We start from the raw sequence: 142,646 nt of genomic DNA on the forward strand, positions 1-142,646 counted from the left end.
GCCCACTTGGGCCTGATGTGTCTCCAAAAGCAAGACCTTAAGGGCCGGTTTAGTGGGGAGGGGGTGCATGGCGAGAGAATGGAAAGAGCCTCAGAATGCCATCAGAAAGTCTGCATGCTGGGTCTGAGGCCTGGCTCTGCCTTTTACCAGCTGTGTATTAGGTCTCATTTGTAAAAGATCCTACTTCGCAGGATTGTTAGGAGAAACGGATGGGTGCCTGGGTGGCTCAGTCAGTTAAGCTTCTGACTTTGGCTCAGGTTATGATCTCACGGTTTGTGAGTTTGAGCCCACATCAGGCTCTGTGCTGACAGCTCAGAGCTTGGAGCCTGCTTCGGATTCTGTCTCCCTCTCTCTCTCTGCCCCTCCCCTACTCACTTTCTGCCTCTCTCTTTCTCTCTCTCTCAAATATAAATAAACCTTAAAAAATTAAAAAGAAATGAAGAACACATATAAACCACACACAGATACACAGAGGCACATACAACATGCATTGAGCACTTTTACTCTGTGCCAAGTACTGTGTTTTCTATGCATGCAACACCCCCTGTCATTGGCCAGCCAGAAGCCATTTCTCCTATGTTACCTCCCACCACCTCTCCCTTGTTGTTAGGAGTGGTGGTGTGGCCCAGTTCTGGTCAAAGAGATTTAGGTAGAACTGGGAATTTAGGTAGAACTGCCTGGGAATCAACGGGGGAGATTTTGCTTTCCTAATGAAACAAGACAGCTGAGTCTGAACTGTCCTCTCACCTCAACCCTTTCTTGCCTTGAACTTGGAGGTGAAGGCCAAGCATTGCAGTCATCTTGTAATTCAGACGGAAAGGGCAAAGGAGCACCTCTGGAATTCTTGGTATGCCAGAAAATAACTACCTATTTGTTCAAGTCATTGCTCATTATCATTACTTGCAGCTAAAAATATTCCAATGGGCATCCACAGAAACTATCCATACATAATAGATGCTTAATAAAGGGTTTCTATTAAAAATTTTTTTTTAAATCTTTATTTTTGAGAGAGACAGAATGCAGAGTGTGAGCAGGGGAGGAACAGAGAGAGTGTGAAACATAGAATCCAAAGCAGGCTCCAGGCTCTGAGCCGTCAGCACAAAGCCCGATGTGGGGCTCGAATTCACAGACTGTGAGATCATGACCTGAGCCCAAGTTGGACGCTCAACCGACTGAGCCACCCAAGCATCCCAAGGATTTCTATTTAAACTCATGTTTACCTACATTTCCTCCCTCTAAAGCACTAATGATATTAATGATGGTTGTCTCATATTTATGCATTACTTCACAATTTTCATAAGCTTTTCACATCCATTTTCTCATTTGATCCTCACAACTCTGCAAGGAAGGCAACTTTTAATCCTAAAGACTTTTTTTGTTTTTTAAATTTTAGTTAACATACAGTGCAATATCGGTTTCAGGAGCAGAATTCATTGATTCAGCACTTATATACAACCCCCAGTGCTCATCACAAGTACCCTTCTTAATACCTATCATCCATCTAGCCCACCCCTTACCCACCTCCCTCCATCAACCCTCAGTCCGTTCTCTATTGTTAAGAGTCTCTTGTGGTTTGTATCCCTCTCTCTCTTCCCCTCCCCCAAATCCCCTTTGTTCATCTGTTTTGTTTCTTAAATTCCACATACGTGTGAAGTGATACAGTATTTGTCTTTCTCTGATTGATTTATTTTGCTTAGCATAATACATTCTAGCTCCATCCACGCCATTGCAAATTTCATTCTTTTTGATGACTGAGTAGTATTCCATTGCATTCATGCATATATATATATATATATATATATATATATATATATATACATATATATATATATCACATCTTCTTTATCCATTCATCAGTCGATGGACGTTTGGGTTCTCTCCACAGTTCGGTTATTGTTGATAATGCTGCTATAAATGGGGTGCATGGACCCCTTCAAATCAGTATTTTTGTATCCTTTGGGTAATTACCTAATAGTGTAATTGCTAGATCGTAGGGTAGTTCTATTTTTAGTTTTTTGAGGAACCTCCATACTGTTCCACAGTGGCTGCACCGGTTTGTATCCCCACCAACAGTGCAAGAGGGTTCCCCTTTCTCAGCATCCTCACCATCTCCTGTTGTTTCCTATGTTGTTAATGTTAGCCATTCTGACAGGTGTGAGGTGGTATCTCATTTTGATTTGTTTTTCCCTGATGATGAGTGATGTTGAGAATTTTTTCCTGTTTCTATTAGCCATCTAGATGCCTTTTTAATTGCACAAGGATATGTAAAAAGTATTCTAGAATGCTTCTATGTTACATATAGGCTTCTCTCCTCTCCTCTTCTTTCTTTTTTCTTCTTTCCTGCCCACCTTCCCTGCCAGTCCTGGGCCTGTTTTTCCTAGACCGATTCCCTAAGCCTTCTCCTGCTCTGTTCTGTTTTGTAACACAGGGAAGTAGATCCATTCAGCCTGTGAATCCAGGCTCTAGGACATTTGGCTTCCAGCTGAGTTTGGCCAAAGTTTGGGCCTGATGTGTCTCCAAAAGTACTAGCCAGAGATTGGGGGTAGGTATAGGGGGAGAAGCCAGGGTGTTTCTTTTCCTCCCCATCTGCCTCAGGTGGCATCTCCATTGCTCCTGCTCCCATGGACAGGCCTGCTAGGGCTCAAGCTGCTCATCACCTGGCTCCTGGGCCCTGGTGACACTGGCTTCCCACTCTGCCCCTTTGCCTTATGCGTGGCAGTGGTTCCTGCTCTTGCTAAGTTCTGGGATGCCTCTCCATCTCCTGTCCCGCCACCCGTGTAACCAATCCATCTCATTAAGGCTCCTCTACTGTAAGTAATTGAAGTGTCTTCCTTCTGCTCAGATCTGAACTGATCCGCATCAATCTACCAAACCTTGGCTGGGTGCCCACTCATGGCCGGGCTCCGTGCAGAATGCACAGGGAAAGAAGTGCTCCCAGGTTAAGGGAGCTAAGTGAAAAGCCTCAGAGTATTCCCAAACCCAGCAGAACTTACAGGTAAGTTCTGCCATGACCCGGGCTGCCTCCTTCTTTCAGAGGCAAGCCAAAAACAGTGCACAAGACCCTTGGTATGTCCCGTTCACTGTCCATTGCACAAGTAATTCTGGGGATGCTTCTGGATGGAGAGGGAAATGCCTGTTGGCTTTCACATTCTCCCAGCCAAATGCTACTACCAGGGGTTCTCAGGTTTAAGAAAGCCCCGCTTCCACAAATTGTTTTTTACTCCCTCTTTTTCTCCCCCAAACAGCCTCACCTAGGAAGCAGGAGGAATCTTTTCCAGAGTATTTGCTTCAGCAAAATGCCATGGGTGAATTGCCCATAAAGGCTAACAATGGAGAAAAGTCAGAGGTACCAAGTGCCTTCTAGATGCCTAGATATCTTGCATGAGATTTGGAGACAACTTGAACACAAAACCTATTTCCCCACTTAAAAGTTTATGGCTTTGGCAATTTAGAGAATTATTCTGAGCTTCACTTTTCTTATGTGTGTAATGGCAACAATAAGTGTCTTCTTCAGGGAATTATTGTTTCTCATTATTGCAACATCCAGAAACATGACCAACTATGTTAATATAGATAGGTGCCCCATCCCACTCCCTGCTATAGACACATAGAGATGCTAGATGAACTCCAGCAGAAATGTTGTATTTTTACCACCAGATCTGAAAAATGTAAAGAGAAGGCCCAAGATGTCAGAAATGAAAAAGAAATGAAAACTCAAAGCCAGAACAGGGTACAGGTGATGTGGCTTAGCAGCACACAGGGTTTTCACACTTAGCTATCGATCCTGCGGGCTGCGGGCTAGGGTTCCACCGTACATTAAGGAGTGGGAGATGAGGTTTCAGTCCCAGCCAGGTGAGGAAGCTGGAACAGAGACCCCTGAATAAAGCCCTGACATTGGAAGATCTGCCCCCTTCCACGCAAAGGACTGGGAAACTGTACCCCAGCGTTAGCGAACTTGTAAGGAAGCCTCATGTCTAAAGAGGCTGTAGGTGGGGGAAAAGGACACTCGTGAGAAATGAGAACCCTAATCTCTGCCAAATGCATATGGGGGAGGTGTTAAATTTACTTTGCCTATATGCACAGGCACCTACTGAGATAAAGTGACATAAAAATTGGTCGAGGCCATTAAAATTCTTAGGTTAGGACTGAAGTCAGACCTATTAAAATTCTTAGGTTAGGGTTGAAAGGTATATTCAAAATAGCTCTGTGGGGATGCTTAACAATCCAGGGCTTGAGGAAGTCACTAGGAAAAACAATCCCTGATGAAGAGACTCACAAAATATAACAAACCACATGTGGAAAGAAATGACCAAAATGGAGTGTCAAAGCACATAACAAACTAGATAGAAAAGGGGTACAAATAGAACCATCTGAAAGAGATTCTGAATTAGGATGATTAAAATAGAGATAAGATGGGGCGCCTGGGTGGCTCAGTCGGTTAAGCGTCCGACTTCGGCTCAGGTCATGATCTCACAGTCTGTGGGTTCGAGCCCCGCGTCGGGCTCTGTGCTGACAGCTCAGAGCCTGGAGCCTGTTTCAGATTCTGTGTCTCCCTCTTTCTCTGACCCTCCCCGTTCATGCTCTCTCTCTCTCTCTGTCTCAGAAATGAATAAATGTTAAAAAAATTAAAAAAAAATAGAGATAAGAAAAGGAATAGAAGCCATAATAATAATAATAATAATAATAATAATAATAAAACAGAATAGTAGGAGAAAAGAGTTGGGAGATTTGAAAAACATCCACATAGAACTTCCAGAAATGAAAAGCAGCCCCTGAAATTAAAAACTCAACGGATGAGTCAAACTACATATTAGATGTAGTTGAAGAGGTATTAGAAGAGAGATTTGAGGAAATCACCCCAAATGGAGTAAAGACAGAAAAGGATAGAAGCCTTCAATAAGAGCTTAAGAGATACGAAGGATAAAAAGAAAAATTCAAGCATAGGAGTTCCAGAAAGATTTAATAGAGGGAATGGTAGAAAATCATTACTTAAAATATTATAGCTGTATTAGTAAGGGTTCTCCAGAGAAACAGAACCAACATATGTGCGTAGGGATATGTATATGTGTATACATGCACACACACACACACACACACACACACACACACACACACACACAGAAATTCATTATAAGGAATTGGCTTACACAACCATGGCAGTTGACAAGTCCCAAGGTTTGCAGTTGGCAAGCTGGACACCCACGAGACCCAATGGTATATTTCCAGTCTGAGTATGAAGGCCTGAGAACCTCGAGAGCCAGTGGTGTAAGCTCTAGTCTGGAAGCCAGCAGGCTTGAGACCCAAGAGAAGCTGATGTTTCAGTTTGAATCTGGAGGCCAGAGAGGGCAAATATCTCAACTCAAACAGCTAGGCAGGAAGAGTTCTTTCTTACCCATCGGGATAGTCAGCCTTTTTGTTCTAGTCAGGACTGATTTGATGAGGGCCACCCACATTAGGGAGGGCAATCTGTTATGTGTCACCCCAAAATGCCCTCACAGACACACCCAGGATAATGTTTGACCAAATACCTGGGTGCCCCCCATGGCCCGTTCATACCCTGGTGAAACTGTGAAACTGCAAGGCCAAGAGAAAAAAAAAATAAAAGCTCTCCGTGAAGAGGGACAGATTCCCAATGTGTTAATTGCAATGAAGGCAGCCTTCTCATCAGCAACAGCAGAAACCAAAAGACAGAAGGATAATATTTGCAAAGCGTGGAAAGAAAATAAATCTCAACACGGAATTCTATACACAGTTAAATTCATAAGTGAGAGCTAGCTTTTCAGACTATTTCAGACACGCAAAGCCAATGAGTTTACCTCACACAAACTCTTGCTGAAAGACCACTAGGGGATATGCTTCAGTGAGAAAATTCAGTCCAGAAAGAAGATGTAAAGAGTGGGATACAAGTGAGGTCAGGGCTCCAGCCAGCTCCCCCGTTAGCCCGGAGAGCCGAGTATGAACATTCCAGGAATTTTGAGATCTGGCTGCTAAATATGGTCATCGTTGAACATCAAATTATATAAACTTACAGTTAAATGAATGATTTCCTTAAAAAGGTAAAAAAAAAAATCCTCACAAATGCATCACTTCTTAATTATTTTACTACAATGTTTCTACTATCTACATTCTTGGGGTTATTCATATTTCTTGTATCTAATGGTAGAAGGTGCTACAAAATGGTGTGCTAGTGTGCATTTCTCTTCATCTCTGTATTTCAGTGATGTCACGTTGGCAACCTGAGCATTTATACCCCAGAGATCAACAAATGCTACAAATCAGGGCTCCCTTACCCAATACCACGTAAAAACTAGTTGTTAAAATATCTATCAGCACACCACTGAATACAAGAAATAGCGGTTTCCACTTCCAAGTATGTATCTGAGAACTGAAAACATATATCCACAAAAATACTTGGACACATAAGTTCACAGCAACCTTATGCATAACAGCCAAAGGGGGGAAACAATTTAAATGTCCATCAACTAGTGACTAGCAAATAAAATGTTGTTTATCCATACAATGGAATAGTATTCAGGCATAAAAAGAACGAAGTACTGATACATGACCCAACATGGATGAGCCTTGAAAACATTATGCTACATGAAAGAAGCCAGACATGAAAAGCCATATATTATATGATTCCATTTATTGAAATTTCTAGAACAGGCAAATCCATAGAGACAGAAAGTAGTTTAGTGGTTGCCAGGGGCTGGGGATAGGAGGGAATGGGGAGTGACTGGTAATAGATATGGGATTTCTTTGGGGGGGTGATGCAAATGTTCTAAAATTGGATAGTGGTGATGGTCACACAATTTTGTGAATATACTAAAAACTGCAGAACTGTATACTTAAAAAGGGTGAATTTCATTGTACGTGAATTATATATTTAAAAAAAATTTTAATGTTTATTTATTTTTGAAAGAGAGAGAGACAGAATGTGAGTGGGGCAGGGGGCAGAGAGAGAGGGAGACACAGAATCCAAAGCAGACTCCAGGCTCCAAGCGTCAGCATAGAGCTGGATGTTGGGCTCGAATTCACAAACTGTGAGATCATGACCGAAGCTGAAGTCAGACGCTCAACTGACTGAGCCACCCGGGAGCCCCACGTGAATTATATTTTGATAAAACGAAGGGACTAAAGAAAAGTAGGCAAAGAAATTAATACCCAGGCTTGTAAATATAAATAATACCGGCTGTTAAATCATCTAATGGGGAGGGGAGGGTGGTTAAAATAAGTTGGAACCAAAATACTAAAAACCAAATTACTGGAAGATGGAGGGGGTGGAGATTGGAAATAAAGAATTCTAAGGATCCTGAAATCTTCACAACGAGCTAGAGATAGTGACTGACTTAACAACGTTATTTCAAGTGTGCACATTAATAATGGAAGAACTCCCACTGAAAGAACAGAATTAGAATGTATAACTTCCAAACCATTAGTGAGAATAAAAAGGAAGTAGAGAAAAAAAGGCATCAGGATAAAAGAATAAAGCAAACATGTGGCAAACAAACAAAACAATGGAAAAAATCCCCGATATATCATCCTAATAAGAAATATAAACATGACTGAGACAAGACAAAGGTTCTCAGATTCGATTTTTAAAAATCCAGCTGTACGTTGATTACAAGAACACATTCACAAGGTAATGAACCAGAAATGTTAAAAGGCTGGGGGAAAATATACCGAGTCAACACTAATGAAATAATGCAATCATAATAGATTTTAAGGCAAAAAGCATTGTTAGAGATACGGTCATATACTTTAGTGACAAAAGGGACAGTTCATCAGGAAGATATAATGACCTAGAACCTCTCTGTACCAACGGAAAACAGTGCCTCCAGATAAGATTATGCGGAGACAAGGACAAATCCACATAGAGATTCTAACACGTCTTCCTCAGTAGCTGATTAAGTTGATGAAATATTTGTAAGGCTGTAGGAGATTTGAAGACCACAACAGTCAAGCTTTTTCTTTTCATCTTTCTATGCACACACACTCCCAGGCCTCGGAAGTTCCTCCTCCCTGTAGCTGCGGAGTCCACTGCCAAAATTTGTGGATTCTCACAGTACAGTGGGTTGGTTCTGTGCCAACCCCCTTTCATCCTATAGCTAGTTCTTGGCTCAGACTGTAGTTGCCTCTTGCCTGAACCACTATAATTGTCTCCTAATTGACCCCCCTGTATTTATGGAGGATCGCCCAAATGACATGTGGCTCAGTAGTTTCATTTTGATGCTATATATTTTATCTTTGGATTAGGCCAGACTAAAGGTATTATGATATTTCAGTCACAGTGGAAGTACTTTTACTAAATTGAGTTCTAGTGGGAAGTTATTGGTTATTTGGAGGGATGGTAAAGACAGAATCCTAGGAAACTCCCTCTGGCTGGTATATTATTCCAGGTACATACAGTTCTCTCTCTATGAGGAATCTTGTGGGGGAAATATTCTGAAATCTATGCTTCTGTCCAACCAATTTCTATATATTTTATGGACACCAAATCATGCAACGGATATTTCCACTTTGCTAGGGTCACTAGGAAACCCAGTCAAATTGGTAGGCCACTTTTTTTAAATGTTTTTTTAAAATTTATTCTTGCGAGAGAGAGAACACGAGCCGGGGAGTGGCAGAGAGAGAGAGACACGGAATCTGAAGCGGGCTTCAGGCTCTGACCTGTCAGCATAGAGCCCCATGCGGGGCTTGAACTCACCAACCGTGAGATCATGACCTGAGCTGACGTCAGATGCTTAACTGACAGAGACACCCAGGTGCCCCTGCAGGCCACTTTTAACAGGTATATAAATAACTAATATTTATTGAATACTTGCTGTGAAGCAAGCACTGCTCAAAATGCTTTACATGTTTTAATCTATTTAACCCCCATCTCATTCCAATGAAATCTGACCACTGAGTCTTCAGCATGCATGTGAGGAAAATACCTGAGACCAGAGAGAGAACTATCCCAAAGAACTAGAAGGAATGATTCCCAAAGATCACCCAGGCTTAGTTCCTGTTCCAACATTCAGAGTGGCAGGCATGTTTCACAAGGCATCAGGTTCATCACAATAGTGGGGCAAAATTAGCCCTAGACCTATATTGCTCTGGTTCCTTCTAACAAGGTTTAAAAGTAATACCCAAAAGTTATTTCCAGAATTGCAAAATCCTTCGATTGAAACTGACCAAGATAAGTAGAATGGGTAGGTAAGAACATTAAAACAGTTACAACTGAAGTCCGTGTGTTCAAGAAGCTAGAGAAAAGACTAAGCTGTTAATCAGAGGCATAGAAGATACAAAAAAGATCCAAATCATAGTAGCAACAAACACTCAGTGCCCATATCTTGGTTTCTAAATACCATTCTCCAAGAAAAGAAACAAGCATCTTTTAGAGAAAGTTTTTGATTGATGATCTAGAACAGGGAAAATACAAGATGATTCTGGAGCACACTGTAGTACCAGAAAGTAAGAAAGTGTTTAAAAACAAAGGAATGGGAGCATGTCAGAGAGACACAGAAGTCAACCTGAAAGAGCATCCAACGGCCAAAACTGGAACAATGTGAGCAACAAAATAAATAACATCGCGTTGGATTATAATGCAAAATATCAAACAAATACACATGAGATATAAATAAATATATATCCGACTGAATAAACAAATTGGGGAGAAAGATAATTATTTCATACAGAACTCCAAATAATATATGCAGATACTCCCCTTTCGCAAGAGATGGAACTTAATCACTCCCCTTCCCTGAGTGTGGGTTGAAATGGGTGATTTGTTTCCAAAGAACAGAGTATGGAAAGGGAAAAACTGTATCTTCCCTGTAGGAAAATCTATCAAAACTACCTACTCAAGTGATTAAAGTGAATGTCACCAAAGAGGTCATGTGGCTCTCACGTGCCCTCTAATTTGGTGTAGTAACAAGAACACTTTACCTCCTATTCTTTCTCAAAATCCATAACCCAAGTCTAATCATGAGAAAAACATCAGACAAACCCAAATTAAGGGATGTTATGTAAAATACATGACCAGTGCTCTGTCACTGGGGACTGGACCAGTGCTTTAAAACACTCAAGGTCATAAAAAACAAGATAAGATTGAGAAACCATTATGGGTCAGAAGAGACTAATGAGACATAACAACTAAATGAGATTGTTCCTGGAACAGAATAAAAGACATTAATGGAAAAGCTGTTGAAATCTGAATAAAATGTGGGGTTTTGTTAATAGTCCTGCAACAACATTGGTATCTTAGTTTGGGGATAAGTGCACCCCAGTGATGTCAGATAACAACATTGGGAGAAACTAAAACTGGATGAGGGGCATTTGGGAATACTCTGTGCCATCTCTGCAAATTTTATATAAATCTAAAATTATTCCAAAATAAAAAAATATTTAAAAAACCAAGTCAAATTTCTTGAGATGGAAACTGCCATATTTGAGATGAAGACACAAAATGAGATTAAAATAGAGTGGATGTTTCCGAAGAAAGTATTAGTGAATTTGGGGACACAGCAATAAATACTAGAAGGAGGAGAAAAAAAGGAAAAAATTGAACAGAATCAGTGAGCTGTGGGACAACTTCAAGTAGCCTACTATTCATGTGATTGGAGTTCCTAAAGGAGGGAGGGGCAGAAAAATATCTGAAGAAACAATGTCCATAAATTTTCCAAATTTGATGAAAAGTTTAGGCCCACAAATCCAAGAAGCTCAATGAACCCAAAGCACAAGGAACATGATTAAAACCCCCAAAACAAAAACCAACTATACCAGGGCATATAAAATCAAATCGCTAAAGTCAGTAATAAAGAAAAGATGTTAAGAACAGCAAAAGAGGAAACAGTACATATGCAGGAACAAAGATAAGAATTACAGCAGACTCTTCCTCAGAAATAATGCAAGCCTAAAGACAGTAGAGCAAAATATTCAAGGTACAGAAAAAAAAATGTCAACTTATAATTTGAAAATATCTTTCAATAACGTATGTGACAATGGGAAAAGAAAAGTCTTTTCAATAAAAGAAGCCTTTTCAATAAGCACAGGAATAACTTCAGTCCACAGGCGAAAGAATGAAGTTGGGACACTTACCTCACACCATATACAAACACAAACTCAAAATGGATCAAAAACCTAAATATAATAGCTAAACTATAAAGCTCTTGGGAAAAAACATAGGGATAAATCTTCATGACTTTTGATTTGGCAACGGTTTCTTAGCACAAAGCAACCAAAATATAAGTCAATAAATAAATTGGACTTCCTCAAAATGAAAACTTTTCTGTATCAAAGGACACTATCAAGAAAGTTAAAAGACAATCCATAGAATGGCAGAAAATATTTGCAAATCATATATCAAATGAAGGTCTAGTATCCAGAATATGTAAAGAACTCTTCCAAGTCAACAATAAAAAGACAACCCAAATTGGGGCGCCTGGGTGGCACAGTCGGTTAAGCGTCTGACTTCAGCCAGGTCACGATCTCGCGGTCCGTGAGTTCGAGCCCCGCGTCGGGCTCTGGGCTGATGGCTCAGAGCCTGGAGCCTGTTTCCGATTCTGTGTCTCCCTCTCTCTCTGCCCCTCCCCCGTTCATGCTCTGTCTCTCTCTGTCCCCAAAATAAATAAACGTTGAAAAAAAAATTAAAAAAAAAAAAAGACAACCCAAATAAAAAGTGGGCAAAAAGGCTTGTGTAAGAGACATTTCTCCAAAGATACACATATGGCCAGAAAGCACACCAAAAGATGCATGACATCATTAGTTTTTAGTTTTTAGGGGAAAAACAATGAGATTCCACTTCACATTCACTAGGATGGATATATATATATCATATCCATCCTAGTGAATACCCATCACATATATATATATATATATAATATATATACATATATATGTATATGTATATATATTGTGTATATATATATATGTATATATATTATATATATATATATCCCACTATATATATCTCCCACTATATATATATATAAAGGGAATCCACTATATATCCACTATACATATAAAGGGAAAATAATAGGTGTTGGCAAAAATGTGGAGAAATTGGAATGCTCACTTCATACACTGCTGGTGAGAATGTAAAACGGGCAATCACAGTGGAAACAGTCTGGCGGTTCCTCAATAAGTTAAGCATAGAAATGCCATATGACCAAGCAATTCCATTCCTAAGTATATACCCAGGAGAATTAAAAATGGGTGTTCAGGGGCGCCTGGGTGGCTCAGTTGGGTAAGTGTCTGACTTTTGATCTTGGCTCAGGTCATGATCTCACAGTTTGTGAGATCGAGCCCCACATCTGGCTCTGCGCTGACAGTATGGAGCCTGCTTGGGATTTTTCTGTCCCTCTCTGCCCCTCCCCTGCTCGCACTCTCTCTCTCAAAATAAATACACATTCCAAAAAATTTTTAAAAAATAGGTGTTAAAAAAAACTTGTACACACAGATTCATAGTACCACTATTAGTATTCATAATAGTCAAAAGATAGCAACACAAAAGTATATCAATGGATGAATGGATAAACAAAATATGGCAGATCAATACAATAGAATAGTACTCAGCCATAAAAAGGAATGAAGTACTGATACATGCTACAATATGGATGAATCTTGAAAACATTATGCTAAGTGAAAGAAGCCAGGCACAAAAGGCCACATATTGCATGGCTGCTTTTATGTGAAAATTTCAGAATAAGCAAATCCATTGAGACAGAAAGTTGATTAGTGGTTACCCGGGACTCCGGGTGGGGGGGAGGAATGGGGAGTGTCTGCTTAATGGATACAAGATTTCCTTTTGGAGTGATGAAAGCCTTCTGGAACTAGATAGTGGTAGTGATTGCACAACACCATAAATATTCTAAATGTCACTAAAACATACATTTTAAAAGGTCAAAATGGTGAATTTTGTTATGTGAACTTCGTCCCAATAAAAAAAGCAACTACCATTGAAGTCTATTCTTTTATTCACCTATCAAATCGTTGTTGAACCATGCCAGGCAAGCTTTAATCTAGATGCGGGGAATACGGAGACTAATTAAATGTGGTTTGGCTCTTGGGGAGCCAAAGCCGGTAAGGTAACGGAGGAAAAACATTCTGCAAACAATTCAGGTCAATTAAGTGTTAAAGTTTCCTTGACCTAAGAATGTGTATATACACAGGGTGGTGGCTGCTTTCCCATTGCAGAGAACAGTAAGGATAAGGTTAAGGCTTGAGTTGCTGAGTAGGAGTTTGCTGGGTGGATGGGGGGGGGGGGGGAGGGATTCCAGGCAGAGGGCGGGATCTGTGGAAGCTCAAAAAGCTGGGGTCCAAAAGCCTCCGGTTTTCAGTACACTTTAAACCATACAGCACGTGTGCGGGCAGTGTGGAAGATGGACTTCAGGATAGTGAGGTAACAGGTTGGTAACCGCCTTCATCTGGTTGCAGTAGGTGATGCCAAGAAATGTTAGGGGAATGACATGGACCTCACTGAATGTGAGGGTCCAAGAAAGTAGGACTCCAAGATCAGGCCGCTTGGTGGGTGGTGAATCCCGCAGGTCCCTAAAGTTGGTCTGCAAGACTTTCTGTTCTCAGAGCACATCAAACCAGATTCACACCCCTCTCCCCCATCGTATATATTCTACTTTTTTAATGATTTTTTTTTTTTTTTTGCATTTTAAACCTACTTCCCTTTTCCTTAGGCTTCCTCTGTTTTCCTGTTCGAAATATGCGTTACTATGGAAATGTCATGGCACAGTATAGTGGCATTTACAAGTGAAGTGTAAAGAATTTTCAGAACATCTCAAAACGCACCAAGTCTATGGTTTAGGAATATAAACCCTAATGATGTGAGAGCATTCACGCCTTCAGACACTGTGTCATAAATATAAACACACCCGGAAATTCGAGACGGCAGAGAGGAGATAGCTGAGAACTTTATTAGGATTTACGTGTCCAGATTTAAAAAACGTGTATGAGAAATATTAAAAACATAAAACCCAACACACTACTTGAAAAGGACATCTGGAAAAAATGAATGACAGAATGCCAGCATTTACTTGTGAATACACACCTCTGGTAGAAGGACCAGAGGGCCTGGACACCCCAAGGAAACTTGGAAAAACCTTTGTCCTACTTCTGTGCTATAAATATGTTCCTTAAAAATTGCATATAAATCAACGGCTGGTAAATCATATATTTATCAAACATAAGGTTGACTGCTGTTTTAAAGATACCTTCACAATATACACATCAGTAAAGGCAATTATTACCAATGGAGTAATGGAAAAAAACTCACTGCACTGAGTGAAATTCAAGGTCCTTCATTATTATCCTGGCTCTGCCACCAGCTGGATGTGTGATTCAAGAAAATCACTCAGCCTCCCTGGGCCAATTTCCTCATCGAATCTGATTTGTGGTTCAATGGATTCCTCATTGAATTCCTCATTGAATCTGAGTTGTGATTCTGAATTTTCTCTTAGTAGGTTCCTAGAGCAAGGTATAGGGGTACTGGCCTCCAGCCGAACATCTAGTTTCTTCTGAGAGACAATACCTCACACTGAATTCTGGGGATGGTACAGCCAGCAGGCCACTTACCACTGTTCTGTGTATTTTGTCTCTCTGTACCCCACTTCCTCATTCCTACAATCACCCTGTGTATGATCATCCTAACTTTTTGCCGCAAATTCTGTGTAAAAGCTTGTTCCTTACAGTCCTCCTCTTGAAAAGACTGACAGTTGAAGGTGGGAGCCCATTCTCAGCGGTCTCTCCACCTCTGGCCCTGTCTCCATGCCACGAGGCCGGGCACAGCCTCAGGGCAAGGGCTGTACCCTCTGTGCCTACCACAGGCCCAGACCTGAAGAAGAAATTCAGTAAATGAATGGATGTTTCTGGAGGAGGAAGATGAGCCAGGGAAATGGGTCTGGTGAAGTACCTGAACCCCTGGGGGTGAACTTTTGGCTGCTATTTTCCAACATTCCTTGAACCTTCCAAAATTTCCACAATGGGGCAGAAATATAAACATACCACAAGCATTAAACCCGCCTTTTCCTGGCTTTTTGTCAATGCCCTGGTATCCCATAAATAACGCAAACTTTGCCTGGCTCACCAGTACTGGGAACAGGGCATAGGGCACACAGCTTTAACAGAAACAGCCATTGTGGTCTGTGCATCTGTTTTACTTAAACAGCAATGACACCCCCGCATTTGTCTTGGTGGACCTAACACCTGCCATCTAGCCCGAGGCAAAGACCCCTGCCAACTGGCTTCAGAAAAGGCCATTTATCAACAGTGTTTAGGCACCACCTTGATTAATCTGCCATGCAGGAAGTACAAAACAAAACTGTAGGAATTCTTTGTCTTCTTAAGCAAAAACAGGTTTAGGCCTTATTAACTGGCAAGAGCTAGAAGGCAGAGTCAGGATTTTTGCCGATTACTACCATGTTGTAGAGTAATTCAAGAGCCATTAGGAAGACTAAAGAAGCAAAGGAAGAGGTGCCTGGGTGGCTCAGTTGGTTGAGTGTCTGACTCTTGATTTTGGCTCAGGTCATGATCTCAGGGCCATGGGGTCAAGCCAAGTCGAGCCCACCACCCCCCCCTCTGGTGCTGAGCCTGCTTAAGATTCTTCTCTCTCTCCCTCTACCCCTCTCCCTTGTTTGCACTCTCTTTCTTTCTAAAAACAAAAGCAAACAAAAAACAAAACAAACAAAAAAAAGGAAATCACTATCTACTTAGTACTACATGCCAAGTCTTGTGTTGGGCATCACTACGTTATTTAATGTAAGCTTCTCATCTAATAATCACTATCTAACATGCTATATTCTTGCTCTTAAATGTATGCTCAGAAGGAGGAACATTCTTTTGTCTCATTTATTGCTGTATCTTTAGAGTCTAGGACAGTGTCAAATACACATAAGCAGTCAATAAATATTTGTTGAATGAACAAAACAAACAAGTCCATGAGATAAGTGTTATTATTCTCCTTTTACAGATGAGTAAACTAGAGTACTCCAAGGGTGCAAATGAATTGCCCAAAGTCACGTGGTCTATTAAGGAGCCAGAACTAACACCCATGTTTCACTCTTCTGTTCTTTCTACAGACCCACACCTACACTTCAATATTAAAGAACTCTCTCAGCTTGGCAAATCCATAATATATATGCCGATAGAAGACGTACGTACTCAACTGGAAGTTTGAAATTTTACTGAGAAGATGTTTGGCATTTTAATGATAAACGTTTTGCTACAGCAACAATGGAGGATACATTTTCCCAACATAACAGTCGCATTTATGGATAGGCATTATCTACATCATTTCTCACTTTAAAATCCTGTAACACGATTACTCTGAAGACATAGATAAAAAGCACAGCAATTCCAGATTCCACCCAAATAACATTTGCAAACTTTAGTTTTGTCAGTTACAACATTACGATGACTCATGATATGCTGTGGGATTCCCAGTTTGGAATACCAAATATTTCCATGTGCATCCAGGTTGCTTGAGCATCCCAGTATGGGAGGAGGCAGGCTTGGCACATCAATAGGCATTTCTATCCTAAAAAAATGATATGGGAGGCTCAAGGATTCTTCAGAGAATCAACTGTAATAAAATCCATCTTGAGAATATTCACTTTGTATGAGAGAATGCGAGAATGAGGTTAATTTTGCTCAGGAGAGTATTCCATATCCTTTCCCATTGTCAGAACATACCTGATCCATTCGTGCTTTTCCTTACCTAGGATTACATAACATGGTACCTTCTCATACCACTTTGCCTTTTTTGTAGGGATCCTGGTCACCTGCCTTTCCTCTCGGGCAGGACCTTTTCCCTTCTGTCCCACTCTTGCTACCCGCAATGCAATGGCATACAGCCTCCATATCCACCCAGACAGTTCATTATTCATGGACCAAACTAGCGGTTTGGCCTTCACTGTCTTCCATCGCCACCTTTTGGTGCTACTGTCTTATGAAGTGGAAAATTAAGAGAAGAGAAGAAATGGAAAATTAAAAAAAAAAAAATACTTATAACCCAACCACACAGAGTTGGCATACCTGTTCTAGTCATTTAAAAGACTGAGCCTGGGTGGCTCAGTCAGTTAAGTGACTGGCTTCAACTCAGGTCATGATCTCACTGTTTGTGGGTTCGAGCCCTGAACTGGGGCTCCGTGCTGACAGTGCAGAGTCTGCTGGGGATTCTCTCTCGCTCTCCCTCTTTCTATGCCACTCCCCGACCTGTGCTTTCTCTCTCTCTCTCTCTCTCAAAATAAGTAAACTTTTTAAAAAAAGAGAATTTTGGATTTATATATACTATTTTGTATAACACCCTTTTCACTTAATATAAGCATTTCGCCATGGTGTTTTAACTGTTCATAAACGTTAATTATAATGACTGCATAATAGTCTATTGTATGGTCATACTGTAATTTATTTAACCAATTTTCTACTGTTGGACTTCTGGGTTGTTAAGCATAAATTCTGCCCACATTTTAGACTATTTCTTTAGGACAGAGTCCCAGAAGTGGAATTAGAGGATCAGGAGATATAAACATTTTTAAAGCTCCTGATAGATACTGCCAAATTGCTTTTCAGAAAGCTGTTGCCAATTTACACTTCCAACACTGCCAGCGTGTTTTCCTACCAATACAGATCTGTCTAAAGGATAATAAAATCTAAGTGGAACATACAGTCCTCAAATTATTCACGCAGTTGGAGAGGCTTCACCACCGCAGCACAGAGACTTACGGCAAAGGTCATACCTATTTTCAGGTATGCAATTAACAATAAGTTAGTGTGGGCACATGGAAGAGAAGTTCTACCCGGGTGAAGAGTAATATAATTAGATTTTAGACTGTCAGATCTAAGGCGTCTGTTTTCTCCATTGCTGCACCTCAGCACACAGGACAGTACCTGGGACATACAGTCGCCTGACAAAAATTTTTGGAATTAACACAGAATCTTCTCTCAGATGCAACTATTCAGCAGCTGTAGTATTTCGTCACTCCAGGATTCGAGAAAAACTTGACTTGCTGGATTAAATACCTCTGTAAACATCTGTTCAATCCCGAGATTCTATCTCAATTTTGGGAAACCAGTTTAAATAAAGGTGACACAATACGGCTCTCTTTAGGGGAAAAGCAAGTAAAACAAGGGTACACCCTTGGCCCCAGCGTGCGCTGAATCGTGAGCGTTGTCGCTTCCACAGTAGTCACTTTCATAGGTAAGAACATAAACTCATTCAAATGCTGCCCATGGTCAAGGCAATTTTGGAACCACCTTCAGCTCCTTGTTACCACTGGTTGCAACTTGGAACCATTTGCAGCATCGCCAAAATTGTTTCTGAGATAGGATAAGGGCATAATATAGGTAGTAGTTTGTGTAATATCACTTTTAGTCAAAAACAGCATAGAACTTATTTTGTGAAACAGAATGTGGTCACGATAAACAGTCCATCATTCAGTTGTAGTTCACTCTCCTGGCATCATAAAGATTCCCTTCAATATTCTACAGTCTCAGGGCGCCTGGGTGGCTCAGTCGGTTAAGCGGCCGACTTCGGCTCAGGTCATGATCTCGCAGTCCGTGAGTTCGAGCCCCACGTCGGGCTCTGTACTGACAGCTCAGAGCCTGGAGCCTGTTTCAGATTCTGTGTCTCCCTCTCTCTGCCCCTCCCCCGTTCATGCTCTGTCTCCCTCTGTCTCAAAAATAAATAAATGTTAAAAAAAATTTTTTTTTAAATAAAAAATAAAAATAAAAAAATTCTACACTCTCCGTACAGTAAGTTGTCAGACACTGGTGGATCAATATGGCATTAACATTATCGATGGAAGAGGATCAGTCATCTGTCATTTTATATACACACTTTACATACATTGGACCAGGGGCAGGCAAACTACGGTCCATGGGCCAAGCCTGGCCCATCATCTGCTTTTCTATGGTGTATAAGCTAAGAAGTCTAAAAATGGTTTTTTTTACATTTTTAAATGGTTGAACAAAATCAAAATAGTATTTTATAACATGTGAAATTCAAATTACAGTATCCATAAAGTTTTATTAGGACACGGCTATGTTCACCTACTTCCGTATTAGCTATATCTGCTTTTGCAATAAAATGCTGAGCAGTTACAACACAGACTGGATGGCCCACAAATCCTAAGACATTTCCTTTACAGAAAAAGTTTTTGTTGACCCCTTTATGAGATCCAAGGGTTGTTGGAAGTATCGAAGTTCCCCACTATAGCTTTTTTATTTCTAGATATTAATACTGGAGAAGGGTGATGCAACCGGTAAGTGTTTGCAAGGATCTGATACGGCAGACTAGAGAAGACAAATACACGAGGGCTGCCTTGGATAGTGTGTAAAGCCTGGTAAAATCTGAGAGGTCTGATCTAACCAAGAAGCAGTTGGAGAACACAGGGTTACATATACAGTTCCAGCAGCAAAGGAACCTCTTGCTAATTGAGCCACGTGAGACCCTGGTGAGACCCAATCCCAAGGACCTAGAGGTGAAGTGGTCTGCAAATAGCAGGCTGGCTGAGCAGTGCATGTGATGTAGAGACAGTTCCCCAAGGGTATCGCCGTCCTTACTAGATAGCCTCAAGTCATTTGGCACCCACATTTATCAAGGCATGTTCACTGGCAAATCTGAATTCTAAGAAATGGATTTGAAAGGAAGTCTCTGGAAAGCAGGTGCCAGGTACACATTCTTCCTAAAATAATAACATTTCATTGAGGATTCAGAACCAGGGGCAGAATTCAGAAGATTACAGAACTATCCACATGTTTTTTAAAATCAAAGATTGGTGAATATTTAATTCTTTCCGGTTTTTTTTTTTTCATTACCAGTGGGACAGGTGGAAGTAAAATAGTGTGGTGTGAGGGGCAGAGGAAGAATTAGATAAAATCACTGATGGGATGATCTGCCCTGGAAGGTGTCTATTCTCGTGGACTTCTAGTTGTGGAATGTAACATTCCATGTGGATTTTGAACCAGAATGCGGATGGGGACGGAGATCAGCCTGAAAGCCAAAGAGATTCATTAAATGACTGTGTTGAGCTCTAGAATTACAGTCAAGGTTTGCAGATGTCCAGCTCTCCTCCTGATGTCCTACAGAGAGCCAGGCTTCATCTTCTATGTTTCCATGGAGCTTACCCAGAGAGGATGGGATTTGGACCTTCTATTTCTGAAAAACTTTCGTGACTCCTGAGCACCAGAGGTAACCAAATTTCCTCTTTAAGAAACCTGTTAACACTGGTTGGCTCTGGGGAGCAGAACCACTGGTGGCTAAGGGTGGGAGGGAGCTTTCTCTTCCTCCCTGTATGTCTCTTAGATAACACAAAAATAAGAACACATACCTCCATGTTGTCCCACCCTGCTTCTTGAGGATAGGAAAGCAACCTGGGGCCACTTTCCCCACTCAAGACTTCAGAGCTGAAGTGAAGAGCTGGAAGAGGGATCTAAAAATTAAGAGTTGTAATGGAAAATCTTGACCAGAAGGGGGAGAGGTGTGATCCTGAACCAGAAAACAAAGCACCAGTGTAGCAGAGGAGAGAGAGCAAACTGGTAGAGAATAGACAGAGGTGTATAAGAAAAGCCAAGGACAAGAGCCTGGGGCACGATGTTGGGTAGATTCTTGAGACTACAGGATTGGCTCAAGAAGCCTGGGTGGGAAGGTGCAGTTCAGGGTTAAAATTTGGGTCGGCAATAAAACCGATTTGTGTCGGCAATAAAATCCCGGCACATAAGGGATACTGCTTTATGAGAACTCTCCTGTCTGGGGATACTCTAGATCATGGTCTGGCCTCAGGTTTAGCAACTCTGAGCAGCCATGTATAGATGGTTTGCTGTGGATGAGTGTTAGGGCAGAAATTTTACTTCCCCAAATCTGAGCTGTCTTAGGGTCTATTATCATTTCATTGAATATTTTCCGGGAAGCCTCGCAAATGGGCAATGGGCCCCAGTAGTACCGTAGATTGACCTGACTAGTACTCAGCACAAGAGCTAAAGTAAAACATTAAGTCTTTTTCCTTATAGCTACTTGTAACAATTTGAATTCACACTCTTGATTACCTGCTTCCAGTAGCTGTGTCCAAACCCTGTCTGAGCCACCATTGCTTGTGGTACCCTATGCTCCAGCATGGTCTTGGTCCAGCATCTTTGGAAGGCTCATGCCAGCCCTGTTTACAGAACAGGAATGAGTCCAGAAATAAGTTCTCTCAGGTTGGAGATGTTGCCTAGAGATACTGTTGTAGGATCCTGGCCCTGGCCGAGGAGCAAGCATCCAATTCTCCAATAATTACCACTGAACCTAGCAAGGATTAATGAGGTTCAGCCCCAAAATTGCAACAGCCAGGTACGGGGCCTTTGTTCCAGAAGTGCAGTGTTCCTGGTGGCAAGTGCTTGTGGGGAACCCAGAACCTCTTCTGATGTGGAAGACGTCAGATGACGTCCTGAAACAGAAAGTCTACAAATCGCTAAGTAGGTAGAAGTCTATGAGCTGTTGTTTGGTTTAAGATTTTTCTTGCACAAGATCTTTTATTTGTTGCATAAGGTGTAGGTTTAAGGGTGCCTCAAAACTGACAGGTGTTAGTTGGGAACATGCCATTTTTTGAAGGGGACAGAGATAGTGAAAGAACAGAACTAAAAATAACTGTGTTGAATAATTAAGTGCCGGACTTCTCTCAACCAATATGGTTTACTAATCTACTAGTTCAATAATAGGAGCTTTGCATGTGAAAACCCTTGGGTAAAATAGACATTGGCTATTCCTGTGAAATGCTGTTTCTAACCATCTTCCACTGCATCTCCATCAGGCATTTCTGAGATGTCTCCAGTCTATGTGGTATTACTTGGAATCCACTTGGGAAAAGTTCCACTGCATAAATCCTGGCAGAGAGGCAGAAAGAGATAAAGGAGTTCGAACTTGCAGAGAACGCTTTTTTTTTTTTTTTTTTTTTTTGGCGTTGGGGGGGGTCTGATGGAAAAATTAGATAATCAAATAAGTGAATTATTATAAACCTAGCCACAGACTCAGGGGAAGCAATTTATAAAACAATGGCATAGTTGGGGCAGAGGAAGGGAAGCAAATTATCCCAAATTGTTCATCTTCTGCAACACTATCATCTTCCTCCAGACTTTGCTATTTCAGCCAAGAGCGCCATCATTTTCATACTGATGCAGGTTTGAAGCCTCATGCTGTTTCACCTGCTTGGGAAGCTTCCCCTAATTTCCTAGCCTCCTGTCTCACCCTTCCTTATGGATCCAGTTCAGGAATCATCTCATCTGGAAGTCCACCCACCTTGTGGTGACCGTGTTTTATAACTTCACACTTTCAATGCCCAGCAGTGTTTTAAAAACTGCACGTGCTCAAAAAACACCCGACAGTGTTGGTATTAGTTATAGCTGTGTGGGAATCAGCACATGAGCAGCAGACGCCCTTCATTCAAGGTCTAGAGTATCCTCTTGTCTTCCTCCTCACACATCACAGCCTGGGCCTGAGTCTCCTCACTTTTATTTTCTAGGACCAAATCCTCCTTTTTCCAGCATGGTGCAAAGCATGGGACTAATGAAACAAATCCAGCTCTTCTGTGAGAGTCAGGTCTGTGAGATTAGTATGGGTGGCCAACCCCTCAATACCGAGGGGTTCCTACTGAGTCATTTGGGCTGGATATGCCCTTAGCATTGCTCACTAGGTCGGCGTGCCACAGCCTTCTGTACCGTACCTCAGGTCCTGCCTGGGAAGCAGGCTGGAACTGTAGGCCTTCTTTTGGGGTCTTCCCAGAAGAATATGCCTTCTTGGGCACAGAAAGACTCCAGGGGGTCATGTTCCCACCTTTCAATGGTATGAACCCCTGAGTCAGGATGTTGAGAACACGGGAACAGGATAGCCACAAGCTAAGGTCTGGGCAGCAAGGAGATCCAAACTTGTTAAGCAAAAGAATTCAAGAACAAACAAGTACCAGCAGTCAACAGCCAGAAGTTCTTCAAAACTGGAGGATGGCCCAGCATTCCAGCAAGAGTAACTGGGAGGGCTGTGACATGGGGGAAGGAATGGTAAAGACTGAAAATGGAGGGGCAGCAAAGGAAGGTGCCCAACTGTGAGGCAGCTTTCTACCTCAGGCTTGGCCACCTCGCATTCCTTTCACCATGGTGTGAACCAGTCCTGAGCTGCTCTGGTGGGAAGGCTTGTTGATGATGAAGCATGCAGAAGCTGGCTGGCAGGGAAGTGGTTCTGGGGATGAGATACAGGCAGAGGTATCTCCCCGCCAGCTTCACACTGGAGATGAGTCCATGTTTCAGAACTTGTTATCTTTTTCCTTACACACGAGCTATTTTTCCTAGTTTCCTTTGAAAGATCAGACCGAAAGTCAAGTTTCCCAGGCTGAGGTTCATCCTTCAAAATACCTGATAGGACTTTTGCAGAAACTTTTCTCATATTCAAGTTTTCTTTCAGAATGAGTCTAACAGTTTCTTTATCTAAATTTAACTCTTCGGCCATCATCCTCACTGTCAACCGCCTGTTTGAACAAACCAAGTCCTTGACCTTCTGAATATTTTCATCCGTCCGGTGGGTGACTGGACGGCCACTTCGGGCGTCATCTCGAACGTCTTCCCGCCCTTCTTTAAACCTTTTGTGCCAGTCGAAAACTCTGGCCCTGGACATGACTTCATCCCCATAAGCTTCTTTTAAAAGGTGGTGGGTCTCACTTGCAGACTTGTTCAATTTCACGCAAAATTTGATACTAATCCTTTGTTCTAGATAGCGGTCACTCATTCTGGCACTTAACACAGGAACGTTAAGACCACGGCTGTTAGGGAAGGCAGAGAAACCAATCTCTATAGGGCTGCAAGTGGAATCATGTCGCTATTAATGCTCCTCCAGAAGCCTCACCAGGGAGGAGTAATTGCTTTTCTGAGTTTTTGCCCCTCAGCTTCCGGGTCGAGGCTGGGGAGGCTTGTCCTGAGAAGCTAACCTGGCCCGAGGGCCAAAGAGAAGCTGTAAAGCTGGGGAAAATGAAATCTACACGTCTCCGTCCAACTTGTGCACGTAGATCGGCCAAGAGTGTGCCAATCAGTCAGCAAGGTCTTCCCGATTCTGCGGCCCTTAAGAGCGTATGGCGATTTCTGCAATAGAGGCCTAAGTGGTGGCAACGTAAGCAAGCAAGGAGAGATGCACCGGCGATACGACGTGCAAGCTCGCCCCAGATCTGCAAAAACCCGCGCAAGCCAAACCTACCGAAAGTGCCGGGGGCTCGCCTGCTCTAGAGTCCCGGGAGACACGCCCGCATGCGCATTACTCTCTCCTCGCGGGGTAGGTTGTGCGCAGGCGCACTGCGGCAGCCCGCGCCAGGCCTCGCCTCCGCCCCGCCACACCCCGGCCGGCGCGCTTCTTTGCGCGTGCCCGCCTGCGGAGAAGTCGGCGGAAAGGAGGGGGCGGGGGAGGAAGGCTGAGAGAAGAGAGGGCACCCCCGGGCGCCAGGGTGCATTGTGGGAAGGAGGCGGCAGCGTCCCGGGCGGGCGGGAGGTGCACCAGCGGCAGCGGCGGCGGCGGCGGTAAATCCTCCCGGCCGCTCACAGCACTGTGGAGCCGCGTCCCCAGCCCGGCCTCGGACCGCGGCGCCCCTCCTGCCCCTCGCGGCTTCTCGCCCGCCGCCCCTCCCCCCGGCGCGCCGGCCTTGCCGAGCCGGCCGGCCGGCCTGGCTCCCCTCCCCGGCCCCGACGGGCGGGCGGGCTGCCCTGAGGAGGCGGGGAGGGGAGGGCTGGGCCGGCCGGCGGGTGGGCGACGATGCCGAACTTCTGCGCTGCCCCCAACTGTACGAGGAAGAGCACGCAGTCGGACCTGGCCTTCTTCAGGTTCCCGCGGGATCCGGCCAGGTAAGCGGCGGGCGCCGAGCCGGCAGCCCGGGCCCACCTCTGCGGTGCGCACTGCCAACCGCCGGCTCCGGGGCTGCGTGGGGAGTGGGCCACGGGTCGTCGACCCCAGCCTCGGTCCCAGGTGGGGAACGGGCCTGGAGCAGCCGGCCGGCGAGCGCCCGGGGACCTCGGAGCACGTGCGCCAGCGGGGGCTCGGCGCCGAGGGCACCACCCGAACCCAGAGGCAACTGGGGCGGCGCGCGGGCGGGATGAGCCGGGTTCTCGCCCTGGTTAGCTTGCTGGGTGACCTCGGGCAGGTCGCTTTCCTCTCTAGGCTTTAGTTTCCTCAGCTGTCAAAAGAGGGACTTGGATTCTGCGGTTGTGGTCACCCCAGGGCCCTTCCTTCTTCTTGCCACCACCCCTGGGACAGTGTTTCTTTTTAGAGTCCGGTCACCTTCTTTGATCTCGTCAAGTCACAGTTACTTCCTCCATCGGGCTTGTTCACGGTTCAAATTCTGGCTCTGACCGTTACTCATTGTCTCACTTGGTTAATAGTGGGGATAACGGAGGGTAGAGTGGGGGGATACGCCCTCAGGCGTGGGAATTGGTATTGAAACCTCTTCCTTGAGTTAACCCACACGCTCTGGCGTCCGTTTAAAGAGTGATAGAGTAGGGACTGTGATAGTCGGAAGAATTTTCTCTGGCCTCTTCTTGTTCATTCGTTCATTTCAAACCAGTACTTACTATGTGCCGAGCACTAGTGTTAGGTGCTGGAAATTCAGATGTGAATGAGACAGTGTTGCTGCCTGCAGGAAGCTCACAGTCTGTTAAGGAGACATACGGAGGAAGGCGATTATAATATAGCACCCTATTTATTCCACAAATATTTATTGAAGGCCTCCTGTGTGCTAGGCGTTGCTCTGAGCATTGGGAGTATACAGGTGAACAAATCAAAGCCCCTGCTCTCATGAAGTTTACATTCTAGCAGGAAAATAGACAAATAAATATGTAAATACAGTATGTTATATGGTGATAAATACTGTGGAGAAAAGGCAAATGGGGGGGTGAGAAATGAGTAGCAGGGGAGACACAATTGCTATTTTAAATAGGGTGGTCAAAGAAGGTCTCACTAAGAAGGAGAATTTGAGCAAAGACTAGAAGTAGGTGAGCAGGCCAACCATGCAGATACCTAGGGGAAGAGCTTTCTAGTTTGTGGAAACGGTAAATGCGAAGTCAGGGCATGCATGTTACAGGTACAGCCAGAAGTACATGGACAGTAGAGCTGGTTTAAGGAAGGAGGGAGAAGGGAAAAAATGAGACCAGAAAACTGTATGCATTTGTATAGTGGGGGCAAATTGTGTAGGCCATTGTAGGCCATGTAAAGCACTATGGCATTTATTCTGAGACAGGAAGTCATCCAAGGGTTTAGAGCAGAGAGACTACTTGAAACAGGATGGCTGACTACTTGTTAAATAGGTTGTAGGGAAGCAAAGGCGAGAGCAGGAAGACCAGCTAAAGGCAATTGCAGTAATCCAGGTTAGTAGAGGAGAAGGTGGTAAGCTGTTGTATTTGAGATACATTTTGAAGGTGAAGCCAACAGGATTTGTTAAATGGTTTAGATGGAGGTTGTAAGAGAAAAGGGGAAGAATGGCTCCTTTTTTTAACCTGAGCATTTACTGAGCTGTGGAAGACTGGGAGGAGCAGCTTTGGAGGAGGCATATTAAAAGTTGGTTTGGGACGTGTGAAGTTTGAGAAGCTTGATTGATGTGCAGGAATAGATGTTTTTCTTCATACCGTATCCAAAAACGAACTCAGAATGGCCCATATTTAGATCAGTAACCTAAATATTTTAGAGCTAAAACCATAAAAAGATAGTCTGGAATTCAGAGACTTTCAGACTAGAGATTGTAAATATGGGTTGTTCTGAGTTTATAGAGGGTATTTAAAGCCATGCTATGGGGTTAGTAAAGGAGTAGGTCTGAGGATTGAGCCTTGGGGCATTCCTGGTATTTAAAGTTCAAGCCGGTGAGGAAAACTAGCTCAAAGGAGTGAGGAATAGCTGTTGGGTTTTATGGGAGCAGAGTAGAGGAGCATCCGAATCTGACTGCGCCTTACCCCATTAAGCATTATCTTCCTTTTACCCAAATTGTAGCCCAAGGGCATTCCTGAGAGTTTATTTCATTTGCATAATGAGGGCGCCACTAGTTGATTCTGAACCATAGATCTTTTGTATCCATATACTATAGAGAATGCTCTTTTCATTACACTCCTTGGGAGTATAGGGGTGTACAGTCTCAAATTTAGAAGGAGTTTTTAGATCTAGTGCCATTGGTCCCCTTTGAGAATCTAAGGTAAAGACTACTGGAGAAAAGACATAGACACAATTTTGCATTCCACTATCAAGGTATTTATGGACCCTTTAGGGGCCCTGTGCGTGCCTGACAGGGGGGTCTTTGTTGAAACACCTCCTGCTTTGTGAAGGGACATTTAAGATGTTGTAAGGGGCCCCTGGGTGACTCAGTCGGTTAAGCGTCTGACTTCGGCTCAGGTCAAGATCTCACAGTTTTTGAGTTTGAGCCCTGCGTCGGGCTCTGTGCTGACAGCTCAGAGCCTGGAGCCTGCTTTGGTTTCTGTCTGTCTCTCTCTCTCTCTCTCTCTCTCTCTCTCTCTCTCTCTCTCTCTCTCCCTCCCCCCCCTTCCCCCCCCACTTGTGTTCTGTCTCCCTCCCTCCCTCCCTCTCTCTCTCTCTCTCTCTCTCTCAAAAATAAATAATGTTAAAAAAATTTTTTTTAAATAGATTTTGTAAAGCTTTGGCTCTTGTTTCTTCCTTGTATTGAGTGGAAACATGCCTCCCTATAATTTATGCTTTGGAGATCCTGGTTTTATTCCCAGGGTCACACTGAGCAACTCTGTGCCCTTTTCCGTGTCAGAGCCCTTTAAATATTTCAAGACCAAATTATGAACTTTTCTTAACTCTTTTAACATCTTTATTGAGATAATAATAATGCATATACCACCCATTTAAAATGTATATTAAATGCACTCTTAATATACATTATATTTTAATGCATATTATATATTATTCAGTACATATTACGTTATTAATTTTTAAACATTTGGTAAAATACATAACATAAAATTTGCCATTTTAAGTGTATAATTCAGTGACATTAATTACATTCACAGTGTTGTGCAATTACTATCTATTTCCAAAGCTTTCTCCATTACTCCAAGCAAAAACTAACTGTTAAGCGATAACTCCTTTCCTCTCCCTTCCCCACCCCCCCATTCATCCCATTTTCAGTCTTTGTGTGTTCTGTGTACTTCATGGAAATGGAATTATATAATTGTTCTCTATATCTGGCTTATTTTAGTGGACATAATGTCATCAAGATCCTAACTTTTTATCTAAACCAAGTCTTCCCATACTAAGGATTTCAAATTCTTCTGTATTTGACAGTTTCTTTTTTACTGTGCCCAGAGTTAATTATAATAAAGAAGTAGTTTTCAGAGGTGTGTATTAAATTACTAACAGTATTTTTAGGGTTATTTATAATTAGTTTTTTTCCTGCAAATGAGTCAGAGAAGGTTGATAAAAGGTGATATTGCTAACCTATTCTTGAAAAGTTAATATTGTTAACTAACAATAAAGATAAATATATTTAATGCTATTAAATAGTACATTTCCCATTTGTTATTTTTGTTACTTTGTTATTTTTTATTTTATTATTATTTTTAAAAGATTTTATTTTAAGTAGTCTACACCCAACATGGGGTTCAAACTCAAAACCCTGAGATCAAGAGTCACATGCTCCACTGACTGAGCCAGCCAGGTGCGCGTTTCCCATTTGTTACATTTATAAATTCCATGGACACTCTTATAAACAGCTATTTGAAGTAATTTAAAATTCAAAAGTGTAGTTAATAAAGGGCACAATGTGGAATTTCAAAATATAGTACCTTTTATTGGTTTAGAAAAAGTGGCATTAATGTGCTTTTTATTTTTTTATTTTAGTTTTTTTTAATAGTTGACACAGTGTTGAACATTAGTTTCACGTGTACAACCTAGTGATTCAACAAGTCTGTACATTACACTGTGGTCCCACAGCTGTAGCTACCGTCTGTCACCCTGCAGTGCTGTTCTAATACCATTGACTATATTTCCTATACTGTACCTTTTATCCACATTACTTATGCATTTTTTTTAACTATAAAATAATTGAATCAACTCACCTTAGGCAGGTGGTACGGAGAGCATAAATTATTTAAAAATTAGAGTTAAAATTTTATTTATCAAAAAGTTATTTTATTTTTTTAAATTTACATCCATATTAGTTAGCATATAGTGCAACAGTGATTTCAGGAGTAGATTCCTTAATGCCCCTTACCCATTTAGCCCATCCCCCCTCCCACAACTCTTCAGTAACTCTCTGTTTGTTCTCCATATTTAAGAGTCTCTCATGTTTTGTCCCCCTCCCTGTTTTTATATTAGTTTTGCTTCCATTCCCTTATGTTCATCTGTTGTGTCTTAAAGTCCTCACATGAGTGAAGTCCTATGATATTTGCCTTTCTCTAATTTCATTTAACATAATACCCCTGGTTCCATCCATGTAGTTGCAAATGGTAAGATTTCATTCTTTTTGATTGCCGAGTAATACTCCATTGTGTGTGTGTATGTGTGTGTGTGTGTGTGTGTGTGTGTGTGTGTGTGTGTGTGTATGTGTATCATGTCTTCTTTATCCATTCATCCATCGTTGGACATTTGGACTCTTTCCATACTTTGGCTATTGTTGATAGTGCTGCTATAAACATGGGGGTGCATGTGCCCCTTCGAAAGAGCAAACCTGTATCCCTTGGATAAATACCTGGTAGTGCAATTGCTGGGTCGTATGGTAGTTCTATTTTTAATTTTTTGAGGAACCTTCATACTGTTTTCCAGAATGGCTGCATTAGTTTGCATTCCCACCAGCAGCAAAAGAGATCCTCTTTCTCTGCATCCTCGCCAACATCTGTTGTTGCCTGAGTTGGTAATGTTAGCCATTCTGACAGGTGTGAGGTGGTATCTCATTGTGGTTTCGATTTATATTTCCCTGATGATGAATGATGTGGAGCATTTTTTCATGTGTCGGTTGGCCATCTGGATGTCTTTGGAGAAGTGTCTATTCATGTCTTGTGCCCATTTCTTCACTGGATTATTTGTTTTTTTGGGTGTTGAGTTTGATAAGTTCTTTATAGACTTTGGATACTAACCCTTTATCTGATATGTCGTTTGTAAATATCTTCTCCCATTCTGTCAGTTGCCTTTTAGTTTTGCTGATTGTTTTCTTCACTGTGCAGAAGATTTTTATTTTGAGGAGGTCCCAGTATTTCATTTTTGCTTTTGTTTCCCTTGCCTCCAGAGACGTGTTGAGTAAGAAGTTGCTGTGGCCAAGAGCAAAGAGGTTTTTGCCTGCTTTCTCCTCAAGGATTTTGATGGCTTCCTGTCTTATATTTAGGTCTTTCATCCATTTTGAGTTTATTTTTGTGTATGGTGTAAGAAAGTGGTCCAGGCTCATTCCTCTGCATGTCGCTGTCCAGTTTTCCCAGCACCACTTGCTGAAGAGACTGTCTTTATTCCATTGGATATTCTTTCCTGCTTTGTTAAAGATTAGTTGGCCATACGTTTGTGGGTCCATTTCTGGGTTCTCTATTCTGTTCCATTGATCTGAGTGTCTGTTTTTGTGCCATATCAAAAACTTTTTTTTTTTAATGTTTATTTATTTTGAGAGAGAGACAGAGCGTGAGCAGAGGGGGGACAGAGAGAGAGAGACACAGAGTCCAAAGCAGGCTCCAGGCTCTGGCGTCAGCACAGACCCCGACATGGGGCTGGAACCCATGAATCACGAGATCATGACCTGACCTGAAATCGGACGCTTACTCAGCTGAGCCACCCAGGCTCCCCTAAAGTTAAAAATTTTTTAAACTGCCTAAATCTGGATGGCCCCACGACGGCTTGACTAATGCCAAGGCTTGGCAGGAGCCTGGGGACAGCTCATAGTGGGGCTCATCCCCAGACTAGGTGAAGGTACAAGGAGAGCTAATGAAATGCTTCTGTTACAGTGAGCTGAGCAATTGAAGCCCTCTTTTTGCTTCTCAGGCAGTTAGCTCTAACTCACCCCTGAGGTGGCGAGGTCTTCCAAGGTTTTTATGGCAATTTAATCAAAGTTAATTGAGAGTTGATATACTCTGCCTTATAAAATGTAGAAGAGTGGTTTTTTTGGGCACTCATGAAGGAGTGCCACAAAGTAAACAACTATTTCATAATGACACTGATGTTATTTGCCTTTTTCTTGCTCATTCTTTCAGGAGTGTGCAGTGGGGTTTCTGAGGGGCTACATAACATAGTAACGTCATTGCTCAGTAAGTTGTATGTTGTGTTTTCTAAGTGTGATTATATAAATGCCAATGTTTGTAGGCCCTTTCTTGGAAATGAGTGAGATAAGCCTGCCACTTCAAGGGAAACAATTGAAATTCAAGCAGAAATGAGAATTTTGGAGAATTTATAGGCACCACTTTGAGCTTGACAACTCTAAAGCTTTTCTAATGAGATGAGTGGTGACATTGATAAATGTGACTTTTAAAATAATTGTATAGTAGTCATTTGCATAACTCACTGAACTGGTATTTTCCAAATTGACCAATTTGTGATTTTACAAAGATATGCACAGATAAAAGCTCTAGTCAAAGTGTAAGATACACCAAGATGGATTTCAATGTAATGGAGTGAGAAAGCTCATTGGTCTGGTTTCAGATTCCACATTGCAACTCATCTTTAAGAAACCACCACTTGGGGAGTTTTGGTGTAGTATCAAAGAACATTCACAGTAATATGGGTAAGGGAGGAACATTTTAATTACCTTTTTTGACTGCAGAGCAGTGTGGGGCCAGAGTTTCTTCATATACTTCAGCCAAAACCACATGTGACAACAGATTAAGATAGACATTAAGAAGATTTGCAGAGATGGAAAATAATGCCATTCTTTTGGCTAAATGTTTTTTGTTTGTTTTGGAAAATGCAGTTCTCTTTCTTTTTTTCTTCTTTCTTTCTTTTTTAGTTTATTTTAAGAGATAGCATGAGTGGGGGAGGGGGAGAGAGAGAGAGAATTCCAAGTAGGCACTGTGGAGTAGAGCCCAGTGCGTGGCTTAAACTTAAGAACCACAAGATCATGACCTGAGCTGAAACCAAGTGTTGGTCACTCAACCGACTAAGGCACCCAGGTACCACAAAATTTTTTAAGTTGTAATGAAACAGTTGACTAGTGTTCCTTGAAATATGTTTTTGGAAATGCTGCATTAGTAGAGAACTATCAAAGGGAAAATAAAAAAAAAAACAAAAAGGCTGAATAGTACTGAAAAGGTGATTAAGATGAAGATAGAAAGTGACCATTGGATTTGGCAGGGTGGAAGTCATTCATAATCTTGAGCAGTTTCAATGGAAAAGGGATAAAGCAGAAGCCTCCTTGGAATTGATTGAGGAAAGAATGTGAGATACAGTGAAAATGGGCTCTAGTTTTGCTATGTAGAGGATCCAAGTTAAGAATTATTTAGATGAGATCTACTAAGGCGTGTTTATGCTCATGGTAATATAGTAGGTTAAATACAGGATGTTGAGAGACCATATACAGAGAGGAAGAGGAGTCTTCCCTGTTTGTGTGTGTGTACATCCTCATACACATATGTATACATACCTGAATCAGAAAAGTTTCCTTCAAGAAATGATCTTTAAGATAAGATCTGAAGGCTGATCTTTGCATAGGCTTTCCTTAGCCAGGGAAGTGAAAAAAGACAAGAAGATACTAGGGTGAATAAACAGCGTGGGGAACAACCCTAGGATAGAAGTAATCACAGTGCATGTAAAGAGGCAGAGAGTAGAAGAGTGGTTCCATAAGATTGAAAGGTAGACGAGGTCCAAATTGTTCAGGGTCTTATGACAGGTAAGGAATTGTTTCTTTATCCTAAGAGTCATGAGAAGCCACTAAAGGATCTTAAGCAGGAAAGACATTCTGAAATTGGCTCTTTAAAACGTTTACTCAGCAGGGTTGCCCGGGGCTTAGTTGGTTAAGTGTCTCTCTCTTTTTTTTTTTTTTTAATTTTTAAAAATGTTTATTATTTGTTTTTGAGAGAGAGACAGAGTGCAAGCAGGGGAGGGGCGGGGGGCGGGGGGGGGGGGGGGAGAGACAGAATCCGAAGCAGGCTCCAGGCTCTGAGCTGTCTAGCCAGAGCCCAATGCAGGGCTTGAACCCACGAACCATGAAATCATGCCCTGAGCCGAAGTTAGACGCTTAACCGATTGAGCCACCCAGGCGCCCCCAAATGTCTGACTCTTGATTTCAGCTCAGGTCATGATCTCACCATTTGTGAATTCATACCCCACATCTGGCTTTTTGCCGACAGTGTGGAGCCTGCTTGGGATTCTCTCTCTCTCTCTGCCCCTCCCCCACTCATGCTGTCTCTCAAAATAAACTTAAAAAAAAAAATCAAACCCCAAAACTTTAAAACGTTTACTCTCGGCATGGAGAAGGTGTTAGGTAGAGAAAGGTAAAAGACCAGTCTGGAAGTTAGATGGATTTGGAGAGTCACTTCACCTGCTAAGGGAAAAGGCTATGGAGTCTGGAGTGCATGAACAGTGACAGGGAGATTTAGGGAAGGGGAGACAGTGGTAAATTTGAGAGATAATTATATATGTGCCTAAAAGCATATTAGAGTGTGTGTGTGTGTACGTTTGTGTGTATACACAAACATATGCATGTACATACATGTATATATGTAAAAAAAATTGTCACAAAAACTTTAATAACTTAATTGGTGTAAAACACATGTACGCAGATGATCACCAAATCATAAGTGTGTGGCTTGTTGGATTTTCAGAGTGACGTGTCCATGAAACTTTCACCCAGATTTATATATATGTATATATATCTATATATATATAACTATATATATAACTATATATCTATATGTAACTATATATGTGTATATATATGTATATATAAAACTAATATCCCAAATTCTCTCTCCTCTGAGGCTAAGTCATCCCACTCTCCCTAGTCAGAGTCACTGTCTGACTTGACACAATTAGGTTAGTTGGTTACTAAGAATAAGGGACAGAGTGAAGGAATCTTTTATTGATATATGACATATATAGAAAGTGCAAAATTAGTAGACTGGAACGTGATGAATTTTTTTAGATGTTTATTTATTTTTGAGATAGAGAGGGAGACCGAGGATCCCAAGCAGGTTCTGCACTAACAGTGCAGCCCTGATGCGGGACTCAAACTGACGAACCATGAGATCATGACCTGAGTCGAAATCAAGTCGGTAGTTTAACTGACTGAGCCACCCAGGTGTCCCAGAATTTGATGAATTTTTATAAAATGAATACCCAGGTAATGTTTGAGATATAGAACATGTTTCTACCCAGAGAAACCCATTGGAGATCCAGTGCCTAGAGTTTTTATTGGGATCTGGTCACATAGACACACTCTGCCTAGCATATACTAAAATTCTAGACTCCCAGAAGGAAGGCAGATGTTCAGTATGAATCATATTGTTTGCACAGTCTAAGCACAATGAGCCACCTTATCAGTTAGGGAAAGTTTTATGTCAGTGTAGGGAACTGCTTGTTAGCCAGATTTCCAGGCACAAGCCAAAAGGCCATCCTTACAAGCAGGCCTTTATGAAGATAGCAGTCTTGGGCCTGCTATATTAAGTTTTTTCCTGCATAATCACCATAGGTGAGTTTTGCCTGTTCTTTTTTTTTTTTTTTTAAATGGCATCTGATTTCTTTCTTATGCATGTATGTATGTATGTATGTATGTATGTATGTATGTAGTCTCTATACCCAACATGGGGCTTGAACTCACAAGAGTCACATGCTCTTCCAACTGAGCCAGCCAGGCACCTCAAGTTTTGTCTATTCTTGAACTTTATATAAAAGGAATCATGGCATGTACTCCTGGCTTATTTTGCTCAGCATTATGTTTGTGCGATCTAGCTAGTTCATTCATTTTCATTGCTGAATAGTATTCTGTATACAATAGTATACTACAGTTTATGCTCTTTACTGTTGACAGGCAGTTTTTTCACTTTCTTATCAATCTTTGGTATTATCTCTTTTGCATTGTAGTCATTTTTGCAGGTATGTAGTAATATTTCGTTAATGGTTTTTATTAGTATTTCCCTGATGAGATTGAACCCTTTTTTTTCCGTGAACATTTTTTTCGTGTGTATTGGCCATCTGGGTAACCAGCTTTTTTTAATGTTTGTTTATTTGGGGGGGCGAGGGAGGGGCAGAGAGAGAGGGAGACAGAATCCGAAGCAGGCATCATGCTGTCAGCTCAGAGCCTGATACAGGGCTTGAACCCATGAACTGTGAGATCACAATCTGAGCTGAAATCCAGAGTCAGTCACTTAAGCAGTTGAGCCACCCAGGCACCCCGATCTGGATAACCTTTTTATTGTAAGTTACTTTTCCAAGTTTCTTGCCCATTTTTATATTGGGTTGTCAAATTTATTTGTAGGAGTTGTAAAGATATAGTTTGGATATGAGTCTATTGTTGGATATATGTATCACAGATACCTTCTTCCTTTTTGTAGGTTGCCATTTTGCTCTTAAATGGCTTCTTTTAATGAAGAAAAGTTATTAACTTTAAAGTAGACAAATTAGGGAGGCCTAGGTGGCTCAGTCGGTTAAGTGTCTGACTCTGGCTCAGGTCATGATCTCACTGTTCATGAGTTTGGGCCCCGCATTGGGCTCTGTGCTGACAGCTTGGAGCCTGCCTCAGATTCTATGTCTCCCTCTCTTTGCCCCGCCCTTGCTTATGCTCGCTCGCTCTCTCTCAAAAATAAATAAATAAATATTTAAAAAAATAATAAAGTAGCCAAATTAATTCATCTTTTGGTTTAGAGTTTGTGCTTTCTGTTGCCTTCTTTAAATTATCTTTGTCTTGGCCAAGGTAATGGAGATAGTCTCCTGTGTTATCTTTTAGCAGCTTATTGTTTTACTTCCATAGTTAGATCTACAGTCTACTTGGTATTTATTTTTGTGTATATGATACAGAAGTAGGGGTCAGATTAATTTTTTTCATAGGGCTGTTGAATTTACTCAGCACTATTAAATATTTTTTTAAAGTTTATTTTGAGAAAGAGAGGGAGAGAGAATCCCAAGCAGGCTCCACATTGTCAGCATGAAGCTTGATGTGGGGCTGGATCTCACAAACTGTGAGATCATGATCTCAGCTGAAATCGAGAGTTGGACACTTAACCAACTGAGACACTCAGGTGCCCTGACTCAATGCTATTTGTTGTAAAAACAAAACAAAACAAAAAAATTTTGTCTTTGCTGCTGTGCAGTGCTACCTTAGTCTTAAGTGTCCGTAGCTCTCCATTTTGTTTCATTGTTTTATCCTTGTCCCAATACCACACTGTCTTACTAAGCTTTATAATAAATCTTAATATCTGATAGTGTAAGTCTTTCAACTTTTTTTCTCACAGTTATCTTAACTATTCTTAGTCCTTTGAATTTCTGTATAAAAAGTTTTAGGGGCGCCTGGGTGGCTCAGTCGGCTGGGCGTCCGACTTCAGCTCAGGTCACGATCTCGAGGTCCATGAGTTCGAGCCCCGCGTCGGGCTCTGGGCTGATGGCTCAGAGCCTGGAGCCTGCTTCCGATTCTGTGTCTCCCTCTCTCTCTCTGCCCCTCCCCCATTCATGCTCTGTCTCTCTCTCTGTCTCAAAAATAAATAAACGTTAAAAAATTTTTTTAAAAAAAATAAAAAGTTTTAGAATTGCCATTTCTCTCTCTCTCTCTCTCTCTCTCTCTCTCTCTCACACACACACACACACACACACACACACACACACACACACACACACATTCAAAGAGACATGCACAAAAGAACTTGTTGGGATTTTGATTGTATTGAATCAGTAAATCAATTTAAGGAAGATTGATATATTTATAATTCAGTGTACTAATCCATGAATTTATCATTTATTTATTTAAAAAATCTTTTCAGTTAGGGGCATCTAGGTGGCTCAGTCAGTTAAGCGTCCCACTTTTGGTTTTGGCTCAGGTCATGATCTCATGGTTCGTGAGTTCAAGCTCTGCATTGGGCTCTGCTCTGACAGCTCAGAGCCTGCTTGGGATTCCCTCTTCCCTCCCCTCCCCTCCCCTCCCCTCCCCTCCCCCTCCCCTCCCCTCCCCTCCTTTCTCTCTCTCTCTCTCCTGCCTCTGCCTCTCCCCTCCCACTCGTGCCCACTCTCTCTCTCTCAAAATAAATAAATAAACTTAAAAATTTTTTTTTTTGTTACAGGCCTTGCACATCTTTCACTAGATTTACTTCTTGGTGTGCTCACTTCGGCAGCACATATACTAGATTTACTTCTTGGTATTTGATGTGGAAGACAAGATGTAGTTAATCGGGCTTTCTGCCCAATCTATTCTTGATTGAATCTGAGTGCTTGTGGTATAGGAAAGCTGTCTCAACTTAGTTCAGAGATCATACAGACAGTAGTATTCTGTATGGAAGGTCTTTGGAGATGTAAGAATTAAACAGCTGTAACAGTATGGCAAATTATTTTATAGTAAGACAGTTTTTATACTAAGTATTTGGATGTTGAAAGATGAAAGTTTATGAAATCATATTGCACAACTGTGCAAAATATTAAAATATGGACATCTTAGGCATCATTGCTGTGCAATAATACTTGGTTGAATGAGAAGCTATACTATTTAGGTGTGGTTTTAGTTTCAGTTAGATAATCAACATTTCACCATGGTTTTACATATTCAGAGTGGAGGGAATTAAGTGTCAGTGTGTGTGTGTGTGTGTGTGTGTGTGTGTGTGTGTGTGTGTGTGTGTGTAGGTGTGAACTGTAATGTTAAGACATACTATGATGTGATTATAAAATGAATGTGTTTTCAGATTTGTGACTCTTTGTGACAGAATTTTTATTCCTAGAAACTTGAGAAATAAAGGAAAGAAAGATCTAGTTGTAACCTTTAGCAAATTACTTCATATTTCTGTGCCTTCATTTCTTCATCTGCATAAGGGGGATAATGTACCCTTTTTGGAAAGGACATAGAACAGTGTCTGGCTCATAGCAAGTGCTTAATATGCATCATTGTTGTTTTTGTTTTTCTGCAGATATGTAGGTACCAAGAGGGCATGGAGTTGGTCTGTTCATTATCTTCAACACCTTCTGTGTGCTAGATTGTGTAGGAACAATCCCTGTAGTCCTGGAGCTTACAATCTACATATCTTACAGTCTGTACATATTGTAGAAATAAATTATGTTCATAATAAGGCAAATTAACACAGGCATCATGCTCCTGTAAGAAACTGTAATTATTTATAAAACATCTATTTACTAATATTTTGCAATGACATTGTTGTTTCATAACCTTATTTTTTTTATTTTTTATTTTATTTTATTTTATTTTTCAATGTTTTTAATTTATTTTTGGGACAGAGAGAGACAGAGCATGAACGGGGGAGGGGCAGAGAGAGAGGGAGACACAGAATCGGAAACAGGCTCCAGGCTCCGAGCCATCAGCCCAGAGCCTGACGCGGGGCTCGAACTCACAGACCGCGAGATCGTGACCTGGCTGAAGTCGGACGCTTAACCGACTGAGCCACCCAGGTGCCCCTCATAACCTTATTTAAGTTGAAGTCCCGAGGGAGTGTGTTAGGCTGTTGACTTCATGGTTGTGCAACTTTTGCTTGAACTACTGATACTTGATTCCTCTCTGGTGCTAGGATGTGCTGAGAATTGAAAGACTCAGGTTTAAGTTCTAGTTTTGCTGCTGATTTTGTACATGACTCTGAGCAAGTTATTTCTTAATCTTGTCTATAATTGAATGTATTAAATGATTTCTAAGGTTTCTTCCAGCTCTCATTTTGTTTTCAGTCATCTTCTCCAAATTACATCATGTTCTGCAGGCAGAAGGGAGCAGGAATCCATTGTCCATAATATTTATTTGTCTGATAACTGAATACTAAAATTTATTTATTTATTTAAAAAAGATTTTTTTTTCATGTTTATTTTTGAGAGAGACAGAGCATGAGCAGGGGAGGGGAAGAGAGAGAGGGAGACACAGAATCCTCAGTAGGCTCCAGGCTCTGAGCTGTCAGCACAGAGCCTGACTTGGGGCTCGAACCCACGAATCACAAGATCATGACCTGAGCTGAAGTCGGACGCTCAACCGACTGAGCCACCCAGGTGCCCCTGAATACTGAAATTTAAACGGTGAGCTCGTATTTCATAATTGGTTTTATTTTGGTTTTATTTATAGGTGCCAGAAGTGGGTGGAGAATTGCAGGAGAGCAGACTTAGAAGATAAAACACCTGATCAGCTAAATAAACATTATCGATTATGTGCCAAACACTTTGAGACCTCTATGATCTGCAGAACTGTAAGTAATAGAAGGGCTTGGGGTTTTTTTGTTTTCTCTCTCTCTCATTCACTCAGTATCTGGTTGGCAGTGTAAATCTGTATCTGTTAATGTTGGAGTGTATTCTTATATCCCACCACTTTTTTTTTTTTTTTTTTTTTTTTTAAAGATGAAGACAAATTTGGAGCTGAATAGTATCTAATTTGTTCTTAAAAGCCTGGTATTTTTTTTTAACCCCTCTGTTTCTGATGCCCCATTACTACTCAACAGAGGTTGCCCTTTTTACATTTCTTATGCAGCCTTCAGAAAATTTCATTTTTTTATTTTTAATTTTTTAAAGAAAATTTTAGATGATTATAAAAGTGTTTGTTTAAGGTAAAGTTTGTGTTTTTATTTGGAGCAGATTCTCCAGAGCTTTTTTTATGAGTGAAATCTTTATCAAGAAATGGAGCTCTTTGTTTTCATGTTTTTGTATGTACTGGTAGAACCAACCCTTAATTTTTATGTGCAAGTTACAACAAGAAGAAAATTGTATACTTAATGTGAAAAATAATTTCTTTCAATAATTTGCAATTTCGTATCAAACCTGGATCTCTCAAGCTTACTTCTGTTAACTATGTGAATTTGGCCAGGTCACTTTCCCTTCTGGGTCCCGAATTCTAATAAGAAGATTAAACCAGATAATTTCTGAAATCTAAGATTTTTAACCCTCTGTGATTCTGTTATTGCTATGACTTAGACAAACCGGGCAGATTTGATTGAAATGAAGCAGATTTGAAACACTTAAACTAGGGAGACAGTTTTGTTAAATAATATCTTCTTATTTAGGTGTAACTAATGTATCATCTCAGATATTGGGATAGACATAAACTTGATTTGAAGATACACTATATATTGTTATGCAGCAATTTATTTTGATATTTTTTTCAGATACATTTTGCAGAGGCATCAGAAAACTAAAGAATGATTGGGTTATTTTATTTCTCAAAATTAATTGAAGCAGATACTTGTGAAGTCATTGGGAGGTGAGCCAATTCCGGTTCAACAGTTTAATCACAAATATTTGAGGGATATTTTTGCCTTGTTTTGTTAAGAGGGTAATAATGATCAACCAAAATAGGGGATTTTGTATGTTTAAAAGGCAAACTACTTTTATGTTCTTGACATTAAGTAAAAATATCCCAAATTATTATTTTAAATACACAAGCCACAATGCATTTTTATTTAATAATAAATATGGTCTCTTAATTACATAATTCCAATAAGATTGTTGTGAGACATGTAAAATTGTAGTTCACTCATATTCTTGTTTAGTCAGAGCATAGGACAGAAAGATGAGCTATTTTTGCTTTTTAAATTTCCACAAGATTCTTAAATCTTGAATAAATTAATGCAAATGCAAGAAAATGTTCTCTCTACACATGATATCTGTATCTAAATGTTTGAGAGTTTTGACTTCATTAGTTTGGCATTGAAGGTCTCATCAGTAAACATTCATGGCTAGTTCCACTGAAGCCAGATACTATCCTTGATGCTAGAGTAAGGTCACTGCTTTATGCTCAAACCTTAATTCAGCAGTTGAAGATTAAATCTTGATACTGAGTTAAAACTATCCTGCACATAAATTGAAAATAGCTCTTTTTGGAATGCATACTTATAAATAAATATTTCTAAATAGTAACATGTTTTTAATTCATGTTCTGTTTTTCGGTCTGTAATTTGGTTTGTAGCAAATTGATGTGAATTTAAGAAATTCATTAAGAATGTTTTATCCCTCCTTATTTAATAATTGGTAAGATATCAAGAGTGGACTGTATATGTTTGTGTCTGTTGTGACATGTTTGCTAAGTGGGAAAGATGAGATGTTTGGGGTATAGTATAGTTTTTGCTCCCTTCAGTGATTGTGTCACTGATCAATCTCTGATTCAGACTTCCTAATAGACTCAGGATAATTGGCCCAGCACTAGAAGCTGAGTGGGATTGAGAAATAGATTTTCTTTTTGTTTTTTATGAGGCATGGGGGTGATCTAGAAAATGAATCTGAATAGAAATACTTCCCAAATGTGTTTAACAACTCTTTAGATAAAACTTGAGATAGTGTGTTCCCTTTAGTTATATATTTTTTCTTCATATCATCCTAATCTTCCTTCTCTGGATGAAAAAATATAGATAGGAGTTGTTATTTTTGTTTGGCATATACTTTGAACATGCTTTAATAATCAGCTTTGAAATAATTGCTGCTCCCAAGAAAGCTTTTTATTTCTTGTATTTTTCTTAAAGTTTGTTTATTTTGAGAGAGAGAGGTGAGGGGCTTGGGGGGAAAGGCAGGGAGAAAGAGAATCCCAAGCAGGCTCTGCACTGTCCACACAGAGCTTGACCCAGGGCTCAAACTCATGAACTGTGAGATCATGACCTGAGTCGAAATCAAGAGTCGGACACTTAACTGACTGAGCCACGCGGGTGCGCCCAAGAAAGCTTTTTAAAAAGAAGAGTATTTTGTCTTTATCAGTGCAGATCTGTGAAGAAATTAAAAGACATTGTTTCTTTGACTAGCTGGGGTGAACATATGCAGTTATTTAGCTGTTACTCTTCCTGTTAATAAAATTCTTGTCCCTACCCGACCTCTGGGTTGGCTGCTGAAGACTGTCAACATCTAAGTATGCATCTAGTGTCTAGCCAGGTTGGATTAGGTTAACGGTAATTAAGATAGAGAATGGTCATCCTTCAGTGATAAGAACATTAGAATTAGAAATTTAGAAATACCTAGTTTAGTGTTTGCAGAAATATGATTATATATATCATGGTATAAATGAATTCAAGTGGCACATGAATCAGTTTTTATTTTAGGAATTTCAATATATGTGTTAAAAATATAGCTCATGAAAATCATTATTTTATAGTTTTTATTGCTTAAGACAATGCTGACTTAAAAAGTCAGTGGATTATGTGAGAGTGCAGATGGTGGTGTGCAAGTGTTATCATTAGTATGTGAATAATTTCAATTTGGGAAATATGGTCTAGTTCAACACTAGAAATCTATTCAGAAGAGGCAACTGAGGCCCAGAAAGGGAAAGTATTTGGCTAGGATCTCACAGTGAGTAACTGGTAGAATTTGGACTAGTTCCTAGGTCTCCTGGGTCCCACCAGTCCATCGTACCTTGATACTTCTCAGTAATAGTAGTGAAAAGTGGATAGAACCACGGGGAAAGTAGGGAAGAATTAAGAACATAGAAAGGGATAGATTGAGAAACTCTTGTGCCTGCTGTAGATTTGGTGGGCTCATGGAAGAGCTAAACAGTGAAGTAGCTGGGAGGATGAATTATAAATATATATGCAAAATGCAAATATATCTTATTTTTTATGCTTACCATGAACTTCGTTCCTTAATTTAAAATAGTAAGATTGCCAGAAGGGCAAAAACAAAAAGAGTTAGAAATAATACCTGATTTGGACGGACATCATCATTCTGCAAGTCTCTACACTAGAGCTGGAGTTGAAGGAGTACTGGGGAAGTCATTAACATAGCATTTTCTTTATGTGTAATACATTCTTAAGGACTGTCTCTGAATTAACACATTTTTCTTTTTCAGAGTCCTTATAGGACAGTTCTTCGAGATAATGCAATACCAACAATATTTGATCTTACCAGTCATTTGAACAATCCACATAGTAGACACAGAAAACGAATAAAAGAATTGGTATGTCAAATGTGCTTTTGGCTTTCCCACCCCCCGTAATACTGTGAAATCAAATATAGATGCATTCATCTTAAAATTGAACCCAAGTTACTCTCTATTTCCGAAGGTAACATGGGAAATAAATGCTGTGGTTATTATTGAAGAAGGATGGATGTAAGATGATTAGTGTTGAAATTGGAAAATTGTTCTCAAATTTAGCCAGTTGATACTCATTGACTTGGGCCAAAGTGTGCTGTTAATTATAGGCCACTAGCACATTCCCTTCTTGGGAACAAAACAAAACACTACCTTTTCTTTTGTAGTGAGGAAAGTGGAACTGAGGGATATTTCCAGAATTCAGGACAAAGGGATAAAGAAAGGGAAAGTATGAAAGTTAAGACTTGGATACTTTTACCTAGAGATAATGGTTCCGTCACTATTAAGTACTGACAGTGTCAGAAAAAGCTTTTAAATCTCTGTTTATGGCATCATTTATGCATGTTTTCATGTTCCGTTGATACCCTTTAGTTCTAATAATTGAAACCTACCACTTTTTGTTGATATTAGGTGAACAAAATTAAATTAATCAAGGCTCTTCGGTCCATGACTTTCTGCCATCATTGCCACCAGCAAGACCCTTATTTTGTTTATTATTTTTTCTCTTCCTTCCACTATTACCATTCCCATTTTCTCCCCCTCCTTTTGGTATCCATGTTAATGTATTTAATATTTGTCATTTTAGTCTACCTACTGTGTGCTTTTTTAAGACAACATTTATCTCATTTTCCTCATTTTTTCTTTGTTTACCTTTCATATTTAGATCTTTGATCCATTTGGGCTTTGTATGTATGGTGTTCAGTAGAGATCTAATTTTATTTTTCTCCTTATAGAGAATCAGTTTTCTCAATATGGTCTGTTAATCTGTCCTTTCCTTCACTGGTTTTAAGGTGCCACCCCTGTCATATACCAAGTTTCCATATATGCACAGTGTTTCTGGGAGCTCTGTTCTGTTTATTGGAAAATGTGTTTGTTCACATATGTACCACCGTTCACAACAGTACCACATATGTACTGCTTTTATTACCATGGCTTTATAATTTATCTTACTTGCAAATACAGTGGTTTCTTAACTCTTCTTTTTCAAAATTGTCTTAGCTACTTGTGGACCTTTATTCCGCCATATGAATTTGAGAATTATTTCGTCCAGTTCTTCTAGAAATTGCATTGGGATTTTCAACACAAATGCTTTGGATTAACATCTTAAAATATTAATTGGTCCCACCCATAAACAGAAAAAAAATAGCTTTCAGGTAACAGCAGCCATTGACCAGACTAAATACTAGTTCTTTGAATACACTATTAACATACTTTAAGGAGTGCAGAAAGTCAAAAATTTGAAAAAACCTTAGGGTTTTTGCTGCAGTTTTTTAAAAGAGAACAATGTGTACATTCCTTAAATTACTTCCTAAATACATTATGGCTTTTGTTGGTATAGGTTATGTATTCTGGTTGAGCTTGTTTCCAGCAATTTTGAAGAACTAATTTTGGTTAATTCCTACTAGTCTTTGGAGTTTTCTATGAAGTTGATTTTATCATCTCCAAATAAGGACAAATTTGCCTCCTCTAATCCTCATAATTTTAATTTTTTCTTTTGCTTGTGTTACTGTTTAGTCAGGATCCTGAGAAGTGCTGTGTTGAACAGTCCCAGTAATGTCACAGATGATATGCTTGCCTTGTTGCATTAAGTGTGATGTTTGTTGCTGATACTGTTAAAGAGGGTTTTTTGGGTTTCTTTTATTTGAGACAGTGTGTGTTAGTGAGGAGAAGGGCAGAGAGAGTCTTAAGCAGTCTCTTTGCTCAACATGGAACCCAATACAGGGCTCAATCCCATGACACTGGGATAATGACCTCAGCCAAAATCAAGAGTCTGACACTCTACTAACTGAGCCACCCAGGTGCCCCTGATACTGTTTTTATCAAGTTAAGGAAATTCCTTTCATTCCCTTTTAGTCCTCATATTCCGAATTTTTATCATAACTTGTTGAACTTACCAAAAGCTTTAACTGCATCTATTGAGTAGAAAAATTCAGGTTTTTTTAATGTAGTGAATAGCTGATGGATTTCTGGTGTTGAACCATCTTTGCATTCCGGTGATGAACCCTAACTGATTGCATTATCTCTCTTCATTTGTTTGATTTAGTTGGTTGATATTTTATTTAGGATTTTGCATTTATAAGTGTTGTCCTGTAATTTTCTTTCATTGTACTCCTCTTATCCACTTAATGATGTCCGGGTTCTATTAGCCTTATAAAATTAGTTGGATAGTTTTCCTTTTCTCTCAGATTTTCTGGAAAAACTTGTATAAGGTATATACTCTCTGCTCATGAAAGTTAAACCATAAAACCATCAGAGTGCTTGGGGTGGGTGAGGGAATATTTTGCCATTTTGATTCATTTATTGGTTTTCTCTTGTATTTCATTTGTTTTTAAGAACTGCATATAGGATTTTGGAGCGCTTCTGTTTTTCTGACCCTAAGATTATTTAAAAAAAATTTTTTTAATGTTTGTTTTTTAGAGAGAATGACGGAGGGAGGGAGAGAGAACTAGCAGGGGAGGGGCAGGGGGAGACACGGAATCTGAAGCAGGCTCCAGGTTCTGAACTGTCAGCACAGAGCCAGACATGGGCTCGAACCCATGAACTGTAAGATCATGACCTGAATCAGTCGGATGCCTAACAGACTGAACCACCCAGGCATCCCTGATCCTAAAATTATTTTAATATTGTTTGCAAGGAAATCAGTTAGTATTATCAATGATTGTTGCATTGTGATTTATTTGGTCTCATCTTGATTTGAGAGATTTATTTTTTGGCTCTTTTTCTGACTTCTTGAATGTTTAGCTCATATTTGTATGTATTCACAGTTGTAAATGTCTAAGTGTGTTTTAGCTGTATCCCATAATTATAGACATGTCGTGCTTTTGTTGATTAGTCAGGAGTGTTTTGTAAATTCCCCTGTTCCTTTAACATAGGGTTATTTTTGTTTTTAGTTTCCAGGCATGGGTTTATTTTTTAAAACCATTTTGTAGCTTTTATTTTGTAATATTAAGTTATTAATAATTCATGGAGTATATATGTAGTCTGTGTGATATTGATTCTTTCTAGTTTTTGCATTTGTTATTTCTATTGAAGTCTGATGCTAGCCTAATTCTTGTTACTTTTTAGATGATTTACTTTTCTCCCTCAAAGTCTTTAGTATTTTTTCTTTATATTTGACATTTTTAATTTTGCTAACCTGTGTCTAGATGGTTTCTTAGTTATCCAGACTGACACCTTTAAGTTCTGAGAAATCCTGTTTTTATTTCTTCATACATTTCTTTCCCTCTATTTATTTATTTGTTTTTCTGGGATGTCTCCTAGATGAATGGTGACACACCACTGTAGTTTTCCACATCAGCTCTCTTCTTAGCCCTACGTACCAGGAGTGAGGAGCTCAGCCACTTCCCATCCTCCAGCTACCATTTCCCTGTATTCTGCCCCTTGGGAACCTCAAATACCTTAATGCAGACATACTCTTATAGGTTTGCCATCCTTGTAACTGTAGCTCATGGGATAAGGAGGGAATGTTCTAGATGGGCTAGCCTGCTGATGTTTCTTGTTATCAGTATCATGTTCCTATGCTGCCTAGCAGGTACCCTTCTAACTCAAGCTGTCACTGGTAGTGCTCCTTGCCTGCTCCTGAACAGTAATGGAGTGGTTTGTGGTCTAAGCATTGCAGTGGGTTAGAGGAAGAGAAAGGACATAACTGGAAAGTTCTTCCTCAGTTTAATCCTGTATATACTTGGCCCTCTATGCTGTATGCATCCATTTCTCTTCCATACTGGTACTGTGTTACTTTCTGCTTCCCAGAGAATTCTCACAGCTTTTGTGTTAGGTTCTGGGATCCAGCAACTCTCTCTTACGTGGCATCCCCCAGGAACAAATTGGAGGGGACATGATTTGTGACCCCTTGGATTTGACGCCAAGCACCATCCTGTACTTTCATGCCTTTTATTAGCTTTCAAACACTTGTAACCCAAAGTTAAGTTGATTTAAGTATAAAGTAAGTTAAGCGATGTATTCTTTCTCCTCAGTGTTTTTAAAAAAACTTAAATAAATAAAGTTTGTTTATTTTGAGAAAGTGAGAAAGCGGGGAGGGCAGAGAGAGAATCCGTGCTCTCAGCATGGAGCTGGCGCATGAACCCGGAGAGCATGACTTGAGCCAAAATCAAGAGTAGGATGCTTAACGGAGTGAAGCACCCAGGCACCCTGTCTCCTCTAGTATTTTATTAGTAATTTATTAGAATCATTAGTAAATTATTTTTCTGGTTTTTCTGTCATTTCTATGTTTGAAGAATGTATTCATTGTAAGGAATTTATGCTTTCGAAGGAATTAAATTTGAGTCACAGTATGCTTTTTACTTATGAATCTACAGTGATGTGCTAGAGTTCAGTTTTCTTAAAGGTGTTTTTTTTTTTTTTTCTTCTTCTTTTTTCTTGTCACTTAGAGTGAAGATGAAATCAGGACACTGAAACAGAAAAAAAGTAAGTGATAGTGTTAATGACTGAACTTCTGAATGCCTTTTAAAAAGGCCTTGACCTGGTAAGGACAAATAAATATGTTTTATGTCCAAAACCTACCGTGAGAGTGATGTAAGAGTGTGGTAGGCATTTTCCTGTGGTCTGGAATTGTCTGTGAGACAGAAATCTTAGTTTAGTTTCTTGATTGAGTGCTACTGTGCCATGTACTTGGCCGCTTCCCTACTAGCTGTGCTCTTGGTGTGTGGTGGGGTGGCAGGCACACAGTGTCCCCGTGGAGGGAAGGAAAGGCAGCAGTAAAGGACAAGAGCAGAATCTTTGTCCACCCGATGTGTGGTGCATCATAAGTTCTTGATAAATGTTTAAGGAAAAGTGCTTTGAGGACACTTAGCCTAATAGAGAGTAGGAGTCACAGTAGCCTTTCTGCAGGTGCTGATGCCTGACCTGTGTCACCAAAGGATGAGGGCTAGTCGTTGTTTTTGTTTTTGTCTATTACTACTATTATTCCTCCTTCTCGGTCTCCTCCTCCTCCTACTGTGCTATTATTAATATTATTTTTATTAACATAACTGTTCATGTTAAGTCTTTAGGTGCTTTACTTAGTTCATTTAATTCTGACAGTAGTCCTGAGGGAGTCAGGCAAAGGAGGGAGATGTATTCTGCGCAGAAGTAGAGTAGCTTGAAACAGGGTGCCTGATTTGGAGAATTATACTCATTTTGTTGTTAGAGCTTCTAATATCCTATGATGATTAGAAAATGAACCTAGAGGGGACCACAGGGTCTAGGACTTGCAAGGTTGTGTATATGACTATGGGCAGGACACTAACCTCAGAGGCTCAGTTTTTCAATCCACGTACAAAGAGAGTTGGCTAATACTTCTAGTAGTCTATTATTTGCCCTAAAAATTGCGTCAATATACCTTATGTTATGTTGGCTTATATAATTCTCATCTCCCATATTAAAGTGTAGCTTAATGATTTCATAGAAATTGCATTAGCATGGACCTTGGAACCAGACAGGTTTGGATTTGAATTTCACCTTCATCCTTTTAACTACATCTGTGACCTTGGGCAATTATTTACTTTCCTCATTTGTCAAGCGGGATTGATAGCACCTGCCTATAGAGGGAGTAATGTGATACATATAAAATGCCAACACAGTGCTTCAATAAATATTAGTTCTCTTCCTCTTTTTCCTGAGGGCACGGACCGTTACTGGTCTGGACGTGTTTTATGTGACGTGCCTTGTTAAGTTTGTAAGAAATCGTTCCTCTCTTATGTGTAACATTTACATGTAGGATTAAAATCTCTGTATACAGTTTTTGTCTCCACTAGAGTGTGTCTTATTTTAACCTCTGTATCCTAGTCTGTGGTCCAATAGGTACGTTGTGAATGTTGAATGGATGAGCTCCTGAATTTAAATATTTAACCAATCAAAAACATGATTTTTTTTGTTTGTATCATTCCTCATGAGCCTGTTTATAAAATTGATTCTTTGTTTTCCAGTTGATGAAACTTCTGAACAGGAACAAAAACATAAAGAAATAAACAACAGCAATGCTCAGAACCCCAGTGCAGAAGAAGGGGGTGAAGAACAGGATGAAGACATTTTACCTCTAACCCTTGAAGAGAAAGAAAACAAAGAATACTTAAAATCTTTATTTGAAATTTTAATTCTAATGGGAAAACAAAACATCCCTCTGGATGGGCATGAAACTGATGGACTCCCAGAGGGTCTCTTTACCCCGGATAACTTTCAAGCACTCCTGGAGTGCCGGATAAATTCTGGTGAAGAGGTTCTGAGAAAGCGCTTTGAGACAACAGCAGTTAACACATTGTTCTGCTCGAAAACACAGCAGAAGCAGATGCTGGAGATCTGTGAGAGCTGCATTCGGGAGGAAACCCTCAGGGAAGTGAGAGACTCCCACTTCTTTTCCATCATCACTGACGATGTAGTGGACATAGCAGGAGAAGAGCACCTGCCTGTGCTGGTGAGGTTTGTTGATGAGTCTCATAACCTGAGAGAGGAATTTGTGGGCTTCTTGCCTTATGAAGCTGATGCAGAAATTTTGGCTGTGAAATTTCACACCACGATAACTGAGAAGTGGGGATTGAACATGGAGTATTGTCGTGGCCAGGCTTACATTGTGTCCAGTGGATTTTCTTCCAAAATGAAAGTTGTTGCTTCTAGGCTTTTAGAGAAATATCCCCAAGCTGTCTACACACTTTGCTCTTCCTGTGCCTTAAATATGTGGTTGGCAAAATCCGTGCCTGTTGTGGGAGTATCTGTTGCATTAGGAACCATTGAGGAAGTCTGTTCTTTCTTCCATCGATCTCCACAACTGCTTTTAGAGCTTGACAATGTCATTTCTGTCCTCTTTCAGAACAATGAGGAAAAGGGTAAAGAACTCAAGGAAATTTGCCATTCTCAGTGGACAGGTAGGCACGATGCTTTCGAAATTTTAGTGGACCTCCTACAAGCACTTGTTCTATGTTTAGATGGTATAAATAGTGACACAAACATTAGATGGAATAACTATATAGCTGGCCGAGCGTTTGTACTCTGTAGTGCGGTAACAGATTTTGATTTTGTCGTTACCATTGTTGTTCTTAAAAATGTTCTATCTTTTACAAGAGCCTTTGGGAAAAATCTCCAGGGGCAAACCTCCGATGTCTTCTTTGCAGCCAGTAGCTTGACTGCAGTACTGCATTCACTGAATGAAGTGATGGAAAATATCGAAGTTTATCATGAATTTTGGTTTGAAGAAGCCACAAATTTGGCTACTAAACTTGATATTCAGATGAAGCTCCCTGGGAAGTTCCGCAGAGCCCAGCAAGGTAACCTGGAATCTCAGCTAACCTCCGAGAGTTACTATAAAGAAACTCTAAGTGTCCCAACAGTGGAACACATTATTCAGGAACTGAAAGATATATTCTCAGAACAGCACCTCAAAGCTCTTAAATGCTTATCTCTGGTGCCCTCTGTCATGGGACAGCTCAAATTTAATACATCGGAGGAGCACCATGCTGACATGTACAGGAGTGACTTGCCCAACCCGGACACACTCTCAGCTGAGCTGCATTGTTGGAGAATCAAGTGGAAACACAGAGGGAAAGATATAGAGCTTCCATCCACCATTTATGAAGCCCTGCATCTGCCAGACATCAAGTTTTTTCCTAATGTTTATGCATTGCTGAAAGTCCTATGCATTCTTCCTGTGATGAAGGTTGAGAATGAACGCTATGAAAATGGGCGAAAGCGTCTCAAAGCATACCTGAGGAACACTTTGACAGACCAAAGGTCAAGTAACTTGGCTTTGCTTAACATAAATTTTGATATAAAACATGATCTGGATTTAATGGTGGACACCTATATCAAACTCTATACAACTAAGTCAGAGCTTCCTACAGATAACTCAGAAACCATTGAAAATACCTAGGAGACGTTTAAAGTAGGCTTTCTCTTATGTTTGATATTTGGAAAAATCTGTAAGAAATTTGAAAACATCTTACGGAAAAGCTGTCAGGTATACGTAGGCCACTTAATCACTGAATATCTTGACCTGTTGACCTCCCATTGAGTACATTAGCCATTGATAATCTGCCTATTTAAATGGCCCCCGTTTGAACTCTTATGCTTTGGAGACATATCTGTTCTTCCAGAAGATAGCGTTGAAAGTGCCACATTACATTTCTGTGGGATCTCTGCTAATGGCACTTTGGAATTGTTTTAGTTAAGTCATTTTAGACATAACATTTATTATCACTGGATCCAGTTGTCGGGTATTGAGTTATCAGTTCTTAGAAGAAATAGATTTGGAAGAGGTGTGGGAGAAAGGAATATATTTTATAGAATGTTACAGTGAAGCTCATGAGTGACCTGGAGTGTTAAGTATGTTAAAAATCTGTAATGGAGATTTAAGGGAGTTATCAGACAGCTAGAGAGAGAGAGAGAATGGAAAACATGTGAGCTTGCAAGGATTTCAGTGTAGATTTTGTCTTTATCAAACGAACTTAACAAGTTACAGTTAGAGTTTGAATGGGCTAGCCTGCCATTGTCGGTCCACATTGGGTTGTTGCTGTTTACATTCCTTTGTTGAGCCTACATCTTCATAAGCTTTTTAGCAGGTATTTGTTGAACACCTCTGTTTCATGGTCAAGACAGGATCAGAGGCCGTGGATACTGACAACTGATTTGTCTGTTTTCCTCTTTTTCCATGACTGTATCTACTGCCTCGTCTTGATTTCTAAACAAAACCTGGAAAACCTACAAAAATAAGTGTTTTGTGGTTTACCTAGGAATAATACAGAAAATATTACTGTTATTTTTGGTGAAGAAAATCAATTTTGTATAGTTTATTTCAACCTAAATAAAATGTGAATTTTGTTTAAAGTTCAGGCACATTATTTTTGGTGGGGACAAAACAGATTCTTGTGGTAAATTGTTTTTTCAAAAATATCTCCTTCACAATTGAAGAATATAGGTTTTTGGTTTGTTTTTTTTTGGGGGGGTGGTATATGGCTTACTACGTGGGGTATATAAAAGGTTCTTTAATAACTAAATAATAAGGTTCATCTAACTGATGTTTTTTACTATTATATGCTGTATGACCCTGTTACAAATTTTCAGGGTTTGTGTAATTGTTGATGGCTAAAATGTAAACACGTGAATATAATTGCACAGATGTCATTGGATTATGTTGGGATACCTTAGTGTTATATTTGAGTTTCAGAAAACGGAACGGGGTGCGTTTGCAGAGTGCAGGTCTTAATGATAGCTGGAAGTGCATTTGCCTGTCGTGGACAAGGCTGGTGGATGTGTCAAAGCAGGACACATTACTCGTGCAGGTTATAAAAAAGATAACAGAGTTTATCTTCTAGTCAGAGCTCTAAGAGGTGCCTCTGTCTTTGGCAGAAAGAATTGATCAGGTTCATGATGGCAGGATGACAATGAAGGAAACAGAGCCGGCCTTCTAATACCTGCTTCTAGTCCTTAGGATATTTCAGAGTGGTGTGACCTTGGTAGATTTTTTAACCTGGGTATGTTTCCTCAACTATAAAAACCACATTCGTGGGGCGCTTGGCTGGCTCAGTCGAAAGAGCACGCAACTCTTGATCTTGGGGTTGTGAGTTCAAGCCCCACTTTGGGTATAGAGATTTACTTAAATAAAAACTTAAAAAAATAATAATAAAAATAAAAACCACACTTATTTATAGTTATGCCACGAAGGGTAGATAATTTATCATCAGTTACCTGTGGCTGCTTGGCAACATCCCAAAACTTAGCAGCTTAAAAAAACCAGTTCATCTCGTTTCTCAGTTTTGTGGCTTGGTTGAGTGGTTCTTTTGCTAGTGTCATGTGGGTACTCTGCATTCTGCTGGCAGATTGGCTGGGGGCTGGGTGGAACAGCTGGGCCTCTCCATGTGGTCTTTTACCTTGGGCTTAGGGCATAGTGGTCTCAGTACCAAGGAGGCAAAGGCAGGAGCTTCAAAGCCCGAGCTCAAGAACTCACAGAACATCACTTTCACCACATTCTTTTGGTCACAGGAGGTCATGAGGCTGGCTCAGATTCAAGGCGTGAGGAAATCGCCTCCTCATCCTGAAAAGACAAGCTGCAAAATGCAGCCCTGTTTGCAGTCTGCCATAATCATGTATGCAAAACAGCCATGCAACAAGCATTGGTCAAGCTTTTAAGATGCCCATCATTTGTTTTTATAATCTGTATATTCTCTAAATTAATTTGGGACTGTAGTGAAAGCCCCCAAACCCTAATTTATTAAATGCATTTTTACAAACTCTGGGTCTTTGAAGATAGATGGAGTCATTGGGTCACATAAAACTGGGATTGTCGTTTTCGCAAGATTAGATAGAAAGTTGTGGGTGTTGTGACTACTTATGAATTAATATGAATATTCCACAAATATTAGATGAATGCCGACTGCGTGCCAGGCTTAAGGGCTGCGCTTTCTCACTCACTGGCGCTTGCAGTCTTGAGTTGCAGGTACAAGTTACAGAAGTACAGTTGTACTTATTTGTAACTATACGTAAACACACTTTACGGAGTTAAGTGAATCGAATTTATTAAAATTAAAAGTAAAGAAGACAGGCCATCTATAAAAGCATGTGCAGTTTTTTAAAAAATGCTGTATTCAAACAGTTGGCAAAATATGCCAGAAAATAGATTGAGATTTAAGATTCAGCTAATCTAACTGGAAGAATTTTTGCTTTTGACATGTCCACTCACATTTTTGGGAAAGAAAAAAAGTTAACATAGTTGAAGCCTAACTAGGATGTGTTACCTGAAAAATGAGAGCAAACACTTTATTAGTAATTTTGTGTCATTTTTATTTAATTCTTAACAAAGCCCCTGAGATAAATAGTAATTGTGTTGAAAGAGACCCTTCTTGAGGCCAGTCCCTCTGCAGTGACTTAATTGGATCTAGTTTTGTATAATTTTAGGGACAGCTACTTTTTAAGTGCTATTGAAAGTGAGTGATTCATAAAGCAGGAAAGTTGTACTTGCAGTGTTTATTAATATTTATATGATACCTTAGAACTTACAGAGCACTGTGACTATATCATTCAAGTTCTCCGAAAAAAGCAACTTATTATCCCCATTTTTCGGTTAAGCAGTCAAGCTCACAGAGGTAAATGAATTGCCCCAAATTATATAGCTAATAAGTTGCCATAGCCAGATATCTCAATCCTTCAATCTTAAAATTGATTATGAAAGCCACTTCATTCTTATGGTTTATAAAAGAAATATTTCCTTTAGGAATAGGCTTCTTTTATGTTCCTGCTTTATCCATTGCCAGCTTTCAGCACAGCATCTCTAGAATGTGCTCATTATAGTCAACATGGGTTCTTTGCAAAAAAAAAAAAAAAAAAGCCTGAAACTTCTGAGACTTCACAAACTGGGTGTAGAAATGCTGCCACCTTTGTTTGGCTGCCAAGACACTACCACAAAGGACTGTAGATCCAGGTCCATTTATTTCACAAGAGTGGGTGCAGCTGTCTTCTTGCTGTAATCAAATGCTCCTCTGTAGCCAGCTTTTTGTGGCCAGAAAAAGCAAAGTAATTTTTAGTACAGATTAGCATAAAAATCTCTACTAGATCGGTTTCAGGAAACAATTACTGGCTTAGAAACAACAATAAGTGTGATCTATAGGTTGGTTAAAATAGCAGTTAGTTTCCAGACTTTTTTAAATGCCCTTTATTTCTCACCATGAATACTATATAAATAGAATACACTACCTGCCACTGTATTTGGTTTCGTAAATTATTTGGACAGGGTGAACAACAGACTTCAAAACTAAGTAGAGGTAGTAAATCTGCCCTTTTTAATGAGTTTGAATTTACAGTAGTAGTTTAAACATCTGGAAATTTAAAGTCTTAATTCATTCCAAATGTTCAACAAGGATCTATTGCAAAGAGGATATTGTAATGGGGGTGGGGGGATCAAGAAAACGACTATTGACTCAATTTGAAGCCTTTCTAGTTTTCTGTATATACATTAATCACATAAAACTTGGGAGGCTGACAGTTCAAAAAGGTAGAGATGGACCCAGATATCTAAGTTGGCATGCTTATAGAAGAATAATTTTTAAGAGAGGGCAGTTGTAACAAGGATGAGGTTTTAAGTGCTGTTATTATCTAAGATATGGCCAGATAGTGCTGCTGTGTTCTATTTTTCTTCTGGATGTGAGGTGGGCTTTTTATAATTGTTATTGAAACTGGACTGAGGGGACTCAAATCCTGTGACTTATAAATTGTAATTTTGATTAATGCATCTTGTAATCCAAGAATCTGGTCTGCAGCCAGCACCTAGCATGAGACCAAGCATTCATTTAGTGCACACTTCCTGAGCCCCTACTGGTTGGTCATTAGGTGTTGGTTTGATTTTCTTACGGCAAAACGGTTGTGGCCGCAGGAGGATCAGTCGTCCTTGTCTGTGGCAGCTGCTGCTAACTGTTCGTCCTATGCCAGTGCTGTGCTGAAGCACTTTAAACTTACCCAACGTGTGAAAAAGGTAATATTATCCCCCCCTTTTTTTCAGGTGAAAACCTAAGGATTAGAAGGTTACGTGGCTAGTGAACATTTGAACGAGGATTTCAGCGTGATGTAAAGATTTACAAATCTAATTTGTTGTCTCTTATAGTTTGCTTTTCATGTTAATTTTCAAATTCTGTCTTGAATGCCTGTAGTGGTCAATCTTTTTAGCCCCAGGCATGAGGCTAGGTGTCATGGATACAAAGATGAATGAAGTGGAGCCCATGCCTTGGATGCAAAGGTAAATAAGATTGATCCCATACTTCGGTCAGCTGAGTCACCTGGGGAAGCCAGACCTGCAAGTCAGGATCTGCCAGGAACTAGGCTAAAGGTAGGGTAGTGGTATAATTGATCATCCCATCCAGAGCACTTTTGAGAGTATAAGGAGGCACTTTTAATAGTTGTGCCAGATAAACCGGGACTCTCCAGAGCAAACCAGGACTTATGGTCACTCTAGCTAGAGGAAAATCCACGGTGTGAGTGGAGCCAACTGGAGGAGGTGATGCCCCAGGTACACTTGGAGTGCAAGGTGTGAGACCTGTTCTCGTCTCTGGTCATCACCCTCACACCCTTGCTGTTCGCTCTTCAGACCTCAGCTTAGATGACACTTTTCTGGAGGCTTCTGGTCCCTGAAATCTGAGTCAAGTGACCCTTACATGTGCTCCCAGGCTTGCCTGGCTCTTCTATTAAATGTAAGCCCTGTGAGAACCTGTGTGGTTTCTACATGTCTCCCTGTTTGAGGCTAAGAGAAGACAGTAGGGAACAGCCTTTGCAGCAACCTATAAACACAGCAATGTTTGTTTTCCCACATATTGCCTCCTTGGATTGATAATGGTATATAAAACTAAGCCAACTTCACCAACAATTGCCAGTAAATCCAGTTGGAATAGGTTTGGAGCCGCTGAGAAATTGACATTTGTTAAGAGTAGACCCACCTTTGAAAATTGTGTGTACATGGGACTACATGACTCTAAATGTTTTTAGATTAGTCCCTCGCTTCTCAGTGAAAATGTGACTTGTTATCTTAGTATTAGAAATATATATATATACAGTTGACCCATGAACAACTCAGGGATTAGGGGCACTGGCTCCCCTGCACAGCTGAAAATTTTGTATAACTTTAGGCTCTTCAAAAACTTAACCAGTAGCCTCCTATCGACCGGAAGCCTTACTGATAACATAGTCAACACATATTTTGTATGTTATATGTTGTTATGTACTTTATTCTTACAATAATACCTAACTTTATCTTATCTTTTTGGTATTTCTAGGCTATGCAGTTCATCAATGAATTTTTTCAAATTGCCTCAAATCTCCAAAAAAATTTCCCAATATACTTATTGAAGATAATCCACTTGTAAGTGGACCTGTGTTCAAACCTGTGCTGTTCAGAGGTCAACTGTTAGGTTCTTCATTTCCCCTCAAAAAACAGTAGATAATCATTGTGATATTCAGTATCCTATTTCAGGCTTTCAAGATATCTGATGAAGACAGTACTTCTTCCTCAAACCAGTATCACACATGTTAAACTGTTAAAATCTACATGGCAGTAGAGTTTTAGAGCCAGAAGGAGTTTGGGAAACTATATAGACAAACTCTCATTTTACACAGGACTGGACAGGGCATCTTGCTCTGGATGATGCCCTCAGTGGTGGCAGAAGCCAAGGGAGAACAGAAGTGTTCCTACAGTGTTGTGCTCTGCCATGCCACACAGACATAAGATGGAGAGCCTGAGAGAATCATTTCTTGGTAGGTGAGCAGTGTCCACCCTTTAAGCTGTTACTAATGTAAACAGTAATCCCATAAGTATGTCAGCTTTATAGGAGATTTATTAAGCAGTCCAGGATCTGGGGTTAGTTTGTGTTACTATAAAATTTTGATTTAAAAAATATTTGGTATTGCTTACATCTTATTTGGCAAATTCCTATTCTTGGCGTGATTATTTTTCTTTAGAAGAGTACATGTGGTTGGATGGGTTTACAAAGCCTTTTTCCTAAAAAAAAAAAAAAAAAAAAAAGTTGAAAGCTTTCCTTATGATTGCATTTTATGGGATTTGGGCTTCGTTTTAAGGAGAGGAGCTACTATGTATTGAGCACTTACTATGTACCAAATATCATCTTAGGTACTTTGTATGCATCATACATTTAGCTTCACCATAATCTGATGCAGTAGGTGTTGCTGTCCTCATTTCATGGGTGCCAAAGTGACTTGTCCAAGGCCATTCAGTGGTGGAGTGGGATTCAAACACCAGCTGATTCTGGTAGACTGGGTTGCTCCTCAGAGTAGAAGTATCCACCTTTTAAAAAATGTGTGAAAATATGTGAAAAGACTTGGAGAAAAGTACGTCAAAATACTAACGATTAACTCTTGGTGGTGGGCGTATGAGGAATTACGAATTTTTCTTTGGCATCTACTGTTTTCCAAATTTTCTATAATGTGTATATTTTTCCTATCTCAGAAAAGATTAAGTAGCATTCTGGAAAAGAACATTTGAATTTCAAAAGCATTTACGTGAAAACATTTTTCTTGCAGAGGGTTTGTTACTACTTTTCCAGTTGCTTTTAACACACATCATGCCAGGCATTTTTGCTACAAAGATAAGATACTGACACTGGGGGCAAGTTGTTAGGCTGCTGATTCTTAAGGTCCAGCTCAAGCGCCACTAGTGCACCCTCACCTCTTGCCCCCAGTAACTTCTTAACCACCTCTGCCGTTGCCACTGTAGTTCAAACTACCATCAGCTCTCTCTCTCTCTCTCCCTCCAAGTTTGTGTTACAGCTACTAGCCAGAGTGATCCTGGACCTCCTCTTCTCAGGGCCTTCCAGTGGTCTTAGACCAGAATCCAAGCTCCAACTGGGACTGGATGTACGTGATCTGGTCCTCTGCCAACCTCTGGCATCTCCTACTCTGGTTCTTGTTCACGCTGCCGACTAGTATAGTTTCGTTTTGGTTTCTCCCACTCACCAAGCCCATTCAGAGAAGCTCGTTCAAGACCTTTATACTTGCTATGCTGTGAAGGCTGTTTAACCCAGTTAGCTTCTAGTTCACTTTTGTATCATTTTGATCTTTGCTTAAATATTATCTCTACAGAGAAGTTTTCTCTGCCTCCCCTTTCAAAACTAGTCTCCCTTTACTACAAATGATCAGTCTTGCATTCTAGTGTGTAAGACTCTCTGAGGGCTGAGACCTTGTCGTGTTCACCGCAGTTGTGTCCCAGTGCCCTAAACGGTGCGCGGCATGCAATAGGTGCTTTGTATTTGTTGAGTGAATGGCCAGATGATGTGTTCTAGTATCAGTGGGAAATTCAGAGTGGCTGGAGGGCTGAGCGGAGGAAAGCAGCTGGAGCTGAGGATGGAAAGGCATATGGAGCTGTCCAGTCTCTGAAAACCTTTGAAATTCCTGCTTAGGATTAGCTGTCATCCCCTGGTCAGGGCATACTCCAAGAGATGCTAAGAGCCTGGGCCTCTTTCCTGTGTGAATTGCCACAGGAGTAGAGTCCTTCATAGGTGCACAGATGAATATGGCAGAGTTCGGCCTGCAGTTTCTGGGCATGTTTAGAAAATGCGAGAGCACAGTTGAACTAAAAAGCAAACCCCACATTGGTCACTGTTAATCATAATTAATAACATCTGTGATTTGTATAGTCTTTCTTCCAAAGTGTTCCAAGTCTTGAGACGTGATCCCTTTGGTTCCCCTCAGGCCCTGCCACAATAATGACCTTGGCATGTGACTCACCACCCTCCTCTGCCATATAATACCCTCTTATTTATCACCCGTCTTACCCCTTCCTTTCCAAGTCAAGTAATTTCTGCCTTGTTTTTTCTTCTCTTCCTTCCCTTCTCAAACCACAACCCATATAATTTTCATTGCCCTCTTTAGTACCTGTTTGTGTCTTGGCTCTAGCCTTCTTATAGAGAAGGGGAGCAGACCTAGAACGGTAGGGAGGGAGAGATGTGCACTTTTAAATTGCCTCCGTTTTGTAGTGGCATTTTCCTCTGGGCTGCAATTCCTTTTCCAGCTTTGCAGTCTCCCTGGGTAATAGATGACTAAACACAAAGGGGGCTGCTGGTGCTTTAAAATCATTAGCAATCTCAGTGCTCATTTGAGGTTAAAGTCTCTACCTGTAGTAGGAGATTATCAGTATGCTTAAATAATAGAATTAAAGTAATGGTTTCTGCTATGCTTCATATAATGACACTTACACTTAAGAAGGAACTTAATATTTATTGGGTGCCTCCTGTATGCCAGGCACTGTGTGAGATACATTATGTACATAATCTCATTTAAGACTCACATTTTGATGAGGCTGATAAATTATCCCCATGAGAGAACTGAATTTCAAGGAAACTATTTGTCTGCAGTCACATGGTCCGTGTCTGTCTAAAGCCAGAGCCTGTGTCTTTGCAAAACACTATGCAGCTAGCCTCAAACTGCCTCCCCTGCCCACAGCACGTGAGAGTGCCCCCAGGGTCTTTGCAGACCTGTCCTTTCAGTCTTCCCACAACCTGTGAGATTGGTGGTGTCATCCCCAGCCGACTGGCCAAAATACAGCACCACTGGGACTCAACTCATGTCTCCTCTAGCTCTGTGGCCCTGTGATTCGGAGTCTGGTGTTTGGGGAAGGTTCTGTGCACATCCCTGTGTTAGATGAGGGATCTGAGTCCAGCTCTAGAAAAGTTAGAGCATTGGTGGGCTATGTCAGAGGGGCCAGACCACAACCTCTGTGACATCAGTGAGAGCAGGGAAGTGGGTACCCATTCCTCTGGGGAGGCCTGGACGAGACTGCTATCCCTTTCCTGCTGGTGAGAGTGAAGGCGGGCCTGGCTGGGACCTGGAAGCACCCGAATGAGAGCAGGGGCAGAGCTGGCCAGACCAGCAGTACAGAGCAGAGGTTTGGTGTGAGGACAGCCAGCCAGTGCTGCTGCTTGGGAGCGGTAACCACTTTACCTCACTGACTTCAGATGTCACTCTGTTTATTGCGCAGTCGTGGGCAACCCTCACCACAGCTTGGAATGCTACTTTGTCCAAGGGAAGACTTGGCTCACCTGAGTGCTGGTTATGGTTAACTGCCCCAGAACAAGCAGGAGGTATTGATAACGTGAAGACCCTGGAGACCCACTTCTCTTCTGTGCCCTTAAGAGAGAGGTTAGGCAGGTTGCTGCCCCTCCCTGGGCCTCAGTCTTCTCATCTGTGAAGCGGGATGCGAATATCTCCATGATTAAGGACGAAGTATTTAGTCAGTTACATATGCGATCATGTTACTGAAATGCTCTGATGCAAAAATGCTTCCAGATGAAATTAAGAAAGGATGAGCTTCACGCCAAAGGACCTGCAGAGACTTCTTGGAGCAGTGTGGTATGGGTAGGTCCCGAGGGCGGAACAGGGGTCAGCAGGGAAAGATGCAGAGTTCAGGCAGACAGCTGGGGCAGCAGCCCAGGAGTCCTTCCAGACAGGGAGGACCACTGCTCTGTCTCTTCCCTTCCCATCTGACTCCATCAGCGCCTCCCACGCTCACAGCTCCAGCCTTCAGCTCTCAGTTCTGCGAGGCTATTAGTTATGAGACACACTTTCAATTAAATAGCAGCTTTTAGGGGAATAAAAAAGTGTCTCCACTGTAAACACACATTGGTTTTAAGTTGCATCTCGGTTTCAAAACCATTAAGTTGTGGGGAAAAAGTGTATCTTAGAATTGAGAAAATACTAAATATGTCACTTCAGAATAAATACTACCAAAAAAAGTTCATCATGTGGACCTTGAGACCAATATTCGTGTTCCTGTTCTGCCACATACTAACTTTATCATTCCGGGCAAGTCGCTTGATTTCCCTAAGCATCAATTCATTTTTTAAATGGTCTATAAATTGCCTGGGCATAGGAGATGAGCAGTTAAGGTTATTTGAATCCGAATGTTGATTCATTTTGGAAAGAGATCTGTAGAACATATTTTGTCTAAAATTAGGGGTTGCCATAGTTAAGAAAACCCCACAAACCTATATATTGTCATTTTAGGATAGTATAACAGAGCAGTGGTTCTCAGCCGGGGGAGATTTTAACCATCAAGTGACATTGGGCAATGTTAGGCATTTTTGGTTGTCACAGCTGGTGTGGAGAGGGAGCTACTGGCATCTAGTGTGCAGATGAACATCCATCAATGCATAGGACAACCCCCCGCCCCCCCAGAACAAAGGACTTTCTGGGCATCTCCATGGCATGAGGGTATGAAATCCTGACACAGAGATTAGGAATATTGACTGTGGAGCCCAGCTATCTGGATTTGAACCCTGGCTCTGCCACCTGCCAGCTGTGTATCCTTGGGTCAGTTACCTGACCTGCGTCCTCTGGGGGAGAATAGTAATGGTTTCTGCCACATGGGGTGGTTGTGAGGTTTACTAGGACTTAATTTAGGTAGAGAATTTCGAGTGGAAACTGGCTTTCAGGAAGCACCCAGTAAGTGTCAGATGTTAAGGAGTTGAATAAGCACTAGACTTTGTGAATATATTTGGTGACCAGAACTAGGACCTCAAATAAGTGAGTTAACTCTTTGTGCCCCAGTTTCTCCATCTGTTAAAAAAAAATGATGGAGGGGCGCCTGGGTGGCTCAGTTGGTTAAGCATCTGACTTTGGCTCAGATCATGATCTCACAGCTTGTGGGTTCGAGCACTGCATCCGTCTCTGCTTTGACAACTCAGAGCCTGGAGCCTGCTTTGGATTCTGGGTCTCCCGCTCTCTCTGCCCCTCCCCCCACTCGCACTCTGTCTCTCTCTCTCTGTCTCAAAATAAGCTTAATTAAAAAAAATTTTTAATGTGATGGAGATCAAATGAAATCAAGAAGATGATAGCACACTGGAAACAGTGGAAAATTTTACAAAGACATTTGTGTCATTATTACTGCCTCAAAAGCCAGTAAGAGAATGTCCTGGGGTGACGCAGTGAACTCTCCTGGGTCGGGCTGTAACTCAGAAGGAACAACAAGAGAGAGGAGGTGCTCGGAGCAGCACGTTGCAGGCCCAGCAATGGACGGCACCTTAAGTACATCCTCAGCTGTGAGTCCAGGAAGTTGCCTTTATTGCATAGTTATGTGCAAACTGCGCCCCGGCTCCACATACCACTTTCCCCGGAGGAGTACTTGGCGAATCAGCATACACGCCTGTTCTGCAGGCTCTAAACTCAGGGAAAAACAACAGCTTAGATGGAAAGAAAGTGCTGCAAAGTCCCTTGGCCAGGGATCTGTTCCTGCTCTGCCTGTGTCTTCTCTGGCCCGTTTTCTTAGCACTGAGACGAAGGAACTGGATTGCTGGCCTGGCTACAAGATCTGCCTAAACTCTAGCTCTGACCATACAGGATTGAGTGAGGATTATCTTAACAATTATATCAGCAAACAGTTAATGTAGCAGAATTGTGTCAAGCAATTTACATAAATAAACTCACGTAATTCATAGAACAACATTGTGAAACAGAGTATAACGTGCATATCACTGATGGTATCATCGAAGCTCAGAGACATTGAGCAACTTGCCCAAGAATGCATATAGAGCCAGGTCCACACTACTGTTGACCAACACACCTCAGTACCCCAAGCCAGATGTGCAAAGAGCCTGGGAAGCAGTAGGCACTTAATATCTGTTCATCGAGTTTAGTAAATGAATGCCCAAGGGCAGATCACAAAGTGGCCTGTTCCTTCTCCAGTTCTGTCCATCCCTGCCTCTTGTCACCTCATCCCCTCTCCTTGCCTGGGCTCCCAGTGCCTGCTCACTCTGGCCAAGAGCTTGGCACCTCTGGGCAGTACGTAAAACTGTTCTCTAAGGGACCTTCAGGGGCAGCAGCAGAGACTAGCCTTTCCCACTATTCCATCTGGTGAACCCACTCTGTGCCAAGCCTGGGGGGTTGGGCACACAGCTGAGTCATCTTGAGCGTCTGCTCTGAGGGGGACCCACATCTGTGCGGCGTCAGTGGGGTGAGAGGGAGACTGATGAGAATACCAGCTAGTTATAAGCAGAATGATACAAGCAAGCCTTGAAAGGGAAAGGCTCGGAGAAGCCTTCCCTGGGGGTGAGGATGCTTTGAAATTTGCATACCTATATTTGGTGTAGACTGGGCCACAGCTGCCTTCCCATCCATCCCAATTTATCCTCCTCCATTCAGTGTCCTGGCACCACACAATTGAAAACTAAACAATAGTCTTTCTAGCAGCCCGGAACCTGCACTGGGGAAGAAGGGAGAAAGAAACTACTGTTAAGTGCCTACTATGCCAGGTACTTTCATCTACTTGAACTTAATACTCTTCAGAAACCAGTGAGGTAAACACACTCATTGTAGAGTTAGGGAAAATGAAGTTCAAAGAGGGTAGGCAATTTGCTGAAGGTTCCAGAGGAAATTGCTTATCAGGATAAACAAGTCAGTTGGCCTCTTTCTGTTCTGGATCCCCGTGAAGGTCCACCCTCACACCACCTCTCTGAGAGAGGCCAGCGTTGGGGTGTCCAGTGAGCTGTAGAGGCTGGGTGGGGAGTGTGGGTGGCTCAGTTTCTGCAGACCCCCACAAGGTTCTTTGGTCAAAACAATTCAGGGGAGGGGCGCCTGGGTGGCTCAGTTGGTTAAGCGTCTGACTTCGGCCCAGGTCATGGTTTCCCGGCTCGTGAGTTTGAGCAGAGCCTGGAGCCTGCTTTGGATTCTGTGTCTCCCTCAGCCCAGCGTGAGGGAGAGCTTAGGAGAGAGGGACTTCTCCACCTGTCCCTGGGACTGCCCAAGATCAGGCCAGCAGGCTGCTTTGGGACCTGCAGTCAGACCTCCAGAGTGGAAGTTCTGCCTGCACCACCCATAACGAATAGGATTGTGGACACATGTATAACAAGCTACTGCATCACCCATTATTGACCTGAGCACAATCACCCCTCTTAGTTTAATTTTCCACTCTATCCCTCCCGCTTCCCTCCCTCAGTCATTCCTCTACTGCACTCAGCAATTACTTTCTTTCAGTAAGTGTCTGGGGACACTTGTCAGGCATCTGTAGAATTTTGCCAGGATCCAAGAAGCCTTCATCATAGTGCAGAAAGCATAAGATCCAAGCCTTGACGGATGACTTAAACTTTGGCAGGTAGAAATGGGTTAAAATAAAGAGCAGTCCAGACGGAAGGGATGGTGTGTGAGTGAAGACAGAGAAGTAAAATCTGTAAGAAGTGTGAGCAATAACTTGTCATCCACTTAGGCAGAACACTGTTTCCCAAGAATATTTGACCACGGAGCATCTCACAAGATAAGTGACCTGAGGAACGTACTTCAAGAAAGACTGAGGCACAGAGTGGGGCCGTGGGGCAGAGAATAGTGAGTGTAAAGGCATCTGTGCTTGCCGCTGGAGGTGGTGATTCTCAGCATCTATTCCACGGAATACTGGCCCCCAGAGGTTCTCTGTGGTCCTGCAGTAAGCGTGGGAAGTACCACATACAGTGTCCTCCTCAGGATTCACGAGGCACAGTGGTATATTAAAGGCTACACCCCCACATACCCAAAAGCCTGCAGCAAAGACACGTTAACTTTGCTTAACCCTGCATGGACCGAACTTCCTTTACCACGAATCCCTTTGTTTCAGGGAACATTTTTATTTGGGGGACTAGAGGGTTAATTTTTTTTTTTTTAATTTAAAATGTACTTATGAATGCATTTCAGACAGAGCAGCGGGGTATCCTGTGAAAATTGTCTTTCCAGCCTTGGCTCCCTTAGACCTAGTTTTCTTCACGGGGTAGCTCTTCTGTATCGTCCTAGAGAATTCTAGGGTACACAGGATGTAAATGTGTATTTTCTTTTCAAAATGCACATGAAGGCAACTGATAAGCACGTCTCTTCTGCACGTGTATTCCATCCTAGGGATATGTGATACATGATTAGGCATTCCTCTAGTATTGGCATCAAGAGATTTCCTAGTCTTAGGGCTCCTGGGTGACTTAGTCGGTTGAGCATCCGACTTCAGCTCAGGTCATGATCTTGTGGTTTATGAGTTGGAGCCCTGCATCGGGCTCACTGTTATCAGCACAGAACCCACTTGGGATCCTCTGTCCCCGCCCACCTCCCCCCCCCCCCGTCCCTCCCCTGCTCACACTCTCTCAAAAATAAATAAACATTAAAAAAAAAAAAAAAGATCTTTCCTAGTCTTTTGTTCATCTGAACCACGGGTTGGTTGCTGTGGACTGCTGGCTAAATCTGGCCCTCTTTCTTTCTTCTTTTTTTTTTTTTTTTTAGCGGTGAACCCCTATGGGTCTCAAGCCTAAAATCGTTACTGTCTCGTCCTTTATAGCTCCAAACAATACCATAATGAATCTCCTTACCCATTCTTGCAAACACTTGCAAGTAGATCTCTCCTAAATATATCCTATTTGGTCTAAACCAGTCTGAGGGACACAGCTCCCTGTTTAATTGATTTTTCTTTTGTTTGAAGTGAGGTTAAGCATCTTTTCACAGATATAAAAATGTTTATTTTTCTTTTTTGTAAATTTCATTTCTTTCCAATTGAATAAAGAATATGAACAAAGGTATTTTTCTTACTGCCTGATAAAAATATTAAAGGAATTAGCATTTTGTCTGTCTTGTGTATAAATGTTTCCTCCATTTTTCGTTTGTCTGACTTTGTTTATGGGCTTTTTTCTTTTTTTTTCCATGCAGAGATGTACTCTGTGAAGTGAAGGTGAGTTCAGGTACTGATGGCATAGGGGGTGGGAGGACCTGACCCAAGCAGGTGGTTCTTGATTTTGGAGCCCCTGTCTTGTTCTAGGTCCTGGGAACCCAGTGGTGAACAAGACAGGCAGAGCCTCTGCCATGATGGTGATGATGGGAGAGTAGGACAGTGTTCAGTGAGAATGTCACAGGGAAACCTCCCCCTGTGGAGGAACTACCCAGGGATCCAGGCTGCAGGAGGAGCGTTCTGAGCGATGATCCATACAAGCCTAGACCTCAGAGAGATGGAGGTTTCAGAGTTCACGTTCCTGGTGCCCAAGGCATCCTGGGTGGTGGTGAGGCACCTGGCACAGCCATGTCTGGCTGCTGGGGACAAGGACGAGAGTCCAGGAAGCCTCCTTGACAGAAAGTTGCCCTATCAGGGTCTGCCCAAGGCAGGAGTCTTGTCTCTGTACAGAGAAGGAAAGCGACTCCCAGGGCTAAGCCATGGCCAGTAGAGACTAAACTGAAGTCTGAGTGGTTAGGACTGGTTGGGGCAGTGCTGAAGTGTTGCTCTAGGAGCAGCAGAGGATGGGAGGAAGATGCTGACCTCTGCTGGAGTGAAGGCCTCTCCCTGCTCATCCACGGCCCTGGCCTTGTGCACACCTCTCGAGAAGACTAAGAGGGACAGAAAACCACATGTGCAAGAGAGGGTGGCAACCGGGGAGGGAAGACGGGCAGGAGGGAGCAGTGATGAGAGAGAGGGGCTGAGAGCCTCAGGCCTTGAATGCCAGGCTAAGGCAGCGAGAGGCTGATGGGGGTGATGAGGGCCAGGAAGTCTGGGAGCTGCTTTCCTGTCTGGAGCCCCACTCCCTGGGCTCCTTGCAGGCAATGACAAGGAAGAGGGGGGAGCCGTGGGGAGAGCCAAGAGCTCACAAAGGTTCCGCTGTGCTTGGCCAGGGCCTCCGCCAGAGCCCGCTTGCCTGCTTGCTTGCTCCGAGGGAAGGATCTGATTCGGAGAAAGGTGGTTGCCCGCGGCCCAGGGCCAGGCCTGCTGGCTGCCAGCCCAGCACAGCGCCCCCACTCCAGGATCCCCATCCCGGGGCCGCCTCGTTCCTCTTTATTTTGGTGCTCCCTGTTAGGCCCCGGTAAAATTCCACAGCCTTGAACTGAGGACTCAGTGCTGGGGGGCCAGTGCTCACCTGAGGACCTGAGGGGGAGGGGTGCACAGGATGGGCCAGTGGGCCCTTCATAGAGCAAGAAACACGTGGAAGCTGCCCCGCACTGAGCACCTACTGTTTGCCAAGCACTAGGCATTTGTAGGCTTCACATTCAATCCTCCCAGCAAGCTAGCATGGTATGTATTCTTTCCATTTTACAGACGGGGAAAGAAAATCCAAGAAAGGCTAAGTGACTTGCCCAGCGATGATAGTGAGTCAATAGTAGGGCTAGAATTCTGACTCAAGTCAGCCCTGCCTGTGAATCTAATCTCTACTTCAGCCCTAGAGTGCTTAGTGCAGGATATGACCCTGTGCCTTACACATGTCTGGCACAGAGTGAGGTTCCCATGAAAGCTGACTCTATCCTGTACTCTCTCTGCTGGAGCTTGTGAACTCACGGCAATTCTTGAGGCCAGTAACCTTCCTCTCGATTTAGTGATGCGAGCTCAGAGAGGCCAAGCAACCGCTCAAGGTCACATAGCTTTGCAGCAGAGGATGGGGGAAGTCGGGGGAAATTTAGAAGTGAGTGGGGCGGAGCGAGCCAGCCCAAGTAATGACAGGAGTTTTCAAGATGCCCAGGGTGCCAACTGAAGACCAGAGGCATCCCTGCAAGCTGGGTGGCAGTGCTGCTCACGGAGTATTCCGCCCTGCCTCTCAATGGGGTTCTCACTCACCGGAATAGCAGTGCTCCAACAGTTGGTCTCAGGACACCTACCTGGCCTCGTGTATTCCCTATGATACCCGCAGCAAGAAAGGGCCTTAATTGGGCCTATTTCCTCTTCTGTCAGATGAGAGCAGCTGGAATAGGTCTTTGATTTTCCTTTTTCAGCAGTGGTACCTTTAAAAGAATCTTAAATTGAACCTCGATATTCTTTCATCCATTCAACAAACTATTTATTGAGACCTTCCAGGGGCCTGGAACATATGGCCGACCGGATTTTCTTCCTACTTTGAGGCACTCTGACATATGATAGAGAAATTAAGTGTCCCCAACCCTCTGCTCGGGACTAAAATCGGCCACCTGGGCCACATCCTCATCTGGGAGCCTACCCACCATAGAGTTGGCCTGAGAGACTCACCGTCTGTGCTGACAGGGACCTTAGAGATATTCACATACGGACAGCCAACCACACCACAGATTAGATGATGAAAGGCCCAAAGGGTAGATCAGGCCGTGGGGCCCATGGCAATCTCTTCATGGCATCATTAATCGAAGAGACTTTGCAGAGTCGTTTGAGACCGGGCACGTCTGTGAGGAGAGAGAAGCAGGGAGGAGGCGTGGCCTGAGCAAAGCCCTCGAGGTGGGAAAGACGCTGTTTTGCAGAGGCCAAGCCCCTCCACCTTCTGTCTCCTGCCTGGCAGAGCCTTCTGAATAACCTACCTCTCCTCCACCCACCCCCGCTATCCTCTGCCCAGAGCCAGGGTGCCAGCTTGGGTCTGGTGACAGCAGCCTCAAAGGAGCTGTTGGATGGCTGAAGCCCTCCACTGTAGAAGCTCTGGCATCTTCCACAAGCCCAGCCTCGCCAAGCTGTCCTCCTGCCAAGCTGGAGAGTGGCTGGCTCCCGAGGCGGACCCTCTCCAGGCAGGTAACTTGATCCTCGGCAGCACAGCACCAGCCCATCTCTGGCTACCAGAGCCAGAGCCCTGAGGGGTTTATGGCAACCGGGCAGGACCTCGGAGCAGTTTTCAGGGTCAGGAGAAGGAGCTACCAGGAAGAGTTGCGGCTGACAGGCCAGAGGCCCGGGTTCCAGCCCCAACCCTTCGCCAACTTGCTGTGTGATTTTGGGTAAATCACTTCCTCCCTCCAGGCCTCAGTTTTCACGTAAGGGAGTCTGACAGAGGGCTGGTTCCCAGAAGCCTGCATGGACTGAGCGGCCTGGGTCTCCGACATAGGCCTCCTTGGTCTGCCGCATCCCTTTCAGGTCGAGGTCTGATTGCTCTGCGCTGGGTGGTCAGGGTGCCTGCTGGCTCTGAATCCCACCACCTGGCCTCCTGCCCCTTCAGGTAGGAGGGGGAGCAGGGCCTGGTGCTTGCCGTCTCAGTTCTCAGCTCTCAGAACATTCTAGATTCAGTGGGACTCCACTGGGTGTGGTTTCCATTTCCTTGTAGATAACCAAGTGAAACAGGGTTTTTCCTCAACAACTGCAATAAAGCTTAGGAACAAGCTGGATATAGAACTCTACTTCCTGTCTGAATCCCTAAGTTGACAAAACCAACGTGTGAGTGATATTGTGAAATCGCTTTGACTGTTTCTCCCTGGGATTTTTTTCACTATCATATCATTTATTTTATTTTTTTCTCTAATGTTCTTTCCCAAGCAAAATGAGAAGTTGGCAACTTTACGTTATTCTCCCCACTATTTAGAATGTGCCCATCTGTAAAACCTAACATTTGGGGGCCTTCTGGGCCAGCTGATCTAATGTCCCGGGCAGTGTGAGCGCTCTGTGGCTCTGCCTGAGCCCTCGGAGCTGGCATCTTCGATGCTGCACCAACCAGAGGGAAGTAGGCCTGGCCTGGGACTCTGCCCAACCAATGCCCGAGGACAGGGCGAATCTGGCCAGATATCCCTCCAGATGTGGACCTCAGCACTGCTGGCTGCTGAAAGCCAGGGCCAAGGGACAGTGAAGAGGAGTGGCTTTGGGCAAGAGATGCCGGGGGATGAATCATTTCTTCCACCCAGAACTCTCTCCAGCCGCTTTTCATTAGCCATTACTCTTCCCTTTCACCCACTCACATTCCTACACACCTAAGAATCCCTAGGGGCTCTTTTGTGCACCAACACTGCCTCTCTCCCCCAACTCAATTCTCAGGTGATGCTTCCCAGACTCAGGAGGTCATTCTCTACCTCTTGTTTGTCTTTATTGATTTACGGAGAAATCCTGGCACCTTCCTGAAAGATTAAGGAATTTGTTCAAAATCACACGGCAGGCTGGGAGTCCAGGAGGCCACATCCGCTCCACCAAGGCAAGGCACATTTATCAAGGACTTGCTTTGTGCCAAAAACATAGGTAAGGGTGACTGTAAGGAAAAAGAGGCTTTCTGTTCAATAAGTATTAAGTGTTATTCTGTTCAATAGCACGTGCCCAGCCCTCACGACACACTGACCGTTCACGCATTCAGCAAATATTTATTGAGCAGCTTCTCTGTGTCACTTGGCTGTAGTTACTGTCCTTGGGGAGTTCACAGCCTGGTGGAAAGAAAGAATACCCACAGATGAAGCTAGACAGTGATCATAGCAATCAGAGTGGGATAAGGGATGGGGGAAAGGAAGGGTCCTATGAGGCTGCGGGGACCATGGAAGGCTTCTGGAAGGCATGGCATTTGAATTCGCCCCTTGGCAGATGAACTACATTCCACCTACTACTTAGCTTAGCTCCCCAGAGTCCCCCCAGAATGTTCTTCTCCTGCTAGCATTTCAGTATCGGTCAGTATTAGGCTAAGCCTTCTGCTAAAAATGACCACCCTCCTGCCACTAGTAGCCTCAGCTCAGGGGTTTGTTGTCACTCAATTAAAAAAAATTAGTTGTACATGCATGTAGTTTAGAAAGCCGGCAAGTCTTGTAATGGAAGGCAGCCATCTCCCTGCTCAAAACACACATGCGCGCACACCCATGCATTTGCTTGCTCTACAGAAGCGGTTGCTTTCCACTCTAAATTATTTGCCTCTCTTGCTACTTCTTGATTTTTTAGCTTTAGGTTTCTTTCTCCTTGCCTTCTCTATACCCACATGTCCATTTTGTGTCCCCCGCCATCTGTCCAGTATAGCTACATCACAAATTTGGTTGGAAGAGTACTCACCGTTTGCATTATTAGGCCATATAAATGCTGTTGACAAGTGAGCCGTGTAATACTCCATGATTACTTTTCCTTTCCTGCCTAACAATTACAGTTATGTAATCTCTCAATAAGTTTAAATGTGTTGGATAGTCTGCCAGTTTCATTTCCTTGGAGAAATCTCTTCCAGAGTCTCCCATCCTGTTCCAGAGAGGATTGGTTGCTTTCTACTGCACAACTGTTGGCCTGGGGACTCCTCTGCCCCTCCTTTGTGGCATTTTCTCTTCCTTAGATACCATGTCCTCCCCTTTCTTGGTTTGCTCACTTGTTCATTTCTGCTAAAGCACATCCTCCAGCAGCTTCCTGAGAAAGTGTGCAAAGAGATCTTACATGACTAAATAGGTCTTTATTCTCTCTTCACTCTTTATAATCATTTGGCTGGGCCCAGAATTCTGGGATGGAAATAATTCCCCTTGGAATTTTGAAGGCACTTTGCCATTGGCTCCTAGGTCCCATCTTGCTATTAAGAAACCTAATGTCAGTATATTTCTTAATCTTTTGTGTGAATCCTGCTTCTTTTTTTTCTTCTATCCAGAAGTTTTTGTGATCTTCTCTTTGTTCCCAGAGTTCTGAGATTTTGATGTCATGGTATCAGTCTACGTTCATCCATTGTGCTGAGTCCTCAAGGGGTCATTTCAAGCTGACATTCATGTAGTTCAGTCCTAGGATATTTTTTTCCTAATCCCTCTTCCTAGAATCCCTGTCATTCAGATGTTGAGTTCCCTTAACTCGCCCTCTAAACATCGTGTCTTTTCTGCTTTCCATTTCTTAGCCTTTTTGCTCTGTTTTCTCAAATTTATATCTAACAATTCTTTTGAGTTTTTCATTTTCTGCTATCATTTTTAATTTCCAAGAGTCATTAAAAAAATGTTTTTTAAATGTTTATTTATTTTTGAGAGACAGATGGAGTGTGAGTGGGGAAGGGGCAGAGAGAGTGAGATACAGAATCCAAAGCAGGCTCTGGGCTCTGAGCTGTCAGCACGGAGCCTGATGTGGGGCTTGAACTCACGAACCGTGAGATCATGACCTGAGCTGAAGTTGGACGCTCAACCGACTGAGCCACCCGGGTGCCCCCCAAGAGTTCTTTTTCTTGTCACTCATGGATGCAATTAAAGATACATTAATGATGGTTTTCTCTTTCAAGCCTTCTGCTTTTTGCATAGTTGCTATCTTCCAAGTTTCTCCCCTTGTTGTTTGTTCTAACCTCTTTCTTATTAGAAGCTTTCCCTCAGACGCTTACTCATCTGCTCATAGTAGTCTGTTCATATTTAAACACGGGGCACTAAAACACAGACTGGATACCTTATGGACACGATTGGGGCTGGGTGCATGGAGCTGGTTGGGTCTTTCCACGTTTTTTTCCGTTGAGCTGGTCAAGAAAAAAGCTCCTTCAATCTCCTGCCTGGGGCGGGGGGGGGGGGGGTAGGGGTTACTATCTCAGCAGCCAGAGTTTGGGTAGTTGAATGGAGAAAAAGGACTAGAGACATCAATATTGGGTCCACAAGTAATTACTTGATTCTGTTGTCAGAGCGCCCCCAGAATAGAGATCCTCTGCTACTCGCTTTTGAGAATGGACCTTTAGCATTCGACTAAACACTAAAGGTGAGGAGGGTATCTGGGAGTCTAATTGCCTCTTAAATAGATTTTCAAACAATCTTCCTATTTTAAGCCTCCCCACCACCCACCCAATTTCCAGAAGTACCTGGTACAGCCAACTCCCGAACCATTTGGGGATTTCACAGTGTAAATTGGGCCGCTTTTCAGCTTTCTTTATTGCCTATTTAGAATTCAATCGCTTACTATTCTTTGTTGGCTGTGTCTGGTTTCTAACATTTTGAAAAGTCCCTTTACTGTTGTTTTAGTTGGTTTCAGGAAAGACCACAGTGTGTGTTCAACTTGCTATCCTTATCCTATTTCAATTTTTAAATGAACAGCCACAACACGTTTTAGAGCAGGAATTCTCTGCTGCCAATTTATAGAAGTAAACTGAGGGTAACCAGCATATGGAAGAGGCCTTCCCCACTCGTTCTTTACCTGATAAGACCTTTTCTGGGTCTAAAAGCCCAGACCAAAAGCCATCCTTTGTGATGCCTTCCTCAGTCTCCCAAGCTTGTACCTGGTTTTACCCAAGTTGGGTCTACTGAGTGATAGACATTCTAGAGAAGCTTACAGACATTATCCTTTACGCTTTACACCTATAGAGACTCAGGGGGATCCACAGACCAAGATCCCCCCACCCGTGAGTGACAGGATTGAGATCTGAACTCAGGTCTGTCTCCACCGCTGAAATTAACATCATCGTTAATTCTGAGGAGTCTGGAAGGAGGAGCTCACATTCTAGTGGGGAAAGAAAAGGGCACATGTACCTCAGCCCCAAGCGCAGGAAAGGAGTACCAAATAGGAGTAAAGAAGCTGAGTGGTGGGCAGTTCAGAGGAAGGAGGGCTTCAACCCGAGTGACTGAATCAGGATGGGCTTTACAGAGGAGGTGGTCCCTGAGCTCATCACCCTACCAGGCTGACCTCTCCCCTTGCCTAGAGGATTGGAGGACTGGCAGGGACAGCTAATAATATCCGTTGGTGGTGGTTCGTTTGCAAAGCACTTTCCTGTAAATCTCTTTGACATTAGAGAACCCTGCGGGCTGTTATCTCCGCCTTTAGGCACGGAGAAAATCGAGGGGCGGAGAGGTTAATCACCAGCTCCTGGTTCCCCAGGGGAAAATCAGAATTCAAATCCGTCTCTTCCAGGTTCAGGCTCTCTGCGTCCCCCAGCCTGTCCATGCTTGCTTTATCCTGGCCATCAGTTGAGGGGAGCCTTCCTAGTCTAAAATATCTCTTCACCAATATTTCACAACGTGTGGGTGTATGGCCTGCTTGTTTTGGGCCCCACTCCAGGCCCACCTAATTTCTGGGAGACGAGGACCTAAAATCCGCATCTTAACAACTTGTCCCGGTGATTATCGTGCCCACCCAAGAGTGCGCTGCGCTCGGCCTACGGCGATGCCACGCGGCGCAGCGGGCAGAGCGCGGACCAGGACCCGGCAGTGCCCTTCTTGGCTCTGTCTCAGGACCGCCTCAGTTTCCCGCCTGTGAAGTGGGCCGAGTCACGAGAGGCAGTGCCACAGCGCCTCGATCTGCTTACCCCACGAGCATAGCGAGCTGCACACCTGCCTCCCTCCCCAGGCTCCTTCCCACCTCCATCCGCCCGCCCCGCCCCGCCCCGCCTGGAGTGGAAGGAAAACAGCTGGGGACTCTCCGCGTCCAGGCTGCGGTCGCCTCCGAATGGGCAGCGGACGAGTCCCGAGGTTGGGGACTCTGGGCCGCTTTCCGCACGCGCCCAAGCCCCGCCGGGGACCGCAGGGAACCCGAGCGAGCGGCGCATCCCGCCCGCGGGGCAGTCGCGGCCCCCGCGGCCCCGCCTCCCTCCCCGCTGCCCTCCGGCAGCCCATAAATATTCCCTGGGCCCGGAGGAGGCGGAAACGGCCTTTCCAGCGCGCCTTCTGGCGCGGGCTCACCTTCCCCTTCGCGGAGCCGGTGCAGAAGCCTGGACGGGACTCAGCGCCTGGCCACGGCGCCGAGGGGCGCATGCGCGCGCGGGTGCCTGGCGCCTGAGCTGGGATTCTGGAGCTCTGGGTGCGGGGTGGGGGGTGCGGGGTGGGGTGGGGGGGTGGGCAGCGGAAGGCACCAGACCCACCGCGGGACTCTGCAGGAGGCTCCCCACTCGACCCAGGAGGCAGGGAAGGCTTCCTGAAGATGTGTAAGCTAAGCTCTGAAAGCTGAAAGAACACGAGGGGGCAGAGGGCACAGACTATGAAAAGGCCAAGAGGGTGGCATTTGGGGGAAATTACCATCACTGTATTGAGTTCAAGGTGACGTGTCAGAGGCTGGAGAGGGTACCAAGGGCCAACGAAGCAGAGTCTTTTAAATTAGGCTAGGCAGGACCGTGGCCTGGCCAGATTATTCGCTTTTAAGAAAGACCCCTCTGGCTTGGCGTGGGAGGTGGCATTTAGGGGTTGCAGGAACATGGGTGAAGAGTCTGTAGACAGAGGCCATGGGAGCTGGGCCAGAGTAACTGCAGTGGAAATGGAGAAAACGGGGATGGGCTGGAGAATTTCTGAGTGGAATGGGGTAGGACTCTGTGATATGATAGACTGAACGTGGGGATCAGGAAGTGAGTGATGGGTGGATGGTCTAGCTTTTCCTAAGTAGGAAGCAAGAGGGAGGATGATGCCTCCTCCTACAATGAGTCCCTCCTGGAAAATCCTCCTCTTTCCCTATCCATCCAACTTTAGTCAGAGCCTCACTCAACGTCCCACCTCACCACCTCCAGGAAGCCTTCTCCGCTCCCTTATGGATTTCAGAACATCAAAGCTTGTATTTGGTTGTTTGCTGTGTTGATTAGTTCTAGAATTAATTTGTGTGCATCAGCCCTCAAGGGAGCTGGAAGTGGTTAAGTGGTTAAGATCACATTAGAATCTTAGCTCTCCTGCAGAATTTGCTCTTCGACCTGCGAAAGTCAGTCACTCTAAGCCTCACTTTCGTCTGTACAATGGGGCAGATAATCTTGAAGGATTCCATATGACTGGCATATGATATGTGCCCAGTAAGTGAGCTTTTTCTTTTTTTTCCCCCACTAGAGTTGTTCAGCCTGGAGACCAAACAAGGGCTTCTACAGTGTCTCCTGAAACTTCTTGTCTGGGGCTTTTGGATAGAGATAACAGGGGGATAATAGAAAGATTTTAAGGCCAGGGATTGGAAGGCATGCGTTCCTGCTGAGGACTTCCTATGCGACTTGAAGCAAGTCAGGGCCCCTTTGTCTACCTTGGACAGCAGGGAATGGGGTGGATGGCCCCAGAGATCCCCACTGCTACCCTTGGTCATTCGGTTTCTGGTGGAGTTTCCTAGCTCCCAGAAGGCCCTGAGCCCTGTGGGATAAGAGTGCTTTAATCCACTGGGACTCATTGAGGTCACAGCCAGGCCCCTGGGACTGGTGCCCCTTCCCAGGTGGACAGTAGATGGCGCCGAAGCTCTGTTTATCCAGCCTCAGGGGCGGGGCTACCTGGCTTTCACCTAGGCGGGTGAACCGCCTTATCCAGTGCGGCCCTGGTGCTTCTGGACCCTATCTTCTGCTAGTGAGGCTCTGAGAAAGGCCTGGCTGGGCTTTTCTCTCCCTCCTCCAGAAGCTGGGAAAGCCAGTTGCTTTGCTTTCCAGAGCCACAGGATGTGTGAGCAGGGAGAGCCTCCAGGGCTCTCCTGGCCCATTTCACTGAGGCCCAGAGGGAGAGGGGGGCTCGCCTGAGTGGGTTAACAGCCCAAGAGTGGTGCCAGTGTGCTGGATGTGGCAGGTCGTCCTGTCCTTCCTTCCTCCTAAGCCCCTCACCAGTTTCCTCCTCCTTGCTATCCCACTTGCTTTGGCCACTCATTCCCGCTCAGTCCTCAACCATCTGCCTGGCCAGGACCATCATCCCAGCCTCCTCTCAGGCCCCTGTCCTGTGGATTTCTTCTATGGCTGCCTGTGCCTCTCCCCACCCCTGTCCAGGGATTGTCTCACACATAGATCCTACCATCACCCTCCCCTGCTGAAGCCCTTCCCTGCCCCACTGCCCTGGAGGTGCCTTAGTCCAGCAGTCCCGGCCTTGGTCATTGGCCTGAGGCCCTCTCCCTCTCCAGGCCTCAGCCACGCAAGTCTGCTCTGAGCCCCTCACACCTTTGCCCATGCTGATCCTCCCTTCCCTGTCATACTGTCAAACTCCTACGCATCCTCCACCACTCAGCGGAGCCTCCCAGATGTGGGGGCCCAGGTGCTCCTCCCCAGCTCCCATGCCTGTGACTGCAGTATGTGGACGCCCCTGTGCTCATCTCCTCTGCTGGGTGACCCTAAGAGCCTCTGGGTGGGGACCTTGGCGCAGGGTTTGGCCTCCCGTTGGCGCTCTGTCTTTTGGGGTGAATAACAGGATAGGTGCGCTGGGAGGAGCATTACCGGATCATAGGACACTGCTGTGGGCCAGGCCACATCGCCTCTCAACCACCACAGCACAGACAGGTCAGAGACTGCAGTTTTATCATCCCCGCTTTACAGGAGAGGAGATGCATGTGCAGAAGGTCACGTGGCCAATGAGTGAGCGAGTGGAGCCGCGCTCAGCAGCCTGTGGGCACCGTAAGGCCTCAGGCCGCAGCTGAAGGGGGCTGCAGGGTGGTGGGAGCCACACGTGCCCGAGGATGAGTAAGGCTAGTGTGGGGCTATCAGGAGGCCACTTGGGATGCCTGGGGCAGAGGTCCCTCAAGAAATGAGGCTCCCACCCTGTCTTAGAGCGTTCAGAGCCCCCAGCTGTTCTGAGCCAGGCAGGGACCTGGGGCCTGAGTACCGGAAGTGTTCCTGTGGCAGCTGTGGGGGAGAGACCAGTGCCTGGTAGCCAGGGAAGAGGTTGACCTGGTGATCCAGGGAGAGGCAAGGCCCCGCTTGGCGGGTGGCTCATGGTCTGCCATCGAGCTGGGCTGAACTAACAAGGCTTTCCAAGGAGCTCTGTGGTCAGCAGGCTGGAAGCTGGGAAGCCAGAGGTAAGGCTGTCCACAGAAGGCAGGACGTGGTAACAAGCTGCAAATATTTGCTGCAGAGGGACCCAGGGGCTGGGGCTGGGCAAAAGGAGGGGACTGTGGACTTTCTCAGGTTTCTGGGTCACAGTGTCAATAATGGGATTGTCTTCAGCTTGCTGTACAACATTGGTGTGGTCTAAACACCAATAAGGAAATTTCTAGCCTGGAGTCCCCCAAGGAGCCCCTGGGTCTGGGTGCCCAGTCTTGAAGTTGCACAGGAGCCAGAAATAGCAGGGCCCTGCGGCTGACACCTGAGCCCTTCATTATCTGAAGGAGAAACTGAGGCCCAAAGAGGGACCGTGCCTGCCCCGTCCCACAACAAGCCAGGCCCAGAACCCGGGTCTCCTGATTCCCAGTCTGATTTGGTGGCGACTCGAAGCACATTCCCTCCTATTGTTCCGAGACTTGTGCTCAGATTCTTTGGGGGAACCATTGGAGGTCATTTGCTACAGCCCCTGCAGCTGGGCAGCCCTCCCTAAACCCTCACCCCCTGGGAGGGAGCGTTCGAAACGCCTTCCTGGTTTAAATTCATGCGGAGAGTGCCGGAGAACTTCTTTGGGTCTACCCTTGCTCCCTCTAGCTGCAGCCAACCTGCTTGGGGATGTGTTTGGGGCAGGGCGGTGTGAGGAGTTGCTGGTCAGGAGAGGGGTGTCTCCTAACCAAGGGGTGTCTGCTCGGTGGCAGCACCCAGCTCAGCCCGACGCCTGCCCGCGTGTGGGCATCACACTGGTTGATGAGGTCATCCTCTCTCTGGGAGGCTTGCTCCCAGGGGCTCTCGTGCGGCGCTAGTCAGGTCTTCTCCCTGACTCAGCCAAGGGGTCCAGCCACTTCTTGAAGGTAACTCTTTTTCCTGGATCGTCAATGTCATGTTGGGTCACCTCTCCCAGAGACGCAGTTCTGGATCATGGGGCCTCCGATCTCTGCTCCCCAGCTGCCACCAGCTTGCCCCAGAGGTCATGAGGGGCAAAGCATCATCCCACCCCAATTAAATCAGGCAAGTCTTTTTTTTTTAAATTTTTTTAATGTTTTATTTATTTTTGAGACAGGAGAGACAGCATGAACAAACAGGGGAGGGTCAGAGAGAGAGGGAGACACAGAATCGGAAGCAGGCTCCAGGCTCTGAGCGGTCAGCACAGAGCCCGACACGGGGCTCGAACTCACGGACCGCGAGATCATGACCTGAGCCGAAGTCGGCCGCTTAACCGACTGAGCCACCCAGGCACCCCGAAACCAGGCAAGTCTTTTTTTTTTTTAATTTTTTTTAACATGTATTTATTTTTGAGACAGAGAGAGACAGAGCATGAACGGCGGAGGGGCAGAGAGAGAGGGAGACACAGAATCGGAAGCAGGCTCCAGGCTCTGAGCCATCAGCCCAGAGCCCGACGCGGGGCTCGAACTCACGGACCTGGACCGCGAGATCGTGACCTGAGCTGAAGTCGGCCGCTTAACCGACTGAGCCACCCAGGCGCCCCGAAACCAGGCAAGTCTTAACACGCTCCAGAGCTTCTGTTCCTGGCCTCCTGGCTCTTCCTCAGGCTCCGCCTCATCCCTGAAACCTCCTGTCCCTTCCCAGAGAAGGGCACGCTGAGGGTGCTCACCCTCCTGGGCAGGAGGACAGGGGACACTGACTGAGCTCCCGCTGGTACCTGGTGTAAGTGCCTTGTCTAGCAGTCCATACAGCCACTCTGTGTGGTGTGAGGGTCACCATCCCTGAGGACCAGCTGAGACCCCAAACTGCCAAGCTACTAAGTGGGGGAACCACAACGTGAATGTCCCTGTTTGTGTATGGGACAAGATCATTATTGTTTTTTCTTAAAGTGGCTGTGTAACTGGTGGTGGGAATAACCATATATATCAGCTAACATCTAGTAGGGGCTCGATAAATATTTGTTGAGGGAAGCAGTGAGTCAATGAACTAGTTCTCAGTGGCTGGGGGTGCTGGGTGAGGACCTGCCCTTATTGGCATTCAGGCCCAGAGAAGAGGTGCCCGTTGGGGACCTGAGGGCAGAGTCACCCTTGTCCCTCACAACTAGCTGGGGTATCATTTCCTGTTCCTTGTCCCCCACCATTGAAGGGTAGGCAAAGCAAGTCTAACGAGGGGAAGAAGACCAGGATTTGGTGGAAGCTGAATTAACAGGGGAGTGTCCCCTCCATGGGCTCTTGCATCTTGTCCTCCTGCATGGCTGTCCTACCTCTGTGCTCCCTGCTCAGCTGGGAATGCACTCCTAGGAGGCCCTCTTCTCGTACAGACTCGACCTGCTCCAGGAAGCCTCCTTACACCAGATCCTGGAGTGGGCCTCTCCCTGGGCTCCCCCAGCCTTGTGAATTGTTGTCACGCAAGCTCCATGTTGTCATTGACTAGTTATGTGGTTGTTTCCCCATCAGACCAGGAGTTCCCTGAGGGCAGGGCTTGTCTTCCCACGAAAAGGCCAGGAAGGAGGGTTGTTGAACCAGTGAAGGAGCGAGTGAACGAACAAATGAATGCACCAAGGCATAGGGAGCACGAATATTCCCAGTTGGCAAGCCTCGGGCCTCAGTTCTGCCATCAGCTGGCTGGTCGACACTGGGCAAAGCCCTGCTCCACTTCGATGTCAAGCATCACATCTGTCCTTTGGACTAATGGGACCTTCCAGCTGTCCCTGAGAGACCAGGAGCGAGGGCAGGGTTGAGTGCGCCCGCAGATGCCCACATGAAGCTGTCCTGCTCTCCCTGTCTGCTTAGCCCTAAGCCCCACTGAGGGAGGGTGGAGGAAGGACCCATCAAGTTGCTTTAGCCCCACGCTGCTTCGTATCGCCTCATCTCAGAAATGCTTCATCTCAGCTCTGATTTCTCTGCCCCGAGCAAGCCTGCTTGGCCAGCAAACCCATTGACATCAGCCAGGGCTTGCTGGGGGCAGGCCCCGCCATCCAGCCCCAGGGTCAGACAGTGTAGGCAACGCTCTACAGGTTACCAAGCCTACGCCACTCCCCACCCGGTCTCCCCACATCCCAGGGGGCCGGCCTTCATTTGGTCACCAAGGAAAGTGGGACCCGCAGAGGGAGAGACTGCACTGGCCCTGAGTGCTCAGGGCCCAGTGGCTTAGGTAGGAGTCTGAAATCAAGTTTTAAACTCCAAACCGGTTTATTTTAATCCCCAGTTCTGCCTGAAGGTGTGATTTGAGCAAGTGGGAAATTTTCTCTGGGCCCCATTTCTTTATCCATTTTGGGTAGATAACTTGCCCAGTAGTCCTGAAGGTGCCTGCAGAGCTGGAGGGACCACTTGTGGACAAAATGCTAGCCTAGGAACCAGACCCGCCTCACCCCTGGGATCTCCGCATCTTGCCAGCCTCCCTTCCCCCTCTCACTCACCGCCGACACCTACACAAACAGGCAGGAAGCTCTGAGGCTACTCCCTCCAAATAAATTTCTACTGTTTCCAGTTTTCTCTTTTTCTACCATCACTATCCTCATTGAACGCTCATCACTAAAGTCTTCCTGGGATCATGACTGTTGACCGGCTGGTCCCTCTCATCCATCCTCCACGTGGCAGTGGGATGCCTTTGTAAAATGCAGACCTGACCATGTCTGCTTGAAACTCTTCCAGGCTCCCCGTTGCCCGTAGACTAACACCATGTTCTGTGGGTCAGTGTCCGGCTATGGCGCCTTTCCGGACTTATATTGTGCCCCCTTACCCTTTATGCCTGGCCTTCTTTCAGCTCCTCAGACTCCTGCCCCAGTCTTTGCCTGGAAGAATGTGTCTTTCGGCCCCCTGCAATGCCACCCATGGCATCCACTGCTGGCCAGTTTCCTCCCTCCATCGCCTTCCTGGAACTGTCTTACCTGACCACTTGAATCTAGTTAGGTTTCTCGGCGTACTCTCGGACTGCCTCCCTTCCTTGCGCCCCCCCTAACTTCTCCGTTTCCTACCTTCCATGTCCCTGCTCACGTTTATTAACTACCTGCTACGTACCAGGCATAGGAATACAGTGATGGAGGAGAGTAAAGGTGGTTCCTGCCCTCCTGGAGCTTGGGGTCTACTGAGGAAGACTTACGTTAAACGAAGAACGTGAAGTAAATAACCACACATCAGGACAAGCATCTGTCACTTGGCACACAGCAGCTGTCGTAGGTTGGCCTCCCTGAGAAGCAGTCCCTGAGGTGGAGACGGGCATGCAGGAGTGCTTGGAGCTACCTGCTGTGAGAGGGAAAGAAGGAAGCAGGATTGGGCAGAGGGAGAAGGCGGGCTGTGATCTGGTCTCATGAAGGTCTCAGGCGACCCCATGGGGGCTCTGGAAACTGGGAGGAGCCTCAGAGTTATCCCAATCTGGGGTGAGGGGCTGGGCAACTCCACCAGCTGCTGATGAACTTGGCCCTAGAAGGGGGCGTGATCTCGGGCAAGGCAGTCTTCTTCAGCAGAGCTAGTCCCCCAGAAGGCTGACAACTGAGGGAGCACCCCCGGCCCTTCATGCCTGGCGAGGGACCCACCAGCCCAGCACAGCGCAGGCACAACACATGGGAAACAAGCTCCCAGAGGTTCCAAGATTTGCCCAGCTCCCGCCCATCTGTCCACTCCCAAACTTCCTTTCTGTCCTTGGCGTCTGCTTCCCCTTGGGGAACTGTGGAGGCAGCCGAGTACCCGTGGGTCTGAGGGGTACGTCAGATCCAGTGCAGGGGCAGGGAGGGGTCGGTCCCTCTGCCGCGTGGTCTCACCTGGTGCTTAGAGAGTTGTCGCAGGAGTCACCTCCGGGCCACATGAGAGGGAGGGGGAGACCTTGGGCCTCCTGCTGCTGTTTTACAGCCTCATAACTGTCCTCGCTCGGCCCTTGGTGCCATCCCTGGCCTCCCATACCCTTCAGAGGCACGGCCTGGGTACAGGCTGAGAGCCAGCCGGTGACGTAAGTAATATGTTTTAGGAGAAAGACAGGCAAGCCCGAGCTGGGCCCTGCCATTCCCAAGATCACGGGGGAGACAGGCTAAACAACAAAACAAAACACTCAATTCCCCAGCCATCTGGAAGCATTTACCAAGAGCATCCCCTGTGCTCTGTGTACGTTGAAGGTAGTTCTCACAACCCTGTGAAGAGCTACCAATTATTATCCCATTCTAAAGATGGGGAAACTGAGGCTTGGAGAGCTGAGCTAGTGACTTGCACAGTGGTTTCCAGTTAATAAATGGCAGACGGTAGGCACCTAGATAGGAGAAGAGAACTCAGAATGAAAGGTAGGAGTGGGAGCCAGGAGAGAGTCCCCGACTTGGGCCACTGCCATTTTTCCAGAGCCCTGGCAGCCATCCAGGAGGGTGGAGAGAAAATCCCTTGAGCCCAGGACCAGCTAGGTCACCTAGAACCCACGCTTGGAGGTATGTTGGAGGTAGGACTGGTTAAAGTTGTCTCAGCCACAAAGCCCTAAGTGAATCTTGTCTGAATCTTTCTGCCTGGCGTCTGTTGACCCCTGGGTGTTAAGGGAAGGGAAGAAAGAGGGAGTGGAGCCACCTCCCCCAGCATGGCCACTGGCTACAGAACGAGTTCCATCTTGGGCAACAGGGAGGGGAGCCTGATTTCCAACCACCCTGCCCCATGTGGAGATCCTTCTTCCAGGGCTAGATGAAGGGGACAAGAGTTTATTATCAAGAAGACTCTTCTTGGGGCACCTGGGTGGCTCAGTCGGTTAAGCATCTGACTTTGGGTCAGGTCATGATCTCATGGTTTGTGAGTTTGAGCCCCACCTTGGGCCCTGTGCTGACAGTGTGGAGCCTGCTTGGGATTCTCTCTGCCCCTCCAGACCCCTCTCAAAAGTAAATAAATAAACTTAAAAAAAGAAGAAAAAGAAAAAGAAAAGGAAAAAGGAGGAGGAGGAGGAGGAGGAGGGGAAGGGGAAGGAGAAAGAAAGAGAAGGAGAAGGGGACTCTTCTTACCAGAGGTTGGGACTTAGGGACTTAGCAGGAGCTACTTGAGTGCTGTCCTGGCTTAGCAGGTCTGGCACTGAGTTCAAATGCTGATTCACCTGTGTGTACCTCATGTGTGCTGAGCCCTGTGTGCTAAGTCAGTGGTCTCATCCAATTTGCCCAGGGGCCCACGGGGAGAGAGGGTGTCACCTCCATTGCTCTGATGGGGAGACTGAGGCCCAGAGAGGTGCAGGGACTCACCCAGATCTCCTCACTCCCAGCCCAGGGGTCTCTTGATTTTCCCTAGCAATGTCCCCAAAAGACAACACCTGTCCCTTACAATCCCTAAATTAGGGAGCAAATTCCAGTGGGCAGGAGCCTTTGTGCCTGTTGGGGAGAGATTTTGGTCAGACCTGCCAACTCACTGTCCCCTTTTATTAAATGGGTATTAATACTAGGAGTAGTGCTAGTAAATCAAGTGCCTTTCAGCATGCCATGTGGTTTAGGGGTTAGCACAGGCCAAGGGCCTGGAGCACAGGAGGGCCCTACCAAGTGATTGGTTGGTATTTCAGGGTCGGTAAGGGAAGAAGCAGGCAGACAAGTAAATATGTAGCCTCCTCACCCTTTTTAGGGCCTGTGTCCCTTGCCTCTTCCCGACAAGGTCCTCAGCAGTGCCTGGGCCCCGCTGTGGGTGTGTGGTTCACACATTTGCATTCATGCACGGAGGGGCTGCTTCTGCCCTCAGACCAGGGCCTCGAGGGCCCCCAAGGCCACGTCTCTCCTTCACACTGGGGCTCAACCCAGAGGGTCCCGTTCATGGTGCCTGATTGCTTAATGAGCTTGGCATCAGGGTATGAATAATTGCACCATAAAGTATGTAAATCTAATCATAACAACACCGTGCTGGGCAACCTGCATTCTCTCAGCTCTCAGGTGCCCTAATCCCGGGACAACAGTTCCGTGGGAACCACATCACCCAGCTCCCTCCTACTTTTCTGAAATTATCACTACAGTGTGTACCTTGGCCTCAGCAATTACAGTTGCACAAAGGGCTCCCTGCCCCCATCCCATTCGAGTCTCACAGTAACAATGAGTGAACATTTATGGAGCACTGATGGTATGGAAGGCATAGATGTAGTCATTTTACGTAGAGTAACTCGTTTAATCCTCCTAGTAACCCTGTGAGATAAGCCTCATTGGATCCCCTGCTTCACAGATAGGGAAACTGAGTCTCAGAGGGGCTTGATAACTTGCCTAAGGTCGCACACAGCTGCTAAAGCAAGACGCTGGGAAATTCTGCAGGAAGGGAAACTAAGGCACACAGAGAAAAAACAGACCTTTTCCAACAACTTGTAGCAATGCAGGGGTTTGCCAGGTCCCCTGGGACCTCGTCAGCCAGTTTTGGGTCCGTGAGGGCCGGACTGTCACCCCGATGTGTGGCTGTGTGGCTGAAGTGTGGGTGTATTGGAGGTGTGGACCAGGGCCTCATTCTGGGAAAGTCAGGGGATACAGCCAAAGCAAAGAGCTATTTTAAGGCCTCCCCTGCTCCCCACATAGCCCCTCTGCTGAGCCAGGCTGCAGTGGCCCGGGGCCTGGGCCAAGCGTGGAGAGTTTGTTCCGAGAGCAGAGGGAAGTCTTGGCTCCAAGATATTCACACTCAATGAATTACTTCAACGCTAGATTAGACTTGCAGGCTTGGAGCAAAGTGATAATAGGGCTCAATTAAATTAATTTATATGGACTCTATGCTCCGGGCCCCTCCCTCAGTGTTGGGGCAGGCCTGACCCACCGCACCTTGGCCCTCAGGCCCGGCCCACGCTGGGAGTTTTGGATAGCGGTCAGGCATTGGGTGCGGGGGCTGCATCTTCTACGGTGGGAAAAGCAGTGATGGGGCTGCGGAGGGAGAAGCCAGGATTGTTGTTTTGTTTTTGTTTTCAGTCTGATGTGCAGGCTGGGAGAAAACGACCCTAATTAAACAAAGACTTCAGGAAGCTAATTCCTGGTTAGAGAAGGTAAGGCCTGGCAGGTCTGGCTAAGGCCTGATTCCCAAGGTCCTAGGGAGGGACCTTGAAGAGATCATCTGGGAAGGCCCTTAGCCCCTGCCCAGGCCTGTGTCCCTCACTATCCCAGGCAAGGGGACGTGCGGCTTTTTGTGCTGAGTGGATGGGGACAAGAGAGGCCCAGGCACCCAGGCCACAGGCTGGGCTCTCCTGGCAACTTGCTGTCAGAATCGCGGACCCCTCACAATCCAGCCCCGGCCTGCCTGCCTCTCGGGCCTCACCTTCTGGCCCTCGTCTTTCTGTCCAGCCTGACTCCCCTCCTACTCTCCAGATGCCCTGAATCCACCTGCAGTTCCCTGGCTGGCATGCTTTGCCATCCCACGACCCCTCTGCCCCCAGGCCTTTGTATTTGCTGTTCTCCTGTCCAGGACGGCCTTTCCCCCACTTTTCCTAGAGAGTGCCTGATTCTTTCCCTATCCCTACACTTAACACCCCAAATGTGGGGATCTGTCTCAGGGTCTGTCTCTCCAGGAAATGGCCTTCTGGAGGGCAGGGGCAGATCCTGTGGCCCCAGGGCCTAGGACAGTGCCTGGCACAGAGGTGGCACTGGGGGGGGGGGTTAGATAATCTTGAGCGTCACCTGCAGCACTAATGCTGTGATTCTTTTTTTTTAATTTTTTTTTTCAACGTTTATTTTTGGGACAGAGAGAGACAGAGCATGAACAGGGGAGGGGCAGAGAGAGAGGGTGACACAGAATCGGAAACAGGCTCCAGGCTCTGAGCCATCAGCCCAGAGCCTGACGCGGGGCTCGAACTCACGGACCGCGAGATTGTGACCTGGCTGAAGTCGGACGCTTAACCGACTGCGCCACCCAGGCGCCCCACTAATGCTGTGATTCTGTCATGGTGTCCAGCCCAGGCCCAGGATGATCACTCAGCTTGCACGGACCACACTGGATAGAGAACCAGGTGCCTCGCTCGTGGCCCACCTCATTCACTGGCCTCAGGTGGGTTACTTCCTTTCCCTCAGTTTCAGTTTCCCATTCTGCGCTGGGACCCCCGGCTCACCCCTCCAGGGCCCCAGGGGCAGGGACTTGCTGCCCTGTACCTGGTGCTCAGGAATTCTAGCCGTTTTTGGTGTAGGCCTTGCTGCAGCAGGTAGAGGCTGGTGCTGAGGCCGTGAAACTGAGGGTACAGAGGTGGGCGCTCTGAGCGGAGTCTCAGCGTACTGACTACTTGAGGGGTTTCCCAGCAACTGGGCCTGTCTTGCTGTGTTTTCTCCGGCAGACAGGGCTCCGCCCACAAGTATTCATCAAGTGCCCAGTGTGCTGTGGTCCCGCCTCCAGCTCTGCCACGGACCCTCCACGTTGGGGTCCTGGCTGCTGTCTGCAGGACGGGGAGCTCCTGCCAGGCCGGCGTGGCTCTGAGCCCCAGAGAGCCCCAAAGGGAGTCAATCTCCCCTCTTTGCTGACCTGACCCCCTGTTTTTTGGAATCCAGATCAAGGAGTTTGAACTTCACCTAAGAACCGTGGGAGTCCGTGCAAAGCAGGAAATGTCCTGGTCAGATGGGGGCTCAGGCGGTACGCCTGTCCCGAGATGCTTCCACGCGGGGCCCCCTGTGGGCAGGCTCCGCTTCCCCCGGGGCAGGCCCGTCTCTTCCCCTGCCGTTTTGTCTTCCTCAGACTTTCCAGCCATGGAAAAACCCACCCTCCCCCCACCCCACCCCCATCCCCCAAGGATGCCAGGCCTTTTTGGGGTTGTAAATTTATGACTAAAGCTGAGGGCCAGGCCTGCTGCAGGCCGACTTTGAACCTCAGCCTCACACTCAGCACCCACCAGGGGCCTTTCCTCTAGCCAGCAGGAGGAGCAGGCCTTTGGCCTAGAAAATGAAAGGCCTCTGTGGGGAGGCAGGAGCCTGTGTAACCCCCCCCCCGACACCACCCCCCCCACCTCCAGGGCCCCAGGGGCAGGCCTTGCTGGCTGAGCTGCGGGCATGGCTGGCTTGAAAGCTCAGAGCCAGCTCGGGCCCTCCAACTCCACAGGCCTCCTCCTCATCTTTCTTTGGTCAGGACAGCTAAGGGATGGAAGCGTAGAGCTCAGCGTCCCAACTTTCCAACTCTGTCTTCTCTGGGCCTCAGTTTCCTCTTCGGTGACCACAGGGCGTTAGAGAAGGTCACCCGTAAGTTTCACTGGGGATCTAATGTTCCACTGCCTTCCACCGTCCTTTCTGAACCCCTCTTTTGTGCCAATGCCGGGGTCAAGAGAGATGCCAGGGCCTATCGGTGTGTGGGGAAGGGGGACAGGGTGTGGAGAGTCCAAAACCAGCTTGCTCACTCTGGAGGCAGGAGGAGGGAGGCCCGCAAGACTTCCCACTGGGGGAGAGAGCTGAGTAGAGGACTGGAATGGTCGATGCATTCATGTATTGTTTAGACAAACATGCAGTGCCAACTGTATGACATAAAGCACACTTCTGCTGCTGCTGTGTGTGTGCGTGTGTACATGTGTGTAAAACAATGACAAAGAAAGACATAACTCTGAGAACAGAAGTTTTCAAATGGACACGGAGGGAGGGCATTCCACGCAGGAGGGGCACTAGGCAAAGGCAGTGATTCATGAAGGAGCATCCTGGGTTTGGAGAAGGACACAAGGTTATGTGTGCCTGAAGCAGGAAAGGGGTGAGTGCCTTCTGGTGTAAAAGGTTCTGGGGCCAGAGAGGCGCAGGATCAGATCCCAGTTCTGCCCTGACTAGCTGTGGGACTTTGAGGGTTGTTTGATTTGTCTGTGTCTCAGAGTTTGTCGAGAATGGGACACACTTCTTACTTTTCAGGGTCGTGAGAATTACGTGAAAAGAGGTAGGTAAAGCACCAGCCAAGGTCTGGCAGAGATCAGTGCAGATACATCCAGTGGGGGGCACAACCAATAAACGAAGCTTTCTAACAGTCAAGATCTTCTTACTGTGGAAGAAACTGCCATGTAGGGAGGAAGCTCCCTGTCATGGGAGGCATATAAGCTGGACTAGGGTTTATGTCAGGGAGGCAATGGGGAGAGATCTTGAACCAGAAATCTTTAAGGTCTTCTGGCTCTCAGGTCTATTAATTCCATCAAACACTTATGGCCATCTATCCCACGACATCCTTGCGGAGGTCTAGGACTAGCACCCTTGACCCAAGTTTGCTGACCTGGCCCAGAAAGCTCAACACTCTCCACATGTTCTGGATCCCAGAGCTCTTACCTCTCCAGTCACCTCCTCTGACCACAAATTTCCCCTCTGTAGGAATCCAGTCAGTATGGAGTAGATTGAGAAAATCACCTCCCTGGATTTGGGCACGATCTCTATTGATGTGGTCAAAGAAGTCGGTGGTTGTTTGGCAGCTTGCCTTTGCTCAGCTGCAGCAGGGAGACCCCCCCCCCCCACTTTGGCTAAATGCTCTCAGACATCTCAAGATTTGTAGAAGCACAGAGCATTCCAGGGAAGTGATAAATCCTTGTGGGATGAATGAATGAAGTGTCTGACTTTTGGCTCAGGCCAGCCCCGAGGAAGGAAATCCAGAGAATTAGGGGGCGCAGAAGGATCCTCGGCCGGGGGCCATGTTTCAGTTTTTCCTTGGGAGCTCAGAATGCTTCCTGTCTCCCCATTCATCATCACCCCACCCTGCTGGTTGCTTTCTGTCTTCACAATACCCCTCTTTGGGGGATGAAATGGCAGGCTGATAGACTCATAGAATCACAGGTTGTCAGTTCTGAGGGGCCTCCACAGAGGGTCCAGTTCAACCTCCTCATCATAGAGATGGTGAGACCAAAACCAGAGTGGAGGGGGCTGGCAAGGTCTTCTAGCATCACCTGGTGAGTGCCTGATGGAAGGTGGTACAGGCGGGTGGTGAGGATCACATTGGATGACGTTAAGTGTGGGTGACCCCGACCCAGGGGGACAGCTGGTTCACCCTATTTGTGAGGTCTTTAGGTTAACCCCATCTACCACCACCACCAAGAACCCTGCAGAAACTAAAATCTCTGGGCTTAGTGACCCCGGCGGAGTCCCCGACCCCAGACCCCACTGGAGGACCCTGGCAGGGGACCGCAGGAAAGCATCCATCCTGGGGTGTGATCCCAAGGTCGGTACAGGGAGAGAGCCTCCAGCTTAAGTTCTGGTACTGGCTTTGCCGCTGCTCTCCGTGTGACCCTGGGCAGGATCTACCTCTCTCTGGGCCTCAGTTTCCCCATCTGTGAAATGACGGTGCCGAATTGGACCCAGAGACCTTTGAGCTCTCACCTGCTGTCTATCTGAATGCTTCAGCGGCGAGGAATCTGAACTCACCTTCAGCATTTCCTGCCTTGGCACACACCAAGCCCCCTATCTAATCCTGGGGTCCCGGGCCTGGCCTCCAGGGAGACATCGCTATGATTTAAGGTTCCAGATTTCCTGCACCATTAGCGTCATGATACCTTATAGCTGGGCCTCAATTGCTTTTTAATTAAAAACGAATCCCTCCCAATCCCTGGTTTTACGTGCGTCTCGGGGAGCCTGCGGAGACCCCGTTCTACCTGATGCTTTATGTAGCCCTGCTTTCTGCTCTTCTGTTTCCACCCTTGTTTCAGGAAGAGAAGGGTCTGGGATTATTTATGGACACCTTCTTTGTGCTGGGTGCTGAGGCCCCGCATTGTATACCATCGATGCATAGCATCCCACATTTGAAGGCATCTATGCGGGAATGAAAAAAGGGATGGCTTCAAACCTGTTCTGTGACCGGCACTCACTTCCAGCCTAACTAGGAGATAAAGCAGGGGCTATGAGGACAGGCCTGGTGTGCAAAGAACTGTCCCCGCCTCGTGGCAAGTCCTGGAGTTTGGGGGCAGAGAGACGTGTGTCCGATTCTCACCTGAAACACCGTCTGAAGACCTGAGGCCTCAGGGAGAGGGAGGGAGCCACATGGTCAACCCTGCCTTGCCAGAGTTTGGCAGGCCAAGACATAAGTTTCCCATAGGCCAAAGTGGACACTCTGGAATGGGGTAGGGCAGAAATCATTTAGCAAGGGCAAGTCCAGGGATCTGCTGCCTGCCAGGGACAGGTGACCCCAACAGAATGTGTCTGTCTGGGGTGGAGGAGAGGGTGGGAGACAACAGCTGGGAGACGGGGCATCACCCATGTCAACAGATTGTTTCTTGGCAAGGAGGGAAGTCACGGAAAACTCCGCATTACACCCCAAAGAGGGAAAGCTGGGCTTTGGACGTTGCCGCCAGAGGAGGACCCCTCGGCCAGATTCCAGCACCTCCAGGTAAGCCCTACTGTTGTCATGTTATGTCTAGTCCCCCCCACCCCCTTCCCCAATATAAACCTGCCTCTGGAGGCGGAGAGCCACACGGAAGAGTAGAAGGAGGGGGGCAAATAGAAGAAACCCACTCTCCCCTCCCCCTCTCAGTGGCTAAATCCGGAAATGGCCTGAGCTGGGGTAGGAGGGTACTTTGAATTGGGTGTGAGGGTGACCTCCTGAGGTCAGATTGGGTGCTCCTGTTGCCGCCTGAAAATGAGACTGTCCCTTAATGCCTAACATAGAGCAGGAAGGCTGGGGTCCTCCATAGGTCCCTTCCAGGGGTGGAGAAGGAGAGCCAACAGGGCAGGTCTGAGAGACAGGGTTGAAAAATAAAGTGTTTTCATTTGCCTGCCTGAGAATCCAGCCTGTCCCGCACGCCACTTATATATACACATCATTTCATTGAATCTCAGAGCCACCTACAGGGTCAGTTTATCATTTCCAAATCACAGACGAAGCAAGGGGGTTTGGGGAAATCCCCTGGCTTGCCCAGGGGCCTTTGATTCAGGATTTGAATGGACTCCAGTGTCTGGGTAGGACTTTCTAGTCTAGCATTTCTCGTCAGCCTTCCAACTTCTCAGCCTTCAAGCTCAGCTCTCAGAGATTCTGATTCCAGGAGATCGGGAATGGGAGGAACCAAGGACTCTGCATTTTCTTTTCTTTTCTCTTTTCTTTTCTTTTCTTTTCTTTTCTTTTCTTTTCTTTCTTTTCTTTTCTTGTTGCTGGATAAAATATCAGCACGGACTTTAATTGCATAATTGAGTTTCAAAAATGTAAAGAAGCTCCTCAGAGACTGAAAACAAGGAGGATACATACAGCTGAGTCGATTCCTTGAGGATTTTTGAAAAGTTTTTATTTTAATGACCCGGTGCTCATCACCCCATCACCTATCTCACCCATCCCCCCACCTCCCTCCCCTCTGGTAACCATCAGATTGCTCTCTATAGTTAAGAGTCTGTTCCTTGGTTTGAAGGATTGTGCATTTTCATAAGCACCTGGGAGAACTCTGGTACAGGTAGGAGAACACGTCCTGGGAAATACCACCCTCGCCTCGATGCCTTTATGGTTAAGAATAGCATTCTTCAGGCAATTGGGGCAGCTCTGGAATGCCGGGGCCAGAAGATGCCCTTTTTATTCCCATGTTCTCTGTGCCCTCCAGTCCCCATTCATGGCTCACGAACGAACGTTCATGAATGGTCATTTGGGGCTCTGGAGCCAGACTTTGCAAGATTGGAAGCCCAGCACTGCTGCCTCTTAGTTGTGTGAACTTTGGGCAAGTTACTTCTTTCTGTGCCTCAGTGTCCTCATCTGTGACATGGGATGATTTTGGTACCTACCTCATAAAGTGGTTGCGAGGATTAATTAAGTTGGTATATGTAACTCAGTGATATGTCACGTGTAATACATAGGGAGTGAGCAGTCCAGAAATGCTGGTTATTATCGTTATTATTAATATCAGTGGTGATAGCGTCATTACCTATGTGACTGAAACACATCAGGTCCTTCAGCGCCAGGGGAACTGGAGGGCAATGATTTGTCTGCAGGCCAGGTCCCAGGAGAGCCATGAAAATCAGGATAGAGAGCTTGAGAGGAGCTGTTGGGTACAGGCAGAAGACTCTGGAACTGAGGCTTCCGTAAGGAGATCCTTGGCAACCCAGGAACAAGAAGACCATCAGCTGGATTGGGGTAAGCCCCAGAGAGAAGCAGCCTTGCTCACGACAGAATGTGCCCGTCCGTTGGGTCAGTGGTTGGCACCGTCCTGCCTGGAGGGCAAAGCAGGGACAAAATAATAGCACCTTGACTGTTGGGCACCATGACTCGACCCCCACAACAACAAGAGGTAGACGTGGCTGCTCTATTATTCCCATTGTAGAGATTAGGAAATTGAGGGCTGGCTTGCTGAAGTGCCCTGCTTAAGGTCACAGGGCGAAAGGCAGAAACAGGATTCAAACCGGGGTTGACCCCAATGCCTGCGTCTGTAACCATGGCCCCCCACAGAAGGGAAGCAGAGGGAGGCCTCTCCGGCTCCCTCTCTCTTATACCTGAGGACCACACAGGGGTCAGTCCAGTTTAGGAATATCGCCAGTCCTTCAGCTCACCCGGCACGCAGATGAGTAGTCTTGCAGCACCTCGTCCATCAGATTGAGTTGAGAGCCATTCCCTCTCGTCTCTCAGGCCACAGGGGCAGCGAGGCGGCAGGGGAATTTATCTTGGCGGTCCAGTCTCACCGGCCCTGGCAGCCTTCCTTGGGTTAGAGGGTGCCATTGCTCCCTGGAGAGCTCGGGGTTCCCTGGGTAAGGGGATCCTGGGCGGTCTCAGGGCTTGTTAGCCGCCTGCAGTGACTTTATGGGGCTGCCGTGTTCGTTGGGCCCATAAAACACACGGAGTTTGAAGCCCTCAGAGTTTCCACGTCTCCCAGGCCCAAGGCCAAAGTACGACGAGCGGGGAGCCCCAGGTAGCGGCCCTTGGTGGGTCGGCTCCCCGTGCTGGCGCCTGCCCCGGGGCTCAGAGGCGGCCACCACAGGCGCCGGGCCAGGCACCTCCGTCCTCACAGCCCCTCGAGCGGATGGGACCATTCCTGGCTTTGAGAACTTTTTTCGGTTTGTTTTGATCTGGTGAAATAGCCTTGTATCCTCATTCTACAGAAGATGAAAATTAAAGGCGCGGAGAGGTGAAGGGACCTGAAGAACGAGGTGGCCGGGGAAGATGGGGGCGAGGAAGAAGAGATGACCCAGAACGGGCCTGTCCTGGGGGCCACCTCCACCCCCCACGACAGAGGGGGATCTTGTACCTATGAAATTGTATTCAAAGATTCAAAGCAGAGTGTGTTCCCCCCCCCCCCCCCCCCCGTGTATAAAAGAAAGAACATAAACAAGGTTTTTTAGGTTTCAAAGTTGGAGGGGCGGGAGTAGGAATTGCTTTGGCCTCAGTACGGCTCTGAGAGCTGATGGAGAAGGTGAGGGCACTGAGGCGACGGCCCTACGTGAAGCCGCGCGGTGAGCTGGTGGCAGGCCAGCCTGGGCCATTTGGGCAAGGAGGCCATCTGGTGTGGAGCCTCTGGTTCTCAGCAGACCCCCGCCTCCTCCTGACCTTCGGGAAGGTCACCTTTCAGCTGCCTACCAGCTCTTCCTCTTCCTCATGGGAACCAGCTCTCGTCCCCAGAGGCTCTGTGGAAAGAATCTCACAACCAGAGACACCAGCTCCTCAGGAGGGAACCCTGGCTCTAGAAACCCCAGCCAAGTGCCCTCCACAAGTGATTCTTCCACCCCTCCCTTGATGGGGAGCTCACTCCTCCTAGGGCATCACCTTTATAGGGCTATTCTGCCTGAGAAAAGGTTCTTCCAGACACTGGTCAAACAATTATCTCCCTGTGCTGTCTTTCTGTTGGCCCTCACTTTACCCAGTGGGACCCCTCTCCCTCCCTCCCCCTCCACCCTCCCCCTCTTCCTCCCTCCCTTCTTTCCTTCCTCCCTCCCTCCTTGTCCTCCCTTCCTTCCCTTTTCTTCTCTTCCCTTCCTTTCCCTTCCTTTCCCTTCCCTTCCCTTCCCCTTCCTTCCTTCCTTCCTTCCTTCCTTCCTTCCTTCCTTCCTCCCTCCTCATCCTCCCTTCCTTCCCTTTTCTTCTCTTCCCTTCCTTTCCCTTCCCTTCCCCTTCCTTCCTTCCTTCCTTCCTTCCTTCCTTCCTTCTTTCCTTCTTTCCTTTCCCTGTCCCTTCCTCCCTCCCCGCCTCTCTTCCTATCTCCCACAAATATCTGTGAACCTAGTATGGGAGGAGCCTATGTCTGCCATTCCCTCTGTTCAGTCAGCCCCTCTGGGATGAGGGCTCTGACCGGTCGTCTTGAGGCTTCCCCCCACCCCCCTAGGATTAATCCTCAATTCTTTCCTTGCCCCTACCTTCCTATCACCTGGCTGCCCCTCTGAGCAGTTATCAAGGCTCCATACGAAGCCGTGATGGAGTACATACAGCCTGGGGCCCCAGTGGGGCATGAAGGGCCTGGGTTACAGGTGCAGCTGTCTGTCTGCTCCCTGTGTCCCCCTGTGGTAAATGCGTCTCTTCTGTACAATGGGGAATTTAAAGTAGATAGTATTGAGGGGCCTTCCTTTTCCTCTGACCCTCAAAGCTCTGTACAAAGGCCACCTCTAGCCCTCCGATGGCCCAGGCTGTATTCTTTCAGTTCCTCCTCTGGGAATGGTTACCTCCTCTAAGTATTTTCTATGTGTGAATCTAACCTGCCCTGGCAGAGCCCTGAAGGTTTATCCCGTACCCCTGCCCCAACACCAGGCTGGGTACAGAGGAGGGTTTGGTTAACATGGGTGTGAACTGAGAGATGTGTCGCGCCAGGCAGGGCAACAGTTCACACTTCAGGGGTGGGTGATAGGGCTTGGACCCTGACCACAGCACATGCCTACTCTGTGGACTTGAGCAAGTTTTTAACCTCCCTGAGCCTCAGTTTTCCTACTTGTAAAATGGGAATAATATTCAGAGACAGAGTTAAATAGTATAAATATGTCAGGGGCGCCTGGGTGGCTCAGTCGGTTAAGCGTCCCAACTTTGCCTCAGGTCATGATCTTGTGGTTGGTGGGTTCAAGCCCTGCGTCGGGCTCTGTGCTGACAGCTCAGAGCCTGGAGCCTGCTTTGGATTCCGTGTCTCCCCCTCTCTCTGCCCCTCTCCCGCTCGTGGCCTCTCTCCCTCTCAAAAATAAATAAACATTAAAAAATAATATAACTATGTCTTATTATTGTAGGCATTCAATAAATTATATTGAATTATGTTATATAATATAATGTATATCATATCATATCATATCATATCATATCATATCATATCATATCATTATTTTTACCACATAAGGCCAAGCGTTCTTTACAGAGGTATCTAGGTATTCTGTGGGAATGTGCCCACAGAATGTAATTGTGTTGAATTTACCTGGCTTTGGCACTGTGTGCCTGGGCTGTCATATTGAACTCCCAACCATGCTTACCAAGCTTCAGGGGCTGCACAGCAGGCTGTGTGGCCAGTGGCTGGCTGGTGGTGGTAGACAGGCCTCGGAAGGCCATGTTGCTGGAGGCCTGGCGGCCAGCACGGGCAGGCTCAGGGGGGCCAGGCCGCCTGCCAAGGTTGGGCAGGCTTGATTACCTCCACCCACCCTCCTGGCCTGGCCCCGTTAAAAGTTTCTGCCCCACTGGACCTGGAGCCCCTGGGGCTGAGGACCTCGTGGGAGAGGGAGGGCCCCAGCTCAGGCCAGGCTCTGCACACAGATGCCCCCTCCCTTTCCCAGCCAGTTCAGTTCACTCTCTAGCCCTTTTCTGAGCATCTACTGTGCACCAGGCCCCGGCCGGAGGCTTCACACGCGTTATCTCGTTGCTCTTGACTGACCTCCGAGGTAGGGGTTATCATTCCTATCTTACAGATGCGACTCAAAAAAAAGGAAGTGACTTGCCCAGCGTTACCCAGTCTGCAGGCTGTGGAGCCAGGATCTGAACTTGGGCGTGTGTGATCCCAGAGCCCAAACGTGCTCCTGCCAACACACCGTGAGTGATGGGTTCTGACACCGCACATCCCTTCCCCCCACCCCTTCCTTCTTTCTGTAAACGTGTCTGGGGTTGGCGCTGGGTGGCTACATAAGGCCCCTGCCCTCAAGGAGCTCATCATCTAGTGGGCAAACAGACAGGAAGCTGACAGTTACTGCATGGAGGGAAGGTGGGAAGGACAGAGAGGGAGACGGAGAGGACCGTGAAGAGGGCTGCACTGGGGGAGACGATGTGTTGGCATTACTCTTCATCCAACAGACTTTTACTAAACCTTTAGATTATTTATTCCTGGCCCACCTCGTTCCAAAAGGGGGGTGGCCTACAGACATACGTAGAATACAACCACTTTTTATTTTATTAAAAAAAAATTTTTTTTTTACATTTATTTATTTATTTTTGAGAGACGGAGAGAGACAGAGCACAAGCTGGGGATGGGCAGAGAGAGAAGGAGACACAGAATCCGGAGCAGGCTCCAGGCTCTGAGCTGTCAGCACACAGCCCGACACGGGGCTCGAACTCACAAACCGCGAGATCATGACCTGAGCCGAAGTCGGACGCTCAACTGATTGAACCACCCAGGTGCCCCTACAATCACTTTTTATAATTTTTTTTTAACGTTTATTTATTTTTGAGACAGAGAGAGACAGAGCATGAACAGGGGAGGAGCAGAGAGAGAGGGAGACACAGAATCTGAAACAGGCTCCAGGCTCCGAGCTGTCAGCACAGAGCCCAACGCGAGGCTCGAACTCACGGACCATGAGATCGTGGCCTGAGCCGATGTCGGACGCTTAACCAACCAAGCCACCCAGGCGCCCCTACAATCACTTTTTAAAGGAAGAAGGGACAATAGGAGAGAAAAAATACCAGGATACAGGGGGTGAGGTCAGCTCACAAAACGCCAGCTGGAAGGTTGTCTCTACTCACCAAACATGAGCCTAGAACACAGCCCTGGGATTCTGAGAACCCACGCGAGACAGGAGAGATACCAGTGGATTTCTATCTAGTTTTTAGCATCGTGTCTCATTTTCCAGAGGAACTCTTATACAGAGCCCCAGTGAATATATACCGTGAAAGGGAAAGTGTTCTGGTTGAAGGGAGGTGAGAGGGCTTGGAATCCCAACCACTCAGCCTTCTCTCGACCCTCTTGCTCCTGGGTCCCCTCTGAGGACCCTGAGGGCTCAGTCTAAGACCACTAAGCTACACTCTTCTTTGTCCATTAGATGAAAAGCGAAAGAAGCTGGGGGATCCTAGCTTCTTCCATACCAGGCTTGTACTGGGCAGTGGGGACCCAGATGAGTTAGACCACCCTTGCCTGGGAGCCTCCCCTCTGGTGGGAGAGACAGATATGTGACAGGGACATTGGCTGGCTGAGCCAGCATTCACCTTTCTTCTGCCCCTATATCGGCCTCCATGTACATGTTTTTGTTTTTGTTTTTATGTTTATTTATTTTGAAAGAGAAAGAGAGAGCGCATGGGGGAGAGGCAGAAAGAGAGAGAGAGAATCAGGCTTCACGCTGTCAGCACAGAACCCAACGTGGGGCTTGAACTCATGAACAGCAAGATCATGACCTGAGCCAAAATCAAGTGTCGGACACTTAACTGACTGAGCCACCCAGACACCCCCATGTACGTGTTTATAACTACAACATGGGTAGGGGGATGTTTGCTTCCATGGTGGGAGGAGAGGGAAGACTTTGGAGTCCTGGCTAGGGTTAGAAAACCAAGTCAGAAATTTCCATCACTTACTGAGCGCTTACGATGTGCTAGGGAGGGTGGGATCCAGTTTTGGGGGGCCCGAAACCTAAACAATATTGGGAGTCCTCTTCAAGGAGAACAACACAAAATCAAGCCCCAAAGTGAATATTTATTTAGAGTGAGGAGAAAAGAAATCACAATCAATTACACATTAAAAAAATTTTTTTTAATGTTTTTATTTATTTTTGAGATAGAGAGACAGAGTGCAAGTGGAGGAGGGGCAGAGAGGGAGGGAGACACAGAATCGGAAGCAGGCTCCAGGCTCTGAGCTGTCAGCACAGAGCCCGATGCGGGGCTCGAACTCACAAACCGTGAGATCATGACCTGAGCTGAACTTGGACGCTTAACCGACTGAGCCACCCAGGTGCCCCTCGATTACACATTTTAAAAAGTGGACAAATACCAAAAACATCACCAAATTCAGAAAAATATTATTTTACTTAAGTGTCAGAAGCACTTTTGTAACACTTTGTTCTTATAACTTTGGACTAAAAACTATTTGCCTCCTCATATTATAACAACTTTCATAATATTTCCTGTAGAAAGAATAGAAAGACAATTGATTATTTCCCTCTTATATGATCATTAGCTTATTGAATACTCATTGATTCTTTTTGATAGTTATGAAATATGCCACTTTAGACCCTAATATACTTGTTTGTTGTGCTGCTGCAGATTGTGCCCTACAAATACAAAACTTCTGATAAGTTCTGTTTCACACGATTTCCATCAAGGGAAAAAAAAGGACTGTTTATTTATTTATTTATTTATTTACTTACTTACTTATTTATGAGAGATAGAGAAAGCATGTTTGAGTGGGGGACAGGGGAGAGAGAGAGAGAGAGAGAGAGAGAATCCAAAGCAGGCTCCCTGTTTAGTGTAGAGCCGGGCATGGGGCTCGATCTCATGACTGTGAGATCATGACCCGAGCAGAAATCAAGAGTCAGGTGCATAACCTACTGAGCCACCCAGGTGCCCCTTTTCTAATATGTTGGCCTCATCATCAGTGACATTGCAGACAGGAGAATTTCTGTTTTGATGAGACCTAAATTATTTGCCAGCAATTCGGCACCTCTGATGCTTGATAGAATATTCCACAGACTAACTTCCAGCTCCATACGTTTCAAACCTTGTTTCTCTTCCACGATCCACATACCTCCAGGGCCGGTCACAGTTCTGACGCTAAATGAGTCGGCACAGCGGGCAGCAGGGATCTTGGTTCTGGAAGCTGTTCCTTCACGAGGGCAACTGGCACTCACTCTACCCATAAGTGACTGTGAAGCATATAAATGTATACCACTAATCCCAAATTACTGTAAATGTGTCCTCAACTTCCCTTTGGCTAGATTTCCAAAAGGCCTCGGCCCCCCAACATCCCTCAACAGGAAAGAAAGACGGAGGGGGATTCAAGGTGAAAAGAAACGGTGCTATCAACCCTTTATGGCTCAAATATCTTACATTTTACAAAAATTTACGAAGACCTATGGCCATGCGAACGCATTTTGAGGGCCTCACCCAGAGAAGGGACAGATATAAGCAAAGGGCCTTGAAATGCAGACTTCATTACCTTCCGGGTGAATCTGCTTCAGTGTCAGGCGTGGTTCTAATCAGTTGACGTGTACTGTCTCAGGGAATCTCATTACTACCCTGTGAGGTAGGGTTTTTAAGGATGAGGCTGAGAGACACGGAGGGGGAAGCCAAAGGGTCAGGCAATGGAGGGCAGTTTTGGATTCAGAACCATGTGACTCCAGAGCCTGTGCTGGTTGTCTTTCTTCCCCAGAAGCTGATGGGACTATTGTCAAGAGGTGGATGGATGGATGGATGGATGGATGAACGGGTGGATGGGTGGATGTATTCCTGCCTTGTCCTCTGATGCATTGGATACCCATTTGTTGTTTTTTTTTTTTTACTGGAAGTTTCATAAACTCTCCAAAGGCAGGACTTCCCTGTTCCCAAGAGTTCCGCACAGGGTACAAAGGAAGAAGGGCCAGGCCAGGGACAGAGGGCTGAGGAGACCCAGGTGCCTATCATCAGGAGCTCAGCAAGGGCAAGCCCAGGTCCTCGCCACAGGCCACCGTGGCAGCCCCCAGGGGATTCTTGCGTGGGCCAGAGGTGGGGGGTGCACAAGGGGACCTTTCAGGTCCTGAAGCCCTGCAAACCCACCCTTGTCCACTCCTCTGCTCTGAGGTATTGCCAGGCTGCCCTCTGGAGTTTTCCAAGATGTCTAGGGAATGAGATGCCCACCCAGGTGGCCCATTCCAAGGTTGAAGAGCCGGAACGGACGATGCCAGATTGCTCCAAGCCGAGCTCAGTTCCGCTTGAGGCATTTTATGGGCCCAGCCTGGGTAAACATGGGCCTCATTAATGTACGGGGGGCTCCACCTCTGCTGCTGTCAGCCTCACCTCCCAGAGCCGCAGGCGCTGGAGCGTGAGGCCCAAGGGCGGTGTGGAGAAGACAAGGCGAGGGCTGAAATGGCTGCATGGCAGGGACCCTCAGACACTTTCTAGTCTTCACTCATAGACGGGGGACGGAGGCTTGGGGAGGGGAGGCCACAGGGACCCACTGAGGCAGAGCCAGAGCTCGGACCCCCGCCTCCCCACCGACTCTGGCCATGCAGCCCACCGTGTATCTTAACCGCCCCGGGTCCTGTGCCCTCCCATCCACACAGTTGGTGCTTTCCAAAACATCAGTTGGGACACATGGCCTGACGATATCCGGGTCCTTATGGGAGCAACTGGAAAGAAACTGTGAAACCATAACCACCTTGAAAACTCTAAGACTCTCTCTTCCCTCTCTTATCACTGGGTTCCTTCGCTTACTCCGCACACCTTTCCTGATGCCAGCTCCATTCCAGGCCCCAAGCCGGGGCTGGGGACCCCAAGATGAGTCAGGCCCAGCCAGACCCCAGAATGAGGTCACGGTCCGGTGGGGAGACAGGTGTGGACACAGGCAATGACGATGACAAACTGGTGTGCTCAGTACTGGGACACAGGGAAGTTCAGGGACTGTGGAAACCCTGAGGAGGGGCCCCTAGCAGAGCCTGGGGTCAGGAGGGTGGGGGGGGGTCCCCTGGGAGGAGAACTGAATTCTAAAGATGAATTAATCAGGCAGCTACGCTATGGGAAGGCCCCTAAGGCAGAGGGAATGGCACTGGCTACAAGATGTTTGGGTAAGAGGGCGTGGCACCTAGAAAGCCCTCGGTGAATATCTTTTGAATGAATTAATGTTCAGAAGTTTGGTGAAGCCGGAGTGTGGGAGTTTCAAGGGCGTGGGGGTTGGAAGGCACTGGAGAGGAGCTAGAAACTGAGAAAGTCTTACAGACCTTGCTAAGGAGTCTGGGGGGATCCTGTGGCCAGAGGGGAGCTGGAGAAGCGGTTTAAGCAGGGAAGAGGTGTGGCCAGATCCGCCTGTGAGAGGGGCCACTCGGGAGGGGTGGAGATGCGTTGGGTTAGAGATCAAAACACAGGACACCCGGTTCAGTCTGAATTTCAGATAAACAATGAGTGATGTTTTTAGTATTAGAGGACCTGGCAACCCTAATCTGGAGCGGGGGTGGGAGGGACGGGGAAGCAGACCCCTGAGGAGAAGGCCCGACAGTGGTCCAGGGGGAAGCTATGATGGCCTGAATGGTAGGGGCTGGGGGGGGGGGGGGCGCTGTGGGAGGAGAGGAGGGGACAGCCAAGAGGGTTAGCGGTCTTTTTTTTCCTTTTTCTTTTCTTTTTTTAACAAAGGCTCATTAGTGAAGTATATGAACACACCTGAGGAACCGCCACGTCGGCCCAAAGACACAACAGTGCCCTGTGCCCTGCCCAGGCAGGACCTCCTTCCAAAGTGACCGCTATCCTGCCTTCCGTCCCTGCAGACTAATTTTGCCTGCTCTGGGGCTTCTTGGTTCGGGAGGTGCCCGTGCGAGTCTGGCTTCTTTCGTTCAGCGTTACGTCCGCGAGGGTCATCCGGGTGCTGCGTGTCACAGAGCAATGTCTTGTTCGCTCCCGTTGCTGCATGAGCAGGGTCCGCCGTGTGAGCAGAGCACCGTTTACGTGCCCTTTCTACTGTCGGTGGGCATGTGGCTAGCCACATGTCGGGGGCTATTAGGGTTAGTGCCTCTCTGAGTTTTCTAGTCCATTCGTGCTGGCTATACCCGGCGCTGTGCGGGAGACAGGCTGAGCTGGCTTCCAAGACTCCATTATGTGCGTCTCTTTGCAGCTCTGCGTTCAGGGCCATCACATTGGTGCTTGGAAATGGACCGTAGTGGGATTATTTCCACCACAGGAAGTGGCAAATGTTACGGATCAGGGCTCCCCACCCCCAACCCAAGAGCTAGCGGGTCGACATCGACCAGCACAGCACTGGGTATATAGCCCTAGGAGTAGACTGCTGGGCCCCTTGAACTTGAATTTAACATTGGCCATGTTCAGCTTTGACCGCGACACAGTTTTCCAAGGCGCTTATGCCGACTGGCCCTCCCCCAGCCTTGTGGGAGAGGTTGGGGGGAGGCCGCGTGTTCACTGTAGAGAGGCTTTCGTGAGGTGGGGTCGCCAGACCTCGTGGACGGGCTCACCGAGGGGAGGGAGGGTGAGATGGGCCCCTGGGGAATGCCCACGCTCTGTCTGGGCCCGTGGAGGGTGGCAGAGACAACACAGCCAGAGACCGGGTTTGGGGGTAGGTAATGCTTTGGGACGGGTCCCAGGTCTGCAGGGCCTGTGGGATGTCCAGGGGTTGTTGGATGTGCGTGTGAGCAGTCAGAGAAAGGTCTGGGGCCTGAGGGTGAGTGTGCTTCACGCCTCTACTCATCGCTCCCCCAGAGCCTTCCTCAACGCCCCAGACTTCACACTGGTGCTCCCACCTGGACCTAATCTCTGAATGTCTTCTCCCTCCTTTTTCACCTTCCTCTTCCCCTTCCTCTAGGGTTGTGGGGACCAGGGTTCGGTGCCCCCTCTCCTGCCCCAGCCACCCTGAGCCACACTGACTCGGCGTGGGACCGGAGACAAGATCCTGCTCCTCTCTGGACCTCAGTGTCCCCTTCTGCACGATGGAAGGCCTGGGCCGGAGGACCCCACGGAGGTAGTGAGGGGCAGACCTTCAGGTTCCCAGTCCTGGTTGGGGGGGGGGGGTGTGGGCTGTCTCATCCACCTGTGAAACTCTTCAGCACTTCCCAGAGTGAGTTGTGAACTTAGCACTGAGTATTTGTGGCCCATTAGCCTGCCTATTAACTAAGGCCTTCTAGGGTTTTTACAGTGTACAAGCCCCGCCGGGAGCACCTTACTGCCTCCGCTCTCCCCCACAGCTCCGCACTCGGGGAGGACATCCAGGGCTTTGCCCAGAGCCACACGGCCTTGGGAGTGGCCAAGTTCCAGGGATGACAGGGTCTGACTTTTCTCCATAACCTCAGTGTCCCCATCCAGACTGGCAGAGTCGTGGGGCAGGGCAGGCCCTGCTCACCCATCACACCAGTGCCCACCGGGTGCCAGTGCCAGGCCCTGGCACGGAAAAGATGCTTGGTGGAAGCCTACCGAACAAAAGCACATTCTGCACCGGCCCCCAGTCCTCTGTGCAAGGCCCCCCAGACAGGAGTCCTGGGATCAAGCCTGGGGATGGGCTGAGTATGTGCATCTGGTCGGGGGGAGCATATGAGTGGGGAGTAGGGGACAGGGGGAGAGGAGAGAAGGGGGACACATCACTGACCAGCTGGGCAGTGGGGGTGGGGGCGCACAGACTACTCTGAGACCATGGCCCATTTCACCTGGGCAGCTCTCTGCGAAGCCAGGAAGTGGTTTGTATTTTCAGAAGGAAATGAGTGGGTTTTACTCACGGGGAGCAGACGGCTCTGGGAAACAGCTCCAAGGGAAACAGGCCATGGGGTGGGGGGCAGGGGGTGAAGGCCAGAACCAGCCACTCCCCTCCCCTGCCAGGCTAGTGGGGGGCAGGTGTCAACCAGCAGGCTGACCAATGAGCTGACCACGTCCCTTTCCCGATGCTGGTGAGAGATTCCTCCCAGAGGTGCACAGGGGCTAAGCAGGAAGGGGAAGGGTGCGTAGATGCTTTTCACCACCTCGGGGACCCCACAGATCAGGGCTGGTGAAGGGAGGGCAAGGCCCACTGCTGTCTTGCCTGGGAGGTCGGCTCAGGGTTGCCAGAGGGGCCCGGACACTAGCCAGAGGCCATTTGTTGGTTAGAGTGTTCTTTCTTTGGTCTCTCTGTTCACCTATCATCCTTCCACCAGCCAGCCAGCCCACACCGCACCCGACCGAGGTCCCTGAGCTGGGACTGGGCTCATGCCCTGACTTCAAGGGGCTTCAGACCTGATGTGGAGGGGGATGCCCACTGGTAGACGGCTGACAAATGATATGGGGGCACCGTGACGCCAGAGTGGCCGACCCTGCCGGGCGGACAACAGCAGCCTCAGGGGGAGTGTCAGAAGGGAAGGTGGGGACACAGCCCTCTAGGGCACTGTGAGTGGAAAGCCCCTAGATTCTCAGGCCCCAGGGATCTCTGAGGAGAAGGGCAGTGGGAGGAGGGGGCTGCAGGTATATCCCTGGGCTGGCCTGGGTTCTGTCCCGCTTTGAGCCCTGGTTCTCCACGAGGCCCACGAGGAGTGACCCCTGCTCTGCTCAACCCCTGGAGGCTGTGGAAAGACTCTGGAAATGCTGGGCAAGCACGTAAGAGTGGAGGCTCAGCTCCCCAGCCTGGATGGGGACACAGAGCTTGGCAGGTCCATGTGAGGGTGGGTGATGAGTTGCCCGGGAGGAGAAATGCCAGAAAGCATGGAAGAGGCTCAGTCCAGAGCTTGAGAAGCTCGTATGAATTTGCCCCCTTATTCCCTCCATGGTGGGGCTCAGGCTGTGGCCCCTGCCCTTTCCTGGGCTTCCAGTCTCGCCCCTTCCTGTCCATCCCCTACCAGCAGCCAGGAGGGTCCCTGTCCCTCCAACCAATCCCATCCATCGCTACCTAGTGCCTGACCTGGCCCTTGTGCCCCTTCTTGGTCCAGCCTTGCCCTCTCTCCAGACCTCCCCTTGCTCCCAGCTCTTCCACCCCCTCGTTCCTCAGCTCTTGGGATGGTTTCAAGCCTTTGGGTTTTTTTTTTTTAATTTTTTTTTTCAACGTTTATTTATTTTTGGGACAGAGAGAGACAGAGCATGAACGGGGGAGGGGCAGAGAGAGAGGGAGACACAGAATCAGAAACAGGCTCCAGGCTCCGAGCCATCAGCCCAGAGCCCGACGCGGGGCTCGAACTCACGGACCGCGAGATTGTGACCTGGCTGAAGTCGGACGCTTAACCGACTGCGCCACCCAGGCGCCCCTCAAGCCTTTGGGGTTTTGCATGTGCTTTCCCACTGGTACCCCTTGTCTGTCTGAGGGATTATACGCATCATTCAAAATCCAAGTCAACATCACCTCCTCCGAGAAGCCTTCCTTGATCAGCCCTATCCCCGGCAGAGTTCAGCCCACTCCTCTGGGTGACCCCTGGCTTCCCACAAGCTCACATCATTGTGTTTCAGAGGATGTCATACGACTATCTTCCCAGCAGACTCGGAGCAACCTCAGGGCAGCTTACAGAGTGGGAGGTCAGAAGGGGAGGTGAATTGCACAGCAGATAATGCCTCTCTTAAGCCAAGATTGGGTGTGGGGGAGTGAGGTGTAGACCATACTAGGTCCAGGGTGGGCACTCGACCAAGGGAATGAGCAGACGGGGATGTCAGGGCTGGGAGAGGTCAGCGTGCACAGGGCTGGCCCAGCAGGTCTCTGGGGACACAAAAGCTATGGGGGAGAGAAACACACCAAACAGGGGACGGTCTGGGGAAAGACAACGGGCAGGAGCACATGGAGAGTCAGTGATGGGGAACAAAGAACGGCAGGGGGTGACATGATGAGGGGTCCTTTGGGGAGGCCCCTTAGGGAATGGCTGTTTCCCTTTGAGCTCACTGTGGCCAGGCCATGTGCCCAGTCCTCTGTGGGATGTTCACATAGCTCGCCTAAACCACACCGCCACCTGTGAGGTAGGAGAAAACCGAGGCATGAAGAGGCCTGACCACCTGCATAGGTCAAAGCCAGGGTCAGGGCCCATGGGAGTCTGATCCCAAAGCCCAAGCTCACGACCACATCTTCCTGTGCCTCTTCCACTTGACAGAGGGGGAACCTGAGGTCCCAAGAGTACTGTGGCTTATCCGAGGCTGCCCAGCACGTCCAAGGAAGAGCCTGGCCTCGGGGCCAGGTCGAGCAAACCATCCTGGCCAGGCCTCGCTAGCTGCAACCCCCATGGCAGGGCTCTTCCTCAGTGCCCCTGGAAGAATGTCAGAGGTGGTTAAGTTGGTAGAGCTGGGAGGGAGTGGGAGGGACATGTGGTTTGGCACCTCTGTGAAGATAGACCCTAACCCCAGGGCCTCTTTGAAGGAGGCTGAGGGCAGGGGTGGGGGCCAGAGGAATCCTTGGAATGTTCATTGTCTACCAAGCTCCAGGCTGGGAGAATGATCCCAGAAGGAAGGGCTGAGAACAACTGGGGTCTGGAGGTGGGGACTCCTGGGGCAGACAGGGCGGGGCCGGGAGGGGCAGGGCTGGGCACCCGCTATGCAAGGCCCTCTGGGTATGGGTGGCTCAGAAGAAACCGCAGACCAGACAGGGAGCAGCCTCCTTTCTCCGGGACCGAGTGGGGCCGAGCACCTGCACCCCGGAGGATGCTGGCTGTGACAACCCTCCTTGGGCAGGATGCTCAGATCTCCGCAGGCCCCGAGCAGCCCGTGGGATAGGCTTGGTGGTGACCACACCCCTTGACAGGCTGAAAAACTAAGGCTCGGAGAGGCGAGAATTACCCAGTTCCTCAGCACCCCTGATTTTTCGTCTTGCTGGCACCACGCGGGGCTTCCCTTTCGACACCAGCTCTTCCTTCTGTCCTCACCTCAACTCCACAGAACCCGCGGGGAGGCCGAGCCCGTCAAGGCAGACACCATTAGCCCCACGAGGGTGCGATGGGTTCCCTGGACCCGAGTCAGCGTGCCAGGCGGCCAGGCTGGCTCCCACATACACCTGCTGACTCCGCATCACCCCTCTCCTCCCCCTCCCGAGGCTCACTATTCATTTGCTTGGGCTTCACTGAGACTGCAGAGTGAGTGGTCCCAGGGATTTTCGTGATCTTGCCTCTTACCTTCCCTTTTGGGGAAGCAATCCTGAGAGGAGGAAAGGGTGTGGCTTGGGGGGGTCAAGTCCACATGGGCTCAAATCCCGGCTCTGCCACTTCCTGCCGTGTGACCTTGGGCAAATCACTTCACGTCGCCTGCCTCCCTTGACAGAGGTTGTGAAGATTTCACTAGATGCCATCTGTGAAAACTCCGGGCCGCAGGAACTTGGATGCGGTCTCTCTCCCCCTTCCCGCGTCCTCCCTCACAGCCTTCTCTCCACCCTGTTTGGCCCCCCAGGGAATTCAGTAGGTCAGGCCAGCAGGGTCTGGGTTGGGGCAGAGAAGGGTCGGCCTCAGCACAGGCTTCCAGCCTCTGTCCCTGAGGGGCTGTCCGCTGGGGGTCCGGCTGGGGGGTCCCCGGTGGGGTGTCTGACACAGAGAAGGCTGCTCACTGGCCCAGAGCCTGTCTTATGCTTCCTGGGAATTCTTTTTTTTTTTTTTAATTTTTTTTAACGTTTATTTATTTTTGAGACAGATAGAGACAGAGCATGAACGGTGGAGGGGCAGAGAGAGAGGGAGACGCAGAATCGGAAGCAGGCTCCAGGCTCTGAGCCATCAGCCCAGAGCCTGACGCGGGGCTCGAACTCACGGACCGCAAGATCGTGACCTGAGTTGAAGTCGGACGCTCAACCGACTGAGCCACCCAGGCGCCCCGATTCCTGGGAATTCTAACGCGCTGGGAGCCAGGCACACCTCGGTCTCCTTCTCGGAGCGCACCCCCAGGATCTCACGCTACTGAGTCCCGTCACGTGCTCCCGTATCACGACCCCAGCCGGCCACCAGCCTGCCTGCACTGAATGGGAGTCGTAGCCCCATGGTAGCCGGGCCCAGTGCTGGGGAGCAGAGAGAGAGAGAGAAGTCCCACCCAGGAGCCCCAGACCTCAGGGTGACCCCAGACTGTGGGACGCCAGGGTGGGGAAGACTCAGGGAGGCTGCCTGGAGGAGAGGCTGTCGGTCTGAGTCTTGAAGCGTGGACATGAGTTCCAGGGAGCTCAGGGGAGGAGGACTGGCTGGCAGGAGACTTTTGGGCGCTGGACCAGAGAGATGGGGCGGATGCGGACACACGGCACCCAGGGCTGGGGAGACAGGAGAGGGAGGGCTTCCTATCTGCACACTGGCCGGGCTTGTCCTGGGGCATGTGGTGCCCACCCCAAGGCCACACTGGGGCCCGTGCGCCGAGGCTCCTGGACGCCGGCCCCCTCCCTGCCTCTGCCCTGTGGTGGGAGCCCCCATCCAGAGGGGTGGGCACCCATTCTCTGGGCCGTCCTCTGGAATCCCTCCCCTCTCTACCAGCCATCCTCCCCAGGCCTGTTGCCCCAGCCTCTCTCTGCCTCCTTTCTTGGCTTGTGCTGTGCCCTTCACACTGCAGACGGAGAGTGCCTTCCTGGAGCACATGTGTCCTGTACAACAGCCTCTTGTCACCAGGCCTCAACCCGGCATTCAAGACCCTCTCAATCGGCCCCCCGTGCCCTCTCCAACCCTGTGCCCTGCCACTTCTGTCCCCACCCCGTCTCAGTCCTTGAGCCACACCGGGGATGCCCGGGGGCCCAAATGGGCCAGGTCTCCTCAGGCTCTGAGCATTTTGCATGCCGTCCTCTCTGCCTGGACTCTGTCCCCTTCCACGAACACCTCCCGGGGGCCTCCTCTATGCCAGGCACCCACAAGAGACCTGCCCTTGTGTGGGGGTGGTGCTCGTACCCTCTAGAAGGAGTGAGACAGATGCGGGGAGGCAGGGAGGCTGGGGGATGATGTGGCACAGTCCAGCTGAGGGACATGTGGGAGTAGGCCACGGTGAGGCCGGAGCGAGCTGTGGAGGCCTGAGCGAGCGGCCCCAACTCCCTCCTGGGCCTGTTTTGGCCACAGAGCTCTTGGGACATTAATCCTCAGCCTCGGTCAGGATCACACATCTTGGAGAAGTAGAGTCAGAAGAAGACGCTGCATCGTAGAGGCAGGAATCCTGATGTCCAGAGGGGGCAGAAAACCTCCTAGGCCACAGAGAGAGGGGTCTTCCTAGTTCAGCCCAGCCCAGCCCAGCCCCCCTTCCATCCACCGGTGCCCCACCCTCACCCCAGAGGCCCATCCTAGGCAAAGGCTAGGAGCACAGTTAGCGGAGACCAGCATCAAGTCCAGGCTTTCCCAGTGAGCATCTGCACGGAGTCCCTGAGCAAGCAGGTACAGGGGCAACTGGCCTTCGCCAGTACCCCCCACACTCTCCCATCTGGGACCTCTGACAGCAGGAAGGAACAGCCCGAATTAGTATTTTCCTGGCTCCCCTGTTAGGAGAGCCCCCGTGATCACTTGGTGGAGCCCCTGCCATCCCTTTAGGGAGCCAGGGGCCCCTTATCTGAGCAGAGCACGCCTCTAGGCCCCACCTGGAGCCCTGCTGGGACAGCAGGCGAGGGCCCCGAGGTTACATACCAACAACAACAACAGTAGGAAGAATAAGCAGGGGACCCCTCCCATCACCAGCCATGGGGATCACTCGCGCTGTCTCGCTGGATGCTTCTGCCAACCAAAGGGCCAGCGGGAAGACACCAAGGCTCCGAGGAGCTAAGAGGCTTGCCCGAGGCCACCACACAGATGCCGAGTTCTGAGTTCTCGCCTGGCACCCTTTTCTCTGCCCCTACCCCTCCACACGCCCCCTCTGGGGTCTCTCTGGATACAGGAGCTTCCCCAGGAGCTGCTGTCGCCCTTCCCTGGCCCTGTTCTGGAACGATCTTACGCCCAGCTTTTTCCCACCTCGACGCAGCTACAGAGCTGTCCTCCCAGCCTTTGATGACATCTTCACCTGTACTCTGAGGGTCCCATCTGGCCCCAGTCTTCTCCCTCAGCCTTTGAACTTGACCGGGGTTGGGTCGCCCACTGTCTGAGCCTCCCCACAGGTGTGAAGCTTCGGGCAATCCCTTCCCCAGCCACTGCCCCCCGTTTCACCCCCCTCCCACCCCATGCACGCAGACACCTGCTGAGTGGTCTCCAGTGACAATGCATTCCCTTGGTCAGCAAATATTTGCCACCCTTGCTTCAGCCCACCTGCAGGCCACCCAGGGTAGGAGCAGAGGGGAGAGTGGCTGTGAGCCAACAGTTCCAGGCTACAAAGGAAGCTAGTATCATCTCTGGCTGCATCACCGAGAGGCATAGGGGCGAGGACCCTGGAGAGAAGGTTCCACTTTGGAGAACCGCCCCCTCTGGGCTCTGCGGACAAACTGGAGCTTGTCCAGAGGAGACAAACAAAGTTGGCCGGGTCCTCAAGTTCATCCTGTGACATGTGGCTTGGGTAGCGGGGACGCCCACCTGGAGAAGGGGACTCGGAGGTGAGGGTGGGAGGATCGAAGGCCACCCCTGTCGGCTCCCTATGGGTGAACCATGAAAAATGGCTTTCTCCTAGATGGAGCCAGCCCACAGTGGGAAGGGGGCATGCCCGTGAAGGTGAGCTCCTTCCACGGACGGTATACAAGGTGATAAATGTGAATTCCTGCCTTGGGGTGTTGACTAGTCATGGTTGGTGAGTCCCAGCGGGCAGCTGGGTGTGAGGAAACAGCACCAGACTAACACATGGCCTCCAGGTCTGGCGCCGTCGTTGACTGCGGGATCTGACGTAGGTCCCCCGGCCCGCGGAGACTCAGTTTCCTGATCGTAACGTGGGCACGCTCATGCTTACCTCCAACGGCTGTGGGAAGGCCGATGAGAGGGGGCCCAGCACACAGTAGGTGCTCTGGGGACGTCAGTCTCCTTCCACCTCCCAGAGACGGTGGATACACAAAGATAAGTGCGGCTTTACAACGCGCTTAGAGAGGTTTGGCGCTATGTCGTCGGGCGCCCTCAGGGAGCACTGCTGCTGGTGCCCCCTGACCTGGGGACATGGAAGCTGCGTGCTGCAGATGGGCTGGGCCTCCCTGGGAACGGGCAGGGGTTCTGCACTCGGGGTGCCTCCAAACGCACGCTATCCTTGGAGGGAAGTCGTGACCTGTCAGATGGACAGAGAGCATGAGGTGAAGGAGCACCCCTTCCCCGCGCTTCTTGGTGGATTCCGCAATCCTGCTCCTGCCGAAACCCACCTCCCATCTGGCCACTGCCTCCTCCAGAACCCTCTGTGGCTGCCCAGTGCCCACAACATTCTTATAAACTTCTAGGCTACAGCTGTGTCCTCAGCCTGGCCTCCCTCTCCAGCCTCACCCCTGCTGCCCGCATCCCCCACCCCGACCCTCGCTCTTGCTGCTGCCTTCACTTGCAATACCCTTTCCACCCCATCTCAGCCTGTTGGCGCCCATCGCCAGAGATTGGAGAAGGCTCGAAATAGCTGCTGTGGATAGAGTAGAAATAAGCTAACTAGGTCAAGTCTTTGGAGTTTGGATCAGTGTTGACTGTCTGTTTGGGTGTGGTATGAAACCGTAGTGAAAAACTTTGCCTTGTTGTGTGGCTTGCTTTCTTCAACAGCACTGGCTGTTTGGGTGTAGGCATTGAAGAGTCGTTAGTTGGGTTCCTCTGCCTTCAGAGTATTTTCAAATTTGCCGCAAAAGAAAAGGCAACGGGGCTGGGGTATTCGCAAGAGTGTTATTGAAATGATGGACTGTGGATAAGGAGGGAAGCAAAGAGAGAAGGCCACTGGAGGAGTCGGAGAATTGTTTGGCTACTGGGACAGTAGGACAGACACCCCAGAAGGAGGGTGTCTGTGGCAGAGTGGGGGTGCGAACCAGGGACCATTATGGTGGGTGGCAAGGGCTGAGGTGAGGCTGTGGGAGTGGGCGCCGAGGGAGGGGAGATGACAGCGGGAAGAGACGGGAAGGTCCCAGCAGTCCTCCAGGACCACCCCAAGGCCAGGGCTGGACAGGACAGCTCGAGCCTGATCGCAGAGCTGTGGTTGTATAACGGAGGGCGAGTGGAAGATCACAACAGAGGTCGGCACACTTATTCTCTAAAGGGTAGACGGTAAACATTTTAGGCTTTGCGGTCTGTGTGGCCTCTGTCGCAGGTACTCACTTCAGCCTGTAGGGCAAGAGCAGCCCCAGGCAATGTGGAAATGAAGGGGCCAGGTCCCAATAAATCTTTATTTACCCAAACAGGCACTAAGCCGGATTTGGCTCACGCACACAGACTGACGGCCTCTGGATTTGAGGGTGATAGCCTTGAACTGGGGATTGCCTAGTCTTTCTTGAAGACTGCAAATAGCTGGCAGTGCTCGACACAAACTTTACAGACTTTAACTGTGGAAAATTTAAAACATGTTCAAAATCATCTAGACTAGTCCAATGAAATCCCGTGTACTGATCGCCCAACTTCAACAATTATGAATAAACCTCCAATCGCTTCCACCTCGGGCATGAGGCCTTCGCTCCTGCCCCGCATTCTGGCCACAGCATCAGCTTCAACAGGGACCCCTGAGTTCATGGAAAGCAGGGACCGAGACTGGTCCATTTGGGTCCGTCACCCACCCCAGGGCCTTGCTCACTTTAGGTGGCTTCAAGGTGGTTGGATTGAATCACCAAGAGGAGGGGAAGGCACTTTGTCTCCTGAGGACCAGCTCTGGTTAAAGGCCCCTTCCATGTGTCATCTCCCTGCGAGGGAAGGGCTATTACTCCCATTTTACAGATGAGGAAATGGAGGCACAGAATGGTTGAGTAGCCTACCCAAGGTCACACAGGTAGAAGATGGAGGTTAGGAACCTAGGTTTGGCCCCAAGCCACACTGCAGTCCTTGTCAATCCACCCCCAGAGAGGAAGACTGCCACATGTCGTTTGGGGAAGGGAAGTAGATTTGGGAGCAGCGTGGGGTGGCCCAATCCTGAGCCTCTTCTCATTGCGTGAAGGACCTAGCCTCAGTCAGCCAGGCAGGTGACCTTGTACCCGCACAACCACACGAGCCCCCCTCCACCTCTGCCACTCTCCCAATGTTCTCAGAGAGACCTCCTTCCTTCCTCCCCTCTGGCAAGGATTACCTGTCCTCAGCCCTGGACCCGTGGGTCCCCTGTATGATCTTACTGCCACTGCTTCCCTTAGCACAGGAGGGCCCGGGGCCCGGTATGACTAAATCCTCAGGGACTTGGAGACTTACTAGGCTGACCCACTCACTTTCCAGATGGAAGACTAAGACCCAGCCAGGGGAGAGGAGGTTGGCAGCAACATCCTAGGGTAGCCCTTCTTGTGCAAATGCTGCTTCTCTGTTGAAGGAGATCTGGGTCTCAATCCCTGCCCTGGCCCTGACTCGCTGCTTTGTGAGGGTTCGTGGTTAATTGTCAGAATGACCTTATGAGGTAAACATTGATAGCAGCTGTCAAGATATTGCGTATCGTCCGTCCGGGACACAGAGAGGTGAAGGGGCTTGTCCAAGGTCACACAGAAGTGGCTGTGATTTGAACTCAGTAGTGTGGGGTCCAGAGCCCCCAGGCTAAGCAATTCTGTTCTCGCTAGCTGGAACCAACTCAAAGTTTCCCTGCTGGCCTTCCGGGGCGGGGGGGGGGGGGGCTGGAGAATGCTGCTGCTGGCCTGGAGTCCTCTGGTCCCTCCGATCCCTCTCCCCTCACCCCCTGACTGGCTTGCCACCCATCCACCTGCCCCAGCAAAAGTCGGTGTTGATGGGCTATTTGCTCCCACACTCCAACAAGAGGGGGAGAAGCAGGAAGGCCCGGGTAGTGCTGCCGTCTCCCCTGGCTCTGCAGAGGGCCCCCCAACCTACCCGAGGTAAGAGTCCCCAGCCTGGGGCCTGTCTAGCCCCAGGTGGGCCTCCCAGTTCATCCCGCTCGCAAAGCCAACAGACCGTGGCATCTGCAGACCGTGACCTCCTCCCAGCAGACGGCACCTCCGTCATCATCGCCAGTTCTAACGCCTCAGTGCGCCTGGCGGGGCCCAGCCCCAGGGCCCATCCCCCTACCTCCCAGAGCCCACCCGTGTGTGAGCCAGATAGGGGTTGGGGGTGGCGAAGGAGGCCCGGGACAGAGAAGCAGTCTGGTGGTCCTGGCTCAGCTGGGCCGCAGTGTGGCTGTGTGACCTTGGGCAAGTTACTTGAGCTCTCTGAGACTCCCTTGCCTCACCTATTCTTTTGCAGGCTCAGTGAACCAAGGTATGGAAATAGGCTTTGCACGGGGTAAGCCGCTGTGCCGATGGGAGGGGCTCCCATTACGCTCACGCTCTCTCCCATGACCCATTTCTCCCAGCCTTTCCAAGTGACCCCTGTGGTCACGTCACATTGAAGAGGAATGCTCTCGTGAGCTTCAAGGACCATTGCTCTGGCTCGAGGGCACACACTCTCATGCAGAGAACCCACACAGTCCAGGCAGGTGGGGGCCTGGGGGGTCCCTCTTCCAGCCGCTGCTGGTTCAGTGGAGGCAAAGAGACCCGGATGGGAAGCTACTGGTCCAGGCGGGGGGAGAAGCAAGCACAAGAAAGGGTGTGTGCTACAGGGAGAGAGGTGGGGGCCACACAGCAGGGCAAGCACAGTGAGTGAGGGAGACCTCGGGTCCGATTTTGGCCTGGAGACACGGGACGCAGGAGGGCCGTAGAACTACACAGGTTGGCCCTGTGCCACTCTAGGGGCCCCCCTTCCCATTACTGTCATCTGTGACTTGAATATGAAGGCAAGACTCTGCTCTGAGGAAGGGTTGCCTTTCTATACGTGCAAAGATGCCAGCTCCCTGCTTTTTGTCATCTGTCCCCCCCTGTATTTCTTGTGCTTGCCTGGGACTAAGAGAAGTCACGGACTGGGTCTGATCACCGGTACCGGGCTTGCCACAGAGAGGACTGTTTCTAAGCATTTGCTGAGTGGCTGAGTGACCCCCTGTGTGTGCAGCTGAGAACCCTGGAGGGCCTGAACCAAAAAAGAAGTCCCTCAAGCACCAGACAGACGGGAGAACATCAGAAGTGCCCAGGTAGGGGCGCCTGGGTGGCCCAGTCCGTTAAGCGGCAGATTTCAGCTCAGATCATGATCTCGTGGTTTGTGGGTTTGAGCCCTGCATCAGGCTCTCTGTGCTGACAGCTTAGAGCCTGGAGCCTGCAACACATTCTGTGTCTCCCTCTCTCTCTGCGCCTCCCCTGCTCCTACTCTGTTTGTCTCTCCCTCTCTCTCAAAAATAAATACTAATAAACATTAAAAAACATTTTTTTTAAATGCCCGGTAGGGGTGCCTGGGTGGCTTAGTCAGTTAAGCATCTAACTCTTGATTTCAGCCCAGATCATGATCTCATGGTCATGAGATCGAATCCCATGTCGGACTCTGTGCTGACAGTGCGGAACCTGCTTGGGATTCTCTCTCTCCCTCTCTCTCTGTCTCCTTACTCCATCCAAATAAATAAATAAATAAATAAACATTTTTTAAAAAAGAGAAATGCCCAGGTAGGAGAGTGCAGTGGGTCAGGAAGGGTGTTCCCCCTAGCCTAAAGCCCACAGGGTAGGTGACATTCAATCTGCCTTCCCTGAGGCACTCCTGCCAGGGTTATGTCCAGGTGTTGAGGTTGTGCACTGCACAAAGGACCCCCCTGAGGGGCTGGGAGCTGCAATCCATACTGAGTTCCCGCACTCTGGACTGAGGCTACACTACCAGGGGGAAGGAGCAGATTGTTTTAATTTGTACTGAGACGCCACACGGGACGGCAGCAACCCTGCCCCTGCCCTTTGCCAGACTCAGACCTTCCTCCAGAGCCTCCCAGGCCTCCCCATCGTTTGCTTGAGTCTGGGTTCGGCAAATTGGAACAGGGCCGAAGACTTGGGGTATGGGTAGAGTCCCTATGATGCCAACATGTGACAGGACAGTATGGCAAGGGCGATAATCCGGGGCTCTGTGGTCAGACAGATCCGGTTCAAAGCCCAGCTTTACCACTTGCCAGCTGTGTGATCCTGAAAAAGTCGCTGAACCTCCCTGAGCCTCAGCTCATCATTTTTCTCTCTCATGACATTTAAAAACAATGGAAACAACGGAAGTGTAATTGGCAGAGAGTGAAGTACATCAGTCTTCAGTGTATATTTCAGTTGCTTTTTCCATACCTGTGTAGCGCCACCTGCGTTGACATACAGATTTTCACCCCCCCTGGCAAGGTCCCTTGTTGGGTCTCAGTTTCTTCATCGGCAAAAGAGGAGACACCAGAGCTTCACAGAGTGCGGTAAAGATGAAGTGAGAGGGAGCTCGTTTAGTGTTTAGCCTGGTGCCTGGTGTGTAACATGTGCTCAGTCCATGGTGGCCCGCTAACGTTTCCCCCTCACATACAGACCCTTAGCATTTTTCTGCCTCGTTTGAGTTTCTCGGCAGACCTATACTTTACCCCTGGGGAAACTGAGGCTTGACGAGGCGGGGGCCCTGGCCTTTCTGTGTGACCTCAGGAAAGTCACTTTCCTTCTCTGGGCCAGAGAAGGAGTCAAATTACATGCTCCCCTGAGTCTCATCGGACGTTTTGGAGTCCGTGTTTCAGTTCTGCGGTCTGAAGGCGGGGGCCCTTCACCGGTTCTGCTCAGCCAGAGGGTCTAGGCCTCTGTGACTTGTGTGTGTTGGGGGTTGGGGAGGTAGCTGGCTTTTGGCCATCAGCCAGCTGGCCCACCCCTGGGGATGCACCCGCCGAGCCCTGTCTCAGCCTGAACTTACTTCTCAGCCCCAAGCTGCATGCAAGGCACTTTTAGGGATCTGTTTACCTCCCCCGTGGTCCCCAGCCCATTTCGCATTTGTCAGGGAGAAATTGGAGGAGCCAGAGTTGCCGTTCCTCACCCCAGCCACCCCCGGGACATTCTTGGATCAGACGAGAGTGGAGGTGACAAGAGAGAATAAATCCTGAAAGACAAAGCTGCACGTTTCCTCCATTGGATACAAGGTCATGCATTCCAGCCCCCTACTCGGTCCAGCTGGGGGAGCTTGGAGCTGGAGGCGCCGAGGGGAGTAGAAATCTAGATTTGGAGAAGAGGAGCCCGCTCCCCCGAGAGAGGAAAGTCTCAGCCTCATCCCTACTACTCAGGCCACTTGGTCCTCGATTTATTGCTCACCGGCTGAGTACAAATGAGTATGACCGAATGCCAGAGTTGGGCGCTCTAGCTGCCACCCGTCGGGGGTCCCATACTTCAAGATCGTGCAGAGAGTGAAGCCAGGAAGAAGCCGGCGGCCTCGGCAGGGTATGAACCCCTGTCACCGCAGGGTCCGAGCAGGGAGGAGAGGTTCCCCGGGCACGGAAATGAAATGATGATCCCAGTGTGGCTCGAGGCCAGGTAGACTAGCATTTGAATTTTGGCTCCCTCTTCTACTCGCTGGTTGACTCTGGACTAGTTGGCACTTCCCTGAGCCTCAGTGTTCTTAACCTTGACATAAGGATGACCACACCCCTCTCCCGAGATGGCTAGGGGACCACAGGTGACAGTGTCTGTCAAGGGCCAACCAGGGCCCTAAAAATAGGATCGAAAGGAGTATTGCGATAGTGGGAGCTGCTACCTTGCTGTCTGTATTCATTGTCTATGGCTGCTGGAACAAACGACCATGGATTAATGGCTTGAAATAACACGCATTTATGTTACAGTTCGATAGGCCAGGTGCCCAAGACGGGTCTCCAGAGGCCAACACGAAGATGTCAGCGGGGCTACGTTCTCTCCTGGAGGCCTCTTGTCTTTTCCAGCTTCCAGAGGCCCACCCCCTCCTGTGCCCATGGCCTCTTCTCTCTCCAGCAGTGGCCGATTGAGTCTCTCTGGCACCCCGTCACTCAGACACTGACTCTTTTTCTGCCCCATCTCCCACACCCCAGGGCCCTTGTGGTTACGGTGGGCTCATCCAGGATGGCCTCCTTTAAGGTCAGCTGGTTAACAACCCCAATTCATCCACAATCTCGGTTTCCCTTTGCTATTTAATATAACACATTCATAGCTTCTGAGGGCCAGGATGCCTTTGTGGGGGACATTATTCTGCCGACCGCTCTACCCTAGTAACGGGTTTCTGTGTCGGAAAGGGAGACTTTGCTATTTCCGTTCATCAGGAGCAGATCAGTGCGGCAGACTGCTGGCCCCTATGTTGTTCTCCTTTTTATTACTTACTTTATTTCAGAGAGAGAGAGAGAGAGGAGAGGGGCAAAGAGAGAGGGAATCTTAAGCAGTCTCCACACGCAGCGAGGAGCCCGGATGTGGGGCTCGATCCCACAACCCTGGGATCATGACCTGAGCCGCAATCAAGAGTCTGACGCTCAACCGAGCCACCCAGGCGCCCCGTGTTGTTTTCCTTTCTTCCCTCTTTCAAATAGGAATTGCTATCCCAGTTGCTCTGCAGTCTGGAGTGATGGCGTGGGGGCCACATGTTGCCTGCCGGGCCTTAAGGACACATCAGACTCCGACGGAAAAGAACATAAATCACCCAGAGATTCTAACCTCACCAATTATATGAGTCTTTCACTTGTCTTCCGTTTGGAGAAAGGGAAGAGAAGGGCGGGTCTTATTTTGTATTTGACTAAGGGCATGTGTGGCTGTCAGTCCATCCCAGGGATGGACAGTCATTATTTTTGCCATCAACGTCATTTCCCCTTTTGTTCTGGTAACAGCACTCTGCTTTTGCTTTAGGGCCATCGTCTATGTCAGCCACTGTCCCACTCCTTGGCTCATGTGTTTCTGAGTGTGTTGTCCTCACCCCCCAGCTCCAGAGCTGGCTATGGGACTCAGGCCTGAGCAATCAGACCATCGCATTTTCCACACCACAGGGGGCTTGTTCAGGGTTGGACTCGTGGCCTCAGAACCAAGAAGGTGGAATATTTGAATAGTCGTGGGGGGCAACTGAGAGAGGGTGCTCTCTCTGCCTCTCTCTTTCTGGCTGGATCTGAATCTGGAACATAGCTTCACAGTCATCTTTCCGCCACGTAAATCTTTTTTTTTTTTTTTTTTTTTGCTTAAGGCAATATTTGTCACTTTATGTGTCATGGGACAGTGATTATAAATAATAGCCTTACAATACTTTACAAGGAACTTTTATATCTGTGACTCCATTCAATCATCACGAAGCTGGGGGCGCCTGGGTGGCTCAGTCGGTTGAGCGTCTGACTTTGTCTCAGGTCGTGATCTTGCGGTGAGTTCAAGCCCCGTGTCCAGTTCTGTTTTGACAGCATGGAGCCGGCTTCGGATTCTGTGTCTCCCTCTCTCTTCATCCGTCCCCCACTCACACTCTGTCTGTCTGTCTCTCTCTCTCCTAAAAAACAAATAACATTAAAAAAATGTAACAATTACTATGGGGCGCCTGGGTGGCGCAGTCGGTTGAGCGTCCGACTTCAGCCAGGTCACGATCTCGCGGTCCGTGAGTTCGAGCCCCGCGTCAGGCTCTGGGCTGATGGCTCGGAGCCTGGAGCCTGTTTCCGATTCTGTGTCTCCCTCTCTCTCTGCCCCTCCCCCGTTCATGCTCTGTCTCTCTCTGTCCCGAAAATAAATAAAAAACGTTGAAAAAAATTAAAAAAAAAAATGTAACAATTACTAAACTGAAGTAAGGATTACCAGCCCTGTTTTATGGATAAGAAAACTGAGTCTGAGGGAGTTGATTTGATTTGTTCATGGTTACACATTAGTTACACGCCGGGGTCAGATTTCCTAAGTTGGAAACTTACACTTTTTCTCCACTCTCACAGCACCTTTCTAGAAGGCGAGGAATCAGAAGCAGTTCTGGGACAAGGCAGAGTTTGTGCTGAGCCTTGAAGAATGGGTAGGATTCCCATAGAAGAAAGTGGGAAGAACATTGTAGGGGAAGCAGCAGGTGTGCTAACGCCTGGAGATGGAAGTGTGTGTGATGGAGGGTGATGGGCACACAGGTCAGGGCAGGCTGCGTCCCCCGGGGATGTATAAGGGCCCGAGATGTCTGAAGAGGGCGATGCTGAGCACAGAGGGCAAACCGCTGCAGATGGGAATCGAGGCCCCCCCCACCCCCACCCTCCGTGTCTGAGAAGACATCACACACTGTGGCGTGATGCTACTTTGCTCAGTTTCCGGAGGCGACCCCTCTGTGTTAGATCTGGGCGAGGGAGGGGTCTGCTGTCGTCTTAGCTTGAAGTCAACAGCCTGGGCCTGCATATAGCCCTTCTGCTTCCAACACGTGTGACACTGGGCAACCTACTTCGCCTTTCTGAACCTCTGTGTGCCATCCGGAAGTTACAGAGTGTGGTGACGGCTCACTATAATGCAAGTAAAACACTGAGCAGGCACCCTGTGAATGGTCACTGTTAGTGTGACTGTCCTCCCCCTCCTCCTCCTCCTCTTCATCATCATCACGGTGGGCCTGCTTCTTCCATTCTTGCTCCCAGTACAGCCGATGGACCAGCAGCCTGATTCCTCTCCCTGATGTCTTTTGGGCCTGGATGTCTGTTCCCCGCAGCTTTGAGCTTGGAGTCTGATTCCATGCCTGCGGAAGGACATGTTGAGTCCTCTGACTCAGGGATATTGCGATTCTTACCACAACTTCAGCTCATCCCGTATCCTTTCGAGTTCATCCCCCCTGCTCTGTTCACTTCTCACAGGACGGGCCTGGATCTGTCTTGGTCAGCATCCTACTCAGTGTTTGCCTGGTGTATAAAAGAGGCCCCCTGGGGCGCCTGGGTGGCTCAGTCGGTTAAGCGTCTGACTTCGGCTCAGGTCATGATCTTATGGTCCGTGAGTTCGAGCCCCGCGTTGGGCTCTGTGCTGACAGCTCAGAGCCTGGAGCCTGCTTCCGATTCTGTGTCTCCCTCTCTCTCTCTGACCCTCTCCCGTTCATGCTCTGTCTCTCTCTGTCTCAAAAATAAATAAACATTAAAAAAAAATTAAAAAAAATAAAAAATAAAAATAAAAAATAAAAGAGGCCCCCTAAATATTTGCCGAGAGAAAGATCGAACGAGTGACCCATGATTGAACTCTCAGAGTGAAAAGGCAGCAACACCTCGGCCATGGATTCCCGGGGAGGTTGGCCGCTCGTAGAGCTCCTCCTGGCAGCTCTTTGAGACTGGGAGGATTTATCCCCATTTTAGAGTTGAAGAAACTGAGGCTTACAGAGCCTTGCTCACGATCGGCCTTCTGGTAAGTGGTGGACTGGGAGTCGATCCAAGATCTGTGACCAGGGTCCCTCTCTCAAAGCCCATCCGACGCTAATTTCCGTGCCCACAGATCTGCGTGTTTATTTTCATCTGAATGTTTTATTTATTTCACCGACGACTGCTGTCTGCAATAGAGCTTTTGTTCCGCAAGATGGTGTTGGGCAAACCTAGAAAAAGGGGCGAGCATTGTGGAAGTGTTTTCCAAAGTTATGATGGAGGACGGTATCGGGATGCCAGCACCTACCATTGTTCTCAAAGACCCTGATGGAAGTCATTACACAAGCAAGCTGCTAACCTGTAAGCAAATGTGTCAACTTACCAACAATCAAGTAATTCCCCGATCCTTGTTGGATATTAGCCAGGGGCTGGATATCAGCCAGCTGAATGAGTTGCACAACACTCTCCCTGGAGGGGGATTGTTGGATGGGAGGGATTTTCCAGCTCGTGACTTGGATGAACCTGGAGTTATTTCCCCATTGAGCAGCTCCAGCCTGAGAGGCACCAGCAGCCTCGGCTGAGGGTGGCTGGGACAGAGCTGGGGAGTGGGCCAGCCCAGCCTGTCCACGCCTGGCCCGATGGTGTAGCCCTCGGAAGGCTCAGTAGGATTTGGCCTACACAGCAGCCCAAGAGAGCCCCTGGAAACCCAGCAGCTGGGTCGGTAGGGGGCTGGTTTCGAGGGAGACAGTGTACCCACTGCCCGGCAGCCCCAGGGCCGGAGCCTGACGAGAGGCCAGAGCCGCAAAGGAGGAGACCCCGGCCCTTGGAACTGAAGGGTCCAGGGTGGGGGAGGAGAACACCGTGTGGGAAGAGGGCAGGAAGGGGGATTTGGCACAGGCCTCTGCTGCCTGGTCTCAATTTACTTGTGAGGAGCCTCCTAATAGCCGGGTGAGAGCCGTGCACGCTTTCCTGAGAGCCTGCTAAGTGTTTATGGAATGATTTGTGAGGAGAAGTTTCTTTGGAAGCAGCTTGGGGAAGGTATGTTATTAAGAGCTCTCTCTCCAAGTTCCCGTTGGCCCGCTTCCCCCCAGGCCCCTGGGGTCTGGGCAGCCCATGGTCACAGCAGCTGTTTGCTATTTTGTAGACCATGGGGCCGGGAGTGTATTGGGGCTGGGGGAAGTCAGGGAAGTGGGGCAATTTCCTCCTCCCTGAGGTGGCGTCATGCCGCGGAGGGCCGGAGTCAGGAGCTTGCCCTGCCCAGGGAGGTGCCCCGGCCTGGGAAAGTGTGGGGTCTGTCACAGGGGCTGAGACGGAGGGAGGTCAGCAGGGCCAGAGGCAGCTGAAGAGGTTGTAGAGGATGGGGACCAAAGTGTAGCCATTAGCATCTGATAAGATGGAAACCACTGGGGAGCGATAAGGACGAGCCACAAGGATGGGGTGGGGCCCGTGACCCAATGATGAGTGGGCCTTCTCCACTAGACTGGGGCCGACCTGGGCTGAGGGACTGTCCGCCTCATCTCAGTATCCCCCGCATCGTCAGGCATCAGGGCTGGCCCGGAGCAGGGGCTCAGCTTGGTGAGTAGTGGGCCTTCACCCAGCCGACCATCCCACCCAGCCGGACAAGGGCACAGTGAAGGCATTCGGCCAGCCCTGCGAGTTAAGTCCTTGTGACTCTTGGTGCGGGAAGCTCAGGACTACCTACTAATCGTCCTGTCAGTGGAAATCTGCCCAACCCGGTGTCCACAGAACAGCCTCGCTACCTCAGGAGTCGGCGGCCAGCTACGCAAGTATACTGGGAAGCACCGGTGACTGGCCATTTCTGATTCTCTGGGGCCCCTGCCAGGGCCTGGGGGCCCACCGTGAGCTTGACCCCAACTCATCTGCACAGCCGCGGTGGAGGACCGGGCTGGCCCTGATGTTAAAATGGGCGAAAAGCTAAAGTCCAAGGAGCGTGGTGGTTCTGCTGAGATCGCGCAGTGAGTACCTGCGCCAGTCGGGGTCGAACTTCTGTTCAAGGCCAAAGCTGGCGTTCTTGCCGTTAAACCACATGGGCCAAAGGCGCTCAGCTCTGTGGTCTTACTTGGCACACCGCATGGCCACTGTGGTGTTTCTCTGGCTGTCTCCTCGCTTACCTGGCTTCTACCTGGGGTCACCGGTCCCAGTTCTGGGCCTGGCCTGGAGGAGATGGAAGGCCGGCCGACTGGCTGAACTCGGCGTCAGAACTTGGACGATAAGATTCGAGGTGCACGGAAGAGCCTGAACAGGTTAGCGAGGTTCCCAGCATGGTGGGGTCTCAGAGAGTGGCCTGCCGGCGGCGAAGGGGTAAATGTTTGCGGCGGCCCGGCTCAACGGGTGCCAAGGACCAAGCCGAGAGGCCGTACTGGAAATCTGTGGGAATGAGTTTCGGATGTCGCGGTGACTGGGGGTGTCCCTGGGCGTTCCCCAAGTGGGGTTATTTGAAAGGCCCGGGGAACATTTGCGGGAACGGCAAGCCGAGGGCTCGGACCTAACTCTGCTCTGTGTATAAACACAAATCGTATTTTTTGCATGGTTCTGATACACCCCAGAGTTCCCAGGAATGTAACTGCTTTGTAAACTGGAGGAAGACCGTCCTTTGCGCAGAACGTGATGGAGACTGGTTCCCCATTTCAGAAAAATTACGTCACCAGCGGCAACCCTTCTCACGATGCCCGAGCGAGACCCGCACCTTGCCGGGCCTGCGTGCAGGCCCTTCTATTGTGTCTTCTTAGGGGAGCTGGCCCCGAGCATGAGCATAATGAAAGATGTAGTTTTGTTACAAATTGCTTTCCGTTCATTTCATTTCGGTTTTCTTCAGTGGCGTGCTGGAGCCAAGGCGCACGGCAGCACGTGGTGTGTATTTCTCCCCAGCTCCGAGTTCAGTGTCATCACGTCGGTAGTTTGAAATTAGCCGTGGTGGAGGTTTTTACACCATGGAACTTGGCAAAGGGTATAAATCAAGAGGTGTTTCCACCCCCCCCCCCGCCCCACCCCCCTTCGGCGGTTTGATTTGTTAAACATTTACCAGCCCACCGCTGGTAACATTAGCTTTCTACATTGTACAGGGAAGGGAGGCAGGCTAAGTTATCTACGAAGACCATTTTGGCATAATAAAGGGGGGCGTCGCACCCGTAGATGGAGAACCACAGATGCAGGGAAAGAAGCCCACAGATGGTTATTGGTGAGGACATCCCGCCCAGGGCAGGTGACAAGTGGCCTCCGGCCGAAGGGAGGGAATCTCTGTGAGGGGGCCGGGGGTGGTGATGGGGTATCGAGCACAGAAGGCACTGTTCCCATCCCACCCCCAGGGAGACCCGAGCCAGACCGAAGGCAGCCCCTGCTCCCTCCCTGTGCCGAACTGCTCTGTTCTCTGTTTTGACAGATAAACCTGGTCAGAAAAGGAGAGGCCAGGGGACAGTGACAGCCCTTGACTTGCCCCCCCCCCCGCCCCCGCCCCGGGGAGTTTGGCCCTCCATCAAGTACCCCTAGTGTCAGCCCTAACCCTTCCCACCCTGTTCCGGTCCAGACCACTACCCAGGGCTCAATATCTACCTAAGGTTAACAGCGCCCAGCTTTTGAGCCCCTGCTGTATGCCAAGCACAGTGCTAAGTGCTTCCTGTGATCCCTTCCCCTCTGCCTCCTGTGGGAAAGTCATCGCATTTCCCCCATTTTTCGGGTAAAAAGACAAGCTCAGAGAGAGGAGATGAGTTGTCCGGGGTCACCCAGCCAGCAAGTGGTGGAGCCAGAACGAAAAGCCAGGCTGTCTGACTCCCCGCTGGACTCTTAACCCCACACTCAAACTTTCAAAGGGAAGATGGTATCTGTTCAACTCCTCCCTTTGAGGAGGTCCAATGTGTAGGTCAGAGCTGGAAGGGACCAGAGAAATGACCTAATCCTACGATTCTCAACAGTTCATAAATCCACCCCACCCCCCAACGCACACCAACTTCGCTATCAGGGAACCTGCTCCTGCCGTGAGAGAGGCAGAGACCTCTTTTTCTAAGAAGGGATGTTTCTGCCGGTCTGTTTATCGTGTAGGTAGGGTCAGGCTGAATAATGGTGATTTCAGCAGTGTCACTGGGAGCCAATATTATTGCTATGGCTTTAAAACACAAACAAAAAAAGAATCTATTAGTCACCGAGGAGTGTAATGAGCCTGTTGAGTAATCAGCCTGCCGGCCATGGTACCTGTAAACCACACAGATGATAAATGAAATACCACGGCCAAATTCCTGGGCACCTGTGGGTGGGTGTGAGGCCTGTGGGCCGGCGGGTTGTGGGCCTTGTTCTGGAAATTCTGTTTCCTACCACTGGTGTGAGGCCCCCTGCCCAAGTTCAGTTTCCCATTTCACAGATGGGGAAACCAAGGCGCAGAGAGGCAAAATGGTTTACCCAAGGTCACCCATCGAGTTCAGGACAGAGTCAGGGCTAGAGGCCAGTTCTTGCTGGCTGTCCACAAGCTGGGAGGACAGTAAGTGCTTTCGAGCTGTGGCTGGGGTCACATGGGGTGTTCTCCATCCCTCTCTGACCTGCTTTCCTCCTCCCTCTGACATTCTCTGGCTGATCTCAGACCCTCTTCTCCCCTCCTTTGCAGATAAGGCTGCCAAAGTTTCCAGAGGGACCTGGGGACAGGGTGTGGCTTCCGGAATGTCCAGCCTTGGGGACGGGCTGGAGAGAGACCAGGATTCGTGACTGCTTCCCCCTTCCCCAGGCCTGTCCACTCGCAGCTGCGTGGGTGGATCCGGACACTCTAGAACTTGCCAAATGAAGAGAGAGACCAAGGTTTCCCCAAAATCCAATCAGAAAGGGCCTCCTTGGAAGGAAGAAAGACTGGAAAGGATCTGGCCAAAGTTGTGACTTCTGAGCACACTGAGACTATCAGCCTCTAGTGTGAGCCAGTCATTTCCCTTGCCCAGGCCTCGGTTTTCCTCTTCTGTCGAGTGGGTATAGGGATACTCATCCATTCAGCAAAACTTTGAGTGCCCCGTCATCAGCGTTAATAGTTCAGCTCTTCTCATGTTTCAGGCACTGAGCTAATCACTCTCCATGCATTCTTGTATTCAATCTCACGGTGACTTTAAAGCTAGGATTTAGATTTCCTGTTTCAATGATAAGGTAACTAGGGCTCAGAGAATTTTAACAACTTGTCCAGGATCCCACAGCAAACCGAGGATCCAAATCCAGGGGCCAAAGGGAGGAACCTGTGCCACATTCTGAAGGTGCTTCAAGCTGGGGAATGGTGTCAGCTAGAGAGGGACCCTTAGGTCAACCCCGGAGTGATCGGGGCACGCTCAGAGGATGCTGTGCATTGGGCACAGAACCAAGTCCTGTGGCCCAGCCACTCTGGCCGGAGACGGGGGGGATCTGGTGACCTCCATCATGACATCACCGATAGGCTGCTGATCACCTGGCAGCTGGGGGGGCCCATTGGCAGAGCTGGACAGGCACAGGGCTGTCCCAGTGCGCCTCCCCTCTGGCCAGCTCCCTGGGTAGCAAGTGTGGATCCTGTGAGGGGAACTGGGTTCTAAGAATGACAGCAATTACGAGGCCAGCCACCAGAAAATGAGTCAGGACTTTCCAGACGTTTGCTGATTTGATCCCCCACCAGTCTTGTGATGTGGGGGTTATTAGCCTCATTTACAGATGAAGAGACTGAGGTCCGGAGAGGTGAAGTGACTAGTTCAGAGTCACCAGGATCATGATTTTACCAGAATCTGTCTGCCCACAGCCCATGCTTTCTCACTGTCCCTAGCACCAATGTATATTTGTTGTAGCACTTTGCATGAGTCATTACACCTCCCTAGGCCTTGGTTTCCATGAAATGAGAAAATTCATTCCTGCCCTTGTTAAAAAGTGCTGGAAGATTTCAATGAGGTCATAGATGTAGATGATGTGCTTTCAAGTTCTGCCCATGACTGACACTTTGCTCTTAGGTGATTTCAGGGTCATTGGTGACTCCATAGCCTGGAAGTATCATCTCCTCTGGCCTGCCCCATGCCTTAAAATTCCACACTTAGAGATAATTTCCAGAGTCTGATTTGTCCCCAGTAAGTCCCTTAGCAGAGCAGCGTGTTTGGGGCACAATTACCCACCATCATCGGACAGCAGGACCTTTACAATATTGCTATGTGATTCGGTCAAGCTCAGTCATTTCCTGGCCTGGTCTGGGAAGGTGAGCAGTTCCTCTAGACCTGGATGAAGTCCTGTCTAAGCTCAGTCCCCTCCTCTTAGAGGCAAATATACCACCTCCCATGGAAGGCAGAAGTGGTCAAACGATTCTGCGGCCACCACTGCCTCGGGCCCCAATGGACAGACAGAAGGCATTTGGGGAAGATGGACAGCCCCACTGGGTGGCCAGAAGGTAGTGTGACCAGTACAGAGATCAGAAGCCAGTGTGGGTTCTGACAGAATGGACAGGCAGAGTGAGGTCAGAAGCAGGATATGGGGGGGGGGGGCAGGACGTCTCAATCATTACCTGCATGACTTTAATTTCTAGACGTGACTGAGCGTCTGAGGCGATGTCATCTCTAGCAGCGAGCTTCTGGGCCAGGGCGACGTCATCTGGGATGTGGGGACTGGGGTTATCTTTCCCAGGCGGGTCACCATGGAGCTGATGTGGGGCTCAGTGCCTGCCATGTTTGCTTGCAACAATGACTCCTTTGGAAGGACCCCCAGACCCATAATAATAAGACCATAGTTACCAGAATGGTGTGCAGCTGCACTTGACTTTTGGTGGAAGTTTAGGTTCTGATGGGTCCCCTATCAGATGAGCCGTTGCCTGGCCTGTGGGACAATCTGTGGTTAATGCATCCCAGGGGAACATGTACCCTTGGTTTGGCCTCCAGCACTTATGCGATAGGGGCTGGATCAAAAATTTATAAGGGTAGGTTAAGGCCTGGGACAAGGTAGAGACTCATTTAGGGGGTCTCTATTCCTATTTGCTAGATAGGAATTTTAAAAGGAGTTGTCTGAGGAGATCATTATGCTTCTCAGTTAAACTGGCTGGGACCTGCTAGGGACATGAAGGTTTTATTGGATGCCTCTTCCAGGAGCCCAGCATTGTGTATTTTGAGAAGTGAAATGGTGTTTTGGTTCCTACCAGTGATGTAACTCTGAAGGGAATGAGGAATGTCCCGCCAAGGCCTTGTATTGGGGCCTTAATACATGTGGAGATGGGTGATTTTTTTTATTTATAGTGGGCATCTGTGAGGCAGGAGACTTCCAGAGTTCTTTATCTTGTAAAGGACAATTTCTAGGCAATGGCCCCGAAGTGAAGACGGGACCAATCATGGGCCAGAGCATCCAGTGCAAGACAACTGGTTGGCTGAAGTTTGGCCCAGTGTATTGTTTCGTGCCTCCTACCTTTTATTAGGGATAGCCACGCTAAGGGATGGAACTCAACAACATTCTGTTGATTTCTGTCATGTCACGTGCTGGCTAGCTGTACCATTCTCCCATGCTGTTTACTCAGTTCATCCCGAGGGGCTTCCCAGGTAGCCAAGGGGTCTTGGGGAGGGGTCACCTTCTCCAGCACCATGACATCTGGCAAGGGACCGAGGACAGGGGAAGCCACCTCCCCCTGTAGGTAGAATATGCCAGAGGGCCCAGGTTTGGTTCCATCCTATCTTCAGGAGGTCTTAGTCGCATTGCCGAGGTTTTGAGGTCCCGTTTCCATGACCCAAACCACAACGGGCAGCTGGCTGTGGAGGGTCACAGGCTCAGGGTCCGTGAGAGCCTCTATTTCCAGGAGAGCCTAGTAGGTAGTCAGGCTGGATGTAGGAAGGGGCCTGGCAACATGGATGAGACCATGAGGGGCAGCCAAGTGTCCGAAAGGGTGGGGCTCACGGTTGGGGGAGGTGCAAAGGGCCAGTGAAAAGCTGGAAAGTACAAAGCAGGGGAAGCTGCTGCCTGCCTCTCACTTTGCTCCAGGAACCGGTTTCTGTCCGGTCCCCTGCGAAGGCCAGGGCAGGCCCGCTTCTGGGAAGGGCTCAGCAGACTGAGGTGGCCACAACAAGGTCACGGTTTGCTTCAAGGTCTCCGGCTTTGGCTCACACCAACAGCACGGTGATCTCTGCACAAAGGTGGGACTCTGATTTCACCCCGCGGGGATGGGAGTGTGGAAATGTGTACCCACTGCCGCATTACCAGGAAAAATACCACTCACGTCCTGTCCCTCTCTACCAAAAATAAGGAAATGTAAAAAAAAAAAATTTTTTTTTAATTTATTTTTTTTTTAATTTTTTTTTCAATGTTTATTTATTTTTGGGACAGAGAGAGACAGAGCATGAACGGGGGAGGGGCAGAGAGAGGGAGACACAGAATCGGAAACAGCTCCAGGCTCTGAGCCATCAGCCCAGAGCCTGCCGCGGGGCTCGAACTCACGGACCGCGAGATCGTGACCTGGCTGAAGTCGGACGCTTAACCGACTGCGCCACCCAGGTGCCCCCCAAAATTTTTTTTTAAATAGAAAAATTTTAAAAAGTAAAAAAAAAAAAAAGAAAATCTGTTGTTTGAAAATAATATTAAAATTTTTTTTTAGTTTTTATTTTGAAATACTTCTAGGTTCATAGGGAGTTGATCTATAGGTTTAACTCAAATCCTATCAAAATCCCCGCGAGGTTTTCTCTTTGTAGGTATAGACAAAATTATTTTAAAACTTACAGGGAACGGCAAAGAAACTTGAATAAAGCAGTTTTGAAAAGGGATAGTACACTGGGTGAAATCACCTAGTTGATTTCAAGACTTACTGTATAGCTACTGTAATCAAGACTAAGAGTTATTGACAGAAAGATAGACATATAGATCAATAGAACTAAGTAGAAAGTCCACAAATAGGGGCACCTGAGCGGCTCAGTTGGTTAAGAGGCTGACTCTTAACTTTGGCTCAGGTCATGATCTCATGGTTCGGGAGTTCAAGCCCCGTGCCAGGCTCTGCAGTGACATCATGGAGCCTTCTCGGGATTCTCTCTCTGCCCCTCCTCTGCTCTTGCTCTCTCTCGAAAATAAGTAAGTAAATAAACTTAAAAAAAAAAAAAGCCCACAAATAGACCCTCACAAATATAGTCATTAGATTCTCTAAAAAAACTACTCTGAAATAATCGTAGATTCACAGGAAGCGAATACAGAAAGATAGTCGAGAAATGTCCTGTGTACCCTTCACCCAATCTCCACTAATGGTTATATCTTAGATCATTATAGTGCAATATCAAAGGCAGGACATGGCTGATGATATGATGCACGTGCGTGGCTCTGTGTCATTTCATCACACGTAAAGACCCATGTTACCACGACCACAGTCAAGATACAGACATGTTACATCGCCACAAATTCTCCCTTGGTACAGTCGCACCCACCCTCTCCACACGCAGGCTCTTGGCACCCACCTGTCTCCCTGTTCTCCGTCTCCTCCACCTCTCACAGTCCCCAATCCTCTGGACCCCTGGCCGCCCCTCCTGGTCCCACCTGTGTCACCAGATGCCCTCCATCCAGCCTGACCGTCGCTAACCCCTAACAACCACTAGTCTATTCTCCATCTCTGTCATTTTAGCATTTCAAGAATGTCATGTCGGGGCACCTGGGTAGCTCAGTTGGTTAAGCAGCCGACTTTGGCTCAGGTCATGATCTCGAGGTCCGTGAGTTCGAGCCCTGCTTCAGGATCTGTGCTGACAGCTTGGAGCCCGGAGCCTGCTTTGGATTCTGTGTCTCCCTCTCTCTCTGCCCCTCCTCTGCTCATACTCTGTCTCTCTCAAAAATAAATAAACCTTAAAAAAAAAAAAAAGGAATGGTCATGTAAATGGGACCAAACCACGCGTGACTTTTTGAGACTGGCTTTTTCACTCAATGTCATGCCCTTGAGACCCACCCAAGCTGCTGCGTGCATTGGAGTTCCTCCCTTTATTGCTGAGTTGTGGCCCGTGCTGCCTTCCGAATCTCAACCCTATTTCCTTCTCCCAGACTTCTCTTCCTGGCCTCTGAGCCAGGTACTCCCGCCTGTTTCCCTCTCACCCGGGCTCTGAGTGGAGAGGGGACCGGGTGCATGGCCTTGGGACTGCAGGCACCTGGCGGGCGTGCGTTGTGGCTTTCTCCTTCAGCCTCGGGGAGATGGTTCGGGTTGTGCCCATCTGCCGTCTTAACCCCATTTGGCCAGGGCCTCGGCGGTGAAGGCGTCGATGCCCCCCTCAAGGCTCAGACTGGGAAGCCCGGCCCCACCAGCGGCGGCAGCCTCTCTGAGGCCCGCTGGGCATGAGGCAAGGAGCCACGCGCAGGGTCTTGTGACCAAAGGAAAGGATCTGGCCCGTGTGGTAGGATCTAGGCCAGGGGTGCCAAGGAATGGGTGGTCTCCAGGGGAGACTCACTGCGTGGCCAGGGCCACCTGTGTCACAATCTCTGGGGACGAGAGGTGTTGGGGGGTCTCCTAGCTCTGAGCTGATGCCCTGGGTTGTTGTGAGCAATCCTACCAGTGCCTCTTCACCTGCAGTAGGGTTTGGATCCCCCGGTCTCAGGCCACTCATCTGTGGCGTTCTCAGGATGCCCTGTCCCTCCCTCTACCAATAAAGACCATTCCTGGCTCCCAGCTGCCCTCAGAGTGCAGTTCAAGCTCTTCAGCATGGCAGACAAGGCTCCACATGAGCAGACCCCTGACGACGCGGCTCCCCCAACTCACGCCACGTCCCACCTTCTCTTTTTAGGCTACGGCCACATAGAGTACCAGCGGTGATTCCGCAGCCTCGCGGGCATCCTTCCCTCCCTGATCTGCTGTTCTCATCTCCCAGTGCAGAGATCACCTTCTCTTGGAAGCCCTCCCTGACTGCCTTCACATCCTGTGCTCCTGTTCTTATTCAAACACCCCACTGTTCTCGTCTGTCTTGCCGTTCCCTGCACTTGGCTGGCCACTCCCCACGTGATGTATGGGGACCAAAAATGAGTGACACAAGGCCCTGATGTCCCTCACAGTGCCAGGCATGACACAGATCATTGCACCGGCCACCTCCAGCTTGAGGGGATGGTGCTGCCTCTTTGTCCCCCTCCCCTTCCCCCCTCCCGTCCTCCCTCTCTCTCTCCTCTCCTCCTCCCCCCACCCCTCCTTCTCTGTCTCCATGGCCTGTCTTGCCCCAGGCGTGGGTGAACTCACACTCTGATGTGGCTTGGCCAAGCCCAGTGCTTTCCTTCGAACGCAATGAAAACCAAACAACACATTGCTCATCATTGTTAGAAAAGTCAGTAGGATGGAAAAGCTGCCTCTTTACCCTCCTCCCACCATGGTACCACCCCGGCTGGATTTTCCTATTCCTCAGAGCCCAAGCTCTCAGGAGACTGCAGAATTCTAGGATCTTGGAATCGCAGGATAATGGAATCTTAGACTAATGTAATGCTAGAATCCTATAATCATCGCATCACAGAAAGCCTCGATCATGGTATCTCAGTATTATATTATGTTCGAGCCACAGATTCCTTTTACAACATGGAACCTTTGCCTATGGAATCCTAGAATCCCCAGCACGCTGTTGCCAAAAACATCAGATTGGGTGCAAGAATCCACCTTTTGCAAGATCCGTGTGCTATGGACTGAAAGCTTGCCGTCCCTCCCCCCCCCCCCATTCATATATTGAAGCCCTAATCCCCAGTGCGATGGTATTTGGAGGTGGAGCCTTCGGGAGGTCATTAGGTCATGAGGGTGGAGCCCTCACAAATGGGATTAGTGCCCTTAGAAGGAGAGACACAAGAGAGACGGTCTTTCTCTCCAGCATGTGAGGGAGGACACAGCAAGAAGGTGCCCATCTGCACACCAGGAAGAGAGCCCTCACCAGACACGAAATCAGCCAGCCCCTTGATCTTGGACTTTCCAGCCTCCAGAACTATGGGAAATGAATGTGCGTTGTTTAAGACACCATGAAAACTCTTCCGTCCAGTGTCACAGCAAGTGAGAAGTGAGGAAGGCTGTGGGCCTCCCAGGTGAGACTCCTGCCCTACACAAGAGCCTAATGTCCTCGGTGCTGGGAGGAAGACTGTGGTGACAGACGGACCTGAGTCCGATCCCAACTCCACTGATCCTTCAGCATGCGATCTGGACAAGGCACTCAACCTCACTGACCCCTGGTTTCATCATCGCAAAGCTAGGGTAATTTCAGGTGAGCCGTAAACCGTTAGCTCGTGTCTTATCAGGCTTCCAAGCTTTCTCCCGATGTGAGGCGCTCAGGGTCTTGAACAGTGCTGGGCTTTCCGAGAAGCTTTGGTGACCTGACTGGATTCAGAGGTGCAGGGCAGGAAAACCTGGTTCCTGGGGACAAAGCCAGGCTGAGGCCACGAGCCACACCGAGGACAACGATGTCAGGTCTGCTAGGGAAGGGCACAGATGGGGCCTCTGGTTCAGCCTTTCTGGAGCGTCTATTCCCAAGCACAAAGCCTCCTTGCCAGTAAGTCTGGGACATTCATTTACTTACTTGCCTGAGCCTCAGTTTCCTCAACTGTAGGGTCCAGAGAGTCACCCTCTTGGCTCAGTTCCCAGCCACCCCCACCAGCTCCTGGCCGTGCTTTTCCTCTCTCTGGGGCCCAGTTTACTCGTCTAGGACTTGGTCCCCAGGCCTACAGTTTCCTGAGGGCAGGCCAAAATGTATCCACATTTCAGCCTACCGCACAGTGTGGGCCACAGGCCCCACCACCCGTTACAAACACAGACTATTCACTGTGTGTCCGAAGGGACAGTGGTGGTCACCTCACCTGCTCCGTCTGTCACATGTCCTTTTCTCACACAGGTCAGATATTCATGCTGTCACTGCAGCCCCATCCCGGAGAGGCTGGTTGCGTCTTCTAGGTCACATAGCAAGAAATGGGTCAAGAGGTGTCTCAACCCCAGGCTTCTGTCTCCCTAAGGCTGTTGTCTTTTTTTTTTCTTTTTTTTAATTTTTTTTTTCAACGTTTATTTATTTTTGGGACAGAGAGGCACAGAGCATGAACAGGGGAGGGGCAGAGAGAGAGAGGGAGACACAGAATGGGAAACAGGCTCCAGGCTCCGAGCCATCAGCCCAGAGCCTGACGCGGGGCTCGAACTCACGGACTGCGAGATCGTGACCTGGCTGAAGTCGGACGCTTAACCGACTGCGCCACCCAGGGACCCCTGTTTTCTTTTTTTGTTTTACTCCACTGGGTGGCATTTAGCCTCACAGTCTCCTACTTATTTACATATTAGGGGACAGGGGGTTGAAGCTGGGGGGGGAGCTCCTTTCAGGACATCAAAGTCGACTGAGCCTCCTGCGCCCTTAGTGGGAGGTCTGAAGGAGCCTGCCCCGGCAGCATGTCAGCAAAGCCAAGGCCCCTCCAGAGGGGCAGGGATGTGCGGGCGGTGGGGGGTGGGGGTGGGGGTGGGTTGGGATCAAGTTGCCCTGAATGGAAACAAACTCCAACCCCAAACCAAACCCAAACAGAGATTCCAGGAGGACCTGGGTGTCCCAAGCCGCCCCAGGCTACAGGGACAGAGAGGGGTCAAAGGAGGAAATTAGGGCTCCCCAAGGGGCGTGCGGTTCCCAGGCCTGGGCCGGGCGGCCCTCCCTCAGAGACCCGGGCAGATGGAATTTCCATCCCCTGAGCCTGCAACCAGTGCGGGAGAGCTGCTCCAGGCCTGTGTTTACATCAACCAGGCAAACATCCACAGAGGGCTTGCTGTCTCCCAGCGGCCACCAGAGAATGCAGCGGGTGGAGAGATCCGGCCAGAAGCAACGCTTCCAGATTAGCAACATGAATGCTGGGGCGCATGACACCGGCATACTAGGCTGGACTTTCGGGGGCCCTTAGCACTTCCGAGGGCGCTGGTTTAGGCACAAGCAGGGGCTCAGTCAGGGGCTCTTGGCCAACAGTCTGCACTCCTGTGCTTCTGGCTTCGAGGGAAGTGGCAGCCGAGGGTAAACCAGGCTCCGAGACTCAGAAGGGGAGGGAAGAGCTGATCTTCACCTAGTGGGCAGGTCTTCTACTTCAAGTCTGTAGGACTCTGGGTTAGGAGGAAAGAACTGGAGAGAACTGGCAAATGCCGCGTGCTTATTGTTTGTTGGGTCCTGGGCCAGCCTCTTATTTTTTCTTCTTATTATTTTTAAAAAATGTTTATTTATTATTGAGAGACAGAGCATGATCAGGGGAGGGGCAGAGAGAGAAGAAGACACAGTATCCCAAGCAAGTTCCAGGCTCAATGCAGGACTTGAACTCACAAACCTAGAGATCACGACCTGAGCTCAAGTCAGACGCTCAACCAGCTGAGCCACAGGACCAGCGTCTTATTAAGGTGAATCCTCTCAGGGCGCCTGGGTGGCTCAGTTGGTTGAGCACCCAGCTCGTGGTTCTGGCCTCGCGTCGGGCTCCGTGCTGAGTGTGGAGATGCTCTCTCTCTGCCCCTCCCCCACTCACACACTCTCTTCCTAAAATGAAAAACAAAAAAAATGCATTCTCTCGTTGAGTCTGGACCACCGCCCTGACAGGCGGATTAGCACCCCCATTTGGTAGATGGCCAGGGGGCACAGTGGTGGGTGGGGTGGCCTAATCACATGCTCTGACTGAATTCGGCGGGGTTGGGGTTCATAGCCCCGGTTCTCAGTCCACCAGTGAGGCTGATATTGTGGGACAGGTGAAGGGAGGGCTGAGGGACATCTGTCCTTCCCCATGAGTCCAGGAAGCCAGCTGCAGAGAGAGGCAGCAATAAGAAAGAAGCACCCTGGCCTCACCTTCTCAGGTCTGGACTGTTTTTCCAACCCTCACCCTTGCCAGGGGTCCCATGGAACACCATGCCCTTAAGGTGAATAACCATTTTGGCCTAAGCCTGCCTGAGAGTCTTTTTAAAAAACAATTTTTTTTTTAACGTTTATGTATTATTGAGAGACAGAAAGACACAGAGCGTGAGCAGGGGAGGGGTAGAGAGAGGAGGAGACACAGAATCCAAAGCAGGCTCCAGGCTCCAAGCTGTCAGCACAGAGCCCAACACAGGGCTCGAACTCACAAACTGCGAGATCATGACCGGAGCCGAAGTCGGACGCTCAATGAGCTGAGCCACCCAGGTGCCCCTGCCTGAGAGTCTTAACTGGTTCACTGCCATTTAAAACTGGGAGAGCCAATTAATCCCACAGGATCTTGTCTCTGAGTTCACTGAAGCAGGACCCACCCTCAGCTTTGTCCACAGTTCCAGAGACTTCCCCACAAATAAAACCCTCCTTCTCTTAGTGCCCTCTGCCTTTGGGGCCATGTCCTCTAGATGCACACACACACACACACACACACACACACACACACACCCCTGTGCCCACTGCCCTAAGCCCTTCACCCAGACATACCCTCTTCTACCCCCACCCTTCTAGAGGGCTCCAGACTCCAATATCCCCTCCCACTGCCATGCCGTGATCTCCAATCACCCTTGAAATTCTTGGTTTTATAGGATCCATGCCCTGCCCAGGGTTGAAAGAGTAGACCTTCTTTTTGATGCCATAGGCATTTTTATGTCTCATCTCTAGCAACCAGGTCCCCACCCGAGGCAGTCTTCCCTTCCTTCCTTCCCACGGATGTCACCACTTCCGTATCCCATGTCCCAGATCGGGCAGCCTTAGAGAACACCGTGGCCAGCGAAAGGAACACCTAGGCAGCTGGGATAGTAGAAGACCTGTGGCTTGGGAAGAAGGAGGCATGGGGTCCGGTCCCCTGTCTGCTGTGGGCCCCCATGCGACCTTGGGAGATGTCTCTGTCCTCTCTGGGCCTCTACTCTGGCACAGACAGAAGTCAAGTCCGGATGACTCTGCCTTTAAGCCTGCATTGAGGAGACTGAGAGCCTTCCAAAGACGTCTCTCCAATCCTGCGCCCCTTGGACAGCTAGGATGATCGGTTGGAGCTTCCCAGAGGGACCCAGTGACTGTCCTAGCCCCTAGCAGCCCATGGCTGGCCTGCCCTCCTTTCTCTTCACTCACTTGGCTTCTACGTCCTGCCTGAGCTCTCCCTGCAGCCAAGCTGCGCTCACAGTCCGGCTTTGCTACACCCAGAAGGACCGGCTATAAGGTCGTCCCTCTCCAAGAGCTTCAAAGCCACCCGTCCTCCCCATCCTGCCCCAGCTCAGGCCTCTCATCCCCACCGTGAGCTGTGGCAGCTGCAGAACCTCTCCTCACGTGCTGGTCAGAGCTGCTTACCCTCCTCTGATTCCCCTGGGGCTTGCTGAGTCTCCCAAGTTCTGTGATTGTCCACAACACTTCCAACCAAACAGAGAGAATGTTCCTCACGGAATGGGTCCTGGGATCCAAAGCCCCTGGGCTCCTCGAAGACTGAAGGACTGAGGACAAAGAGGGTATGGTGGGGGGGGGGGGACTATTGTCAGTGGAATTCTGCCCCCCCCCCATAAGTTGAAGTCCTAACCTCAAGTGCCCGTGGATGTGACCGTATTGAAAAGTAGGGTCTTTGCAGGGAGCGCCAAGGATTGCTGGCCGACCAGAAGCTAGGAAGAGGAAAGGAAAGCTTCTTCTCTAGAACTTTCAGAGAGAGTGGGGCCCTGTTAACCCCTTGATTTTGGACTTCTAATCTGCAGAACTACAAAGGAATAAACTGCTGTTGGTCTAAGCCACCCAACTGTGGCCACCTTAGTGAGCACCTACCGGGCCTTTCAAATTGGCGGGCTTGACCTGGTTTTCCTCCCAGCCCTGCGCTCTTTCTGAAGGGGGAATAGGATCGTGTCCCTCCCCAGCTCACAAGTTTCCTATGGCTCCGTGTTGTCCTGGCATCCAGGACCCCTCCTAACCGGCCCCAGCATCCTGTCCCACGGCTCCCGCCTCCTTTTCTGTGTTGGCTGCACCAAATGATGTCCCAGTTCTCCCCTCCACGTCTTTGCTCATGCTATGCCAGAAAACTCACCACTTTTCCCGGTTCACGTCTACTCATTCTTTGAAACCTCTCTTGGACAATCGTCTCTTCCAGGAATAAGAGCAAACATTTACTGAGCCTTACTGTGGGCCAGGCACTATGCTGTGTGCTTTCTGTGAATTACTTCATTCAGTGCTCACGGCAGCTCAGGGAGTCCGGTATGCTCATCCCCATCGTACAGATGGGGAAACCAAGGCCCAGCTAGGGCTCCATGAGCTCCCACCGTCGTGAAGGGCATTGGTGGGGTCAGGGCCAGGCCTGTGTGGCAGAAGCAGTGCTCTGCTGGGCCCCGTGGCACCCCCACCCCTGCCTGGGGAGCCCGCGCCTCCCCAGGAACATCTGCTCCTCCAGGCCTCCAGCTGCTGCACATTTCAGGATAACAAATGATACTGTAACAAGAGGTGAAATCAAATGCAGGCCGAATAGTTTTCCACGGCCATTTCATGCAAAATAACTCCAAGGCATCTGTCTTCCTCACCACGTGGGGCTGGAGCACACGGTGCTGAGGAGGACGGAGGAGCCAGACCCCAACCTGATAAATAAACAAGGCACCGGCGACAGCGTGGCCGGTAGGCGGCTGCGGCGTAAATCAGGGCTTTTATGGGGCAAGAGGCCTGTCAGGGTTCAGATCCCTTGACCGGCCTCTGAAAGAGAACACCAGTGGACACCCTTGCGGTAAAGCAGAGACCGCTCACCGATACGCCCACCCAGGGTCCCCTGGCAGGCCCTTGGCCCCACCCGGCAAGCCCCTGAGGCTCACCGAAGGCCAGGTCTCAGGATACACCCCACCCACTGATTTTCCCATTCATTCATTCATTCATTCATTTCCTGCTCATTCATTCATTCACTCTATACTTGGTGTAGAGTAAGCGCTCAGTCAAAATTTCTCGAATGAAGAAATGTGCTCATTTCTTTCCTCTTTCCACCCCTCGCTCCCCTCCTCTTTGCAGCACTGAGGTCACCTCAAGATGCACAACCTAGGCAGGGTCCCTAATTTGGCTGAGCCTGGATCCCAAGCCACCCCCCTTGATATCAGGAAGGGAGAGGTTGAGGGGAGAAGGACCAGCCTGAGACCCGGAGCACTGCCTCCTACCAAGGCTTCTTCAGGGGAGGGTCTTTGCTGCTTGCAGGTGGGCAGCCAACCAGCATAGGCTCCCTATGTCCCCCTGAAATGTGACGCTGCCTGCCCCTCTGAGCAGGATCCCTCCTATTTGTGCCTCACTGTCCTTCCAGGGTTCCAGGAGCTCCCCCTTCTCTGAAGGGCTCAAGGTTTGCGGACTGGCCCAGGCCCACCGCCGTCTCACTATGTGGACGCCGTCGGTGGCAGTCAGCAGGGGCAGTCGTTACTGCCCCCATCTCCTACCACGGTAGTCCTGACACCCTTTGATTTCCACCATTCACTTAAAATGCGTCTCCAATACACAAAACGGTGCCAACAGGGACATTCGGTGCATTCGCCGTGTTATACAACCATCACTGCTCTCTAGTTCCAGAACATTTTCATCACCCTGAAGGGAAACCCTGAACCCAGGGAGCAGGCTCTCGCCCTTTCTCCCCTCCCCCGGCCCCTGGCCACCACGAGTCTCCTCATAGCGGTTTAAAGATGATTCTAATACAGGCAAAGTAGAAGGCATGATCCCCAATTCACGGATGAGGAAACTGAGGACGGCGTGTGTGCGTGGCCGGTACAGCTGGGCCCCCCTCCCCTGTGCCTCGGGGTCCCCACTCTCCACAGAGCGGCACTTCACAGCAGCGTGTCCCGCGTGTCCTTGGAGGCTGTCCAATAGATGCCCCTGGGCGGACTCTGGGCTTCTTTCTCCAGTAGGTGAGAGGCGCATGAGAGAAATTTACCGGGTGGTCAAGACGGAGTTCAGAGCTCCATCCTGGCCACCCAGTAAGCTTAGGCTATTGACTGATGGGCTGAGAAGGCCTCAGGTGATGGTGGCAGTTAGGGCGGGGAAGGTGACAGGGAGGGCGTCTGCGGCGCCCCTGTTGGTTTTGGCTCCAGATTATACACGCCACACCCAAGCCCTCACGCTCACCCCTCTAGGCCTTTGCGCTCAGTTTCCTCTCTCTGGACCTCCTCTTCTCCCTCAAACCTCCCCAGACCGCAGCTCCTACTCATCCTTCAAAACCCACTCGGTGCCACCTCCGCCGTGAGTTAGGGCAGCGGTCTCAGTGTGGTGAAATCAGCAGCGTGTCCAGGGAGTGACCCTAGGCATTTGAGCTGCTACAAAGCTCCGCAGATGAATCTGCCTTGCAGCCAGGGCCGAGCGCCTGGTAAAGGGGATGCTTCTCCGCGCTTCCCCAGCAGAGCTCCTTCCTCCTCATTTGGAGAATGTCTGTTCGGGGGGGCTCTGTTCCCCTCACTGTCCTGAGAGCCATTTGAGACAACGGGCTGCAGAGGGACCTGGTTAGGAGCCCAAGGCTTTTTTTATTAACAGCTTTATGTTTGAGATACCAAACAATTCGCCCATTTAAAGCATACCATGAGGGACACCTGGGTGGCTCAGTCGGGTAAACGTCCAACTCGGGCTCAGGTCACGATCTCGCGGTCCGTGAGTTCGAGCCCCGCGTCGGGCTCTGGGCTGACGGCTCAGAGCCTGGAGCCTGCTTTGGGTTCTGTGTCTGCGCCTCTGTCTGCCCTTCCCCTGCACTCTCTCACTCTCTTTCTTTCTCAAAAATAAATGAACATTTAAAAAATAAATAAATAAATAAATAAAATAAATAAATAAACATTTAAAAAAAAAGGTACACAATGATTTTTGGTATATTACATTATTAGTCGTAAAAATTAATTAGTAAAATGGATATAACATTTCAATCATTGCTGAATGTATGTTACAGTGACATTAATTATATCCACAGTGTTTGCAACCATAGGAGCCCAAGACTTTGGCTTCAGATAGACCTGGTTTCTATCCTGGTTCTTCTACTCCATAGTTATGTGGCCTCCTCTGTGAGGTCCTACTTACCCATCTGGAAATCGGGAATAGCAGGGGCCACCTCAAAAGTCATTGTGAAGATTGAATGAGGCAATGGGGTAAAATGCCTTGCAGATTGTGAGACTCCCTGCGTACATATGCCCCTGCTGTGTGACTCATGACACATGCACTCTGTGGCCTCAGGCAAGTCCCTGGCCCTCTCTGGACCCAACTTCTGACTTTAACAAGGCGGAGTTGGGATTAGGTGAGCCCCAGGGCCTGTGAGCTCTGACACCCAGTGCTTAATGGTCTGCTCCGTCAGAAGTCCTGTCTTCACTGTGATGGTAGCCCTAGGGCTTACGTCCCCTCCTCTGAGAACTTCCCCATATCCCAGAGGCCCTAGCAACCACGGTAGACCACACGTGACATGGCCATAGGTGATTGGACCTGGGAAGACATGTGCCTCAAGAGAATCGGGACCTGGGTGCGCATGCTACTGTGGTCGCTGTGTAAGCCTGGCTGGAAGGGTGGTGGTTAGGGGACACCTGGTTGGAACAGGCGACAGACCAGATCCTAACATGCCAGGACTTTATCCCAGGAGAAGTGGGAGCCCCATCGTGGAGCCCCAGAGGGCTGAGCTAGGGCAGGAGGGCTTGGGAGAAGAGGGGAGGAGATTGAACAGGGTCCTCAGGCCATGAGGCTTTGGGTCAGTGCAGACCGCCCCCCACCCCCAGAACTTCAGTTTCCCCTTCCGGCTGTGGGGCTGTACTCAGGGGTGCTGGGGGTCCTTCCAGCACTGGTTTACTCTGACGTGGGGTGTGAGACTGAAGCAGGACAACTGGGGGAGGCCAAACCAGAGACGCTCCCTCATTGGAGCTGTTCTTGTCCGCGCGTGCAAAGCTGGTTCCCAGAACCGGAGGGATAGGGCTCCAGGTGTGCAAATGGAGTCCCCTGGGACAGGACGGGGGGGGGGGGGGGCTGGAATCCCCAGGGTCGCCAGGGCCAGCTCGTGGGCTGCAACCTCTCCAAGCTGAGGCTTTGTGCCTCAGGTCCAACAGGGACTTCAATTTCTGTCTTTAAAGCTGCAGAAGAAACCCACCCCACCGCCCACCTTCTCCACACCCCAGATTCCGGGGGCCCAGTCTGGGTGCTGGAGTGATGACTGACATTTTGAGAGATGGAGGGATGTCCTGGAGGGGGCCAGGGCCCCCCAGAAGTCATGGGAGAAAATGTCCACATCTTCACGGAGGGATTTCTTGTGTCCGGAACCCCTTCCTTTTCCAGGTCTAGGCCACATCCAGGCACCAAGGAGCAGGGAGGAAACCGCAGGCTCCAGGAACAGATTCCAGCTTCGCTGCCTGCCCACTGTGTGGTCTTAGGGCTCGGTTTCAGAGCCTCAGTTTCTCCCCCTGTCAAATAGCACTAATGCCATCTGCCTGCTTC

The 142,646-nt window shown here is 48.2% G+C and overlaps 2 protein-coding genes and 2 long non-coding RNA genes across 6 annotated transcripts; 1 reads left to right on the forward strand and 3 right to left on the reverse strand.

The window, feature by feature from the left end:
* Nucleotides 1-18,998: 18,998 nt before the first annotated feature.
* GVQW3 (GVQW motif containing 3) lies at nucleotides 18,999-24,268 on the reverse strand. The gene is made up of 2 exons (XM_019811785.3): nucleotides 21,037-24,268; nucleotides 18,999-19,984 (listed from the first exon to the last, which is right to left on the reverse strand). The coding sequence occupies exon 1, from the start codon at nucleotides 23,738-23,740 to the stop codon at nucleotides 23,108-23,110; it is 633 nt and encodes a 210-aa protein (XP_019667344.1). The 5' UTR covers nucleotides 23,741-24,268; the 3' UTR covers nucleotides 18,999-19,984; nucleotides 21,037-23,107.
* On the reverse strand, nucleotides 18,999-24,275 carry LOC123380469. Its single transcript, XR_006586274.1, has 2 exons — nucleotides 24,203-24,275; nucleotides 18,999-21,852 (listed from the first exon to the last, which is right to left on the reverse strand). It is a non-coding gene; the product is annotated as an uncharacterized LOC123380469 (long non-coding RNA).
* A 330-nt stretch (nucleotides 24,276-24,605) lies between these two features.
* THAP12 (THAP domain containing 12) lies at nucleotides 24,606-51,896 on the forward strand. Of its 3 annotated transcripts, XM_023239419.2 has the most exons (5): nucleotides 24,606-24,840; nucleotides 39,153-39,273; nucleotides 42,843-42,950; nucleotides 47,474-47,510; nucleotides 49,010-51,896. In XM_023239419.2, exons 1-5 carry the CDS (start codon nucleotides 24,752-24,754, stop codon nucleotides 50,941-50,943), a joined length of 2,289 nt encoding a protein of 762 aa, XP_023095187.1. In that variant the 5' UTR covers nucleotides 24,606-24,751; the 3' UTR covers nucleotides 50,944-51,896. The 3 variants fall into 3 exon arrangements, with proteins under 3 accessions (XP_023095187.1, XP_023095188.1, XP_023095189.1); XM_023239420.2 differs by lacking the exon at nucleotides 42,843-42,950; XM_023239421.2 differs by lacking the exon at nucleotides 47,474-47,510 and having other exon boundaries at nucleotides 49,010-49,147.
* A 2,121-nt stretch (nucleotides 51,897-54,017) lies between these two features.
* LOC102900652 lies at nucleotides 54,018-74,853 on the reverse strand. Its single transcript, XR_002736207.2, has 7 exons — nucleotides 74,760-74,853; nucleotides 70,520-70,601; nucleotides 68,494-68,663; nucleotides 68,130-68,252; nucleotides 63,629-63,756; nucleotides 57,654-57,849; nucleotides 54,018-57,546 (listed from the first exon to the last, which is right to left on the reverse strand). It is a non-coding gene; the product is annotated as an uncharacterized LOC102900652 (long non-coding RNA).
* Between the last annotated feature and the right edge of the window lie 67,793 nt (nucleotides 74,854-142,646).

The sequence above is a fragment of the Felis catus genome, chromosome D1, assembly GCF_018350175.1.
Source record: "Felis catus isolate Fca126 chromosome D1, F.catus_Fca126_mat1.0, whole genome shotgun sequence".
Lineage (NCBI taxonomy): Eukaryota > Metazoa > Chordata > Mammalia > Carnivora > Felidae > Felis > Felis catus.

What these genes read in the sequence shown, in the direction of transcription:
- THAP12 (XM_023239419.2), top strand. Translation starts at nt 24,752, where the DNA reads ATGCCGAACTTCTGCGCTGCCCCCAACTGTACGAGGAAGAGCACGCAG. An exon ending in CCTCTATGATCTGCAGAACT is followed by an intron (nt 39,274 to 42,842) that starts GTAAGTAATAGA and finishes TTTCTTTTTCAG; the next exon opens with AGTCCTTATAGGACAGTTCT. An exon ending in GACACTGAAACAGAAAAAAA is followed by an intron (nt 47,511 to 49,009) that starts GTAAGTGATAGT and finishes TTTGTTTTCCAG; the next exon opens with TTGATGAAACTTCTGAACAG.
- GVQW3 (XM_019811785.3), bottom strand. Translation starts at nt 23,740, where the DNA reads ATGAGTGACCGCTATCTAGAACAAAGGATTAGTATCAAATTTTGCGTG.